General features: G+C 41.5%; 2 protein-coding genes and 1 non-coding gene across 8 annotated transcripts; 2 read left to right on the forward strand and 1 right to left on the reverse strand.

The window, feature by feature from the left end:
- Positions 1-31448: 31448 nt before the first annotated feature.
- Positions 31449-59654, reverse strand: GPR180 (G protein-coupled receptor 180). Of its 4 annotated transcripts, none has more exons than XM_061630106.1 (9): positions 59574-59654; positions 49673-49831; positions 47077-47277; positions 42229-42409; positions 39441-39490; positions 36871-37028; positions 33987-34178; positions 33424-33501; positions 31449-32717 (listed from the first exon to the last, which is right to left on the reverse strand). In XM_061630106.1, the coding sequence occupies exons 1-9, from the start codon at positions 59614-59616 to the stop codon at positions 32559-32561; spliced, it is 1221 nt and encodes a 406-aa protein (XP_061486090.1). In that variant the 5' UTR covers positions 59617-59654; the 3' UTR covers positions 31449-32558. The 4 variants fall into 4 exon arrangements, with proteins under 4 accessions (XP_061486090.1, XP_061486089.1, XP_061486088.1 ...); XM_061630105.1 differs by lacking the exon at positions 59574-59654 and adding an exon at positions 56895-57274 and having other exon boundaries at positions 49673-49806; XM_061630104.1 differs by lacking the exon at positions 59574-59654 and adding an exon at positions 56895-57274.
- A 43-nt stretch (positions 59655-59697) lies between these two features.
- On the forward strand, positions 59698-81111 carry TGDS (TDP-glucose 4,6-dehydratase). 3 transcript variants are annotated; one of them, XM_061630109.1, is made up of 13 exons: positions 59698-59881; positions 61474-61540; positions 65693-65761; positions 66095-66185; positions 67891-68033; positions 69291-69389; positions 70257-70424; positions 70987-71046; positions 72417-72460; positions 75364-75529; positions 76604-76662; positions 79202-79299; positions 80470-81111. In XM_061630109.1, the coding sequence occupies exons 1-13, from the start codon at positions 59793-59795 to the stop codon at positions 80553-80555; spliced, it is 1239 nt and encodes a 412-aa protein (XP_061486093.1). In that variant the 5' UTR covers positions 59698-59792; the 3' UTR covers positions 80556-81111. The 3 variants fall into 3 exon arrangements, with proteins under 3 accessions (XP_061486093.1, XP_061486095.1, XP_061486094.1); XM_061630110.1 differs by lacking the exon at positions 70257-70424 and having other exon boundaries at positions 59700-59881; XM_061630111.1 differs by lacking the exons at positions 70257-70424; positions 70987-71046 and having other exon boundaries at positions 59699-59881; positions 72447-72460.
- Positions 81112-88123: 7012 nt separating this feature from the next.
- TRNAF-GAA (transfer RNA phenylalanine (anticodon GAA)) lies at positions 88124-88196 on the forward strand. Its single transcript has one exon. It is a non-coding gene; the product is annotated as a tRNA-Phe (tRNA).
- Positions 88197-104502: the final 16306 nt, after the last annotated feature.

The raw sequence follows: 104502 nt of genomic DNA on the forward strand, positions 1-104502 counted from the left end.
AGAGGTCCAAGTGGCTAGGAGTGCCTTTTACCAGCACTGCCTGGATCATCAGCTACAGGGATGAACAGGGATAGCATGACCACTGTAGCCCATGCCTTGGTAACCTCAAGGCTGGATTACTGCAATGTGCTCTATCTGAGGCTGCTCTTGGGCCTGGTTTGGAAGCTTCAAATGGTACAAAATGCATTAGCCAGACTGCTGATGGGGGCAATGGCCAACAATCATTAAAATATCTGCAATGGCTGCCCATCTACTACCGAGCATGGTTCAAGGTCCTTGCATTAATTTACAAAGCTCTGAACAGCTTAGGTCCAGGGTATCTTAGGGAATGCCTGAATCCTTATATCCCAGCTTGATCACTGAGATCATCTGCAGGACTGGCACTAAAGTTGGCGAGACTCATTTAATATTGACACGAAATTGAGCCTTCAGTGTTATTGGCCCGGTTTTCTGGAATGCTCTGTCTACAGAGATTCCGCAGATGCCTTCTGTTTTAACCTTTAAACTCCTGCTGAAAACCTCTGTTTTGCCAGGCTTATTTAGGAAATTGAGAAGATGCCTTTTTTTGCAGGAGTTGACCTTTATTTTTACTGTATTTTTAATGGTTTTTACCAGAGCTTGGAAAAGTTACTGTTTTGAACTACAACTCCCATCAGCCCAATCCAGTGGCCATGCTTCTCCAAGCTCTGGTTTTTACTATATGGCTTTTATTTGTTGTAAACTGCTTTGATTTTTTAAAAATGAAATAGCAATATACAAATATGTTTATAAATTTAAAAAGTAAACAAAATTAACAAATCATGTTCACAATTAATCCTGCAATGCATTCACTGGAGAGCTGTCCTTGAAGGCTGTTTGGAAACTTACAGCTAGTTCAAAATACAGTTGTTAGGCTGCTGATTGGGACAGGTCTTTGGAACATATACCACCAGTGCTTAAAGACCTTCTTCACTGGCTGCTGGTTCTCAAAGAGTTTGCGTGGTCTAAGAGAATGTCTTTCTCCACACCACCATTTGAGTTGAAGTGGATGGTGAGAAGGACTGCTTTCTTGGTTGGAATTTATTCCTTGGCAGATGATCCCCAGGAAGGCTTACCTAGCACTCACAGATTTCATTTAGGCACCAAGCAAAGACACTTTTATCTTCTCACACTTTTAAATTCCTGTTGTTTTTATCAGTGATAGATTCTTTCTTATGCCGTCTTTAATTGCCATTTTAATATATGATGTTTTCTTTGTTGTTTTATTCTGATATTTCTTTTGAAATGGTGGCATAGAAATATTTTACATATTTTAAATAAGAAAATGTAACAAGAACATAGACTTGAGTATTCATGGTTTGCAGATACTATGGATCCTCACAATCTCAAGTTCTAAGAGCTTCCACTAAGGCCCTTCTCTGAGTCAAACCAGCAGCATCATCTGTGACACCCTTGTTGTCCAGGTCCCTTCCCAAGGAGGCTTAACTTTTTGGTATCAGGGTACAATATTTTTATTCTTCCAGGCATTTTGATGTTTTGTACTTTAAACAATGGAACTGGAGTTTTTACTTTGCTGTTGTAATTTGTATATTGTGCTATTTGTGGTATTTTAAAAAACTACTTTTAGTTGGGTGATTGTATCATTGTTTTGTTTTAAATTACATAGTAAACTACTCTGAGATAAATACTATGATGGACAGTATATAAATATATGAGATGAGCAACCCTGGGGTGATGAATCCACAGGCCCAAGATTCTTCCTCTGGTCTACTGGCAGTAGTACAACATCCAAACCATCCCCAGCTTGGGTGGTGAGGGATTGAAAAAGAAAGAAAGAAAGAAAGAAAGAAAGAAAGAAAGAAAGAAAGAAAGAAAGAAAGAAAGAAAGAAAGAAACTCCCCTCAGTCTAATTTGGAATTGGGTCAACAATTATAAGTGTCACTGGGGTATATGCACTCTCTCTGTATGCATGCAGATATGCACAATATTTGGTAAGAGTTTTAAATTGGGTCGAAATTCTTTTGCACATGCATCATTGCATTCACTCCAAGAATCTGGGTCCCAGAAAGTAATGATGCATGTACTTCAAAATGATCAAAAAGAAAAAATGTAGTATGGGAATTGTGGAATGAGGCAGTAGTTCCTACAAGCCATAGCAGAGAAACATGTTCAATTCGACAGTCTCCATTCCCAAAACAAAAACATCCAGTAACAGGACAAGGTTTTAGATTTGAAGGGATGGGGACAGTGATCACATAACAGATCTTCAAGAAACAGTTTATGAGAATTGACACGGTTAAGTTCCTCACCAAACAAAAGGATGCTTGGTCAGGTGGTCTAGTTCACAGCGATCAACAAGAATAAAGGTTTAATATTAATTAACTTCTGTACTTGTACTGATAAGGCACCTGGCTTTAAGCACAGTCTGCTGAAACATGACCAAGGATGGCCAGAAACTTCTTTGACTATTCCAAGCCAGATAAAAACTTGATTCGGAATATAGCTGAGCTTTATGAGTGGGTGCCAAAGTTTGTAATTACTTGGTTCCCTGATGCTGTGTATAGGATTGCAACCTATCTTGGAAATGGTTAATGTAATCTAAATGGCAGCATCACAGTATCATGTTGTTGACTCCAGTTCAGTTTGTCAAATCTCTGCTTATTTCTTGAAAGTGTTGCTTGGATATTATCCAATTTATATTGTATGATATACTAATTTTCATTTTGTTACTTTCTGTTTAATTTATTTTTTGGGGGGGTTGCAATTTTCTGAGATAATTTAAACATTTTAAAGTTATGCTCTAAAGGTAACAGCAACTGACCAATGAGCAGCCTGCAGACTATATCAGACACCTGAGTCAGTTCAATCCCATAGCACCTGCCAGCTCACAGATGGTGCCTTACACACTGCTGCTGGCTGCTTTGGTTAGTAGCTGAGTGTGTAAGTACTGTTTCCAAGCTGGTCAGCCAGTTTTTTGCCTATAAACAACAACCCAATTAAGTAGGTTCATTTTTTTTCCGTATTGCAGGTTGAGGATGAAAGTGGCTTTTTTAAGGCTGAAATGAAATTTTAATCTGGGATTTCCTAGTTCAGATTTGAATTTTACTAGCTCATACTTACGAGCTTCTTAGCTACTTCACAACACAGTTACTAAGCAGTTATATTTGGAATAAAGAAAGAAGACAGACAACGCTTTTCAGGAGAGATGGACCCCTTTTATTATTTACTGAAAGAAACAAAGTTAGGCTGAATTATGTAGAAATGAATAATTCTATTTCTCCAAGAATGTATAGTGCTTGTTAACATTTATTGAATATGGTGCCATCTTTGTAGTAACATTAATAGGAATAAAATGAGACGTGAGTGTCTTTAAGAGGCTTTGTGATAAATCAGCTGACAGTACATTTCAAACTCCATTACAATGGCATGTACAGATTATGTTATGAAGTACAATCCCTGCATGTTTGCTCTGTAATGTTATACTGTGTTCAGTCAGATTGACTCACTAGTTACATTTAGTCTGGCAGCCATAGACAAGATAAATTATTTATTGTTTCTCACTATATAAAATAATGTCCAGCCCTAATCTTAATTATAGTAATACAAGCACTGTTGGTGTGAATGGGACTTGAGTAAGAAGAACAGTTTAGTGGTGGTAGCCCTTGAATTAGTATGAATTCACACCTCTTTGTTCCAGTACAAATATTACTAAGAAAACTTATATTCTCTATCAAAATTGTCTTGCTTAGCTCTATAAAGCTATCTTGAAAAACATAGAAGAATCAACTCTCCTGCCACCAAATAATTCAAGTTACACTGAAATAACACAATTACAAGAAGTGGGAGTGCTATTTTTAAAAGATCAATATGATTTGGGTCAACTTGGTGGATCACCCAACAAGTGGTGAAATAAATAACAAGAAAAAGAATTCTGCACACACAAAAAAGACTCAGATAATAGAGGCCCTGTGACAGCAATCTCCTGTAAATATTAATACAAAATGGTGTATAAAATAGGCAATGGAATGAAGTAGATATAATGGCTTAGAATTTTAATAGCCATAAACAACATTTTTGAAGAGCTTCAGAAAATACGGTTCAGCCACATGGCTACCATCATCTAATGATCATTTCCCTTATAGGAGTTCTTCCTCTAAGGATCACCCAAGTAGATAAACATAATGAAGGTAGCTATTTTTAATGGTAAGATCTAGGCAGGAGCCAGTCTTGGCTTTTTTTTTAAGCATTAAACACATGACACCATCTGTGTCTAATATCACATACTTTCTATGTTGTTCGTTATCTCTTCTGAGCCTGACACTTTCATCAGGACAGTGCATCTTTAGCAGAGAATTCAAACTGGCAGTGTAGAGAATTAAGAGATTATCAGCCATCAGGTGATAGACAAGTTGGATTTATGTTTAAACATTATAGTATCAATGGTTTAAGAAAAATATCAAAAGGTACATTTCAATGTGGCTTGAAATGTGATTTGAAAAGATGACCCTAATCTTATGGGAGTCTGTCTGGACACATGTGCATTTCACTAGATTGTTCCTTTTCTCTCCCTCTCTCCCCCACCCTAAGGAATTTAAAGAGATATGCTAAATTCCTACCCAATACAGCTTTGCTGTATAGGAAGTGTTAAACTACAGCTACTGATAAAAGTAATTGATAAAGCCCATGAAACAGATGCCACTGCTTTGCTGTAGAGCTGCATTTTTACAGGTTTAAAGCTGAAGCAAAGAGCAGGTTGCCTGCAACCAAAACTTCCTCTGTTTAAATTATAAGAGGAAGAAAATTTGGGATGTAATGAGTATCCTTATCCTCCCTAATATCTTTTACAACTGCTTTATATGACTTTCTAATGGTAGCTTTAATTGATTTTAATTAGGACGACACTTGCTCATTTTCAAGGATGATGTATTAATATTGCAGATCATTAACATTGCTAAATGGCTGTAATGACACAGAAGTCTTTAATTGTCCCAGTTAGAGACCCACTTTTTAAATTCTTTTTTGTTACAGAGAATTCCAGCATGACTCTCAAGTTTTTAAAGCATGTAGGTACAGCTGCACCCTCCTCATTAAATTAATGATAGAAGAAAACCCCATGAGTAACACTATTTCTTCTTGAGACTGCATGACAGATAATATTGTCTTTCTAATATCCACTTCATCATTATCAGAGTTAGGAAACTTTGGCTCTTAAGCAGAGGTTTTTAAAAAAATAATTACAGCATACTGTATTTAACATGTGCAAAATATTCATGCTCGTAAGGAACGAGGTGTTCCATACTGTTTGCAATGGTTTTAATCTTTTAACTTCAATATATGTCCTCTAGCAGGCTATACTACTTGGATTTCATTTTTAGATCCTTAAGGCTGCATATATCTGTCAAACAGGCATAATGAATTTAAAGTGCTAATGCTTAGGAGGCAAGAAAAAAATAACATTGAAAAATATCCTTGGTTGATTAAATTACCACCTCCAGCTACTTTACCTCCTTATGTTCAAACTGATTTCCTTTTCTACTTTCCAAGTACTGGATCTAGAAGATGTGGAAGATGTAATTTAATGGAAAAAACATGCATGAGTCTTTAGACAAGAACATTTTCTTTAAGCATCTTTTTGACTCTGTTTCTAAAAGATAGGGCCTCTAACTGACTAGAGGGACTTTCAGTTATACTCAGCCTCCAAGCTGACCTTAGGTTGAAATAAGACTTCTGGAGACTGGCACTGAAAGATGATTAGAATTAAAAATATATGGCATCAAACTTCAAAATACAGTCTCTCTTTTTTAGTGTAACTGACCCTCCTAATTTTTGCATGATTTATTCTATTATCTATCACTTGTAGTGTGTGGTGTCCTCACCAAATACTGTGTCTTATAGCAAGTAGTGCTCTGCTTCTGTGTGGTTTTGTCAACAAAAACTGGTACCTCACAAAATAGGCACCCATCTTAATGTGAATTTCTTCACCAGTTTTTTTTAAACATAAAAAGTGATTACTGTCAGGCCCCTGCTTCATTGGCAGAATTTTCTTGGAACTAAAGATGGATTCATGGTAGCTGCCTTGGTTTGTGTCTATAGCCCTGTATGATGATGATGATGATTCAGAGGCTCTTTAAACATCATCTACATAATGCCTTATTCTTGCTGTCATTCCCTAGTGCACATGGAAAATGTCCATGCGAACAAGGGCCAGTGTTGTGGTAATTAAGCTGGTGTGGAAACTCTTCACGATAGTAGGAAGAATTACACGGGAGGTGGTAACTTTATGGCAGTAGACCGGGTAAGATATAAAATAGAGGCTATTACTGTATGATCAAAATAATATGTAGACCGGGCTTTACCCATAAGAGTTCAAATAGAGAGGGTATGGAATCATACGGGTTAAGCAAGGTTATAGAAATATTTTGGTCTGTATAGCATCCCGGTATTTGAAATACTCTTTGTTATGAAAAGTGCAAAAGAACTGGTTTGAAAATATGCACATGAGACCACAACATATATATATATCACATACTCAAATAAATTCATACATATTCATATACATTCAGAAACACAAAGAAACAAATATGCAGAAAACTCATCCTTATATACACATTTAGTCTATGTAAAAACACACATATTCAAGCAAGTAGCTAGCTACACACACACTAACACAAATCCAGGTTAACTCCCACACAAATACACAGCAGCAAGTATGCAAACCTATATATTACATTCACTTCCCATTAATACATACACATACAGTCAGTCAGTTCCCTCATAAACAAGAATATGCTCATGTAAAACCTCATAACAAATACCCTATCCTACATATTCTTCTCAAGATAACTCACATCCACACAATTCCTGAGGCCACTCAATTATAAATATTGATCTTCTTCATAGCCTCAAACTACAAATCAATCCTACATACACATATGTGTGTGCTCATGCTACACTTATATATTTATATATACCATCTAAGTTCTGTTGCTTCCTCCAGTCATGTACATAGACACATTCACTTCTACCACAAATGTGAACGCACTCAGTTCACACCATATTTCCTTATAAAAATGCTCTCAGCTACTCTCAGAACCACATTCACACATCCTTTACACAGACATAAAATGTCATCCCATTCACACCTGGTATCCACCACCCCCACAAATACCTTCAAGGTACATACATTTACAATTTACAGACTTTTCCCACATTCAGACTGGAGCACCATTAGCTCATCTCACACTTTATCACCCCAGTACAAATATTGCCTCACACTTCTCAAGGAGATATACATATAAATACCAACTCACTCTGTACATAAATCTAAATGTATTCATGAAACGCCTAATCTGCATCCACACAAATACTCTCACTTCTGTTTCCTCAAGGGATGCACACTCAGGCCATCTATGCACTCACACGAATACCCTCATGTCCCCCTCTAGTACACGCACAAATATACACTTATCTCTTACTCCCTCCTCCCAAATGCAAACAGGCCTGTGCCATATGTAATACATCAAGCTGCTTAAAATAGATCCCCGTACACACAAAAGACACGCGTATCCCTTCCAAAAGTGCACACACACACATGCGTCGACAGAGAGAAAGAGAGCCAGAGCGCGCGATAGGGAAGGGCGGGTTCTCTTTTCTCGCGCTTAAGTCAACGGGCCCCTCCGTTGAAGAACCACTAGAGCTGATAGGGAAGAGTTCCCGCCACGAAGTTCCCTCGCTTTTTGCCAGGGGAGGCGCCTTCCCTCGCCCACATCCCCTTCAGCACCACAGATCCTAGGTAGCTCAGCTTCCTAAGGCGGGCGGTTATGTTTTCCATCCGACCCTCCACCCCACCCTCAGCGGAGGGAAAGGCCAGGCGCGGGTTCTTCGAGCATCCCTGTTGTTGGGGGCGGGGAAGGGGACGGCTGGGGGGGGGGGCTGCCCTGCTGACTGACGCGCCTGGAGTACTGTACAACACAGCCAAGGAAAGATACATTCTTGGATAAACCGCTTCTCCTGAGGTTGTATTTATTTATTAAAAAAGAAATGCCCCCATAGAGGAATAAAGTCCCCACAACTGCGGAGTGGGGGGAACGGTGAAAGGCAATGAACACGGGGCAGTGTAAAGGGGAGGGAGGGAGGTAAACGTGAAGAGGGGAGGGGAAAGTGGGGGAGAACCAAATGGAAATGGGTGAGACAAAAAAGCAAAAAGAAAAAGAAAAGAGAACAAGAGAGGGAAAAGAAGTAATATTTTCCTTGATAAAAATGCACAAAAGGGAAGATGAACTTTGTTCTTTTTCTCTTTCTACTCTCCTCTCTTTTTCTGCTTTTCGCCTCGCAGCACGCCAGCCTAAGCTGAGAGCTGTAATGTCATTAAATTGCAAATGCTTTTTCATTTCCGACACACACTGTTTACTTATCTGGCAAAAACATATGTTGGAAGGAATCCGTTAAATTCTGCCCATTGCCTTGGGTAAAAGTGCAATGGAAACGGACCCAGTGAGCGTCTTCTTTCTTCTTCTTTTAGCACTTCCCTTATCTACAAGACTGCTTCGCAGCAAACTGGCTAGTTCAATGAAAAATGAAGATACAGCAGGAGATTAGAGAAGAACAGTGAGCAAAAAATTCCTGGAGAGAGGGTCACTTCATTGCAAATGATTTCACTTCTCTAGATCTGCATAAATTACTATTTTTAAGGCATCTCCAAAGTCTGTATATTTTTCTCACTCTGTCAAACATTTAATTTCACGCCCCGTGTTCTGAATATGCTAAAATGCATATCTCTGATGCACCTTTAAGCCAGAAAAACGAATGCAAAATTGAAGATAAAATGATGTGATTTGCACTACAAGCCTATTACTTGAGGTATTTACATATAGTTTACCTCTGCAGTTCTGAGAATGATTTATTAAAAAAAATGGGATTAACCTCATATAAATATGTATAAATCTTTGTTTAGAAAATAGATTTTGCAGCTGTTGTGTCAAAAAGTTCTTTAAGATTCTGTGAAGAATTTTCCTTTTAGTGTGCCTTAAAAAAAGAGAGAGAAAGAAAAAAAATTAATATCCTTTGGCAGGAAAACACATATTTTCCCCTAGTGCCTCCCCCCCCCCCAAGATTCACTTGCAGTTGTGGGTTTTTTTTGTTTTTGTTTTGGTCTCTCCTACCTATTTTCCCAAAGCCACCTGGATCCTTTCTATCATATTTGCCTGGCCCCTGAAAATAACTGCTATGGATTTCCTCAAATTCAAAGGGAATATTTCTGATTTATAAAAGTAGATCAAACGTCTGTTTTTCTCTTGATTATTCCCACTAAACTATTGTTGTTACATTGGTCCCAGTTATGGGAAAGAGCTCTTCAGATTTAAGAGATTCTTGAAACAGAAGTAGCTCACTTAAACAGGACAGGAAGGGTTGCCCACGTGTTCCCTTTTATTTTGAAACTGTTGCTCCTTTAATGGTTTCTGTTTGGAGGACTAGCGTGTTCTAGATCTGGCATTCTTTCACCTGGTCCCTTTTTAAATCAGAAAATGACTTCATGAAGTATTCATCTTCCCCATAATAAATTTCATCCCTGCACTGTTCTCTCCAGCCTTTGCTTATAGATATCAAAGCAATGAGAGATGCAAAAGGAAGGCTGAGCCAATGTACTGTGCTCTACAAACTAAAATAAGAGATACTTCTAGTTTCCTCTGCTCTGATGCTGCTAGCTCTGGGAAACAGGTACTGGAGGAAGAGCAGGTACTTCAAAGGTTACGTTAATGCAATTAAAAAGACGAAAGGGCTTTGGCCAGAGACAGATTGTATTGGGGGTAAGGGGGGGCAGTTTTGCTGTTTGCTTACAAAAGCTGCATTTGAGAGCTCTTAGGATGCGCTTGCTTGGAGTTGGCTAATGACGGCTGGGAAGAAAAAAAGAACCTTAACAGTTACCTCCAGAAATTCAATTTTCTCCCCTACACAAAATGGTTTAACAATCCCCCTAGTGGTATTTCTAGCACTACCGTAAGTACACAAATATATATCCACAAATTTCTAAAAGTGTGTGTGTGTCTGTCTGTCTGTCTGGGAAGAGATGTAAAAATTATATTTCAACAAAGCTTTCTACTGTGCACGTCTCAGGTCAAATATATTGGGATAGGCTTATTTGGAAACACAACTTATTAAAAGGGGAAAAAATAGAAGTAAGCATCCTTTACATAATTAAATTGTTAGTCTTTCATGACAATCCTTCTGTTGTTAACCATCTCTTAGCTCCTGAAATAGGACTGATTATAACCCCTACCCACCCTCCATATTGAACTTATCCTTTGACTAAGATTCAGAATGAAAAAAAATGTTCTTATTCAGTCTCACAATATTATACTGTTGGGGAACTCAGGCTGATGCTTGTGAAAGAAATGCAGTGAATTCATGGCTGAGCTGAAATCTGAATCCAGATATACCCAGTCTGACATCATGTTCACCACTGACACATACAGTGGAATCCTATATGTCTCTACATGGAAGTAACCCATATTGGGTCCAATGAGACTTATTCCCAGATAAATGAGTATAGGATTGCAACCTAAATATCTGTAAAATGAATATAAAAGCTTTATTGACTAAAGTGTGCCTTTGGTTTTCAAAAAAAAGCTTTCTTACATTGTTTGTACTGCATTAAAATACCAGGTTACGTGTCTCTGTGCAAAGAGTATGAAACGTGCTACCATCACTTATGAAAATGCAGCTGAAGAACCATTTTACACGTTATGCGGAATGAGGTGGTAGACTGATGTGGTAGATTACTGGAGTGTACCACTTCAGACAGGTAGAGTTAATATTATTGAATGCTTTCCTATTAAAATTACATTCTGGGGACAGAATTATGCAAAACCTAAACCCTGGTGTGCATAGTGTCTCTATCACACACCTCACATCTGAATTCTGGAATAATTCCAAATTCTGCTACCTCCATCTAATATGCAGAAAGGGCCTAACTTACCAGCTCACAAAAGGAAGTTAGCATATAAACAGTAACTTTTAGTTATTATACAGCCACAAGAGTGGCTGTATGCTATAGCCACCGTGGATTTTTCACATTCCACAATGTTAAATTGAAAATACCCCCATGCCATTCTGACGCTTCCCATAGGCTCATTTCGAAACAAAACCTTACAAAACTTATAGTCTTGAACTCAAAAATGCTTGCTTAACAACTCTCTACATTTTCATGGTGATACACAAAACAGAGAGAATAGACAGTTCAAACTCTAAAGAGAGAGAGAGAAAAAACCATACCCCTTTGGGACTTTTTTCTGTCAGAGTTCTCATAATCTGTTGAAATTCATTAAAAATCAGCCATGTTCACAGAGTACCTGGAATCCTACTACTGACCTCACCCCATACTCTGACCTTCATCGTCTGCAGTTTAAAAGTTAAAAAAATGCCTGGCTGATTTTTAATTAATTTAGGAAATTTTACATTGAACTGAATGATAGTGTTGGGCATGCTCAGTAAGAACCAACAGTCAGTGTTCTAAAAGCCAGACTCACAGCTGCTTGGCTAATCAGGGGGCCACACACACAGAGACTTTGATTTCACTTAAGAGAGTCATGGCTTCCCCCATAGAATCCTGGGTAGTGTAGTTTGTGAACGGTGCTGAGAGGAGACTGCTATTCTTGTGACAGAGCTCCAGTGGCCAGAGTGGTTTAACAGTCAGCCATTCTGATTGAAACTCTGTGAGGGGAACAGGGCATCTCCTAGCAAGTCTCAGCATGCTTCACTAACTATGCTTCCCAGGATTCTTTGAGAGAAGGCATGACTGTCTAAAGTGAAATAAAGGCTTGGTGTGGATGTGGTGAGGGGCAGTGTTGGTTTAAATTTGTGTGGGAGGCTACATGTGCCTGATGTAGATTAAAAAGTTGGGGGAAAACCTGAAAAGCAATGATACTGTTCACAATGTTTTCCTTTTGGAAAGGAAAGAGGCTTCCCCTCTACCAGCCTACCCACCCAATCTCCTCCCCTCCCCCTCCTCCTACCCTCCCTGCCCCTCCCCAAGGTCAGTGTTGGACTATGACCTGGGAGACCAGGGTTCAAATCCCCACACAGCCATGAAGCTCACTGGGTGACCTTAGGCCAGTCACTGCCTCTCTGTTTCAGAGGAAGGCAATTGTAAAACCACCTCTGAATACCGTTTACCATAAAAACCCTATTCATAGGGCTGCCATAAGTCGGGATCGAATTGAAGGCAGTCCATGTCCATTTTCAAACATGATTGCACAGAAATAAATCCCACTGAACACAAAAAGTATGCAAATGATCAAACCCACCTCCTCTCTCCTATCCCCTGCCTCTTGCCCCTTCCCTCCCCCTTCCTTTGCCCCTCCAACCCCATCCCCTTCCCATCCCTTCCTTCTCCTTCCCCCTCCTCCCCCTCCCCTTCCTCCTCCTCCTGGTCAGTTTTATCTGTCTTAAGCATGATTGCATGGGAGTAAATACCATTGAACTCTATAAGCATGCAAATGATCAAACATCCCGTCTGTCATGGCCCCGTCAGAGGACTCCTCAGATGAGGACGACTCAGGAGTAACAGCAGCAGACCCAGGAGCAGCAGGAGACACGGAGGAGCCTCCTGAGAATCCAGCTCCTTCTGCCCCTCAACTGCAGAGCACCCCAGGGACAGCAGAGGCCCTGCAGCCAGACACAGACAGTGAACAGGATACTCCCCCCTCACCTGCATAACGTAGACAGCAGAAGGTCAGGCAGAAGAGAGGCAGGCCTGTCTCCTTAAGGCCCAAACGCTGAGGGCTCACACCTGCTGTCCATCCTGCTCTTTATAAGGCACACTTTGGCTGCAGCTTGTTGCTGACTGCAATGTCAGGCGTGGCTTTGTGTAGACCTAGTTTCCCTGCAGCATCTCTTTGACTGACCTCCTTGGCAATTGATCCCGGACCTCCACTGACCTCGCTTCTGGACTTCTGACTCGGCAAGTACGCTTCGGATAGGCCTGGCAGATTTACAACCCGACTGCTGGCTAAGGACTTTCCTTCCCTGCCAAAGACCCAGGAATTTCCAGCCCCCCCTGACACTGCTGATGCAGTGTAGAGCTGACACCCTCCCCTCCCCCTTCCTTTGCCCCCCTCCAATCCACTTCTTCCCCCTCCCCCTCCTCCCCCCATGGTCAGTTTTACCTATCCAACCATGATTGCATAGGAGTAAATTCTTTTTTTTTTTTTTTTTTCAATAATTTTTATTCAGATTTTCATAAAACATACAAGACAAAATCATAAAACATTCAAAGACAAAAAACAAAATCAAAAATAGTTAAACAAAAAGAAAAAAAGAAAAGAAAAAAAAAACAAAAATAAAAAATAAAGAGTAAAATATTGACTTCCCATTTGTCAAAGATCAAATCAGTTATAAGTCTATAATATATAGCAATCCTGTCTCTTAAGTCATATTATAAAATCACTTTCCTCCAGTAGTTATCTTACTTAATCATCAAATCTCATAAACATTACTTTATTCTTTCCACAAAAAGTCAAAGAGAGGTTTCAATTCTTTAAGAAATATATCTATCAATTTTTTTTTCCAGATAAGCATATCGATTAATCCATCTCATTACTAATTATGATAATCTTATTGTCATAACCATAGTCAAAATAAACATTTCAATTAATCCATCACATCAGAATCTGTTAGGTTCAGTAATTTCAGTAGCCATTGTTCTATTATCTCTATTAGTTCCATTTTCCATCTTCCATCTTCAGTAGTCTTGTTAAGTCCAGTAATTTCAATATCCAATCTTCCATTATCAGTATTCCATAATAATCTTGCTGTCAAAGCCATAGTCATATAATAAGAGTCTGATGGGAATTACCTCTATCCCAAATATTTTCTTGCCATCCATTCTGAATAAGTTGCTGAAATACTGCTGTAAAATCATATCTCTGTTCTTTTTTTCAAAATACACTGGGTCATCTCTTAAAAGTTTTTCCATTGTCACATGGCTGCAGTTAATTCCATAGATTTTCTCTATATTGGGCTCCATCACATCATTCCAGTCCAGAAGATAATCCATGCCATTGATAACTTTATCTCTAGAATCTTCATTAATTTCTTCAGAGATAACATTGAGTTCCAAACAATAGATTTTATTTCTAAAGTCCATAGACTCCAAATCTTGTTCCTGTTCCACGTTTGTTCCAATCTCCGGGATCTCCTCTCTCACAGGGACCCCTATTCCAGTCTCCAGGGTCTCCTCTCTCACAGGGACCCCTGTTCCAATCTCCGGGGTCTCCTCTCTCACAGGGACCCCTTCCAGGGTCACCTCTCTCACAGGGACCCTTATATCTTTAATCTCCTGCTTCATTTTACTCAATTCAATTTTCGTTATCTCAATCTCATCCATTATTCTCTGAAACATAGTTATTTCCAGATTCTCAGCCACTTTCTTAATTGCCATTTTAAAAGAAAAATATAGGAAAACCACTTCTTATTTCAGCAACAATTGGGTTAATACTCCAAACTTGGTGACATCACAGTATAAACAGAGCAGACAGCCTTATCTCTCCAATAGTTAAGTAAACAAAATGCAGTTCCCAGGATCGAAGCAATTAATGGCAATCGTCAAGAAACAGATTCGTCAAAATAAAATAGACCAAAAAGAGAGTAGTCTCAAAACAGTATAATATTTTTCAAAATAAAAATCTGGAATAGAAATCCCTCTTCTGTGTGTATCTTTAGAATGCAAATCCAGGACAGCTTTTTGCAACAAAAACAGAGATAAGCTATTAATTAGTGCGTAGCAGAGAGAAGTTACGGCTCCCCAGTGAGATGTCAAAAACCGATCAATCTGGCAAATCTCTTTTAAACAGCAACAATTTAAGTCAAGTAAAAGAAAAATATAGAAAGAAGGGTGCTTGCCTGTTAGTGCGTTCTCTCTTAGAAGATAAGATGAACGTTCGCTTTAACAGATAGAGCTTGCTGTTGAAAATCCGTCCCACCTTCGTCGGCTGGACCTCGTCCCATAAATTAATGAGATCTGGTCGTCCCAACAAAAATAGGCTTTGAGGTTAATCTCTTCGTTTCTCCCTACCCGGGAGAAGTTTAATCAGTCAAAAAAAAAAGAAAAAACTGACTGATATATCTGAATAAGCTTCTTTTGAGGCAGGAGCCCGTCTCAAAAGCAGGCACAGGCTAAGTCACCCTTCCCGGAAGTCGCATAGGAGTAAATTCCATTGAGCTCAATAAGCATGCAAATGATCTGCCTTTCCCCTCCTTCCCCTCTCCTCTCCCTTCCTCCTCCTCTCCCCTCTTCCTTCTTCCTCCTCCCCTGCCCACTCCAGCCCTCCCTCCCCCCTGCCAGTTTTACTTATCCTAAGCATGATTGCATGGGAGTAAATCCCACTGAACTCAATAAACATACAAATGATCAAACCTATCCTTCTCCTCCCCTCCCCCTCCTGTTTGTTACTAAAACCCCAACAATAAAAACTTTACACAGAAAGCAGGGGTGGGGGGAGAGAACAATCAATGGGTACCTGTCAGAGAAACAATATGCTGTTGCCATAAATCAAAACTTTTCCTTTTTGTTCTTTTGTAGATTTTTGCAGGAGATCCAGGACCCAAAGTGTCATAATCAGTTATCAGTGTTGGTTGGCAGGCATCAAGCATTACAAATGCTGGTATATCTTGCTGAATAAGTCTGGATATTATTAGCATCATTTATTATTATTATTATCAAAAACCTTTGCCAAACCTTTTACAGTTTGTCTTCCTTGATTTGTCCCCAGCTCAAATGTATGTTGTATGTTAACTTTTCCATAATCATTAGAAAACACACCTGCTTATACCAAGCATCTTTGCTGATTCCCTCTAAATGTTTCCAGCTTTTAACAAGCATTTGTGCTGCTGCTGAGACATACATAATCGGTTCTTTATCATGAAACTATTCATTCAGTTCTTCCCATGCCCCTAATAAGGTAAGGGATGACACTGGTATAGTGTTCTGCTTAGTATTTAGCTTAATTTTGACAAACATATTACTACTACTAATGGGCAGGTCCACCATAACTGGAAATATGTGCTGTTGCTAACTTTACAGTGCCAACATAATGTTGAGAAAAGATTTGAATTTATATATGAAAGTTTAATTGAAGTGAGATGCAATCTAAAAACTATTTTAAGTATAGCTTCTTGCCATAAGAAGTAATAATGTGTTCAAAAGCAGTTAGATTTTGAGTTGCCTGCCTGTGCTTTGCATAGTGAGTTTCTGGAAGGGGTGTCCACAGACACCAAGATTCACCTCATTTACATCTGTATTTTTTTTTTAAAAATCCAGTCTGTTTCTGAGTCACTCTTAACTTCAGTTTGTAATTTGGATCCTGAGCTACTCTGTATAAAACAATGCTCTGTTTTCCCCCATTCTCTATAATAGGGAATCTAAAAACAGCTATAAGTCCCCCCCCCGGCCAAAGTGGATGAAATTTACAGACACAGGAGTCCCTCCAGAGTGGATTAAGCCTGCCAAATTTCAGACAAATAGTTCCAGGGACCTTTGCGGGGGAAGTAAAAAAGATTCGTAATCCCTTACAAGAAGTGGCGAATGGGGGGTTGCCTTTTTCTTACTTTAAAATAATTAAGAGGTGGCTGAGTGGTGTTCATTCTTGTTTGTACATTTTTTAAAACTTTGCAGCTTCATACCAGCCTTTCTTTTCAGTGGTTGGCCAGGTTCACATGTGAGCTAAAATCCATATTGAATGTGAAGCTTTTCCCTTCGCAATAGTGTTCCACGGTTCACACACATCCGTCCTCCCTACCTTCCAATTTGCTGTGTTGTTCACACATGTTCGTGTTTATTAGTATTGTTGTTTCCTTGCAGCCCTGCCCCCCAATTTAAATGTTAACTGGCTCCAGAACATCGCTAATCCAGAAGGGGAGGGGTTTCTGTCTATTTCATGCTAAGCCGGGAGACAGTGGGGGGTGCAACTGACACAAATTACTTTTTTTCTGTTGTCAGTTTCATTTCCTCTAGACAAAGCCCTTTTTTGTGAAGAAGGAATGAAATGTTTATAGTGTGCAGTGTGTATATTTTTGTGTTTGTGTGTGTGTGCGTGCACAACCTCTTTGTGAATGAGACAGCTGCGTCCCAGCTGGATTGTGTTAGATGTGGGGGTCGGGTTGACCCCCTCTCCTCCCCTCCAGAAAACCAAGCAGGGCCACCCTGGCACATCCCGCAGCAAGTCCTGCTCTCTAGCCATCAGGACTGCTTCCCGTCGCTGCCACTACTGCCACCACCTTGAAGCGAAGGGGAGGGGAGGAGGGGCTGCTCGCCCACCCGTGCCCCGAGCACCAGCCCTAAATACCCACCTGGTCTCTTCCCCACAAACTGGCATAGTGCAAAGTGGCTCCTCCTCCTCCTCCCCCCCACAAAGAGAGGGGCAGGAGCACCATAGCGCCCCTTCTCTTCCCTTGCTGCCCCCACCCGGCTCGTAAAGTAAAATAGCGAGTAAACGGAGCGCATAACTGATTTAAAGGACTGAGGGAGGGAAATTGCTGGGGGGAAAGTGGGGGAAAGGAAGGCTAGAGCGACCAGAAGTTAGTTTGTCAGCAGCAGGAAACAAAATGATGCCCATAGGCAGTGCAAGGGGTGGAGTAAGGGAGGATCTCAAAAACAGTGAAGAAAAGCTAATACACGGTAGGTGCGTACCAAAGCGGGTGCGGATTTTCAAAGCAAATTTGGGTTTTTAGTGCATTGATTTAATCCAGATTTAAAGGCAATAGCAGCTGAATGCACTCGTGTTGGCAAAAAGTCATGTAAACAGTCCAAATTTAAAGGATCTGCAAAAAGCACCAGATCCACATTACACCGGCATCTGATCAGGCCCGTTGTTTGTAATCTGATAGCCTTTACAGGATTCCTAATAGGCATTTGCAGGTCTCTGATAGGTTGCATTGTGTGAGGCTGTCTAGAATACTGCCTGCAGAATTCTGAAGAGCTGTGCGATTTGTCTGGTTTTTCATTAAAGCAGAGCAATATAGAACTTTTTAAAAAATACAAATGAAGCTTTTAATTTTTTTTAAAAAATCCCCTCTGTGTTATACTTTAAAAAAAAATCCTGAGCTCTTCAGTGCTTCACAAGCAGCATTTTCGACAGCCTCACTTCTTGCAAAGTCCATGGGCAGAGCAATTATACAGGGAAGTATAGAGTTGTGGTTTTGTGGAGGCCCTGACCAACTTGAGGGGATTATTGACATCACACTTTGACTCAGGGCGAGGGAAGACACCCTTCAAATCACCCTGAATCACCTTGTTATACATACAGCCGATGCATACTTCTAGTTTTCAGCTATAAGAGCAGCAAATTCCTCATTCCAGTGAATGAAGTATTCATACATAATTGATCAAAGAACTTTCAAAATTTTTATCGCTTCTATTCATTGTTTTCCCAAGCCTGTAATCTAAATCTCCACTTTTATAACAAATATTTCCTATTTCTACCATGATTCCCATTATAGTGCACTGCAGTACATGAATAATGTCAAGATGAAACCTGCTTGCTACTGCTTCCAAGAAGGAAAACTAGTTCTGTCAAGAATGTACAGTTCATGTCAGTTCTATGATCTATTTTGCTATTCACTTCTGCCCACATTGAATATGGCAGAGGTAATCAGAAGCCAAACTAGAGACTGAGCCAGCAGCTGGGATTAGCAGTAGAGCTGTCCAGCAGAATCTAGAGCTGGGTTAGGTAGGCCATGTGAGAAGCTTCGTAACTGTTTTGCACCATCAACTACTAGGCACCACCACCTCTTCCTGAAGCTAGATAGAATCTATTCCAAAGCATGTGCTAGTGCTTGCTTTCTTCCTCCTAAGTAGGCCTGAGCAAGCAGCTTTGGGCTGCTGAATGGGCATTGTATCTCCAGCATCTACTCTGGTACAGGGCTTACTTACTTCTATCCCTATGGTCACTAGAGTGATGGTATAGAGTCTGGAGCTGTTTGGGGACATTGGATCCCTAGGGGCCACAACCTCGTGGAGCAAATGTAATCTGGATGATATTCTCAGGCTGTCCCTCAGGGCAATAACTCCCCATGGTTCTTGTCTGAGCTGAACTCATAATGAAGTCCTCCTCCTCTTTGGAGGTTCAAGGCCTGGGCATGTCCTGTCATCTAGTCAAAACGTTATGTGTTTGTTGCTTATTCTATGTTTTGGGCAAACATAATAAACATGTATTCAGATTTTAGAATGAATATACACCTCCATTGCATGATTTTATGGATCTCTGTTACCCAATATATCTTTTAAGTTTTAAAGATGTGTTGGTTTGGTTATAAATGCTGTATATAATTCCCTCTAATACCGTACTTGTATGGTCATGCTTATGTGTTTGTAAGTGAAATGGTGCCACTTAAAAAAATCTACAAATACAGGGGACTCTTGAGGTACACAGAAGTATATTTAGTTTATAAAACAAAACAAAATAGCCCAACAATGACCTATAAAATGGTAAGGACAATTGAGCCATGAAATGTTGAGTGTGTTAGCTACAGGTGTGTGTGGATGTGAGGAGGAGTACGGTGGGAAAGATAGTGAATTGATCTGTTCAAGTCCCAAAAAGCTTATGGTAAGTATCCTGGATGTGTTGATTAGGGTTAGTGGGATGTATGCAAGAAAATAAGTTAAGTACAAGCTCACATTATACAAATACTGATATCACTAGGAAAATGACTTGGGAAACATATTTAATTGGACCCAAACTGATAACACCACAAACTGAGGCTAGGCAATAACAGTTGATCATAATTGGCATTATACTGCCCATGGCTGGTTTGCACACAACTACAGACTTCAGGCACAGAGAAATATGAAAAGACCCACATGGCTGCTTCATTTGCGTACAGCTACAAAGAAATGTGACCAGATTACCTAAAAAATAATTCCCATATGGCTGTCACTGTGTCTGAAGGGCACCTGTGTGAAGATACTGAGTATGACAGGAAAATATTGGTGAGGGGCTATACTTTCCTAAGATGCTTTAGGCAAACTGAACAAAAACTATGGCAAGCTTGCTTCATTTTTTCATAAAAAGCATTTGCTGCCAAAGATAAATAGCATGTACTACCGTGAAAACACACAGAAAGAGGGGAGCTCCTCACATCAGAAGCTGCAGCAGTTTTGCTTTTCTGAAGATTTATGGATTCTAAACTTTCACACAATACACAAATGTGTAATAATTTCATAGTGAGAGAAACATATGCCATGGTATTAAACCCCCCTTCACTCTATGAGAAAGTTTCAGGGTGGAGGAAAGGAAAAGGGACATCCTTTCCCCTTTGTACCCTCCAGAAATCCCCCCTTGATATGCAACAGTCTTTAAGGGGGGAGGGGAAGGTTGGGGAACTTGTGCCTCCAATGACAGTCGTGGATCCAGAAGAACCCCAAAGCTGCACACCTACTGCTTCAGGAGAAATGTGACCCCATCCAGAACATGATGCATCCCACACATCGTTTCTAAGAGGCCATGCACTAACAGTGCCTCTGTTTTATCTGGATTAAGCTTCAGTCAATTGGCTCTCATCCAATCCATTACTGCAGCCATACATCAGTTGAGGACATCCCCTTCCACACCTGCTTGAGATCTAAAGGCATCAAGGTTCCAGTGGATGCAAGCAACCTTATTTTCAAAATGTTTTTTTAACAAATCACAGTGGACCACTCTTGGTTCCAGAACCTCCCTTGGACCAGCATTTAAAAGGCTCCCAACAAGATTAATAGAATCAGAGAACAGTAGAGCTGGAAGGGGCCTATAAGGCCATCAAGCCCAACTCCATGCTCAATGCAGGAATCTAAGTTAAAGCATACCTAACAGATATGTAGTACTGCTGAGTCAAATATCCTCCATCTTATAACTATGCATTTGGTTTCTTTTTCCTAGGTATAGAACTTTGCACTTATCTTTGTTAAATTTCATTCTGTTGTTTTCAGCCCAATGCTCCAGCCTATCAAGATCACTTTGAATTTTGTTTCTGTCTTCCAGGGTATTGGCTATCTCTCCCAATTTTGTAGAATTTGCATATTTGATAAGCATTCCTTGCATCTCCTCATCCAAATCATCAATAAAAATGTTGAAGAGCACTGGGCCCAGGACTGAGCCATGATGTACCCTGCTTATAACCTCCACACAGTTTGAGAAGGAACCATTGATAAGCATTCTTTGATGTGGCCAACTGTGGATCCACCTGATAGTTGTTCCATCCAGTCCAAATTTAGCTAGTTTGCTAATCAGAATATGGGGCACTTTTTCAAACGTTTAGCTGAAATCAAGATATATTATGTCCACAGCATTCCCACAGTCTACTAAGAAGGTTACCCAATCAAAAATGAGATAAGATTAGCCTGGCAGGATTTGTTCTTGACAAATTCATGTTGGATTCTAGTAATCACTACTTTGCTTTCAAGGTGCTTACTGATTGACCACTTTATAATCTGCTCCAGATTTTCCCAGGGATTGGTGTCAAACTGACTGGCCAATAGCTCTCAGGTTCCCACTTTTTGTCCTTTTTGAAGATAGGGACAACATTAATAATTCTCCAGTTATCCAGCATTTTGTCCATCCTCCATGATTTAGAAAAGATAATGGACAGTGGTTCTGAGACTTCTTCAGCCAGCTCCTTCATTACTCTAGGATGCAATTCATTGAGCTCTTGAGATTTGAACTCATTCAAAGTGATTAGGTATTCCTTGACCATTTGTCTATCAATCTCAAGCTGCATTCCTGCCCCTTCAACATGTACTTCATGTTTGCCAGGAGGGTCAACTTCCTGAAAAGACTCCTCTGGATGGCATAAAGTGGATGTAATGGAGACAGCAAAGTAGTTCTTCACCATCTTCACTACCACTGAGTAGGGTCAATAATGAATGCTTAGATGAATGTTTGGTTGCATTCATCTGGAGTTTTTCTCTACTTGGGCTGAAGCCATCTCCCACCTTGCTTCATCACCCTTAACTCCAGGGAGTACCACAGAGCTGACCAGGCTCTACCAAGTGGGAGAGGATGCTCAAGCGTGAATGTGTCAATGGTCTACATCATGTGCATGTTCTGTGTTAATTCTATCTGCTAGAAAATCTTCCAGAACTGTCTGGAAATCTATTGGATCCATCAGCCTCCGGGGCAGACCATTCCCTGCAGAGGAAGAAAGCCCCTGAAAGCTTAAATTTCACCAGAAGATTAGAGATTATTTGATGATGACAAGGGACTGATGGTAAAATCCTCCACTCTCAGATCATCCTCTTCCTATCCAGCTGAGAAAACCAGTTTCAGAGTGTGACAGCCACATGAATTGGGTTGATATGTTGGGAGAGCCCCATAGTTGTCATGGTGTTCATGAAGTCTTGATTAATTCCAGTAGGCACAATCTACAGTAAATAAGGCATTATTAATTGCCATTTAGTTCTGTGGAACTTAAATTTTGTTTATTCATGTATGAACTTAAGGATCATCTTTCCAAACAAATATCAAGGGTAGTATACAAGGAATAAAAAAAGATTAAAAACTAGAATAAATATATACTGAATAAATTACTTTAAAATAAGCTGAAATGCCTACTGTTTACATCATGATGATGTGGTGATGATAATAATAATAATAATCTAAAGCATAACATATAAGAGAATGAATAATAAAAGCCTAAAAGACCTCATGAAGATAAACACAAAAATGCAATAGTACAAGCCCCAAAAGTACCAGCCTATAGTCAAAATTAATTTGGCAAAATGCCCATTGATTAAAATAGGATTTGAGGATGTTTAATGTTCTTTAGATTATGTCCTTTTGCTGAAACCCAAAATTTATGCATGCTTGATTGAACATATGAATCTCTTGCATACATAGGCTGCTCCCATTCATTCCAATGGGTGGAGACAGCTCTACGTGCAAAGAAGAATGTTCATGCAGATCAGCCTGCTGCTTTCAACTGAATGGGGAACCCAAAGTAGGCAGGAGATTCACTTGAATCTATCTGTATTCCTTTACTCAGATTATTGAATCAGTGTGTTATATGTTTAAGAACCATCACTGAAGCTCCCCACTTAAATATTTCTTGATGCAAAATTAGTGGGTAGATCAGATAATATTTCCAAAGACATCTTGTGTGCTGGTATCTGTGAAGAAAGACACACATTTGGGATGGAAGTGCAGCTCTTCAGTGTCTTGGTAAATGCCATCAATTCACATTAGTGCACCAGGGCTCCGTGCAAGCCTAAGGAGGCCCATGTGTGTATATGAACACACACCCAAGTCAGATACTCATATCTGGATATACAGTACCTAGAAATCCATGAGACTAGCCCAAAAGTTGCAGCATTTTCTGTTTTCTGGGTAGAAATAACCCACACAAGACTCTACCTAGCTGCTCTCAATTCTCTAGCATTTTAGATTAAATCCAGTCTCTCTCATACCCTTATCTTACTGCCATTTTATCTGAATATGTTTATTTAAAAGTCACCCACTGACCTTCACTATTCTTGTGCAGCTCTTTCCCTAATACTCAAATACAGGTTTCAGCTTTGAGTAGCACCTTTAGTGTATGCTTGGTAGAAAGCCTCCTGTGTCTCTGAAAAGTGCTTGCAGTGTGTGTACAGCAGGCACTTTTCAAAGTAAAATATATCTGTTCAATTTTTTAATGTTTCAAAATACCCAAAGCAGTAAAATCTCATAATTGACTAATCACTTGCCAATTTTTTTCTTTTTTAATCTAATCTATTTTAATTTATCACGGTGCCAAAATGCAAATAAAACTGATATGCTTCCAAGCTGCTTTTTTATTTCTTCTACAACACAATTTAAGGTATTAATAATTTGGGGAAAACATTTTTTTTTTCAAATAAGAACATTCCTATTTGTATGCTTGAATGTTGTTTTGCAAGTTTCAGCCTGAAGCAAAGGTTCATGTTGAGGGAGCTGAATGGAAGTCTTTTGTAAATATTGATCCACCTTTGACTACGATGTATGTTTTCAGCTCATGGATTGAAATTCATAACTCAGTTGTCTTAAACAGAATCACATGCCCAAGAGATGTTTGTTAAATGACTTACTATCCTGATGGCCCTTTCAGCTCTACCTACCACATCAAACAAGCCAATGGATAGCCTCCTGAGATTGCCTGTTTGCATAGTTTTCCCTGGTGAGCTTTCTTATTGTACCATGAAATACTCATTAGCCAGCCTAAACACACTCTTCAGCACTTTATCCTGAAGTGGAAAACATGATTTAAGTAAGCCACTACAATAAATCTTGCCACCATTTTGTTTGTATTATTTAGTGCTCTGTGTACAATTCAGGTTGGCCAGTTTCGTGCTTTAAATTAGTCTAGCTCATGGATTTAAATACAGCTATTCTATCAATGTACGGATCTATCTACTATCTATCTATTAATCCCCCCCACACTCTTTCAGAATCTTATGAATCTGCAGTCTTTTGAAATATTTGGCTTCTCCTCTCTTTCATGACCTCCCTGCCACTCCGGAATTTAGATATATAGAGTTTTTCACAGACAGAAGGCAGCAATGATATTCTTGTATCTCAAGATGGCAGCAATCTAGAGACCCAAAACTAGGATGGGAATAGTTTGGACCTCCTTGATTACTTCCCCAGGTATTTCTTGAATGCTTATTATTTGAAGCTGTAAGATCGAAATTATTTCCAGATTGGGGACGACTCAATTTTTTCACGCTCTTAAGTCTCGGCCTACCAAGGCTTTAGCATTGATGCTGCTGCTAATGAGTGGGCAGCAACAATATCCTTAGCTTTGTGCAGTTTAGGCCTGACATGCCAGCGTTGGTCAATGATGTCATCAGCACACATTAGTTAACTTGGTTTCAGTGCAAGCCTAATGAGGACCACTTTGCAGGAAATTAGGGCAGGCATGAGCTGACTGAACAATTGCAAAATGAGCAGATCCCTGGAAGTCCTTTGTGAGAGGATTCCTGGGCCAAGCAGGCTCTCCCCTTCCTTTTTTGTATCAACCTCCTTAGCCCCCCTGGATGTACCCTCTTAAAAATACACATGCACATGTACATGACATCACACCACATCACAATCACCCAATGGTGTGTCCAAAGTGGGCACACTGTCACAATGAAAGCATTTGGGATTTATTTACAGAAGGTTATCTTGTAAAAATTGCTGCTGTGGGAGTTGACCACTGAATTCACCACTGAAATAAGGGTAATCCTACAATTCATCAGTTCTGTCCAGGAATAGATAAAATATCCACGTGAAATATAGTCTCTGGAACTGAATGCAACATCATGCACAAAAACAGTGAGGGAGAAAGGCTGCAATCAAGTAATGTTGCCTTGATAATAGAACCCTGGTGGTGCCTAAGTGCCCCTGGAGAAGGCTGTCTTCAACTGAAACGTGTTGGGTTTTTCTGTATTTTATAAGGAATATACATCTGATAAAACAAATTTTAAATGATATAGTCTAATACCGAAAAATGCCACTTTGAGGCCTCCCCTTCATTATGTATTCAAGTGGAACAGAAGCATAATTACAGTTATTTGATTTATATCCCGCCCTTCCTCCCAGCAGGAGCCCAGTTGGGCTGATAGGGACAACTGCTGCAGAACTGGTCATGTTATATATTTAAACTTATTTAAATAATATTAACTTTTTCATTTTGGAACAATTAGACACTTTCTAAGGCAGCAGATTTTGCCAGGAGGCTTAGCAAAGGCAGTGGGCCAGATAAAGGAGCAACTTTGCAGCCTTTCATTTTTGTACCTACAGTCCTTAACACCATAAATTGGATAGTGCAGGATGGGGGAAGAAATACTTTTAAACCGATTTCGGACAGGTACTGCACTGTCTGGAAAGGAGCATCCAGCAGTGGTTCTAGCTGGTTTGTTTTTTGCACCACAGCTTTCCTAAGTGGATGTACTTTAAAGCTGTGACCAGCAGGAAAAGTCCATCTGAGCAGTGAGAACATGAAATTTCAGCAACGGTACTCTTAGGTACACAACCATTCTTGAGTTGCTCCAGATTTTATCAGTCACCCCTCTTAAAGTTTAGTCCAGGGATTATTCCAATTTGATATTTTAACTTTTTACCTATTGATATTACAGGTTTGGTATAACAATAGTTTCATCACATGGTACACAAATATATAGGAGCATTCAGGCCTCGAGGCCAGGGAATATCTACACTCTTCAAGGCTGATTATAACCTTGAGGGTGCCAAGGTTTTCTGGCAAAATGAAGATCTGCTGTATATGCCCAAATTTGAAGCTCTTTGTTAGTCAGACAATGCTGGCGTTACACACCTGATTCAAGCTTCCTGTCTTCTTGCAGCACCTTATGAATTGGATTTTGCGTACTAATTTGTCATGTGCACATGGGAACAGCAGTGGTAGGGACACCTGCTGCAGGAATCATGTGGACGGGGATACAAACTGGGCCTTGAGAGGTCATGTAATATATTTGCAGCTGTAACACTGTACCTTAAAGCAATTTGATACTTTCTTCTGTATGTACTTCATGGCCACTTTTTGTAGCTAATGAAGCAAGCCTGTTGGCTATGAAAGCTCATGCCACAATTGTGGTTCTGGCACTTGTCTGGGTTTGATGGTTGCATTATGCTGTGTTAAGTTGTACTATGCTGCACTATTATTGGGTTTGGTAGTTTTGATAATGTTGGATAAATAATGAAGGACTTGATTAACTGAAAAGAATTATGAAGAAGTTTTAAATGATATTTTATTCTTTTGTATTTTGATATAGTTGTAAACTGCCTTGGGAACAATTTTATTTTTGAAAAGCGGTATATAAATTTATTAAATAAATAAACGTCCTTTTTTTGTACAAATGTAATCAAATTAAAGAAACAAGCAAAACTGCATATATTTATTGCTTTATATACTTTATTTTTCTACTCTTTCCCGTCACTGGGAGTGCTAAGGAACTCTGTAGACTCCTTAAGCACGTGCACATACACATGCATGTACATTCTCTCTCTTTCAAACACAATTGACAACCAATCCTACTGAAACTTGCTTTTGATTAGAACATTTTATCCAGCATCATCCACACTCATTCAAATTTGACTTTGCTGCCTTACGTGCTTGAAACTTTTAAAAAATAAAACCAAAGCTGAGATTCTGTGCTTGTACAGAATCATGGAGTATACTTTGTCCTGCCCTTTCTCAACCCTTCTAGGCCTGTGATTCTACAAATACTGAAAGCATGACAACTGAGGCAAAAGGTGGGATGTATGTGTGACTGAGAGTGCATCAGAGTGTGGAGGTCGTTCAGTGCATCACTGATGCAAAATGGGTATTGATAATGGCCAGCATTTTTCAAGATTGTACTTTCGGAGAATTGCAAAGAGAACTAAATTGTGTCATGGTGCCTTAGACACACTGCACCATTAGTTTATTATTCCCCCCCTATATTTATATACCTAGAGTATGTGTATTTAAAGTCCTCACTCTGTCCTCTATTTGTTTCCCCTTCCTTCCTTTGTTGTCCTCATTTTATTTTATTTAGATTGTACAACTTTTTGGTCAGGGACTTGTTTTATTTTATATACAGTGCCTGATGGTTGTATAGCACCTGATATATTAATACATGATAATAAAAATAATAATTGATATGTCAGTTTTGTGTGCTTTTTCTTACCAAATGGAACTTCTATCATGTAAGATGACAACTGGCACAATTCTTGACTTTGTATATAAGTGTTTTGCATGAAAGGAAACCCAGATTTATGATCTCTTGTATTGTTTGTGCCAAAAAGTACCCTTTCTACTCTGAATATGCACACAGAGATAAACACAGTTTTAACCAACAACAGTTACATGGTTCCCAGAGAATTGCAAAAATTAATTTTGCAGTCATTTTGTTGTTGGAATGAAATTACTGTACATGATTTCAGTCTTTCCAGCCTCAACCTGCTATTCTTGTCCTGAATTACAAAGAGGAACCAGTGAATATTGTAATGAACAACTTTGTCATGTTGCCATTTGACTCAGTCAGAGGGAAATATGTGGCATCTCTAAACTGAAATGAAATCCTGGGACTGATTCTCAAAGCACTCTGTACCTGGAAGCCCTATTAGCTTTAGCAAGGCTTGTGCTGAAGCAGAGCTTTTGAAGACTAGACTGTCTAATTTTCAAGGCTGCATTCCTAAAATTATATTCAAGCTTGTACAGTTTCAGGATTGCAGCCTCAGGCTTCCATGGCACATTCTCCCCCACCCCCCAAACAAGTACTTTGAGGATAAGGCTACCATAGTTGTATTCCCTATTACTGCTAGTCCTGTGTGAAGCGGGGAGTGGGATGGAGGATAAGTGGGATGTATTAGTTTTTTTGTATGTTCTCCTTTCTTCTGGCAATTGGATCAACAGCATGAGTATCGCCTTGGAGCAAGTAGGAAGAGCAAATAAACATGAATCAATCAGCTTTCATGGCTGCCTTCTGACACAGTCTGATGTCTGTTAACTCAGAACAAACAATAGCAGAGTGGGAAGGGCCTATAAGGCCATTGAGTCCAAACCTCCTTGAAGAGTGCTATCTATCTTTGCGTGGTCTTTTCTTCTCAAGGCTAAATGTGCCCAGTTCTTATTTTTATTTATTTATTATTTATTTATTTATTTATTTATTTATTAAATTTATATACCGCCCGACTAGCAATAGCTCTCTGGGCGGTGAACATAGAAATACAAAGCATAAAAAATACAATAAATAACACAATATGATACAAAATAACATAATCTAAATCAATGCAGTAACATTTTAAATTTAAATCAATTTAGATTAAAATGCTTCGGAGAATAAAAAGGTTTTAACCTGGCGCCGCAAGGAAAGCAGCATCGGCGCCAGGCGCACTTCCTTGGGGAGACCGTTCCACAGGTTGGGGGCCACCACTGAGAAGGCCCTAGATCTTGTCATCACCCTCCGGGCATCCCTATGGGTTGGAACCCAGAGGAGGGCCTTCACAGCTGAACGTAGTGTACGGGCGGGTTCATATCAGAAGAGGTGTTCTGCAAGGTAACGTGGTCCCGCACCGTATAAGACTTTATTGGTTAATACCAACACTTTGAATCTAGCCCGGAAACATATTGGCAGCCAGTGCAGGCGGGCCAGGACAGGTGTTATATGCTCAGACCGCTTTGTTGTTGTTAGCAGTCTGGCTGCCGCGGTTTGCACTAGCTGTAGCTTCCGAACTGTCTTCAGAGGTAGCCCTACATAGAGCGCATTGCAGTAATCCAAACGCGAGGTTACCAGAGCATGTACCACTGATGTAAGGTCCTCTTTACTCAAATAGGGACGTAGCTGGGCTACCAACCGAAGTTGGTAGAACGCATTCCGTGCCACCGAGGCTACTTGAGCCTCAAGTAAAAGGGAAGAGTCTAGGAGGACTCCCAGACTACAAACCCGTTCCTTTAGGGGGAGTGTAACCCCATCCAGGACAGGGCATATATCCACCATCCGATCAGAGAACCCGTCCACCAACAGCATCTCAGTCTTATCTGGATTGAGCTTCAGTTTGTTAACTCTCATCCAGTCCATTATCGCGGCCAGGCAGCAGTTCAGCACATCGACAGCCTCACCTGAAGAAGATGAAAAGGAGAAGTAGAGCTGCGTGTCATCAGCATACTGATGACAACGCACTCCAAAGCTCCTGATGACCTCACCCAACGGCTTCATGTAGATATTAAAAAGCAAGGGGGACAGAACTGACCCCTGCGGGACCCCATATTGGAGAACCCACGGTGTCGAGCAATGTTCCCCGAGCACTACCTTCTGGAGACGGCCCACCAAGTAGGAGCGGAACCACTGCCAAGCAGTACCTCCAACTCCCAACTCCCCGAGCCTCTCCAGAAGGATAGCATGGTCGATGGTATCAAAAGCCGCTGAGAGATCAAGGAGAATCAACAGAGTCACACTCCGTCTCTCTCCCGACATAGGTCATCATACAGGGCGACCAAGGCTGTCTCTGTGCCAAAACCAGGCCTAAAACCCGATTGAAATGGATCTAGATAATCGGTTTCATCCAATAGCGCCGGGAGCTGGCCAGCAACCACTCGTTCTAAGACCTTGCCCAGGAATGGAACATTCGCGACTGGCCTGTAGCTGTTAAGATTGTCTGGGTCCAAGGAAGGCTTTTTCAGAAGTGGTCTCACTGGTAAACTTATATACCGCCCCATAGCCGAAGCTCTCTGGGCGGTGCACAAGACCAACATCAAAATACAATAAACGCATATTAACAATTTAAAACACATTAAAAGATTTAAAATTTGTAAGAGATAAAACAGTTCCAACACATGCTAAAACATATTAAAATGCCTGGGCGAAGAGGAAAGTTTTAACCTGGCGCCGGAAAGATAAAAGTGTTGGCGTCAGGCGTATCTCCTCAGGGAGATTGTTCCATAAGTCAGGGGCCACCACTGAAAAGGCCCTTTTTCTTGTTGCCACCCTCCGAGCTTCCCTATGAGTAGGCACTCGGAGGAGGGTCTTCGATGCTGAGCGTAGTGTACGGGTAGGTTCATATCGGGGGAGGCGTTCCATCAGGTCCTGTGGTCCTGTGCCGTGTAAGGCTTTGTAGGTTAGAACCAGCACTTTGAACCGGGCCTGGAAACATATAGGCAGCCAATGCAAGCGGACCAGAATCGGTGTGATATGTTCGGACCATCTGGTCCCCGTTAACAGTCTGGCCGCTGCATTCTGTACGAGCTGCAGTTTCCGAACCGTCTTCAAAGGCAGCCCCACATAGAGCGCTTTCAGTCTCTCCTCACAGGGCTTTGTTTCCAGTCTCCTGATCATCCTTGCTACCCTCCTCTGAACTCGTTCCAGTTTGTCTGCATCCTTCTTAAAGTGTGGTGTCCAGAATTGGATGCAGTACTCAAGATGAGGCCTAAGCAATGCCAAATGGAGGGCAATTTTGAAACTATACTTCTGTTAATGCTGCCTAAAATAGCATTTCCCATTTTTCCAGCCACATTGCACTTTTGGCTCATATTCAGCTTGTGACCAACAATTCCAAGATCCTTCTTGCATGTAGTATTGCTGAGCCAAGTACCCCCCATGTGATAATTGTGGATGTGGTTTCTTTTTCCTAGGTGCAGAACTTTGCACTTATCCCTGTTAAATTTCATTCTGTTGTTTTCAGCCCAATGCTCCAGCCCATCAAGATCACTTTGAATTTTGTTTCTGTCTTCCAGGGTATTAGGTATCCTGCCCAATTTTGTATCATCTGCAAATTTGATAAGCATTCCCTTCACCTCCCCATCCAAGTCATTAATAAAAATGTTGAACAGCACTGGGCCCAGGACCGAGCTCTGCAGTACCCCACTACTTATCTTCTCCCAGTTTGAGAAGGAACCATTGATGTGAACAAACTGAAGTACATTATTAAAACTAGCTTCAACACTAGCTTCACAGTTCCTCTAAGACATGAGTTACAAGCATGATTTAATAAAATATTACAGTACAGAAATTACTTAACAGGAATGTTTATTTTATGTAGCAAAAATTGTTCATATGATTTCAATCTTGAGCAATAAATAGGCACTTCAATAAGAGTATGTATTTACAATGGTAGTCTGAATGCTAGGCATCATTTAAAGAGCGCTTTACTACAATGGGTGGGAGATGGCAACTACTTAGAACCCAATGCCAACATGGATTATAACAAATCCAGTGAGTATTTTGTTTTTCAATTATTCATAGGAAATTTAATCCTGATTAAGTATCCTTGGGCAGGAATTCATGGGTAGTTGATGACTGAAACTAACATTTATTTGAAATGCTTCTGTTAATTTAATCTGTGAATATGGCTTAATTATGATTGAATCCTCAATGTGAGAGTAATGAATTATATCAGGATTAAAATTCTAGTACTGCATCACATATTCCATTTCCTCCCCTCAGTTTAGGGGATGCTAGCCTGCTGTTTTTATTACTTTAACGTTGCAATGTTTTTTTAAAAAAAGACCACTCAGGATAATCCATTACCCTTATGCTCTTGTAACATTTGTCACAAATATGGAATGAAAAAAGCAACTGGTAATCAAGCTGAAATTTGAACTACGTCCAAATCTCAAAGGCAAGAGAGCATTTTTTTCTTTTCAAAAACACAAATAATGAGAGCTAGTTTGCTGTAAACATTTTACACTGGTTTCCTGGAACTATTACAATTTTCAAGTCATTTTAAATTTCTGCACAACTTGCACTGTTTCAAAGCAATTTAAACCAATATACTATTTTAATTGCAAAAGCGGTTTGTGTGATCTCTTTAAGCTTGTTGTTACTGAAATTTGGATCCAGCTCTAATATTAGATGAGGCAGTTTCAGAGTGAAAACACTGAGGTTAAGGATATTCTTTGTTTTCATCCAAGATAGCAAGATCAATATATCTGCTTTGCCACTATTTTTGATAAAATTTGCTTCAGGCCAATACTTGTTCAGATCCTGCAACATTGTAATTCTGTATTTTGATTGTTTAATTTTTTCCAGAAAAACCTCTATAGTGGATTTACTGCTGAAAATAGCTGCACAGTTTTCAAGTATTTATTGCACATTTGTCAAGGAATCTCCCAGATGCATATCAGAAGTGATGCCGACTTTTATGTCCAGATGCTACAGTTAGTGGCAGTGTCACCGAGGAGAGGGAGGACACTTCCCAATACAGACTATGGGAAACAAAGAGCCGGTAGAGGAGGACCATGGAGAACAACTGGCAGAGGATGACACCTATGGTAATTATCTAAAATAATAAAGAAATAGAGAACAAATAAGTGAGCTTATATATATATATATATATATATATATATATATATATATATATATATATATATATATATATATATATAAATATATATATATATAAAAAGAATAGGACATTCACTGTATTACTCATGAAATTTACTGGATCAAATTTGATGCAAGTTTGGAAGTTCACTTTGGGATTGTCAGATCTCTTAAAACAATCTCCTGTAGTCTAAAAGATACCTCTAAGGTAGCAATTCTCAAGCTGCCTTCACACATTATGTGAAAGAGCAACATGGATAGAAAGGGCTTGTGCTTCTGACTATGTACAGATCCTCCAGGCCCCGCCATCCATACTTTGTAGGCTTCCCTGGATCCTGGGACCCAGTGCAATTAGACTTCCAGGATCTGGGCAAGTCTATGCAGACTCTCCTCCCTCAAATATCCACATGGATGGTGGGGCAAGGGGAGCTGTTGTGTTGGGGGTACAGAATGAGTCCCACAACTCCCTTTCATCCACGTTGATCCTTCATGCGAATAACAAGTGAAGGGGATACAGTACCCCGCAGAAAAGAAACATAATAGATTCAGAAATGCCCTTTACTCACAAAAGTTCTGTCTTCCAGAGCCCAAATGGATCATGCATACATTTAAGCCTTCATTCTGTAACTGACACTCAGTTTTATTTTGTTGTATATACCTACCTTCTCTCGCTGATAATCTCTAAACATCAGAGATATGGATACAAGACTTGGATGACACAAAAACCACAGAAGACAGCCCTGAAAGAAAATAAAAATAAAAATTATTATTAGCTATTCCCATCTGTCAGACCCAAAGGTTAGTCGACCTTTAGTTCGACTTTAGTTTTATATTTCCATTTTTATTTCACTAATCAAAACTCAACATTCTGTAACTTGCCAACTGCTTTTTTTATATCAGGCCATAGAAAATTATGAGAGTCTTGATGTACAACATCACACCTTGCTTAATCAAACTTTTACAGAAAAATTCTATGTATGTTTACTCAGACGTTACTCTCATTGTGTTCCACAGGTTTTGATTCCACATAAGTATTACTAGAAATGTAGCCCACAGACTGCAATAATGTATACAATTTCTGAGAAACAAGCCCTATTAAACACAGCAAGAACTTATTTGTGAGTCAGAATTGCGCCATTAAAATTTTATTTTCCCTCCAAACTAGTCATTGCTGAGTCAGTAGGACTCCAGAAAAATGTATCAGGTTTCTATGTAATGCACATACTTTTGTGAAAGTGACATAGAATTCTCTTTTCAGTGTACTTCTCTCAATTCGGATGATCTGGTAAAGTCCACAGCCCAGTGACAGAGCTAGGCAAATTCTCAAGCCAATAAGTAGTCCACCTGCTAAATTTTGGTGCAGGTGGTAGCTGTGGTGATTGGTATCTTCAAACTGCTCCCAAATTAGTAAAATACTCTGCAATAGAACAAACAACCCATTTAAAAGTCAGAAAATACCCAAGAGGAATTTTTTCAAATAACTTTGTATAAATAAAAAATATGATGGGCCCATATTATTAGCCATGGGGGAAGACAGGAGGGGTGGAGTAATACTCACTCATTCTTCAGTAAAACAGAGATTCTAGTTAGCAAGAATTGCTTCTTTTTAAAAAAAAAATGAAGTGAGGTGATCGGGGTGAACAAAAGTCACATCCCTCTTCAGGTACTCTATTTTGGATTGATGTGAACAATGCTTGTTTGCCTTAATAATAGGGTCTCAATGCACTGCAGGTTCTATCCATTGGCAGTATCACAAATGCTTATATTAGGTGCATGGGCTTTTAAACCTTTGAGTAAGGAATAAACAAGTATTTGCTTCGAAGTCATGTGACTCCACATGTTGGGGAAGGAACACTTGTGACTATTCAGCTTGTTTGCTAAAAATGATATAATTTTCAATGAACATCAATTACATATTTGAAGAAATGGCAGATGTCTATAACGCCTGGTGCCAACTAAGAGCCACACATCACCACAGATTTCTCAAAGGCATTTGGCTGACAGATGGGCATTCAGAAGAAAAATGAACACATCAATGCATGAAACAGAGATGGCCAACACAGTGACTTGCAAAACTAACCAGACCCCTGACCAATGCTCTCATATTACTGAATTACAAATGGTACATTGTAATTTCGTTCTGTATGATATTTTATTTTGAAACACTGAAACTCAAAATCAGTTATTGTAAGATGACATTGGTTTTATGTTGGGAAATGTTTGTAAGAAACATTAAAAAAATGAAACATGTTGTTTGCATAAGTATACAACCCCCCACATTAATATTTGGTAGAGCCACCTTTTGCTGCAATAACAGCTTTCAGTGTTTTCGGGTAGGTATGTACCAGCTTTGCACACAGTGTCTGAGGGATTTTGGCCCATTCTTCTTGGCAGATTCGCTCCAGGTTGTTCAGGTTGGTTGGATGTCACTTTTGGACAGCATTTTTCAAAGAGCGCCACAGATTCTCAATGGGATTGAGATCAGGACTTTGAGTGGGCCACTGTAGGACATTCACCTTTTTGTTCTTGAGCCACTCCAATGTTGCTTTGGCCTTGTGCTTGGGATCATTGTCCTGCTGAAAAGTGAATTTTCTCCCAAGCTTCAGTTTTTTAGTGGACTGAAGCAGGTTCTCTTGCTGTATTGGCCTGTATTTTGCTCCATCCACTCTTCCTTCAATTTTAACAAGATGCCCAGTCCCTGCTGATGAGAAGCATCCCCACAACATGATGCTTCCACCACCATACTTCATTGTAGGGATGATGTGTCTTGAGGCACGGGCAGTGTTACGTTTGCGCCACACATAGTGCTTTGCGTTTTGACCAAAAAGCTCCATCTTGGTCTCATCTGACCACAAAATCTTTTCCCACATTGCAGCTGGGGCACTCTCATGCTTTCTGGCAAACTCCAGACATGCTTTCAGATGGTACTTTTTGAGTAACAGCTTCTTTCTTGCCACTCTCCCATACAGGCTAGTGTTATGCAGAGCTCTTGATATGATTGACTGATGCACCATTACTCCAGTCCCAGCCACTGAACTCTGTAGCTCTTTCAAAGTGATTGTTGGCCTCTCTGTGGCTTCTCTCACAAGGTTCCTTGTCCGAGCGCTGAGTTTTGAGGGATGGCCTTTTCTTGGCAGTGCCTGGGTGGTGTGATGCAGCTTCTACTTCCTGATTATTGATCCAACTGTGCTCACTGGGATATCCAAACACCTGGATATTATTTTGTACCCTTTTCCTAATCTATGCATTTGTATTACATTATCTCTCACTTCTGTAGAATGCTGTTTGGTCTTCATTTCCCTTCAGATCCACAGCCTGATCAACGAACCTAACAGTGGGCTTTTTATCCTGACAATGTGACAGCAACTTTAATGGTTCACAGGTGGAGGCCAATGGTAAAGTATTTGTGTCCTCAATAGGCCAATTTCTTTCATCTGTGTAAACTGGGAGATTCCATAGCACAGAGGTTGAATACTTATGCAGGCAACATGTTTCAGTTTCTTACAAACATTTGCCATGCTGGCTGGGGCTTTTAGTCCAGCAACATTGGAAGGGGAGACCACTGGCTACCTCTGCCTTAAGACAACAAAGTAAGTTCATGGCGAAGAAGAGATCCCATTTCACGCTTTTAGCTGATACTAGTGTTTTAGTGTAGCTAAAAGGGGGGAATTTTAGCGATGGATTACTACCCTAACATACTTAACCATCAGTAAGTATTTAGAAAATGTGCAGGTACTCAGGGCTAGTATATTTTCAGGAGCTATTACACTAAATCATCTGCCAATATGCAACAGCAATTCTGAAGATTTTTTCAATCATCTATATAACTAAATCAATTTGCTGACTAAAGGGTGGATACCTTTTAACAGCATTCCCAAAAGTATAGACAGCCTTTTCTCTTCAGGCAGGAATTCATTACAAGCATTATTTGCTTATTAAATTTTCTCAATTGTATGTTTTTCTATGTTTTTAACTACATGTAGTTCTATTGGTAAGCCGCCCTGAGATCCAGTTTGGAAAAAGGGCGGGGTAAAAATAAAGTTTCAATTTCAATTCAATTTCAAATAAACACTTTTGCAATAAATAAAACACACAGCACAAAAACAGACCTGTGTGACCACAACAGTGATTGCAATGGCAGTGGATGTGGGAGTGGAATCCCACTGGAGAGGTTTACTCTGAGATTTCTTCATTCTGCCTATTGTCCACCCCATACACAAGCTGAGCAGTAGATATAGCATCTGCATCTGAGAGATTATGTCGCACACTAAGGGAAAGAAGGTTAACACAATTAAATTGTCTTAATCAAGGCACTAAGAAAAAACGCTATATAAAATGGCCTTGTGCAGGGCTTTAATTCTGCAGAACATACGTAAGAGGTCAGATTATTGTTGTAAACCCTTCAATATAACTAGCTGGAAGATCTAGTCTAGGTAAATAGGAAGCTTACTGAATATTAACCATGCATTCTGACCAGCACTCTTGTCATACTTAAATTCATTTCAATTTTGTTCATTAGCGTCCCAGTACAAAGGCTTGTATCCGATGCAGTGCTAAGTAACAATTCCATCAGTGCAAGGATTTATGCTTGCACAATAGGACTCCCCCCCCTTACCCTCCCTGTGCTCCCCCTAAATCTGTTCTGGGGTTTCTCCTAACCCTTCAGAGCAGATTTGGGAAAGGTGCAGGGAGGGGGAGGAGAAGAGAGGGGGCAAGTCCTGTTGTGCAAGTGTTAATCTTTGCTTTGATGGGACTGTTATTTAGTGTTTCTTTGGATACAAGTCTAAACTTCCTGTACATGTGGCTTTTTCCTCCCAAAGTTGCAAGTCAACATTTAGAACCTTGGTTGCACAGAACGTCCTCTTGCAGAGAAATATGGTTTCTTCATCTCTACCAGCTTTGCTCAACCTTGGGCTTACCAGATGTGGATGGACTATAATTCCTATCACCTGACCACTGGCCATGCTGGCTGGGGATGATGGTGGTTATAGTCCAGCACCAAATGGACAGAGACAGGGCTAGCCTTGCTGCTGGGGGACAGCCTTACATGGGGGTAGAGGCTTTTAAAAATCTTTTTGGAGCACTTACACCTGCTCCATACAAAATGAGCACAATAGGAAGAAGGAAAAATATTTTTTAAATGAAGAGAGGCAAAATGGTGCAGGGCAGGGCAATACTTTCATTCCCCTGTTTCCTCTTCTTCCTCTTAAGAGTCTTTACACACCATATGTCCAGGGTTGGTTCTGCCTATTTCCAGAACAACTTTTTTTTCCTGAAAAAAGGCTAGTCTTGTGTGGCACACAAGACCATTCCCCAAATATCACAGATACACCCAATGTTTGCTCAAAACAACACTAACACAACCACCTTTTCCACACTTTATATTTATTGTTATTATATTTTTATCCCACTTTTCCTCCAAGGAGCTCAAGGCAGCATGCATGGTTCTCCCCCCTCTCCATTTTATCCTCACAACAACCCTGTGAGATAGATTAGCCTGAGAGACTGTGACTGGCTCGAGGTCACCCAGCAAGCTTCATGGCTGAATGGGGATTTGAACCTTGGTCTCTCATGTCCTAATTCAACACTAACCACTAAAATTAAGGGCAATAGTTGAAACATTGGATGGCAGAAATGTTTTTATTTTCCAGACATTCTGGCTAGAGACATGCTTGTGATTAAATAAATGTTTCACTACAAGAGTGCTTGCTATGGGAATGTTGTCTGGCTATTCCACTTAACACTGCACAGCTCTCCTGGAAGTATAAGAACTTAATTTTTGTACAATGTATTGCTTTATTGATGTATTGCTTTACTGATGTATTGCCTTGTTGATGTATTTTTATATTTGTGTTTACTTTTTCTGTAAGCCGCATTGAGGGCCGTTTGGCCAAAAGGCGGGGTATAAATAAACATTAACATAACACAGGAGTGCCAAGACACTTTATTCTAAAAAAGCATAAAATGTTTACAATTGTACCCTTATTCTCCCTAAAATATTTTTTGCAGTGTTAATAATAACTAAATAAAATTGAAAACAATACTCGTAAGGGTGGAATCATGCTGGCAAATCTTGAAATAGTGAAGTTGCTGGGTTTACCTTCTGTTAGAAGAAATTCAGTGAAGAAGTGCATAAGTGAAAGCAGACGTATGTCTACAACAACTGGGGAAAACTCACACCTCTTTTGTGAGGAAACAAGTTTTCCCGGAAAGAAAACTGGCAGTGGGGCACTGAGCAGTGGCAGATCAGAGTGAGTCTAACCTGTGCCATGTCCTTGCGTGAACATTTGCACAATAAGCTGTCCCCTAAGGGGGTCATAAATTTTGTTTAAGTGAAGAGTTTACATTTATTGTTAAGTTGCAATCCTCTATTGACTGAAACAGGAAGAAGTCTCACTGAACTCAGTAGCGCTTAGTTTTGAGTAGATATGTATATGAAACTAAGCATAAGAACCCCATGTGGTGGAGGCGTTCCATCAGCCACAGCCAGCAATGGTAATTCCATAAAAGGACAGGGTGCTGGGTGTGGCTTAAATAGTTCATAATTAAAACAGCTCTGATTTTCCAACAGACCTTGCATTGCATTGTACACAAAAATATATGACTGCTCGGCTGATGCTCTTCTCTAAAGCCAATGTCTCCATTTACAATTAGCTCAAAGAACATAAGATGTACTTACACTCTGCAAGACTTCCCATAAAAGGTGCTCCTACTCCATTTTTAGAGTAACTAATAAAAATAAAAACACCCTAGTGAATAACCTTATACTTTAGAAGTGCCCAATTTTTAAAAAAAAGTTAATATGAAAGTTTTTAACTAGATTATAAAAAACAAATGGCATTAGCTGCGGTTATAAAAAGAAGTGGAAATTACTTTGTAAGAATACATCACATCAAAATCAGCTGGATTTGCCCCATACATGTTAATGATGAAGGAAATATACACAAATCTACCTGTATTTAATTATTTTGCATTCTGTATAGAAGCTGCAGAATTCTGCTTTTCTTGTATGAATTTCCTGGAAGCAGAATGTTACCTTTTTAATAGCAAAGTATACATTACGGGTGTGCATTGGCACTGTGTAGGGACAAATAAGGCAAAGTGCAATATCAACCTGTCTCAATTTGGATTAGGGCCCCCACAAAGCGTCATGTCACACTGTCTGTGCTTTTCTGTGCTATATTACCTAGATTTTTCTAGGGCCACACGTTTTGCAAGAAGTGAGGCTGTCCAAAATGTTGCCTGTGGAGTACTGAAGAACTCAGGATTGTTAAAGCACAGCGGCAGACTTTTTAAAAAGTTAAAAGCTTCAGTTAAGTTTTTTTAAAAATGGAGGACACAACCACCAGAAAGAAAGGCCGATGTGGGTATGTAAAGCTTTTATAAAATGTACAAGAATGCACACCACTCAGTAAGATAAGAGACAAAACCCTGCTCCCTGTCTCCTGTGATTATGAAAGCAAGCAAACCCTTTTTATTTTTATTTTCCTCACAAAAAGTCCCTGTAGTCATTTGTCTGCAATTTTACAGACTTAATTCACTCTGGAGTAGGGATGTGCTAGAATTCTGCCCAATTTGGATTTGGTACCAAATTTTCCATTAATTTGCGCATTCTCTGTTGTTGTGGATTGGATTTTTATGTAGTGATTTTCCACAGCTTTTTTTTTAAATCACTTGTTAATATTGATATGAAGAATGAAATTTTTATCTATATTTCCTTTTAAAATATCAATATTTCCTTTCACAATATCAATATTAATATCAATTTTTTTGCAAGAAAAACACCAGATTGGTAAAAGCAATGGCTAGTGGACAAAGAACGAACTCAAATTGATACCGGCCTGTTAGGTCAACAGAATGCTTTTGAACTGGCACCAGCCAATGGATCCCATCCCTACTCTGGAGGGGCTTTTGTCTATCCACTTTAGCCAAAAGAGGAGTTATAGCCATTTTTAGATTCTCCATTATAGCAAATGGGAACACAGAGCTTCATTTTATGTACAGAGCAACTTGTAACCCTAAACATGAATCAAAGTGAAGAGAGCACAGAGTAGTTCAGAAACCGATAAAAATTAACAATGAACAGATATAAGGTGAATCTTGGAGCCTATGGCACCCATGGTATATACAGTTCTGTTCATAGTGGATCATGAGCTTTAACGGGGGAAATGTTGCATGCTGTTGGAAACATTCCATATTTGGTTTTCCTCTCCCTTTCCCCAATAGTTTCCCTTCCTCCCTTGCCATTCTTAGGTTTTAGGGGGTTAAACTATTAAACCAATTAGTTCAAACACTTTTAGAACTATATAAAAAAAGAGATGCATAAAAATAGTAAAATACAAAGATTTTTTTCAAAAAGAAATCTGGAATGCACTTTATAATAATCCTTTTAAGTTTGAATTTATATAACTTTTCTACATAAAGAAAGGAAAAATACTTAAAATGACAAGGGAGGTAACAGTACTATTCTATTCAAGACTGGTGGGCCTTAGTTAAGAAGTGTAAATGCAGAGAATCTAGAGGAAACCAACAAGATTGGAAAAAGATTAATAAAACTGATTTGGAAGGAAGCTGAAGCAGGAATATTTAACTACAAGAAAATCTGATTAAGGTCAGACAACAAAGCATCTTTAGGATTTATAGTGGAAAATAACAACAGCCAAATTATTTCTTTGCCCAACTATTCTTAGCATTAAATATTTCCTACTATAAAACCTAGATTTGCTGAGTTAAATGGCTATTTCTCACCTTAATCTTTGTCACAGAGGACATTGCAGGCACATCTGTTGGGGATGGTGCATGTTTTAGGAGGCAAATATGTTACCTACATGTACAATGGTGTTTCCTGCAGCAAACATATACAACGTTGAACACACACACACGTGGGACCTTGGCCTCTCAAGGTTCCACACAGTTACATATTGCGTATCTTGCACAGTGCTGTGGGAAACACCACTCTGACGTTACAGCACATGTAGCAAATCATTTCCTGGGCAAAGTGTATAGCGGCCCTAAGTCACATGCAGTCTGCTTCTGCACAGTTGTTTAATTGTGGGCCTGCAAGTTCAAAACCTTTTCTTCCCGTGGGCTGGGGTGACCAGCCCCTGTGCTTTGCTCCACTATCCTCACATGGTAAAGCACATGATTTGCAGAGAGAACATTTCAGATTCAATCTCTAGCGTCAAAGGAACTTTAGTACCAGGACTAGGAAAGGCCTTGGTTTGAAACTTGGGGCAGTCATTACCAAAGCAGACCAGGGAAGGGGAAGCTGTAGCCCTCCAGATGTTGTGGGACTCCACCTCTCGTTAGCCCCAGCTAGCATCGCCAATTATCAGAGAAGATGGGAACAGAAGATTAACATTTGGTTCCCCACCCCGACATAGACTTGAAAGAGCAGTGATGTTACTCAGTATGGCAGCTTCATATGTCCATAGGTTAACGCCTCCTAACGGAGAGTTTAAATTTACCTTGAAAAATGCAGGTAGTTAGCAAAAGCTGAAGCACCTTGCAAGAGCAGAACAGTTGACAGGACCTTTAACACAGTGTGCATAGGGCCTCCTTTCTTAATCGTTTGCCACAATGACTGAGCATATATGCAAGCAGCAACAAAGTATGCCAGGACAAGCAGGAAGAAGAACTCATGTAGGCCTGTGAAGAGGAAAAGGACCTCATGTCATCTCTCTTTATTTAGCTATTTACTTCACATTTCTTTATTTAGAGATTTCATAACCTACCCTTAAAAAATGAATAAAAGCCATTTCCATAGCATCTTCCAACATAAATAAAAGCAGTAACAAATTAACAAAAATAACAAAACACCACCAGCAGCAAACCGTAACCTGACCAGATAAAATTAACAATTAAGAACAGAAATCTGAAAGGGAAAATAAAAAGGGTTTCACCTGGTGCTGAAAAAGCAATAAACCTGATGTCAGGCAAACCTCTCTGGGGAGAAAGTTCTGAGCCAGGATGGGTGGAACTACAGAAAAAGGTCCATCGATTACCCACCCTCGGTGGGACCCAGAGACGAGCCTACACAGCAGATCGTTTTGCTTTGAAAAGTTCATGTGAAGGAATTCCCCACTTTGTCCCCTATGTTATGTGGTTCCAAAGCAGGGAATTATTAACATATGCATATATACCAAGTAATTTCAACAGAGACAATTGCTAACTTAGCAAAAAAAACCCCATCAGGCTGCACCACTATCAGGTGAATCCACAGCTTGCTACAGAATTGTACTCAAAGAGTGCTTCTCAATGGTTCCTTCTCAAACTGCGGGGAGGTAAGGAGTGGAGTACCGCAGGGCTTGGTCCTGAGACCAGTGTTCTTCAATGTTTTTATTAATGACTTGGATGAGGAGGTGAAGGGAATGCTTATTAAATTTGCAGATGATACAAAATTGGGAGGGATAGCTAATACCTTGGAAGACAAACAAAATTCAAAAGGATCTTGATAGACTGGAGCACTGGGCTGAAAACAGAATGAAATTTAACAGGGATAAGTGCAAAGTTCTACACCTAGGAAAAGGAAACCAAGTGCACAGTTATAAGATGAGGGATACTTGGCTCAGCAATACTACATGCAAGAAGGATCTTGGGATTGTTGTTGATCACAAGCTGAATATGAGCCAAAAGTGCGATGTGGCTGCAAAAAAGGCAAATGCTATTTTAGGCTGCATTAACAGACAGTTTCCAAATCATGTGAAGTATTGGTTCCCCTCTATTCAGCACTGGTTAGGCCTCATCTTGAGTACTATGTCCAGTTCTCGACACCACACTTTAAGAAGGATGCAGACGAACTGGAACAGGTTCAGTGAGGGGCAACGAAGATGATCAGGAGACTGGAAACAAAGCTTTATGAGGAAAGACTGAAAGAACTGGGCATGTTTAGCCTGGAGAAGAGCAGACTGAGGGGAGATATGATGGCACTCTTCAAGGACTTGAAAGGTTGCCACACAGAGGAGGGCCAGGATTTCTTCTCAATCATCCCAAAGTGCAAGACACAGAATAATGGGCTCAAGTTGCAGGAAGCCAGATTTCAGCTGAACATCAGGAAAAATTTCCTAACTGTTAGAGCCATACGACAATGGAAGCAATTACCTAGGGAGGTGGTGAGCTCTCAACACTGGAGGCATTCAAGAGGCAGCTGGACAGCCAGCTGTCGGGTATGCTTTAATTTGGATTCCTGCATTGAGCAGGGGGCTGGACTCGATGGCCTTATAGGCCCCTTCCAACTCTATGATTCTATGAAATTCTTACTGTTAGAAGACAGAAACAAGACAATCCAACCTCTTCCCCAGGAATTGGAAGCACTGTGCCAGTACATACACTCACAATATCAGCATAACACTGGAAATGCTGGTATATTATTATTTGTTACATGTCATTTATCAAAAAGTCCTAGAGTGGGTTACATCTAAAACAGATAATACAATTATGCTGACATGCACCCACCTATTTTTGTGTACTGCTTTCAAGAGCTTTCGGATCAATTTCTGTGAAAGAACCGATTTAAGATATGAACAGAGTGGGTGGTACTCAATGCTGGCCCTACTCAGGGTAGACCCACTGAAGTTAATCGACATGGCTAACTTAGGCTCATTAATTTCAATGGGTCTACGCTGGGTAGGACTTAGCTGAATATAACCCAGAATATTTAATTCTTTCCACCAAGCTAATTTAATAATTTTTAAAACCAATAATAACAACATCACATTATGTGCCTCTTCAGAAGCATCTGAAACTGTCCAGTGACAAGAATCTGGCCATTGTACAAATGTAGTCCTCCTTTGCAGTCATGGCACAGACACAGCTAACTTTGCAATTCAAACATTATAAATATGCCTTGAGGATATGGTATTTGCAAATACTGTTCTCACCTCAACAAATGTGTTTATTATACACCCATGAGAGTGGCTGTATACTATGGTCTGCATGGATTTTTCACATTCCGCAATGTTAAATTGAAAATACCCCCATGCCATTCTGATGCTTCCCATAAGCTCATTTCAAAACAAAACCTTACAAAACTTATAGTCCTGAACTCAGAAATGCTTGCTCAATAACCCTCTAAATTTTCATGGTGACACACAAAACTGTCAGAGAGAATCTAGAGTTCAAAGTGTAAAAAGAAAGAAAAAAACCCAAACACCTTTGGGACTTTTTTCTGTCAGAGTTCCCATAATCTGTTGAAATTCATTAAAAATCAGCCACATTCACATAGTACCTGGAATCCTATTACTGACCTCACTCCATACTCTGACCTTCATCGTCTGCAGTTTAAAAGTTAAAAAAATGCCTGGCTGATTTTTAATTAATTTAAGAAATTCTGCATTGAACTCAATGATAATGTCAGGCATGCTTACTAAGAACCAACTGACAGTGTTCTAAAAGCCAGACTCACAGCTGCTGGGCTTGTCTAATCAGGGGGCCACACCAGACTTTGATTTCACTTAAGACAGTCATGGCTTCCCCCAAAGAATCCTGGGAAGTATTGTTTGTGAAGGGTGCAGAGAAGACTCCTATTCCCCTGAGAGAGCTCCAGTGGCCAGAGTGGTTTAACAGTCAGCCACTCTGATTTAAGCTCTGTGAGAGGAACAGGGCATCTTCTAGCAATTCTCAGCACCCTTTACTAACTACACTTCCCAGGATTCTTTGACCTCCTCTCTGAGATATTGTACGGCCCTACAAATTTGTCAAAATGCAAACACAATTTGGGTTGGTCTTTCATGGTCTAATCCACTTCCTGTGTAGCTTGGAAGAATTTGGTAACATGTGCCTCTGAGCACAATCCAAATTGTGTTTGCATTTTGACAAATTTGTAGGGCAGTCCAATATCTCAGAGAGGAGGTCAGGTCTCCTGCTCCCCTGGTGCATTCATTATAGCTGCCCAATTTCCCTGCTTTTTAAAGTTGGAAAGAAATATCTCTTGGCTATAGGTACATTCTCAAACCGTAAGGTTTTTTGCCTAGTGAACATGAATACTTCTTTGTTACTACTGTAATGCCTTCTGCTACAGCAATTAACAAATTCTGAGTGACTGAAATGTTTCAAATGCAAACACACACACAAGTATAGTAATGAGGAGGATAATATACAAATGTCAATCAGTCCCATTTATGTGTCACACCCGTTGTGAATGAGCATCAAAGCCAAGATTCACTGGCAAAAAGTTCTTCCTAAGGCTGCAATTCTGTGATCCCTAACTTGGAAGTTCCACAGAAGTCAATGGGACTTACTTCTGCGTCAACATACATAGGATTGCATTGTAAAAGGACTTTCCCATAAATTCATATTCCTATTTTTTTCAAACTACAAAGAGATGATTGCAGTAAGTTTGTGATCACCATGAAGCTTTGCAGCATTTGCAGAGGCAGTTCATAGGTCTGTGTTTGCTAGCAGACACACATTTCTTTTCAAACACAATGCTGTACATGCTGCAAACTCCTCTTTTCGACACTGTGCGAAGGAGCTTCCACTTTACTTTTACACTTGTGGAGAACTGAGCACTTGACTCACAGAGATTTTACTATGCCAAAAATTTGACAGACTGTGCAACAGCTATTTGTGATGCATCTGTCTTACCACTAGATGTCATTGCTGCAATATTTAATAGGCATGGCTAGTTCATATAGCACTTATAAATTCAGGATGCATTTTTCAGTGTTGAAGGAACTGTGCTCATGTTTTCCAATGCTGTGTCAGATGAAGGATCCTGGTCCCTGTATTTCTCAAACCAGATATTTTCTTTCTTTTTTTAATATATTGTTGTCTGGAAATTGCTAATGTGTAAAAAGTAGCCATTTATTTTTGTTACACTGTAAATTCTTAATGCATTCAATGAAGCCCAAGGGGCTTTCTTTACAGTTCTGTTCACAGTTGGAACCAGGGTGCCATATCAACTAAAGTTGAACTAATGTTAATTGTCTAATTATAAAACTGAACTGGTTGGAAATATTAATAACTAGATGTTCTAAAGCACAACTGAAATGAATCCGAATTAGTTGTCAAGTACAGTATAGAGTTTCTCTCTCTCCAAAGCAAGTAGTTGTATAAATTGAACTAAGTAGATATTTCAGGTAACTGCCTAGGATTATAAGGGGGGGGGAAGGAGCAGGACACCTGATCTATATGGGACAAGGAATCAAGCACTTTCAAGTCATAATTATATGAATTATTTTTAAAAACTTTTCCAAGCAAGTAGGGTCCTCTCAACGTGCTACAGATATCAAAATCAATGCATACAAGTTAATGTTGTTGGTTTTTTGCCTCTCCCATTTCCCCAACTTTCCCCAATGTCAAGAAAAACATCTTACCTGATTCGCCTGCACTAAAGTGATCTAATGGATTCCCTTCTGCATCTGGATTTAGTAACACCATTTCAAATTGAACTTCCTTGGATTCAGAGGTCTCATAATTCGCCGCACAGGTAAACTTGTCGACATAAAACACATACCATGTGTCAGGATATGGAATCTGGGACACCGTCAGATTTTGTTCTGTGCAGTTCATGTTTACTTCAAAAAGAAACAGACTAGGATCAGTAAACTCAGAAAGCTTTAAGTTGCAGAAGAAAAAACAACCCTAGAAAGCAAGAAACATTTCAGTTTTTGCTATAGCTAAGCAAAGTGCACATTTTCTTTTTTTTCCAGATGCACGTGCAACAAAGTGCTGAGGACAATCCTAGGTTTTTTAAAAAAAGTATCCGTATAACACATGCAGTTTTCAATGTGTTTGTGATGCACACGTGTTACAATTTTCAGTGTGCATATACACCTTAAAACCTTACGGTACAATCCATCAAAAGCATTTTCAGTTATCTTGAATTACAATGGAAGAAAGTTAAGCATGTGCACAACTAACTCATTGCAATCAGTGGGGCTTAAAGTGCTAAACTGTGGTTGGACTGTGACTGTAATGTGTGGTCCAGTTCGAATGTTAACTCAGTGGCAAGTCTTCAGCCAAAAACCACATGGTCAAGTCTCTACATGGCTATGGTAATGTCTGGACAGGCTGTGTTAAAGTGTCTAATTTTAAAAGTTAGAGAAGAAAAAATCTCCTTATAATGAGAATTGCTTGTATAATGGCAAATTGAGATACTAAAGGAATGCGTTTAGTGTCTATTTAATACTTTGATCAATAAACAAATTAAGAATTATCTTGATTAGCACTTCTTTGAAATTAACTGTAAGAGGATCTTCAACATTTTTGTACATTAAATATTTGTGCTCCATGAAAGTGATATTAGGCTTTAAATTCTGAATTCCTGGCTTCATTTTCATTAATCCTGTAATTGGACTAGGGATGGGGGGAGATAGGAAGAAAAAGGAGCCTCTTGATACAACTGACTTATTTTTCCAGAAACTAAACAACACTGCATGCTTATTCTATGCTAGCACAATTATCAACTCAGATATTAACACTGAAGATATTCAAAGACAAACAGCTAACTGCACAATTAAATGATGAAAAGAAATTTGTTTTAAATCAGTTGCAAGGAAAGCAGTTTAGTCTACAATTTCTTTGAAGAGAGAAAACTTTGAAAGGCAAGAAGCAATTTCATCACTTTGGAAAAAAATGAATATATGCTATGTGCAATGCAATTCTGTATGTGCCTACTCAGAAAGAAATCCCACTGAGTTCAGTGGGACTTGCTCCCAGATAAGCACACATAGGATTGCAGGCTTATTTAACTAAAAAAAACCCCCTGTACTTTATACCAGCCATGAGGAACCTGTGGTCCTCCAGATGTTGCTGGACTACAACTCCCATTATCCCTGACCACTAGCCACACTGGCTAGGGCTGATAGGAGCTGGAGTCCAAATGATCTGGAGGGATACACCTTCCCCATCCCTGCTTTATGCTTTGAAGCTCTTAGTATTAGAGCAGGGGTGCAGAACCTTTGGCCCTCCAGATGTTACTAGACTCCAGCTCCCATCAGCCACAGTCAGAATAGCCATAGGTCAGTGATGATGGGAACTGTAATCCAACACATCTCGTGGGCCATAGATTCCCTGTTCCTACATTAAGAGTATTTGTAATTAGTCTATACCAGTGGGAGGTCAAAGATTCCTAAGAGGAGAATTAATACAGGTATTGGCTTGGATCTTAACTTAAGGGTTAATGGAAGAAGTTTTCTGTCCCCTGCTCCTCCCAGTAGCCCTCCACGTTCCAACCCTCCCTTGTTCAGGAAGGCTCCTGACTTCATGGCTTCTGGTGATTGCAGGTGGGAAGATTAGATGGGAACTTATTTTTTCACATTAACATCTTAGCAGCCAAGCCATTGTATTTTTTCAACCATTAGAAAACCTTTTCCCTGATGAATTCATGCCAATTTTGATACTCCCCAGAAAATACGGCTGTCATAGAGTGAGTAGGCTACAGCAGCACTGCATATTTCTGGAGGGGGAAAGGGAAGCCGATGTGCATTTTATGTTGCTGCATGTGTGTTGCATGCAATGAGCTGCTGCATCTGCTTACACATGATGTGTTGCTGTGCATATTTGTGTTTGCTTGTGACACAGTTCAGCTTGTCGCTGCATGTGTTTGCATGAGGCACTCTGCACACACCACTCTGTGGTGAAGCACGCTACTGCATGTGAGCTCCCCCAATCTGAAGACTGGGACTCAAAAACCATATGAAAATGTTTATATGAAGGATTAGTTGTAAGCAAGCACAATATATGAGAGAATAGAACATGTTTACTGCTTGCATGGCATGAAGGCTAAGCCTAGGTATCTTACCTTGCAATTGTCATGCTTTTTGGTACATGAGCAAATTTATAAGCACCTTAACTCTTCTCTTAGGTTTTTTGATCCTAAACCTATTGATCAATCAATGCATGTAATGAGCTATAAACTGGCTCAATATATTTAGGGCATGCTGCCCCGCCCCCCCCAATCAAACTCACTTGTCAGCTGGGCTTTGGACAATTTCTCTTTACAGCTGTAATCCTGGTAGCTTTCTTGTAGCTTTATCCATTCATAAGCTTGAAACAGGTGAAGCTTGGCTTCTTTTCCAATAGCTGTTGCTACATTGTTGATTCTGACATACAGAAGAGCACAATCACCTTGATATTTAAAAAGAAGTCAAATTCTATTACACAGATTAAAAACAAAAATACAGAATTATTACCTAGAAGTCTGTTAATTGCCTCTTAATGTATATCGCTGTCAAATATTCACTGTCCTACCAATATTCAGTTTAACAAATAGTTTTACAAGAAGGTATTTTGAAACAGTAGTGCCTGAGTGCAAAGAAACAGGGATGAGAGACTGATATTTTAAAATATGAGACACCACTATTGGAGGAGGAATTTTCAAATCAAGGACGTTTCAAATCAAGGACATCTCTTACATTCTTTGATCTGGAATATTGTTGCCCGATTTCCTTTCTCCCAGAAAATAAGAAAAATGTTTTGTCAAAACCACCACCAAAACTGAAATTCTACACAGAAAAACTCTGGTTCTGCCCCTTATTGCTGCACTTTTTCATAGAGAAATTATCCTTTATATCACACTGCTGTGCATCGTCTGAACACTATATAAATCCAACAAACACACTAAAATAATATTTCTTGACATGGTTTCATAATGTGTGGGTGTGAGCGTAAGAGGGATGCATAATGATGGTGTTCTTATGAAGATCTGAAAAATCTTATAAAGATCTGAAAGTGTTCCTTCAAAATCCCTTTTTGCTTCTGAAATGTGCGATATGTTTAGGATAGCCATTTAAAATTAGGGATAACCTAAACCTCAGTTGTAAGACTAGGTGGCCAGATAGCGTATTGTGAAAGACCCTTCACCTAGAAGTTCAGTTGTCAGTTTTCAGCATCATTTGAAAGCATAATGTTCACCTGGGCCTTTGACATCGAGGTATTCAAGGTTGCCAAAACAAAATATATTTTAATGATGTGATTCATTTATTTTTAAAGATACTGGTTTTGAATTTTAATGTTTTATTGAATGTTTATTGTATGTCTCTATGTGATGCGTCCTTCCCTGGCTCTCCCTGTCAGGTTCCTACCTGCTCGTGGTTACTGCCTGTCTCTAGGCACCACCAGGGACTCCACCAGTCCGGACCGCACTCTCTTATGGTTTACCTATCCGCTCTAGCACAGATCTCAACAGATCCCCCTGCTAGGCAACCACCAGTAACGTCCCAATACTAGTATTCCCAGAGACTCTGAATACTGGTATTGTTATTCTCTTCACCGCTGCCACCATTTGTTACAGTTCCCCTTCAGCCTTGGTCATTACCTTACCCTCCCTTCTGGTCTGTGAAACCCCAGCCAAGGATCAGGCCTTTGGTAAACCAAATTAAGTATTTATTACAGATAACAAAGCTAACAAGATTTCTTCTTAAGGCACATAAGCATATGGTTTTACTCAATACTAATCTGAACTCCACCCCCCTCCTTCTTCACTCTCTCCTGGCAAACAACTCTCTCAAACCCCACCAAGCAATCCACTCTTTCTCTTCTCCCCCCCAGATTCCACAATTCACCACCTCACATTCACCCAGATTTACCTGTCATCCTTTCATTTATACTGTCAGCCATTTTAAACATTCAGCCAATCATCAAGCATTCTATTGCCTATTCACTCCCCCTCCTCTTTCACTACTTACCATGTATACTCTAAACAACCAGCACTTACCATATATACACTAATATATAGGAACATCACACTCTACATACCTGCTCAGGTGTTGAGATCAGCAGAGGGGGCCTTTTTGGTAGTTCTGCCACCCTCAGAAACTAAGGTAGTGGTGGCTTGGAAGAGGGCATTGTCCCTAAGTTGTGGAACTCCCTCCCTGGAACTTCCTTCTAGCAAGTTGTGTTGGGCAATTTCGCTGTACAGTTGTAGATGAATGCTGAAGACACAGCTCTCTACCCTAACCCTTCGACACCTGAGACATGTATTTTTAGGACCCACCCTATTTTGGGATTTTAAGTTGTTTTCAAATTGTTTTTAATGTTGTATTTAACATTGTTGTGGGCAATAAATGATGATGATGCTATTATTGTTATTGTCATTAAGCATCTCTCCAAGCTGCCTGGGGATCTATCAACAAAGTAAGTGAACAAATAACTCCAACAAGCTTGAAAGAGACTAGGGGTGCAATCCAATTTGCATTTACGACAGGCTGAAACAAGTTGGACATGGCAGCCCTCCGGCTGAGCCAGCTAGGTCCTGGCTCAGCCAGACTACACCAGCATAAGTCCCTCATCCCGGCTCAGCTGAGGCTGAGCTGTGACCCAGCCAGCTCAGCTGGAGGTCTGCCAAGGAAGCCCAGCCCACCGTAAGGGGAGTTGGAGGAAGCCCTGCAAAAGGGGCATTCCCGAGGAGGGGCCGAGGGGGGGGGGACTTACGTGATATCCAGGTCCCATTTGGTTCCCTCCCATGGCCCTCCATTGCAGCAGTTGGTACACCGAGAAAATGGGTGGCGGGAGAAAGCATGTATTTTGTTTCCTTCTGCTGTGCCCTGCCAGCACAGCCAGCATCCTCCCCTCCAAGGGGCCTCTGAATGGCAGCTGAATGTGGCAGCCCCTTCTGTCAGGTCAGCTTCCACCAGTTTTGCTCTTGCCAGCCTCCAGAAAGTTGGATTGTTCTGCCCAACTCTGTTCATTCACTCATATAACACTTTAGCCAGTGTTCCAAACAGCACAATAAGTTATTAAAGAATAGTCACAGCCTTAGCACAAGACAAAGCAGGAGTGGTTTGGGGTGCCCTTAAGGGTGGCAATGTAGGAGACAGAGTGGGGACTGCCTACCCAATGTCCAAGGGGGCCTTCAATGGCACCCCAGGCAGGGCCCAGACATCAACTGACTTTTTTTTTTTTAAGAAAAATGTCTCTAGCCCTCCAAGAAAGAAAGTCATGAAGAAAAACACACAGATATCCTTCTAAGATTTCTGTGGAAGAAGCCTGCCTAGCTTCTCCCGCCTGTCAGCGTTTTTAGCTGGTGAGCAAAGTCAGAACTGTGATTGATAAGTGAGTAATTTGGACACCAGGCAAGAGGAATTAATCGGGTCCTAAAGAGCTTGTTTTCCCCTCCCTTTTAGTGCACTTTTTCTGCTTCTGTTTTGTTTTCTAGTAGTTCTTGCATGAAATTATCTCGGGGGAGGGAGGAATGAGGAAGCAGTAGCAACGACTGTACTCTCTCTCATTTTGTGTTATGCCATGCCTCCTCCTGGCTGCCATGCTGTATTATGCCACCACCACCCCGCAGCAGCCGCTTCGTAACTGTGTAATGGGCCTGCCCATTGGCTTGAAATATGCAAAAAATGTGCTGAAATTATTTACATTAGCTTATAATGGCTTAGCTTATAGCTGAGTACTGCATAAGTGGCATAGAGGGAAAATGTTCGCTTTTGAAAATGTTTTTTCCAACCCTCCTTTCTGAACAAAGTAATGTTTTCTTATGAAACAGAGTACAGTATCAGGTAAGACGTCTAGGCAGTCAGCCAAAATTCCAGTTTTTTAAGAGGAAGTTCCTTATATGGTATGGTTAACGCCACCATATTCAACTAGTTGTTGACAAAAGGGTTGGTTAGTCACACTTGCCATCTCTAGAAGGCAGAAAGATATCAAGGAGGAAGCAGCTAGTGCTACTTCTAGCAGGCAGCATAACTGATAATGGGCCATGGGAACATGCCCCCTCTTTGATAAGAAACTGTATAAAAGGCCAGTTTTTATAGCACTCATGTCCCCTCAAGCTCTGCTGGAGTGCGGGGAGGGATCGAAGAAAGCAGGAGGAACCATCCATTTATACATACATGACATCTGAAGGATGATATATCATGACATGTTTTTCCATGTACTTTGTAACTTTGGCTCTGCAGTATGACTTAGAGTTTAACTCAGTCCTTCATCTATTGTAACTTGTTTTAACTAAGATGTGCCTTCAAAGTCTTATACTTTGATGTTAAATTGATATCCAGCAACTTCTTTCATGCTGATATGTATTCCTATTTTTCTGTTTCTGCAACGATGGCTAAGGCCACCTTGAATGCATTTTATTAATTGTAGTTTGCAAGATACAAATATAATAGCATATATTATAAAGATTGTTCAACTGTCTGAAGCCTGACTTCCAAATAGAAAATTTCTGGTACCTCCCAAGACTCAAGAATTCTTGAGTGGAGTCTCCTCTATTCTCCACCTACACTAAACTGCTGTTGATAACCTGTGAGCTTAGGTCAACTAACGTTTGACATACAAGGACTTTACGTAGATATGGAGAAGGGGAGAAAGCAAGAACCCTCAACCCTGTGCATTCACTGGCAAGGAGACTGGCCTTGCTGGTATTAGCTGGCTCCCTCAGCACACACTCAAAATTTACAACATGCTCACTAAACCAAAACACCTGGGCAACCCCCGATATAGAGACATCTGGCTCATGAGACATCTGGCACAAGCCACAGCATAGCTACAGTGGCACAATTAAGCAGCTCCTACTCATTTCAACAAGGCTTCAACAAACACTTCTTGGGGGATTGTGTCCCATATTCATTTGGGATGGAAAGGGGCAATCTGGACATTCTGCCTCAGGTACAAAATGTTTTGGGCTGTCTCTGCTGCAAAAAAGTATTTGTACAGCAAAACAGCTTCAGATGGCTCCAATTAAGAGCCTAACCCTAGGCTGTGAGAGAATCAACCACATCCACATACACTCAGGTTCACTAACCAAACAGACAAATTTGTGATGCAGAAATGCTATGATCTCCTCTTTCCATCTATAAAAGGAGAACAGGGCTCTGGTACCTTCCAAAGTTGTATAGATAGCAGGAGCAAGAAAAATCAATCTGCATTATTTTTCTCTTCTGTGCATCTAGTGTACGCATGGGAGACTTGTCTTGCTTTGCATGAAGTCACCTTACCCTGGGTCCTATGCGCTCCCTTAGAAACCTGATCAGGAACTAGTTTCCTGGAGGATCCCTCTTGGCAGCAAATGAGAGTTGGTGGGCCAGTGTCTCAACCCTCACAAACACCACCCTCAAAAGATTTGCTGGCCAGGTCTGTTGCTAAAAATCCCACTTTCTCCACTTATATTGCCTCTAGGCTGGCAACCACAGGGCCAGAACAGCTGGCCAGAGGTGGTTTGGAGGCCTCCAGTTGTGCACTCTAGTGGAAAGTGGTGAGAATTCTCCTTCAGGTGACTAGGGCTAACACTGCAATGTTTAGTTGATCAATCAGTTAAATCAGTGATGGTCAGCCTCTTCTGCCAAGGATGTCAAATTCTCCCTAGTCAAGGTGTCTGGGGCCCAGAGTGCCTCCAATAAGGATCATATGTGGAGGATCCAGAGTCCCCAAACTAAAGAACCTGATGAGACTCTTAATACTAACAAGTGTTCTCCCCTCAGGAAATGGAGTCAAAGAGCTGAATGACTGATAAAGCAGAGCTCTTTGCAAGTAGGCAAGAGGCACTGGGGCAATCTCTTACCTACAAACTGGCTAAGTGTTACATCCCACGTGAAACTGCTGGCGGAGAAGTAATCCTCCATATGGGAACCGTTGCCTGGCCGTGACAATGGACTGGATGAGAACTAACAAACTGAGACTCAATCCTGATAAGACTGATATGCTGTTGGTGGATGGTTTCTTTGATCGGATGGTGGATATATACCCTGTCCTGGATGGGGTTACACTCCCCCTAAAGGAGCAGGTTCGTAGTTTGGGAGTCGACTTAGACTCTTCCCTTTCACTTGAGGCTCATGTAGCCTCGGTGGCAAGGAATGCGTTCTACCAACTTCGGTTGGTAGCCCAGCTACGTCCCTATCTGAGTAAGGAAGACCTCACATCAGTGGTACATGCTCTGGTAACCACGCGTCTGGACTACTGCAACGCGCTTTACATAGGGCTACCTTTGAAGACGGTTCGGAAGCTACAGCTAGTGCAAAATGCGGCAGCCAGACTGCTAACAAGAACTAAGCGGTCTGAGCATATAACACCTGTCTTGGCTCGCTTGCACTGGCTTCTAATATGCTTCCGGGCCAGATTCAAAGTGTTGGTATTAACCTATAAAGCCTTATACGGCGCGGGACCACGATATCTGTCGGAACGCCTCTCCCGATATGAACCCGCCCGTACACTACGGTCTACTACGAAGGCCCTCCTCCGGGTCCCGACTCATAGGAAGGCCCAGAGGGTGCTGACAAGATCTAGGGCCTTCTCAGTGGTGGCCCCCGAATTATGGAATAGTCTACCCGAGGAGGTGCGCTTGGCGCCAACACTACCATCTTTTCGGCGCCAAGTTAAGACCTTTCTCTTCTCTGAGGCATTTTAATGTAATTTAATTTTAAATTGTTGTAATCTGATTTTATATTGTACAGTTTTTATATACTTGTTCTATTAGATTGTGTAATTTTATTGTATTTTTGACGTTCACCGCCCAGAGAGCTATCGCTAGTCGGGCGGTATATAAATTTAATAAATAAATAAATAAATAAAATGAGAGGTCATTTTTCATTTCTCACTCAATCTGACATTTCAGGAGAGCATCGGTACCAAGGAAATAATGCCATTTTCCCTACTGTTTTGTTGATAGACATCTTTATGCAGATTTAATTGCTTAGCTAAGGCTTCTTTAATCAGGTGGCCGTATTGCACCTTTGCAAGGTCCACTAAGGCTCAGACACCTGGAGACTCAGCAGAGATTGGAAGCAAAAGGGAAGCAGACTGCAGAGTGGGGCCTGGTGAGGTAGCGGCGAGTCTTAGAGGCACCTAGTGAGGGCAGGCTGGCGGCCACGGTGTGCATGTGCGTGGAATCAATGTGGAATGAATATCCATCCTTCTCAAGCCAAGCAGAAAATACCTCCACTCGGATCTCTCACCCTGAGGTCTTAATCCTTCCCCTGCAGGCCCTAAAAAAAGGGGTTAAAGCTGCCACTCTATATACACGTTTACGCGGGAGTAAGTCCCAACAGACACACTGGGTCTTACTTCTGAGTAAACATGTACAGTATACGACTGCACGGGCAAGCTCGCCATCCTGCCCATACTTACATGGCTGCAAATCCCGTTGATGCCACAGGACGTTACTCCCGAGTCCAGAGTTAACCCCGGACAGGAAGATCGCGCTGCAAAAACCCGGACCCTGAGATCTCGCAGCCTTCGAGGAGGCCCTTACCGTGGAACTGGAACTGCGCCACCCCCTGACCGGCGCCGATCCTGGCAGCAACGCTGGAGAAGCTCCCGTGGATGGTCTTCGCTTGAGCTCCCCGCAGCCATACACAGGTGCCGCTCCACAGAGCGACCCACAGAAGCCGCTCCAGCCCCATCGTTCCTCCGCGGCCGCCTCCGTCACCTCCTCCCCATACCTACCACGTCTGCAGCTTTACAGGGAAAGGCGGGGGAAACCAATGGAAGGAGGACTGATCGGACGACTAGCCAATAGGCCTCTTCAAAAGGGGTAGGTGGGCGGGGACACTTCTGGTCCATCACCCTCAGGCCAGTTTTCCAACCGGCGTAAGGAGGCCGTTGCTAGGAGAGGAGCCCTGCAGCCGCATGCGTCAGTCAAGTTTGACGAGTAGGTGGGCGGAGAAAGTTGGGAGGTGGGGCTAATTTCCACGTTTTACTTCCTAAGGAGGACTGACGTGTATAAAAACAGCATTAGTGAGCGAAAAGGATATTTCACAGCGTTAGGCTTAGTTGAAACGCGAGAAGGGAAGGAGGCGGCGCCAGATCCGCTCTAATGCAACCTGTATAATCAACCATCACTTCGAGTTCCGATTCGGGGCAAGAGCGCTCGAAATACATATGCTTTTTTAAAAAGAAAAATAGGCTGTTTGTTTCATTGCACCGCATTTAAAGCAGCGACGTGTGACCTTCCAGCTGTTTCGTCGGACAAACTCCCACCAACTTCAGTCAGCCTCGCAGCCGGACGGCCACATGTTACCTATCCCTGACATACCGATCACTAGAGGACCCCTCTCTCCTTGGCAGTTGAAATAGATATATGAAAGACGCAATGCATTCAGTGGGGCTTATTTCAGAGTAGATATGTGCAGGATTGCTCGTTAATTTTGTTGCAAAGAATAAGGGTTATGAGTTGCAATCCTATGTATACTTGTGCGTGTTATGTGCCTTCAAGTCGATTTCGACCTATGGCAACCCTGTGAATCTAGTGATCTCCAACAGCATCTATTATAAACCACCCTGTTCAGATCTTATAAGCTCAGGTCTCTGGCTTCCTTTATGGAATCAATCCATCTTGTTTGGTCTTCCTCTTTTTCTACTCCCTTGTTTTCCCCCAAATTATTGTCTTTTCTAATGAATCATATATTCCCATTATGCCTCCAAAGTATAATAACCTCAGTTTCATCATTTTAGCTTCTAGTGATAGTTTTAGTTTAATTTGTTGTAACACCCAGTTATTTGTTTTCGTGGTCCGTGGTATCTGCAAAGCTCCAACACCACATTTCAAATGATGTTTCTCTTATCCACTTTTTTTCACTGTTCCTTTCACATCCATACATAAAGGGAACTATGGTCTGAATGATACTGACTGTGGTGCTCAGTGATACATCTTTGCATATGAGGACCTTTTCTAGTTCTCTCATAGCTGCCCTCCCCAGTCCTAGCCACCTTCTGATTTCTTGTCTATTGTCTCCATTTTGGTTAATGACTGTGTCAAGGATTATCAATACCTTGGCAAGTTCAATGTCCTCATTGGCAACTTTAAAGTTACATAAATCTTCTGTTGTCATTACTTTAGTCTTCTTGATGTTCAGCTGTAGTCCAGCTTTTGTGCTTTCCTCTTTAACTTTCATCAGCATTCGTTTTAAATCATTACTGGTTTCTGCTAGTGGTATGGTATTGTTTGCATATCTGAAATTATTGCTAGTTCTCCCTCCAATTTTCACACCTCCTTCATCTTGGTCCAAACCCGCTTTCAGTATATGTTCTCCATATAGATTAAACAAATAGGGTAATATCCTTTCCGATGTGGAACCAATCGGTTTCTCTATATTTTATCCTTACAGTAGTATCTTGTTCAGAGTATAGGTTGCGCATCAGAACAATCAGATGCTGTGGCACTCCCTTTTATTTTAAAACATTCCATAGTTTTTCATGATCTACGCAATCAAAGGCTTTGTTGTAATCTATAAAGCACAGGGTGATTTCCTTCTGAAATTCCTTAGTCCGTTCTGTTATCCAACATATGTTTGCAATATGATCTCTGGTACCTCTTCCCTTTCTAAATCCTGCTTGGACATCTGGCATTTCTCACTCCATATATGGTAAGAGCCTTTGTTGTAGGATCTTGAGCACCTGGGAGTAAAACCCACTGGACAAATATGCACATGCTTGCAGTGCTACAGCAGTCCTCTGCATGTCTATTCAGAAAAAAAGCCAATTGAGTTTAGTAGGGTTTACTCACAAGTAAGTATTGGAGTGCAACTTTAGAAACTAAGTGCTCCCACCTTCTCAATCCGAGCAACGTTTATCCAGTAAAATTAAAGCTGCAATCTAATATACACTTACCTGGTAGTAAGTCCCACTGAACCCAATAGAGCTTACTTCTGAGAAGACATTGGCTTATAGCCTAAATTAAACGGTCACTGCAATACTTTTTTTCCTTTTGGATAGGAATACATTATTACATTCATTTAAAAACAGAAGAGCCTCAATATACCTACACACACCATAAACCCTGCTAAAAGGGGGGGGGAAATCCTCAGCTAGTTTCTTCATACGTTTGTAGGGGAGAAAACACGATTATTTCAAACTAGGGCAGGGCTAGGAAATAAATCCTCTAATGCTGTATGCTTGCTCTGAGTGTTGAGCGTGCATACCAGCAGCTCACCAAGCCAGCTCAGTTGAAGCATTTTAAGATGCCACGAAGACATTTCGCAGCTCTGGCTACAGCGCCCAGGCAACTTTTCAACATCGCGAGTAAGGAGGGAAAGCGTATGCTATATATAAGGCAGCTCTCGCCGTCGCAGACGGAAATGAAGTATCAAGGGTAGTAGAGGCGGAAGTGACGCGTCGAGGGAAAAAAAGAAAGAGGTCCAGCTTTGGGAGAATGTCTGGAGGTTTCTTCGGAGCTGAGGCTGCTCCGCTTCCTCCGGGCTTCCTGAAGCGGATTCTGGTGACCGGCGGCGCGGGTTTCATGTAAGTCCTCGGCTGGGAAGGGAAGGTTCGGTTGCTCAACAGGGAGTAAGTCACAGAGAATATGTCGGGGCTTATTTCTGAGTCAAAAAGCAGCATAGAAGTAGGGACTTTGTTTTTTAAACTTACGGTATCTTTTTTCCTCTGCTGGTGTGCGTCTTTCACGGAGCCGTGCACATGTAGACCGCGTAAATTGCAAGATTACTTAAAAAAAAAAAACTAGCCTGGCTATCCTTGCTAATTAAAAGAAAAAGAAGAAAGCAATACATTTCCTATGACTTCTCTACCTAGTTAGCTGGAGGTAATTCGTGTCCTTCATAGATGATCAGGTGCCTGTGTTTCCTTACAAGTTTGCCTTAGCTTGGATTAAAGATAAAGGAATTATAAGCCCAAACCTACCTTCACAGAAAAGGTGGTTTTTGAGGTAGGGTTTGAGAAGAACGAGAGGGCATAGTTCATGTTTCTTTGTTAAACTTTATTCATGGGACCCAGATTAAGTTTCCCTGACTGCAAAAAATAAATACCAATATATGTTGTACCTAGAAAAAGCACTGTTGAAACCCATAATGTACGTACAGGAAGTACAGCTATTTGGAATTGGGCAAAAATAGGCTGCTTATTTGCAAGAACTGCTTTTATGTTGTTGTTCCCTGGGAAAACCCTTGCTTTGTAAAGAAAATGGCTTTCCTTAATCTGTAGAAATACTCATTTGTTTAACTACTCTCAGACTCCCCTTTCCCCAGTTTTTGCAGTTCATAACATTTCCAAACATTTATACTTGAGCTTGCTATACCGCTGATACTTCTCTAAATCTTAAATTAGAAGTTTCATTTATTTATTTTATTTCTTAGATTTATGTCCTGCCCAGCATCCCTGGGTGGCAAACAAAAGCACTAAAACACTCTAAAACATCATAAAAACAGACTATTACAGACTATATTACAACAAAAAATCCTTAAAACATATTAAAACAAAACATCTTTAAAAACATATTTTTTGAAAAAAAAAGCTTTAGAAACATATTAAAAAAGAATTCCAACACACGCTAGGATAAAGACTTGTTGAAAGAGGAAGATCTTCAGTAGGCACCAAAAAGATAACAGATGGCGCCTGCCTAATACCTAAGGGGATGAAATTCCAAAGGGTAGATGCCACTACACTAAAGGTTCGCTTTGTTCCCCACAAAATGAAGGATGTGAAAAGGGGGAGGAGAAACGAGCCCAACACAAGTTAATTGTTGCCACTGGTGGGATTTTGCTTGTTTGCTCTCATGGCAAACTGTGTTATAGCAGTGCTCTGTATAAATTTTTTTCGAAGGGCTTATAAGTGAGTATTTTTTCATTGGGATATACTTATGGCTGATAACTCGGGAGATAATGAAACAGAATGGTTCATGCATTGTTATTGCAAGACTCTTCTGTGGTGTAGCGTGCAGTCCTAGAGACGGAAAAAGCAGTTGGCTCAAAACGGAAAAAACAAGGGAGCAGCAGGGTACTGGTGTATGTGCACACATGTTTTTAGAAATGCATCTGAAATCTTACCTAATTTACATATCAAATATGTTGATTTTGTGTTTTCTTTTTCAAAACCTGCAGCGCATCTCATGTGGTGGTTTCCCTTGTAGAAAAGTATCCAAACTATATGATTATTAATCTGGACAAGGTAAGACCTTTTGTATGAATAAACACAAATGAGTGAAGGATCGCCACATATTTGACAGGCAGCCAGTCAATAATTACAAGACTTCAAGTCTTGATTTAAAGTATGCTATTACCATGTAATTTATAAACTACTTCTGCTACAGTGAATTTTTATTTGGAAGGCAAAATCTATCAAAATACTACATTTACTTGGCTGTAGAGATGTGCAACAGTAAACAAGATCTGACTGATCACTACTATGTCATTCTAATACAAGTCTTCATATTCTAATTTCCTTTCTCTCCTGCATTAGTTTGTACTTTTAATAAACTATGTGAGAAAAGTAGTAAATTCCAATAACAGTTGTGCTTGGATTTATTTGTTAAATGTGTACCCCACTTTTCCATATAAAATACAGCTGAAAATAATAAAATACAGAATGAAAATAACAAATGATTACCACAATGGCGATGCTCTGTTTCCAAATAGGCAGAGGCGATATGCTTCCAAATACTAATTGCTGGAAAACAGCAGGAGAGGAGAGTGCTCTTGTGCTCAGGTCCTGCTTGCGGCCTTCCCATAGGCATCTGGTTGGCCACTATGAGAACAGGATGCTGAAAAAGATGAGCCACTGGCCTGACCCAGCAAGCTCATCTTATGTTCTTAATCAGTGTAACAAAAAATAATACTTCATAAAGCCATAAAAATAACATAACAACTAAGAGTAAGTAAGAGGTCAGATAACAGCCGGTTAAAAATATATTAAGATTAAAATGCAGAGCAGGACTCATCTGTTCAACAGGCCAATCACCTGTTTAAATAGAAAGACTTTTACCTGCGAGCAGAAGGGCATTAATGTGGGGGCTAGTTAGGTGTCCCTTGGTAGGGAGTTGCAAAGTCTGGTTGAATCTACTGAGATGACCCTTCCAAGTTCCGACCAAACTCGCATCAAATATTGGCAGGTCAGAAGATAATATTTGGGCATGCTCATGTAGGAGAAAGTAGCCCTTTGGAAAGCCTCATCTTAAGCCATTTAGGACTTTATATAATAATGAATGCCTTGAATTGTACCTAGAAATGGATCAACAACAGTGTAGCAGTTGTAACCTAGGAGTTGCATGCTCCCCACGCAGTTACGTGAAACATTATGCAACATTATGAACTAGCTGAAATTTCCGAACAGATTTCAAAAGTAGCCCCATGTAGAGTATGTTGCAGTAGTCCAAATAAGACATAACTAAGCCGTGTGTTGATGTGGCAGAATCTAATTAGTACACCAGGCACAGCTGAGCCAAATCCCACTCCTAGCCACTGCTGAAACCAGTGGCATAGGATGAAGGCTGCTTTTTTGGTTTATGAAACTAGTTACACAGATCTTTGGATCCTTGATAAAAAGGTAATGAACTTTGTTCCTATAGTGCAGGAAACCTTTTTTTGCTTGGTGGGGGACAGATCTTCTCTCTTTTCCCCACCCATGGGTCAACTTCTTTTACTTTCACCATAGAAACTATACATTAAAATAAAAAGGTTCCTTAGACTTCAGTTCACAATTAAACTTTTGCACGAACATTTAAAGAAAAAAACCTTAGCATCCTTCAGATCTTGATATTACTGACTTCCTCATTCTTTATAATCCTGCTTTTGGCTTTCTCCATGACCTGTTGTGTGTGTGCTTCAAATTCTGTGTATTCATTTTGGGCATTAGCCCATGTTAAGAAAAAAATTGAACTCTTCCTTGGAGCCCCTTCAAATAATGAAGATATCCTCTCTATATCTCCATTAAATTTCAACTCTGCAGGCCTAGAATTCATCATTAAACACGTACTTGCTTTCATAATGTATCTTTTTAATTCCTGTTCCTGACATGGAGGACATGGAGGTCTGAAACAGGAGGTGAGACGACTTGAGCACCGGTGGCGAAAGTCTTGCACTGAAGACGACCGGACACTGGTTAGAGGAGCAATAGCTGCCTACCAGGTGGCAACAAAGGCAGCAAAGAGAGACTTCTTTGCTGCCTCTATTGCGTCGGCAGAGTGCTGTCCCAGGAGATTGTTCCAAGTGGTCCAAAGCCTGGTCGGTCCAGTTGCTCAGGAACCCATGGAGCATTCTAAAGTCTCCTGTGATACTTTTGCTAAACACTTTGCCGATAAAATCGAGCGTCTAAAGAGCATGATTCCGTTCGCCGTGGATACAGGAAGCAGGCCAGAGTCGGCCAGTTGCATTCCGGTCCGATGGGATTGGTTTCAACCTCTTCTCACTGAGGAAGTGGACAAGGTGCTCGGTACTGTGAAGCCAACCACTTGTCTGGTTGATCCTTGCCCATCATGGCTCATTATGAGCTGTAAAGAGAGGCTGAGCGAAGGGATCAAGGCAGTGGTAAATGCATCCTTGAGAGAGGGTGCAATGCCATTAGCCCTCAAGGAGGCGGTGATAAAGCCCATCTTAAAAAAACCCTCCTTGGATCCCCAAGAGTTGAATAACTTTCGCCCAGTCTCTAATTTACCATTCTTGGGCAAGGTGATTGAGAGAGTGGTGGCTAAACAGTTACAGACACACTTGGAAGAAGCGGATTATTTAGATCCATTCCAATCGGGCTTCAGGACTGGGCATGGAACTGAAACAGCCTTGGTTGCCCTGGTGGATGATATGAGGAGGGCGTTGGATAGGGGAAAATATACCTTCCTCGTCCTCCTGGATTTCTCAGCGGCTTTCGATACCGTCGACCACGGTATTCTTTTAAATCGCCTAGAGGGATTAGGAATAGGAGGCACTGTTTTACAGTGGTTCCGTTCTTATCTCTCAGATAGGCACCAACGGGTGGTATTGGGGGATGAGGTTTCAGACCCTTGGCCTCTTAATTGTGGAGTGCCACAGGGTTCTATCCTCTCCCCCATGCTGTTCAACATCTATGTGAAACCGCTGGGGGCCATCATCAGGAGTTTTGGGCTGCAGTGTCACCAATATGCGGATGACACTCAGCTCTATCTCTCATTTAAATCCTCACCAGAGTTGGCTGTGGATACCATGTCCAAGTGCCTGGAATCCGTAAGTGGATGGATGGGAGAGAATAGGCTGAAACTGAACCCCGATAAGACCGAGGTGTTACTCGTGGGATACAAAAAGAAGTTGGGAATTACAGACCTGGTGCTTAATGGGGTGAGTTTACCCCTGAAGGACCAGGTCCGCAGTCTCGGGGTCATTCTTGAGTCCCAGCTGTCTATGGAGGCTCAGGTTTCAGCAGTGAGCCGGGCAGCTTGGTATCAATTGCATCTGATACAGAGACTGCGACCCTACCTTCCTGTTCATGTGCTCCCACGGGTAATACATGCCCTGGTCTCCTCTCGCTTAGACTACTGTAATGCGCTCTATGTGGGGTTACCCTTGAAGACAGTCCGGAAATTACAGCTGGTACAAAATGCGGCGGCACGCTTGATCAAGCATAGCCGTCGCTGTGATCATATCACCCCAGTGTTAATAGATCTTCACTGGTTACCAGTTGTCTACCGGGCTCAATTCAAGGTGTTGGTGCTGACCTTTAAAACCCTATATGGTTTCGGTCCAGTTTATCTGAAGGAGCGCCTCCAGAATCACCAATTATGCCGCCTGACAAGATCTGCCTCACAGGACCTTCTCTCGGTCCCACCGGCCAAAACAGCTAGGCTGGTGCAGACCAGAGAGAGGGCATGTTTGATTGTGGCCCCCACCCTCTGGAACTCTCTTCCCCTTGATCTTCGACATGCTCCCTCCTTGATAAGCTTTCGCCGAGCCTTAAAGACCTGGCTCTTCAGGCAGGCCTATAAGATTGAGGTGGATTAGTTTTTTTGTTGTATTAACTGAAGTTGATTTTAAATTGATTGTGATTGTTGTTGTATATTATGTTTTTATGATATTGTAAGTCGCCTAGAGTGTCTGCTAACTCTGACAGATAGGCGACTCAAAAAATAAAATTTATTATATTATTATTATTATAGATTTATAAATTAACTGTTGATGTGGTGATTATCACTTTGTGCTGATTTTTAAGGGAAAATACTGTTCACCAGTCCCTCTTATAGGGAAGATGGGCTGAAAGGGGGTGGAGCAGTATAAACCGGTGCTGTGAGAGAAAATGAAGCAGAGTCTTGAATCTGGAAATGAAACTTACTATTCTTCTCTTTCTTTTTTTGCTGCTAAGCTGGGCTATTGTGCAAGTTTAAAAAATCTTGAAAAGGTTTCTGAGAAACAGAACTACAAGTTTGTCCAGGTGAGCTAGACTTCTTGGTAATTCACTGGGGTACTAAAAACCGTCTGCAAGATAAAGGCTCCAATCCTATACACACTTACCTGAGAGTAAGCTCCACTGAACTCATGGAACTCAGTGCTTTTTCTTTTTACTTCTTAGAATAGGATTGTACTGTAAACATGGATACTAGAGTTAACTCTCTTCAGAACTCTGTGAACCAAATATATTGAACTTTCTTCCATTTTTTTTTTTTTAAAGTGAACGATATAAAATTTGTTGCAACTGACAAGTTTGGGGTATATACAAGAAAGCTGATGTTGGCTATTCATTTTATTTTGCCTCTTTCTTTTGTAGGGGGATATCTGTGAACCCAATTTCGTAAAAGAATTGTTTGAGACTGAGAAAATTGATATAGTGCTACATTTTGCAGCACAAACACATGTGGGTGAGCACTGCGTGTCACTACAGTAATCTTCAGCATCTTGTACTAGTAATAAAATACTCTTGAAGTTCTTCCAGTTAATTGTGGGAAGGCCAGAGGTGGTGATTATGTCACTGCTCCTGCTGGACACATGTGAGGATGTGAATATGTGCACACAAATTGCTGTGTTTATTTGCCATTTTGCCCCTTGATGCACGTTCATCATTGGTGAAACCTGTGTCATCAGGTGTTAACACTGCTCCTGTATAGGTTGGGTCATTGGTGCAGAACATCCAGGCTGTGGGTCTGATTAGGTCCAGGAGGGATAATAATTTGACCTGTGAGGCCATTTCCCCCAAACCACACCTGCCTGCCCCACATGTCAGGTGTGGGGCAGATAAAGACATGGTTTCAAAAGAACACTTGGGAACATAAAGTGCATTCCTGGTTGTTCCATAGCAAGCAAACTGATTGGCACTCTCATTGAATCCCTTTGAATTTGTCTGTTTGTGGGTGCAGTTTGGATCCAGACAGGTCCTGCAAACAGACAAAGCAGAGCTCACTTTGGCGTCCCTTTATTATATTTATTTATTATTTATTATTATTATTTGTTGAATTTCTATACCGCCTGACTAGCATAGCTCTCTGGGCGGTGTACAACAGAGGAATATAAATATACACAATAAAATCCAATAATTCAGTGCAAGGAACATGTATGTAGGCATCCACAAATCTAAAATCAGTTAAACATATTTAAAAGACTAAAATAGACTAAAATGCCTGAGAAAAGAGGAAGGTTTTAACTTGGTGCCGAAAAGATAGCAACGTCGGCGCCAAGCGCACCTCATCGGGAAGACTATTCCACAGTTCGGGGAACTTTGAAGTTGTTGCCTGATGTCCTAATGACTTAAGGTGAATACCCCCCCGCCCACCTGTCAAAGTGGCCTGCTAGGGGTGGGGGATATTGGGATCCAACCCACCGGCAAGATCCGGTTCCTCACACTTGCTTAGATCGTGGCTCAGCCATTTGCAGGCTGACTCCCATCCCCCAGACTCTTTGCAATTGCAAGCCAGTTATTGTCAATGGGCCCTAAGTGCAACGAATTTGCTCTGGATCAAGGCCATAATAAGCAGTTTGGCCACACCAAACACAGAGTTCTGTGCTTACACCCATTGAAACCAACAAATTAGGACATTTAAATTAATACTGCATTGTGGCCTTCAAATGGCAATTTCCCACTTCTGTCTAGTGTTGAGTCATCTTATGATATCTAGCTGCTTAACCTAATTTTTTATTTAAAGCATTTATATCCTGCTTTTCATTTTTTAAAAAAATACGGTCACTTCCTTTTTAAAAAAGAAAAATAAAAACAATTAAAATACAATGAAATTACTAAATACAAACTAAATTTAGATATTATATAAATTTGATGCTTTCTTAACATTTATTGTATTATTGAGAACAATGCAGATGGACCAATTATGATTTATCCACTCTGAACTGTGATTGTGTTACTGTTAAAACAGGAGATTTCTGCCCACCGCCTCCACTATTTTGCATGGCAAGCTACTTTTTAATCTTTGAGTAATTTTGTGTGACATTTGGAAGCAACTTTTTTAAAAAATTAAGTCTATGTGTAAGTCTGAAGGTCCCTCAAAGGTCGTCTGTAATTTCTTTCAGTATCAAGCTGAATCTATGTTTCTCTTTATTCTTTGTCTTAAAATGTAGATCTTTCTTTTTGGCATAAGCTTGAATTCAACTATGTCAATGTTTATGGAACTTACGTTCTGGTTGGTGCTGCTTATGAGGCTAATGTGGAGAAGTTCATGTATGTTAGTACTGATGAAGTTTATGGGGGAAGCTGTGACAAGGTGAGCTTGAATCAAATGGGTCTATGTCTATTACCTATCTTTTTGCTTGTCCCTCAGATGAATTAACAGAACAGTTGAAAAAAAAAATTACACAGAAGGAATGTCTTAGTACAAATATGAATGAAAGTGTTTTGATCCTGTTGTGTTTAAAGGACACAAGAATTCTTGTTAGTTCTTTTGATGTCTTCCCACCAAATAGTCATTAGAATAAACGTCTGTCTAATCTTTGAATGAGGGCCAAATTAATTGAACCAAGATGGTACAAAGAAATTGTACTTTTTAGAATTGAAAGACTCCTTTCAACTGTACTAGAGAAATGTAATTCAGTAACATCTCCACTTAATTCTTGAATGTGCTAGTGTAGTTAACATAACATTTGTTTGAAATAAGGGAATATTTACAGTACTAAAATATATTCATCTTTCAGACGTGTTGTAACCAGATTATCTCCTGTCTTTGTGTGTGTGTGTGTGTGTATTATTTACTGCTTAAAAGGCAGCTAGGAAACTTTTCCTTCCATTAACTATGCTAATCACAAGCTGTTGTAGTTAATGAACCCAATCTTGGGATTTCTTTTTGTAACAAAGTGATTTGGGATCCCCCCAATCCATGGCCGCCTCTGTCCCACCTTTATCCCAAAACACCCAACTACTGCTGATGAAAATACTGTCAGCAGTAGATCTATTCCTGTGAAGTTTTCCATAGGGTTAGGATGGCTCTGTAAGTATGTCAGTGGGTATGTAATAAACAAAAAGATACACCTACATGTGTATGCATATTTTACAACAACAAAAAATCCAGGTATCTTCTCTCAAGTAAGCACTGAGGGTAATGCAGAATGTAAACACGATGATTTCTTGCGCTAAAGAGATGAACCAAGAAGTCAGAACTGAAGCCATAATTTGTTTGACTTAGGAACTGTGGTTTATTTTACCTATGGGTTGCTGTTAACTTGTGAACCTAGCACCCTTTGTTAACCATGGTTTGTTTGGCCACCCCAGCCTACACACTCACCAAGCTACAAAAAAACAAAAGAAGAACCACTGAAAAAGAAAACTTAACTTTGGAGGAATAAAGCCATGCTTTGCTTCTCTATGGGACAGCTCGTGGTTAACTTCTGGTTTGTTAAACAAACCATGGATTGGCATCATAATTATGTGTGCACCAATTAACTAGAGCCATTTTAATCTGCCATGTAAATCATTGTGAATTATTTTTTAAAACATTGAATATCTGGAATATAAAATGTTGTTCTAGGAATTTGATGAATCTTCACCTAAGCAACCGACAAATCCTTATGCAACATCTAAGGCAGCGGCTGAATGCTTTGTCCAGTCGTATTGGGAAAGATACCAGGTAAGCAGAAACGAAACTTGACATTTTAGGAGGTATTACTCATTATTTGGGTTTCTGAACATGGTCCATATGTCCAAAGATGTTTTGATGCACATACACAGAACAAAATGCTCAAGAACACGCCCTATGAAGTTAAAACGGCTAGCATTGCAAATGCTACATGTTTAGGCAGAAGTCAGCTTCATTAAGTTCAGTGGATAGGATCGTAACAGTACTTCCTTCCATCCATATGTTCAATGGGCAGAAGGGGGAGCTCTATACCCATGAAATGATGCTGGTGTTGCTCTGCAGGAGGTCTACATAGCTGTGCAGAGGAACACTCAATTTACCCAATCCATCCTTATCTCCTCTCTCCAGTGCAAGGGGTTTTTGGATTGCTCTGCTCTGTCAGTGTAATAATTCATCTTGCAAATGCCATCTTACTCCTCTTCCATTTCCTTTTGTTTTGAAGTTTTTAGGTGCAGTGTAGTGAAGATTGAATTTCTTGATCTACTGCAGGGCTAGCCAAGCGGTACCCTCCAAATGTGATGGGACTAGAACTCCTATTATTCCTCACCACTGGTCATGCTGGCTGGGACTGATGGGAATTGTAGTTCAGCAATATCTGGAGGGTGTGCTATATTGCCTATACTTGCTGTACTGTAATATACTGGTACTACTAAGTTTTAAAATACGTAGTCTACTTCCAGTATAAAATATGGTAGTTCAGCTGTGGTCTTGCATATAACAAATAGACCTTAAACTTGATATGCAACATAAGTGAAATGCAATATTACTAAGTGTGCTGTGTAATATTTTAAGCTGTTACACCACAAGTAGCAACTTTCTAGGAAGAAGAGGTTAACATCTGGCTTTGTCCTCCTCCAGGAATATCTGTTTAGCTCCTGGCTCCAATGCCCAGCCTTTAAGATAAGTGAAAGGTGTCGGAGTGTCCTTTTGTTGCTGCTTCATATTTCAAGCATGGAATTCTTTCCAATAGAACCTAATAGAGCAGCACTGGTGCTGGGCCTGGTGGCCTCTTATTACACTCTTGAGGTGTGCTCTTAAGATGTACTACAAATGCACCTAAAAATATCAAGTAAAAACTTATGTATTATACAAGTACGCTTGTCAGGAAGCAAGAATTACATAGTTTGTATACTTGGTGATAAGCCCAGGATAGCCATTGTATAATATGTGATATGGCTCATAAAATCTAGAACCTTCTGTTAAGTGTATTCTTTGGATTTGTTTGATATTCTTGAGAAATGTAATAAATGCACTTTTTCTTCTGTTGGTGCAAAATGGTATTTGTATCTTCACTAGCCCTCTGAGAACAAAGGGGCTCTTTCCATTTGCAGAGGCAACTGGGATCCAGTAGAGGCTCCTGCTGTAGTATAAAGGCAGGACAGCATTTTTTTGGCCAGTCTCTTCTCCTTGCACTGTCTTATGCTGTTTAGGAGGGTCCTTAACATGCCAGAGCAGATTTTTTGAGTGTCAAAGGAGCTTAAGGGGAAGGGGAGATGCCCCCACCAGTGGAATCTTGGTTAGGATCCAAGCTATTGTAATTTTTTATGGCTGTTCTCCAATTTGTGCACTCATTATGTATCCTTTAAAGTTTCCAGTGGTTATCACACGGAGCAGCAACGTTTATGGACCCCATCAGTTTCCAGAAAAAGTAAGTTAGATGAAGGCACTTCATTTATAAAACAAAGCCTTTGTGGAAATGTCGGTTCCGTGATAAAGCGTCTATGGAAGTGATAAAATGAACATTTTTCCCCTGAGGAAGTCACAGTATGGTACAAGAATAATTGGGTAGAGCAGAAATGGGGAAGCCTCTCTATGCTTGGGGCGACTTAATTCTTCTGAGGCTGAAACACCCTCACGGGTAACCAGACTCCAAAATAGAGATACTACCACCTAGCATAAGGGCTTGACGGTCATGGAGTACACAAGCCCAGGTATAGTGTTGTAATTCACTTATTTGTATACATGTTACCTTCAGATGTAAACGAGATACAAAATTAACAGCATAATTCTTTGCATATTTACTTGAAAGTAGAAGCCACAATTTTCAATAGGGCTTACTCGCTAGTGCATGTGTTTTGAATTGCAGCCTAAATTGTAGAGTCTTTCATTTTTTTATGGGCGAACTATGGATATACATTTTACCATACTTTGATTAAAAAGTTTAAAGCACCACCATGGGCCAGAAGTAAATATTACTTTGGGGGAGGATGCGCCCCAGAAGTTACAGGTTGTTCATCCCTGGGCTGGAAAGTAACTGATAATTATCTGTCTTGTGTCTAGTCTTTTGTCACTCGTAATTCCCCTGGAGAACGCCAGTGTGGTGTAGTGGTTAAGTGTTGGACTACAACTGGGAGACCAGGGTCTGAATCCCCACCTAGCCATGAAGCTCACTGGGTGACCTTGGGCCAGTCACTGCCTCTCGGCCTCAGAGGAAGGCAATGGTAAACTCCCTCTGAATACTGCTTACCATGAAAACCCTGTTCGAAGGAGAAGTGTTAACATGGACATCTCCAATGTTTGTGAGCTTACAGTGAACAAATAACTAAGTAGTTTACCAGGCATTTCTTAAATGGTCTTTGTTCTATAGAATTAATGCTTATTGATGTGCATGCCTTCAAATATAAAGAGTGGGACATTCATGTTAGTCAATCTAGCTAGGGATTCTAGCTTGTGAAAACAGGCTTCTTTATATGTAGCAATCCTAGCTGGCTGAGGTAAGTGCTGCTAATGGAGTTCTTCTCCCCCATATTTGCAAGCATTTTGGCTTTTAATGAGCTCTTTAGGAGGTGGAGCCAAGGCATGGTTTCAGCCTTCCTTTAAAAAAAGAAGCAACTCTGTGTGCTTAATTTGATTGGAGGTTGAAAAGTTTTCCTCTGATTATTTTTATAACTGTTACTGTTCATTGTTAGAATTCAGTGTGTTCTCACAAATATTCTGAAAAGTAAAAAGTCTTAACATTCTTACTGAGGTAGCCTGAATTAACAGTTCTTATCTATTCTTATTTTTCATGTTTCTTAGGTTATTCCAAAGTTTATTTCTCTCTTGCAGCAAAACAGAAAATGGTATGCATCACAGTTACGTTCATTTTTAAGAATATGGCAAGATAAGTCAGTGAGCAGTGGAATGCCCTTGAAACTGAACACCCATGCCAAAAATCAGCCTGGCCAATGAAATTAGTACCATTTTGGGACCCCACTAATTCCTGGCACTAAGCCAGCATACACAACTGCTTTCAATCAAATGACAATAGCTGCATGGGGTTGGGTTCTTAATTCTCTGTCCCACCACAAGGAGAAAGACAGAGGGAGTGTAACTCTGTTGGTTCTCCTTGATCTCTCAGCGGCTTTTGATACCATCGACCATGGTATCCTTCTGGGGCGACTCGCGGAGTTAGGAGTTGGAGGCACTGCTTGGTGGTGGCTGTGCTCCTATCTTGAGAATCGTCTCCAGAAGGTGATGCTTGGGGAACACTACTCGAGTCCCTGGGTGCTCCAGTATGGGGTCCCGCAGGGCTCAGTTCTGTCCCCCATGCTTTTTAATATCTATATGAAGCCGCTGGGTGAGGTCATCAGGAGTTATGGAGTGCGTTTCCAGCAATATGCTGATGATACGCAGCTCTATTTCTCCTTTTCATCTTCTTCAGGTGAGGCTGTTGCTGTACTGAACCGCTGCCTGGCCGCGATAATGGACTGGATGAGAGCAAACAAACTGAAGCTCAATCCTGACAAGACTGAGATGCTGCTAGTTGCGGGGCCCTCTGCTCAGATGGTTGGTGTCAGACCTGTCCTAGATGGGGTTACACTCCCCCTAAAGGAACAGGTCCGTAGTTTGGGGATCTTATTAGATCCGCTTCTGTCACTTGAGGCCCAGGTAGCCTCGGTGGCACGAAATGCGTTCTACCAGCTTCGACTGGTAGCCCAACTACGATCCTATCTGGACAGGGAGAACCTAGCCTCAGTTATTCACGCTCTGGTAACCTCTAGATTGGATTACTGTAATGCTCTCTACGTAGGGTTATCTTTGAAAACGATTCGGAAACTTCAGCTAGTGCAGAATGCTGCGGCCAGAGTTCTTACTGGGACGAAGAAATTTGACCACATAACACCTATTCTGGCCCAACTGCACTGGCTTCCAATATGTTTCCGGGCCAGATTCAAAGTGTTGGTCCTTACCTATAAAGCCCTTAACGGCACTGGACCGCAATATCTGATGGAACGCCTCTCCCGCTATGTTCCTATCCGTTCACTCCGCTCGACATCTAAGGCCCTTCTCCGGGTCCCAACCCATACAGAGGCCCGGAGAACAGTAACAAGATCTAGGGCCTTTTCGGTGGTGGCCCCCGAATTATGGAATGCCCTCCCAGATGAGATACGCCTGGCGCCTTCTCTGTCATCTTTTCGGCGCCAGGTAAAAACCCACCTCTTCACCCAGGCATTTTAAAGTATTTAAGCTTTTAATCTTATTTTTTTAGTTTTCTTTCACTTTGTTTATATAATGTTTATATTGTCTGCGCAATACACACTTGCTGTATTTTAAATATTGTGGTTTTATCATGTTGTACACCGCCCTGGGAGCTGCTAGCTATAGGGCGGTTTAGAAATGCAACTAAATAAATAAATAAATAAAAATAATAGTAGTTGTTTGCTTTTCACTAATCTACAAGCTTGGTCGAAGAGTATGTGTAATGGTGGGGTAAAGATGGCTAGTTTCCTTGATTTTGTATTTAACCCCTTTCACTGACATGGATTTGGGCCTGTTTTATATTTAATATTGATAGGCCACTGACTGTAGCTGTAAAGTCTGACATCTGGTGAACTGTAGAGACCACTTTCCCATGCCTTTTTTTGACTTGCTGAATGTATTTTATTTTGTTTGTTAAATGTATTAGTCGCTTTTCTTAAAAATGAACTCAAAGCGACATCAGAGCTTGGAAAAGTTACCTTTTTTGAACTACAACTCGCATCAGCCCAATCCAGTGGCCATGCTGGCTGGGGCTGATGGGAGTTGTAGTTCGAAAAAGTAACTTTTCCAAGCTCTGAGTGACATACAATAAAAAATATTAAAATCCATATAAAACTAGCACAGATAAAAAGTAAAAAAAAATCAGTTCATGAATAAAATGGTGGAACAACTCACTCCCTAAAAGAGGCTACACCATCAAAAGCCCTCCAAACAATTAAGAGCCGAATGCCTGGAAGCAGCGCATTGTCTTTGACTGCTGCCTAAAGATAGCAATAATGTCTCCAGGCGTACCTCTCTTGGAAGAGCATACCATAAGAATGCCACCAGTAAGAATGCCTGTTTTCATGTCGCCATCCTCTGCACCTCTCTTGGTAATAAATGGTGGAAGAAGCTCAAGATGCTTGAAAGAAGATTTCAGGCGCAACATGCTTTGGGACAGTTCTTCCTTGAAAGCATATTTTAGCAGCAGTTTACCACCATAGCAGAGGTAGCTACCATTTTCAGTTCTGAGGGCTGCATTGCCACCTTCCACCTGACCTAGCCACCCCACAGTTGGCATGTGGGCACACGCTGGTGAACAGGGAAGTGGGTGATCTGTTTACTGATCCTTTTGTGGATCAGGAAAAAACGAGTTCTCTGCCACTGCCACAAAACTGCAACAGAACTTCAGGAGCCACCCAAAAAGGGGGGTATATATGGACTGTGGATTAGCCACCCTGCACTATAGGAACTTTTGTTGCATACTGGGTTATGCACTTAATAAGAATCACTGTTCAAAATGTGTCCCCAAGAAAGGATTGTTCTAAAATGTGTTGGGCCTAAAATCAATCTTTCTTCAGGCACCTGGAATTGCTCATTCTTTCCCCCACCCTCCCAGTAGTGCTTTCCTGGTTTTATAGTCAGTTCACAATTTTGCAAACATGTCCAGAATGTTAGGCAAATAGCAGTTGCCATTTGTTGTTGTTTTTTTAATTAATGCTAAAAGTGACTTCTTACCTTGTAGTTGTATTCACGGCTCAGGACTTCAGAGAAGAAATTTTCTTTATGCCAGTGATGTAGCAGAAGCATTTCTTACTGTTATGAAGAAGGGACAGCCTGGGGAAATCTACAACATTGGGACCGATTTTGAGATGTCTATTACACAGCTTGCAAAAGAATTAATCCATCTAGTGAGTAATGAATAGCATTAAAAATTGGTGGCTAGGCAACAGTAACCATGAAATTGGACAAATGAATTGAACTGATGCATTTCAATGAATGACTCTTAAGATGTGTATACAGATGTATCTGGATACAGGAACCATGTGCAAGGTTGTATTTTGCTGCTTGGGGTGGGTTCTGCTTGCTTTGCCTTTGCTCCTGTGTCAGCAAACACACAGCCTCTTTTTCTTCAGAGATGCTCTCTGCTTCTGGTTTTTGTTGTTTTATTTCCTGGCATTTACATGGTTATCTCACACTTTTTTCTTTTCTTCTGTTTTTAACACTTAAAAAATGTCTCCAATGACAGGAAATACTAGGGCCAGTCAGGGCCTGCTTAGAGCCAGTGTGGTGTAGTGGATAAGGTGTTGGACTACGACCTGGGAGACCAGGGTTTGAATCCCCACACAGCCATGAAGCTCACTGGGTGACCTTGGGCCAGTCACTGCCTCTCAGCCTCATGAAAACCCTATTCATAGGGTCACCATAAGTCGGAATCTACTTGAAGGCAGTACATTTAGAGGAAGGTAGCTTAATGGCTTATGATCCTCCGTTGCGCAGAGTGGTAAGCGGCGGTAATGCAGCCGAAGCTCTGCTCATGGCCAGAGTTCGATTCCAATGGAAGGAGGAAGTCGAATCTCCGGTAAAAGGGGTCGAGGTCTAATGTCAATGGATCTAGAAATCTATGTTAAATTATGCTAGCGATCTGTATTTTCAAAGTTCAAAAAAATTGTTACGGTACACTTACTGTTTGTTCTGCTTTGCATGCCTTAATCTAGCTATAACAATTTTAACACTATGTATTTATGGCTATTTGAGTGTCTCTCTTAACTCATGTCTCCTGTTTTGCTTATAAACAATACCTTTTTCAGTCTAGAGTGGGTAGTTTTATTGATGCAACTAGAAGTGCTTTGACATTTTAAACAAATGGAGGGTGATCTTTGTGGAAATATGTTCATTAAGTTGTATATAGTATATGATAGAAATTGAAACATTTTGTTAAGGGTTTCACCAGCAACATGGATCTTTTCTTTTCTGGTTCACAGATTAAAAATACCAGATCAGAAGCTGAGACAGAATGTTGGATGGATTATGTTAAAGACAGGTAGTGTTTTGATTAATCACTATTTTGTTTTTTTTAATAGCCTTGTAAAATATTCCATGGGATTTGTGATGTTATATGAGCCAAATTAAGATTACATGTCCACTTATTCTGTGGCCTTAGCTTTTTGCTTTGCTTTAGTAGCCAAGCCAAACCAAACATTGAGCTCTCCTGCGGCCAGCCCACGCCCTTTTTAGGTTGGCTGCTGCATGGAAAAGGAGGCCTGGCACTCACCTGTATCATCTTTTCCTGCTACAAAAAAGGATGAGTGGGGCAAGGAGCAAGGCCTTAAGAGGTTTGGTCCTGTGCAGCCAAGACACACACCCAAGTTTTTCTGACCAACCTTGTTGCTTGAGAGGGGGGAAGAGATTAGTTGGGCATTATGTCTGGATCAAGGATTGCAGTTTGTCTCGCTCTGGACAAATCATAAGCAGTAAACCAAGAACAAGCATTTGGCTTAGTTTTGCATATGAACCTAGCCATTATATTGGTATACAGCCTGTTTTTGTGGCTTGACCTACAGTCAAGCGACTTGCTTGAGACTTTAACTATTTGAAAGTAGCTCAAGGCATTGCTACAGTTAAAAAATATTTTTCATTTAAAAAAAACCTTACTGTTTGGATATGGATATAAAAGTGATGAGTCAACCACCCAATATTTTACTGGGATATTTTAGTTTTTATAGTTCCTTGGAGCATTTCAGTGAAATACTGCAACATCATAAGACTCCATTTTGAAAAACTTGGGCAATATCCAACTAAATCAGAATGGACCCATTGGAATTATAGAGGTAAACTTGGAAGGGGCCTATGAGGCCATCGAGCCCAACCACCTGCTCAATGCGGGAATCCAACTTAAAGGGTACTCAGCAGGTGGCTGTCCAGTTGCCTCTTGAATGCCTCCAGTGTTAGAGAGACCACCACCTCCTTAGGTAATTGGTTCTATTGTTGTACTTCTAACAAGAAGCTTTTCCTGATGTTAAGTTGAAATCTGACTTCCTGTAACTTGAGCCCATTATTCCATGTCCCACAATTTGGGGTGATCAAGAAGAGTTCCTGGCCTTCCTCTGTGTGACAACCTTTCAAGTACTTGGAACAGTGCTATCATATCTCCCCTCAGTCTTCTCAAGGCTAAGCGTGCCCAGTTCTTTCAGTCTCTCCTCACAGGGTTTTGTTTCCAGTCCCCGATCATCCTTGTTGCCCACCTCTGAACCTGTTCCAGTGTGTCTGCATCCTTCTTAAAGTGTGCTGTGCAGAACTGGACGCAGTACTCAAGATGAGGCCTAACCAGTGCCGAATAGAGGGGAGCTAGTTCTTCACGCGATTGGGATACTGTTAATGCAGCCTAAAGTAGCATTTGGCTTTTTGTTTTTGCAGCCATATTGCATTGTTGGCTCATAATCAGTCAATGGACTTAAGTTAGTGGATTACAATGGGTCAACTCTGAGTATAACTACTGTTGTATATCGCCCCATGTAGCTGCTGAAATGGTCCTGAATGTGACTTGTTCTTGAGTATCTCCTTTTCTTTTAATTTATCAGTGAAATGTTTCATCTGTCTCTGTAATTCATGGTCTCAAAGCATTTAGGGTTGTAGTAAGAGTTGTTTCCCTTTATGATTGATTAGAAGTCATCCATATGGTGTAATGGATAAAATATTAGTTTTAGACCAGGTACACTTGAGGTTAAATCATTAATCAACTATAACGTAGGACTCTGTCAGCCTAACTGACCTCACAGGGTTGTTAGGATATGGTGACAATCCTCTGAGCTCCTTAGAGGAAGAGAGGGTAGAAATTAATAAACTTTCATACAGAGTTTTGAATATGTGAAAGCCTTCAAAGCTCAGTTTCAAGTTTTGATTACATTTCCTGGAAAAAAAAGGTTAGTGCTAAGTAATATTGTGTTCTAATTTTTTTTTGATGCCCTAAATTGATTTGGATCTGGTTTGGCATGTTTGGATTATGTGTACTGTATGGTTTTAATTTATACACACTCTGTTTAGCAAATTGGAGTGTGATGGGGTATATAAATTAAAACTAAAAATGCACAATCTGAGCGTATATGTATGCATCTGCTATTATTTATTTTATTTATTAGATTTATATCCTGCCCTTTCTCCCAGTAGGAGCCCATGGACAGTCATGTGAAAAAAGGCAATTATAACTGCTCAAATTCCCTGGTATTCATTATGTTACTAATTAATTTCCCATATCTAAAAAGTTCTGCAGCAAAGTAGTATAGTAGTAAAATTTCCCACCCACATAATCTCTGTTATGATTACTCCCATGTAGGTGTGTGATTGCAGCTATCCTGTCAGAAATTAGAAATTATTTGAGTGCCTTGCATGTGTGTCACATTTGTAAATTCTGTGCAAGTCATGTTTGTTTGGTGGCAGAAGGAAGAGCAGTCTCACCCTAAAGATTAATCCAAAGGAAGAAAGCACTGACCTTCTAATTGCCTTTTGAAGATAATTGATACACACGCTATATGAAAATGGGATGTTTCCACTGAAATGTTTTCACTTTCTTATTTATTTAAAAGGCCAACAAATGACTTGGGATACCCAATGAACTCTGGAAAAATGCACAGCTTGGGCTGGAGACCTAAAGTACCTTGGAAAGAAGGAATAAAGAAAACCAGTATGTTTATATTGATGATAAATCTGAAATTAGAGTGGAAGAGAACAGAACAGCATTGTTTTCAAAGGAGTTGGTTTTTATAGATGACTTTGGAGAGTCAGCTTGACAGTGTTCAAGCATTAACTATCTCCGTAATTAGACAGCTAAAGCTAGAATTTTTAAAGAAAAGCCCTTAAATCTACCATTGTATTTTTATTTGCCTACAATAGTAAGGAACCCAATTTTACTTTTATGAGCTTGTGCGCAGACAGTATATTGGGGTGAGGGTGGAGAAGCAGTAAGAAACAAGAATAAATTCAGGCAACAGCCTGACTTGACAACATAAGCACTTTTACATGTGACATGTTTGAACATAGTACATACTATGTTGCAGCTGGTGTAGTTCCATTAGCATGGTTTCCATTGTTAGTTAAAATGCTTCATTATGTTCAGAGATTGTTCTGTACATTCAATATAAGACTACAGATCTCAACTTAGATTTAAGTTCCATAAGACAAATATTTGTTCATAAGTATATGCACTGTCAGCAAGGTCTCTTCTGCTCATGCAAGAGCCCCCTGATTTTCATCAATTTGTGGTACAACCCCATCTACTATATATCATGGCATTCTTGCAGGCCCCGCCACTTGGGAAGAGAGGAGAGGTTTGTTCTGAGAGCAGCATTCTGCTTGTGCTTCTCTGGATCCAGCCCATAATTGATGAACAAGTTTGTATATCATAGAATAGTAGAGTTGGAAGGGGCCTACAAGGCCATTGAGTTCAACCCCCTGCTCAATGCAGGAATCCAAATCAAAGCATTCCCGACAGATGGCTGTCCAGCTGCAATGCACTTGCTATGACTTCCTTCTGGAGTGATCCATGACCCTGCTTAATAGCCTGCTGATAAGAACATTTAAACCATCATAATCCGAACCTTCTTAATAATGCCTTTTTGCTTTCTGAATACTTAGGATATGCTGTCAACATAACCACGTTATGCAACATATGCAAGTTCAGACTGAAAAACTGACAGTCATGATTGTACTTACACTGTGAGCCCCAGTAGCCTGTAATCCTATGTGCTTTTAATAGTAAATTCCATTGAATTTTTGTGTAAAGTTGAATGGAATTGCATTCTAAGATTGCATATTTACATATCCATGCTTTAAAATCTTCCCTTTTTTGTGCTAGTTGAATGGTATCAAGAGAACTTCCACAATTGGAAGAATGCAGACAAAGCTTTGGAGCCTTTTCCTGTCGCTGAAGAGTCTGTATGATCTGGTCTGCAGCAAATTTGCAAAGAACGAAATGAAGAACACATTCTACCTCAAGATCAGCACATTAGTTAAGAACTGTGCTCAAGCAGCAAAAAAGGAGTTGTCGATACTTGACATTTTATGAATACAGAATAGAAAAGAATTTTTAGAACCTTTTGGGGCCTAATTTCATTTAAATCAATATTCCAGTGCAATACTGAAACTTTAATTTTAAAAATAAATGAAATTGAAGCCATTTTTAAATTAAATATGCACTTTTAATACAGCAATTTTGTATTTAATGTTTAATATATTGTTTTAACAGTGTTAAACGTTTAACAGCATAGGCAACAGTTTTTAGTTAAGGTGCATTTTCTGCTTTTGTTGTCGCATCCTGCCTTCCCAGAAGTCTCTGCTTGATTATCTGTTTGTTTGTTTTTAAATATTGTCTTATCATGTAATCTTAATTTTAATGATCTGAAGAGGGAATCTGTCTCCCACTGCTCCACAGAAATCATGCCATGATTTGTGGACAACCAAAGACTTCTGAACTGAAGAATACAGAATGGAAAAGTGAGAGTGTACTCATGCCACGTATTTGTCATTTCTAATACCTAGAAAAACAGCACTTCTTTCAAATATAATTAATTTGTGTTCCTTGTTACATAAGAGTATTTTAACTCTACGAATGTGTGAAATTATATAAACAATATTAAAATGTAAAGCTATGTTCAGTATAGGGCACAAATCCAGTGGTCATTTTATCCAAGATGCATGTGAAGCTGAGCTTCTTGCTTCTGAGTGAGTATATTCAAAAGGCAGAATAGCACAACAGTTGACAACTGCTTTGTCACTGAGTAGTAGTGTTGTGGGTTACTCACATGCTGTACCACTCTGCTCCTACAGTTCTCATGTGATTGATTGGGGGTGTCTGTATTATGGCATTGTGAGGTCCAGCTTAAGTGTTACGTTTATTTATTTATTGTGAAGCAGTCACCGGTTTAACATAGGGTGTTGCCTGATACCAAGTCAGGCCATTGGTCTATCTTGCTAGCAGTGGCTCTCTGAGGTTTGGGGCTGGAATCTTTCCCAGCACTACCTGAGGGATACCAGGGATTGAACTTGGGCCTTTTTGCATACCACTGAGCTACAGCCATCATTTCATTTAAACACTCTTATTGCTTGTTCTGGCCCATATGCCTGCAGTGTTGGCATGCTAGCACTATCTTTGCAAGGCCCAGAAGTCACTAGCATGCAAATCATGTGATAAGAGAATTTAAACAAGATGCTGGCTGTGTGGAATGCTTACATGAGTAAATGGTTAGCCCAAGGTCGGCATGGCCTTGAAAACCTAGTCAAATCGCCATGTTTAGCGGGGGGGAGGGGGTGTACTCCCAGCTGCTCTGTATTGCAAAACAATTAATTTGCAATAAAGACAACAGGCTATAATTGAAGTGATATAGGCTAGTGCTGCCCACAGGTATTACACGAGAAATGAGCCAAGGGCTTCTAAGCCTTACTTGACCTAATTCCTGAAATAAAAGATGTGAGAATGGACTTTTTTCTTTCATCCCATTTTTTTTTAGGTTAAACAGTTGTGAAGATTGCTATAATCAGCTGAATCCCGCAAAGGCATGCTTGTTTACTATTTTCACTAGCTGCATGTAGTCACTCTTTAATTTATTAGAGTCATGTATTTTAAAAGTGCCCAGAACTTTGATGACAGCTGCTTGGCATGATCTCCACTGCATAAAATTATCTCCCCCACTAAATGTGCTTTTCTCCTTTCTCTGCAAGATGATCAAACACCAAATATAGCTTTAACAACTGTTCTTAAATTGTCATATCACAGAGCATTACATTGTTCACATGAGGGTGTAACTTGTTGCTGGTTAGTTTTGAGGTGAAATTCAAGGTACAGATTGCGTTCCTTGAAACTCTTAAATTTACACAGGTTGGGAATGGATATTGAATGTAACAGCTTCTACCCCATGTAGCCCCCCTCACCCTCTTTGAGGTGAGAGTTGGTGTCCAGAATCTATTAAACTAACATTGATATTTGATTGGGTGGCAACAACAATTAATCTTTGCAGTTACTTGAACAGTCGTATAGTACTTTACAATGGTATGCTTTATGATTATTATTTTCAAACAGCATTTTTTCAAGAAAATGCTGCTGGTGCTGGGGAAATGATTACACTGGTCAACACTAATTTTATTGCCAATGATGTTTGTTCGATTTTAGGGTAACTTTGTGTCGCTGATTCCGAATATGGCATCGGTTTTGCTAGATTGGCTCTAATTTTTGAGATAATGGATGCCCCCATTGAAAAACATAACAAATTCAAAAAATTTAATGGTCAGGCATAGCCTACCCACAAATGACATGGAAACTGTCTCAAATCATACAAAAGTAAACACATGAAATACCTAATGGCGTTGTATTCAGTACAATAACATTAAAACAAAGTGAGCTGATTCAGATAATCACAATTAATGCATAGAAAAATGCTGTGTGTACGATTTTCTTTTATGTGGGTCATCAGGACAATCACGTTGGAGGCTGCAGCAGTAGTCTGCCATCATGTGTCCGTCCCATCTGCCTTGATACCTTTCCTCAGTCACCTTTATATCCTGATGGAACCTCTCCCCTTGTTCCTCACTAAAATCACCAAGATTATCCGGAAATCTGTCTAAGTAGCTATGGAGATAGTGTACCTTTATGCTCATATTAGTACCCAAATGTTTAAAGTTAGCGAGCATGTTTTGCACCAGTTCTTCATAATTGTCTGCTTTGTGGTTACCCAAGAAGTTCTTGACAACTGAGACGTAACTGCACCGGGCAGAAGCTTCCAACATCATTCATAAATTTAGTGAAATTCAAATCATTGATGAGTTTATGAATTTTAGGACTATCAAAGATTCCTGCTTTTAGTTTTTCCATAGTCAGTCCAAGGAACGATCTACAAATGTATTTGAAGCAATCACCATCTTTGTCCAAGGCCTTAACAAATTGCTTCATCAGTCCAAACTTGATATGGAGTGGTGGGAGAATGATTTTTTCTCTTACAACCAATGGCTTGTTAATGATGTTCACTGCACCTACAGTCATGTGTTCCCTTGAAGGCCATGTCACTTTTTTCCAATGATCTCGCTTTGCCCTACTATCCCACAAGCAGATGAAACAAAGGGTACTTCGTGTATCCACTTTGCTGCCCAAGCAAGAAGTTCACCATCTTTAGATCAACACAAATACACCACTGGTGCTCATGATAGAGCTGCTGCAAGACCATTTTGATATTTTCATATTCTTTAAGTTTTGTTGAGTGAGCAATTGGAAGAGATGCATAGCTGTTACCATTGTGCAATAAAACACATTTCAAGCTTCTGGTGGAGCTGTCTATAAAAAGCCGCCAATCTTCTGGTTGATATTCCGGTAGTCCCATTTGGAGAAGAAGTCCAGGAATGTTATTGCAGTATACAAGTTCTTCATCTTGGCTGAAGTATGGAAGAAGTCCCTCCTCTTGTCTGATAAGCTGTTATGCTAGCTTCCGGCTGTAGACAGTTCTTTTCCATTAGCCTGGATGCTAAAAGTTCAGATGCTTGCTTTGACAGACTGAGGTCTCGTATCAGATCATTGAGTTCTTTTTGGGAGAACTGCTCAGGTGTTGAAAAGCTTTCTTCATATCCTCTTCCAGGGCTACCACCTGTGCTACACTCCACGTCCAGCATTTCTTCAACATCTGACAATGGAAGGTCAGGCAGTGAGGTAAACACTGGTATGGGAATGTCTTCGCTGTGTGGCACAGGTCACCTTGCTGAGTCCAAATCAGGATACTTCCACTTGTAGTGATTGAAGCCTTTCACATTCACAACACAAAAATAACAAACATTGTGATGGTTTTGAGGCTCTCTCCACACCATAGGCACACCAAAGTTTAAACGTTTCCTTTCTCCATTTTTCCACTGTCGTAGGCACTCTACACAGGTTTTGCAAACCTTATGGGGAGCCCAAGACTTATCTTGATCTCCAGGCTTCACTCCAAAATAAGCAAGATATGCTTGTTTTACAAAGTCAGTGGTGTTTTTTCTTTGTTTTTGCAGAGTGTATTCGCCACCAGGGCCAGCTCCAGGAATGCGGGGGGCCCTTGGGCATTAGCCTGCCCTGGGCCCCTCTGCTTCCCTTCTGCGATCCCGCAGATTGCAAGACGAGCTTCCGAACCGCCTGCCATCCCCAGCGCTTCACCTACCTTTCTCTGCTGTTCACGCAGGGTTGCCATCAATAAAGATGGCTGCTGAGGTTTCTGTAAGGGACTGAAGCCTTTGCCGCAATCTTGGTTGAGGGCATGCAGTGCGGGGCCCTCGGGCCAGTGCCCAACCTGGCCGCCGTTTGGAACTGGCCCTGTTCGCCACAAATGTAGCAGAATGCATTAGGATTGTTTAAGCAGCCTCTTCGTGACAAACTCATATTCCTCTTCAAAAAAAAAAAAATCAATATGATATTATATGTAATGGATAAACTTGCAAAACAATGTTCAAGAGTAAAAAGACAGACCAAACCCTGCTGCATATTTCAGCAGCTACAGGTCGTATTGGGGTACAATCGTCATTTGCGCGGTATCCATTATCTCAAAAACTAGAGCCAATTCGGCAAAACTAATGTCATATTTGGATTTAGCACCCCCAAAATACCCTAAAGTCATTCAAACATCCTTGGCAACTAAAAAAAAAATTTTTTTTGAGCTGTGTTATTTCAGTTACTGTGCCACCCAGCAATAGGATGTGCAACTACAATAAATGCACATTTCCCCCCTATTTTCCTCTGTTAGCTCCCTTCTGTCGAATTTTAGATTGGAAGCCACTAAAGGCAGGGTCTTCTTAGAAATATCCAAACCATACTTTTAAAGCACACACAGCCTCCCTCCAAGAATCCTGGGAGCTAGTTTGTTAAAGGTGCTGGGAGCTCTGAGGGCAAAACTGCAGCTCCCTGCATTCTTTGAGGGGAGGCAAGGCCCAGAAAGCTACTAGAAATTGGAAAGCCTAGCCTTAGGCTCCTTCTAGACTGGTGTTTTATTGTGGGTGTTTTCTGCAACATGTTCTTGACACAATAATAGTACGTTAGTGGTAGATTTGTTCTGCAGTGCCTCCCTGATGCTACCACATTGTGTCTGGAGGCCAGGTTTTTGGCAAAGAGGGTGCCTCCCCTCGAGTTCTAAATGTAATGGTGGGAATGGGTTGCCAATGCCCTGTAGTAACAGTTCATAGGCCTTGCCCCCCAAAAAAACACTTCTGTGGACACTCTTTTCTGGAGGAGGTACAGTGCAACAAAAGTGGGACAAAAATAAGCCAGAACATTTGTGGTATAAAAATACGGGGGGGAAGAGAGTTCAACAGGAAGTTACAGGATATGCACTGACTAGAAATGAAGTATGACCGTTGTGACGCCCTTCCCTGGTTCTCCCTGTCAGGTTCCCACCTGCTTGTGGCTACTGCCTTTCACTAGGCACCACCAGGGACACCACCAGTCCGGACCGTCCTTTATATGGTTTCTCACTCCGCTCTAGCACAGATCTCACTAGATCCCCCTGCTAGGCAGCACCACCAGTCACGTCCTATAACCAATACTTCCAGAGACTTTGCCTGAGTCTCTCTCTAGCTGGTTACTTTTGTGACTGCGTGCTTATGCTGTTCCCAACCCCCTTGTATCTTTATAGATAACGCATACAACTCTGGGTTGCTCTGGATACTTGAATTGTTATTAATCCTCCCTTCACCGCTGCCACCATTAGATACTGTTTCTGTTCAGCCTTGGTAATTACCTTGCCCTCCCTTCTGGTATGTATATCCCCCAGCCAAGGATCAGGCCTTTGGTAAACCAAATAAGTATTTATTAAATATCAGAAATAACAAGATTAGTTTTAGAATGTTTCACAAGCGTATGGTTTCATCTATTCCTGTTTTGTACTTGACTTATTATTAATCAGAACTCCAACTTCCTCTTTCTCCACACTCCTGACCTCCACCCTCAAACACCTCTTTCTCCACACTCCCAACATCTACCCTCAAACACCTCTTTCTCCACACTCCCAACATCCACCACCAAACACCTTCTTCTCCACCCTACTAACATCCATCCACCAAACACCTTCTTCTCCACCCTACTAACATCCACCCAGATTCAACTGTCATTCTTCCATTTATACTCCCAGCCACTCAAACGCTCAGCCAATCATCCAGCATTCTACTGCTCATGTACTCCCCCCTCCTCTTTCACTCCACTTACCATATGTCTTCTATATAAACAGCACTTACCATATTTACACTATAAGCAGGAACATCACAAGCGTTCCAAAACGTTTGTTGGCATATGGTCTGAAGGCACATAAGGCCAGCTCCCTGCTGAAGCTAAGCAGAATCAGGTCTGGACAGTGCCTGGATGGGAGACTGCCTGGGAACCATATGTAAGCCGCCTTGGGTGTTTCTGCCATGAAAAGAAAGGCTGGGTATAAATGAAATAAAAAAATAAAATAAACAGTATTGAAAGAATCACCAGCATTCACCCCGATAGCATCAGGAACACGCGTAATCAGGAATGCACAATAAAATGAATGGGGGGGGGGGCTTAGTTTAGGAGATACTCCACAAAGGAGGTATTGTGGTGTCTTCAATCAAATAAAAAGCAGCCCTAAAATATTGCAAGTGAAGTCAATGGGTCTTCAAAGTAAACATGGGTAGGGGGCATTGGGAGGGGCCAGATATAAAAGCAGGAGGCTTATTTCCTAGACATGTAGGTTGTCTCACTTCCACCCTCTTTCCCAAGAGACAATTTGTGGAACGGGGCAGGGAATATTTTTATGCTCCTCCCACACTTGTCTCATTGGCTGCAAACCATTTCTAACTTAATAGCTATGTAAGTATATCTCCGAGCAAACCTCAGTGTCAAAACCCTGCATGTTATAGTGCTATTATTCTATTAACTAGAGAGAGATGAAAGATCATCCCGTTCAATGTTGCAGTATCAAATTATTTTATCTTGATACGTGCCAGCTAGTGGGTTTCCCCCCATCCTTTTTCGACTCCCAGAAAACTTTGTCTTGTGTTTTATTCTCTGCTGTCTGTAAAGTCATGCCACTGTTAAAATTAATAGTGATACTTTACTATTACAATATTGTTAAATGATTATGTTTAATGTGCACAAAGCTCTTCTTTGCGCTTGGGGGTGCCAACATTGTCAGAGGTGCCTGTAGCAATTATTATTCTATATTAAGGAATCTGTAATTTTAAGGACATGTGCAATAACGTCTGAAGAAATAATCAACCCTGTTAAAATAAACTATTCATTTTTTTAAAAAAGCATTTTTCTTAAGCAGAGATTGCCCTGTTCATTTGAGGTGCTTCTCATGCCCACTGCCATTTAATGAAATATTTGTAGAATCTGCAGATAATTAGTTCACAGGCTGCTCTAGATAAAACGAATGTCAAGCTGTACAACGTATTTTTTCAAATGGAAATCTATGGAGCAGGCACTATAGGGGAAGTCATCCAGACGTCTTTTTTTCTATTCTGTTTTCAAACATGACAAATCAGATGCCAAAATAGCTCAGTTGGGAGAGCATTAGACTGAAGATCTAAAGGTCCTTGGTTCAGTCCCGAGTTTCGGCAGGTGACATTTTCCATACGTGGAACTTTTCCCCCTTGTACTACTGCCTTTAAATTAAAATATCTGTTTCAGTAGAGGGTTATTGAAGCATGATAGTTACTGTTTCCCGTAGGAGTATATGATCACACAAACACAGATGGACAATGCTGAAAATTTTCCTATAGCTGCCTCGAAAAAGCAAGACTTGTAGAGCTCCCTTTGACCTTTGAAAAAGAATAAGAGGGTTTAACTAGCTGCTTTGAGACAGGGACTTCAGATATCGCAATAGGGTTTTTTAAAAAAAATTATTGGATTTTCCTCAGAAAATGTGAATCCAGATTAAATGTGGGGGGAGGGGGAATGTGGACTGGCGTTTCATGTCGACAGTGAAAAATGTGCATGCATGAGAAGCACCAAACCCACAAAACACACTTGTCTGGAAGGACCCTTTAAGAGGCAGGTGGGGTGAAGGCAACAGAAAAACTAAAGAGAAAGAAAGGAAGTGTGGGGAGTCTACACAAATCCTCACGGTTTCAACTGCTTGGTTTCAAGTTCTTTTGTTGCAGTTTCTAGTATCTAATGTAAATGTACTGCCTTCAAGTCAATTCCGACTTATGGCGACCCTATGAATAGGGTTTTCACGAGGCTGAGAGGCAGTGACTGGCCCACGGTCACCCAGTGAGCTTCATGGCTATGTGGGGATTCAAACCCTGGTCAGGTGGATGACTCGAATCAACTAACCACATTCATGTGGCAATGTGAGCTGTAATTAGAACTGAACCACATGAATCTTTAAGGATCCTCATGATTTTTACATGCAGATACCTAATGTCTGCTTTCCAGTCATAGCTGATACCAGCAACAAGCCTTCCAGGCTACACAGCAAGGCTACGTCTCCCGTTTGTAGTTCAGGTAAGCCTATGGTGCTTATAATTGTTGAAAGCATCAGCAACAACCCCCCCAAAAAAACTCTTGTATAAAATGCATTTGAGGAACAATTTTTTAAAAAAATTCTCTCTTCCCCCCCCCCCCAAGCTTTTACAATACTGAGTTCTGAGCCCGAGTCTGAGTGCAGTGGTAGTCATTGGAAGTCCTGAGTCCCGTACCCACAGTGAGATGACCACAATTAGAGAGGAGATAGCCAAAGAGCTGGAATCTTTGGGAAAGGTCCATACTTAGAACTAGAAGGCAATTTTCCACTAGATCAAATTTGCTGTTGATTATGATTCTGTAAAAAAGAAGGGCAGAAACCAAGATGCTAGAAAAGTAGGAATTTATTGTTTGTAAAAACCCAACGCGTTTCAGCCTGTTGATTTTCAGGCCTTCGTCAGGGGCTATAAATAAATGAAACAGCAAGGACAAATTACATGAACATGTAAAATCATACATATGAAATCTATAAATCAATCTGAAACTTACATTATAGGCTGGCGAGAAATTCAAATGAGCAGACCACTTACAACAATATAACAGTATAAACGCCTCAAAGAACAGGACATGGGCATGCGTATATATACAAGCAACCAGAAATGAGATGTAGGTGAAATCACTTAAACGTTCTTCTTATTGTTAAATAACAAACACCTGAGAGTGGAAAGCAAGTAAGGGACCATGGATATTATCTGGATTTCATAATAGATGAAGGGGCTCAGATTCCTCATTTAAACCATTAGGGGTCATTGTTTTCAAATTCAATATCCATGATATCTCTCTCCTAAGTAAAATGTCAATGTTTTCCCCGCATACTTTCTCTAAAACCCAAAACTTAAGCTTGGCAATAGAATAATGGCAACTGTTGAAATGATCCACTAAGGGGGCTCCAGCCCTCTGGTTCCTTATATTGCTGAGGTGTTCTCTTATGCGTTTTTAAACAATTCTAGAGGCCTGTCCAACATACAATTTCAAACATCCACACTGAATTACATAAATGACTCTGGCAGTATTACATGTTGAGAAATGGTTCAAAGTGTACTTTTTTTGATTGACAGGGTTGATAAACTCCGTCATTTTACAAGTGAGCCTACAAAAGGCACAATGTCCACAGGGGTGGTGACCCCTAGGTGCACTACTGCCTGGCAGGATCAAATTTGCTGTTGATTATGATTCTGTATCACCTTTCTTGCATATTGTGTGGCTGTTTTGATATTACCTTCTAATCGCTTCCCACAGATTCTTGGTGGCATACATACAGTGTTGGTTTTGACCTATAAAGCTCTATACAGCTCAGGACCCCAATATCTTCCAGGGTGCTCCTCCTGATATGATCCTACTTTGACCTTTTGGTCTTCAGCTGAGGCCATCCTCTGCAAGCCCCCTCTGATGAACTTTTGGAGAGTGTCAACCAGGGCCTTTTCAGTTGTGCCCCCCCTACTTTTGGAATGCTCTTCCCAATGAGGTCTGTCTGAAACCATCATTAATATCTTTTTGGCACCAAGTAAATACTTGGGTTTGCAATGATTTTGCTGTTTATTGATTATATGTTTTTGACATGCTATTGATGATATGCCTGTTTTATGCATTATTGTGTGGCTTTTATTTTTCTGATTTAATGTTATGCTTTTTGTAAATCACTTGGAGACTCCTTATGTGGCAACTAATAAAATGAAATAATAATAATAGTAATAATAAATACATGCAACCACAGAAATGCACCCTTGTATTGCCACTGATTTCTCGCCCTTCCTACAGGTCATTTAGGTAGATTTGCCCAAATGAACATCACGTAGCTTTCAGGTCAAGTCTTCTATGATACAATAAACTTATGGTTATATCATTCAGGGAAGCCTCGAAGCTTACAGAAAGAAGCTTGTTTTGTTCAGCAACTATTCTTAATATTTATTTTAGGCAGTCAATGCTGCCATTGTTCCATGAGCGGAAATATGTTAGTGAATGCGAATACTTGTGGAGAGCAGTGTTCTTGTGCTTCCTGACAACACAAGATGTAGTTTTCCATACTGATACCACAAACACTCCTAGGAAGCATGTGATTTATTTCATTTAAGGCTTGGTCACGTATAAATATGTACCTGGGAATCTAACATGTGATTTGGCAGTATGAATTCCCACGCTGGTAACTTCTGTCAAAAGCTGCCAGTCATTAAAATACCATTGCATTAAAAAACAAAAACCCAGAAGCAAAATGTTCTACACATGGAAGCTATTTTCCTCCAATATAGGTGCCTGCTGAATTGCCTAATTCATTGAACGGTTATTGTGCTTGTGGGCTTGCCTTGTTTGTGGAACTCTCTTTGAAAAGGGCTTTTTGAAGACGAAAAACATCTACCAAGAAGGAAAACCAGCACCAGACTTCACTGGCCCCTCGACATGGACTGACAAAGGGATGCTACCCAGCACCAATCTGGACCCCCTGTCCTGCTGCATGTTGCCACGGCTGTGCACCGCCATCAGTCATGCACCCAGTCTCAGACTGCCCATGTCTATGCTAGCACTGCCAGCAGTTTCTGATCCACAGAGACTGCTTGCCATAATAGGACCCATCTGCACTAAGCAGTTTTATACAATCATGGCTTCTTCCAAAGAATACTGGGAAATGTAGTTTGTTAAGGGTTGTGAGCCCTCACAGAGGTACAGTTCTCAGAGTGGTTTAACAATTAGTCCCTCTTCCCAGGGAAGTGGGAAACTTTGATGTGCACCTAAATGAATGCAAGGATGAGCACATTATCTTGTCTGCAAAGTGGTGGTGAAGACAGTGATACTTTACTGCCATTGTGTCAATGGGGTGCTTTTCTTAGTGGTTTGCGGCCTTCCATCCAAACCACTAGGAAGTGTGATAGGAAGGAATCCTTGGAGGCACACTGTGACATGTTTGCTTAACACCTTCTTTGAGGATAAAAATGGTTTTGACTTGGGCCTCAGTCTCTGCAGATTAGTCAAGGGATGTGTTCACTCCAGAGCACTGTCTAGTCATGTTCTATGGGATGCATTTCAGCTGCAGCCTCAGGACATGTGCAAAACGCTTGAAGGAGTACCAGCTGCCACATATCTGTTTGGCCCTTGCCCTTCTTGGTTTATAATACCTAGCAGAAAAGGTTGACTGGCTGCATCCAGGAGGTGATAAATGCCTCACTACTAGAGAAGAGAAGAGCCAGTGTGGTATAGTGGTTAAGGGGGTGCACTACAACCTGGGAGACCAGGGTTCGAATCCCCACACAGTCATGGAGCTCACTGGGTGACCTTGGGCCAGTCACTGCCTCTCAGAGGAAGGTAAATATAAAGGTGTCCCTGCACTTATAGTGTGAGTTGTTTCCGACTCTTAGGGTGATGTCTTGCGACGTTTACTAGGCAGACCGTATATATGGGGTGGGATTGCCAGTTCCTTCCCCGGCCTTTCTTTACCCCCCAGCATATGCCGGGTACTCATTTTACCGACCACAGATGGATGGAAGGCTGAGTGGACCTCAACCCCTTTTACCGGAGATTTGACTTCCTCCTTCCATTGGAATCGAACTCCGGCCGTGAGCAGAGCTTTGGCTGCGTTACCGCCGCTTACCACTCTGCGCCACCTCTGAATACTGCTTACCATGAAAACCCTATTCATACGGTCACCACGAGTCAGAATCGACTTGAAGGCAGTCCATTTCATTTTCACCAGAGAAGACATCTCGGAGGAGACTGCTTAAGAAGAAGCCTTCTTTTTAGTGCCTTGGAAATTCATATATTTCTTGGAACAGTGGTCCTCAGTGTTTGAAACTCAGGTTGGAGACAGTGCGAGGTTAGAAAGTGGCTGTTTGTGACTGTATGTCCAAGTACCTAAACATGCAGTCATTCGACTATGAATACCTGGTAAAATCGGAATGCTTATTAGTCAAATAATTGCCACATATTAGTTACTGGGGTACAACAGATACACTTTTAAATTTGACAATGTTAGGGATCAGTTAGAGCAATGACCTCTGGAGGTGGGTGGACTGAATGGAGGCTTGAGCAAGTGATTATCTGCCAGCATATTCTCAGGTATTTCACCCATGAAAATGGGAATTTACTTGCTAACACTTCAGTCTTCGTTCCAACTATTTTTGCCAGAGCCCTAACCACCTTATCTGTATCTGGTGTTCCCCTTTTGTGCTCTGTATCCCTTTACTGTGTAATGCTCAGTAATGCTCAGTCTTCTGATGATTTAAAAGCCAAGAAAATTTGGGTAAAGATGTGCTAAGTGCAGTAATCCTATAAGATTGTTTAGACTGTGACAACATGGCAGCCCAAACAACCTCAAGGGATTATTGCAAGCATACAGGAAAATATAAGGCTTTGAGCCCTCAGGGGAAGAGTAGGGGGGAAACTTAAATGAACAATAAGTATGTACATGTTTGATATCTTAAAATTCTGGCCCAGATAGGTTGGCAGATTACTTGCCTACCTTTTTTTTTTTTAAAGATGGGATCGCTCAAGGCAAATTTCTGGTGGATTTATTGCATTCATAATGTTGTTTTCATTACTTTAGGAAATGAATCCTTAATTTAGGCAGATTGGCAGATGCAAGATTGTACAAGAAAACAAAACTGGCCTTGTGAGTGGGACATGTAATCTTACAGTGATGTGGGGGAGAGCTCAAAATTTGAGGAAATACCACTCCAGAAGTAGGGGGATAGTCAACAGTGGGAGGAAGGCAAAGTCTGACTTTGCTATCGTTATGCTCCTCTTGGATCCCTGTGGTAACTACACCTTAGACTTGCAGTCTAAGACATTAAATGCTTGGTATGGCCTGCTCCAGTGGCTACTGCATGAAGAAAAATGGGAAGTTACGCTGGTACTGCAGACACATTACGATGGCTGTGCAAGCAAATATGCTGGGATAATATTTAGAATGGGCATACCAGTGAAGAATGAGTGTGTGCAAGAGTTGGGGTTGCCAACTTATTTTACTGGTCCTTGCTCTTATGTCTTTAATAGCACCTAATAGAGATTAGCAAGTGACGCTGCTGTCCCTAATGCCCCCAAAGCTTTGCCAGCTGTTGTCTGCAGATCAGACTTCTGGAGAAGGCACAGGAGCAAGCCAGGCCATTTGTCTGGTCAGTTAGCAACCTTACTGATTGCCTGGGAACTGCATTCTCTCAGAGGATTCCCAACACCCTCACTAAATTAGAAGAACTAACTTCCATCTACATGCTAGTAAATTAAGTCACTTGCATGAAGAGGATGCCCAAAAGCACAGAGAAGGGTCATAGCTCAATGGCAGAGCATCTGCTTTGAACGCAGAAGGTCCCTCATTCAGTCCCTGGCATCTCCAAGTCGGGCTGGGAATGTTCCCTGCCTGAAACTCTTGTGAGCCTCTGCCAGTCAGTGTAGACAGTACTAAGCTAGATGGACCAGTGGCCTGACTTGGCATAAGGCAGCTTCTGATGTTCCTAAACAGCATATTCGCCTCCAATGGTTGCCTTTGGAGCAAAGGAAGGATTTCGCTTCACCTTCAAACATGCCACCGCCAAGAGGAGGAAGAGGAGCAACAACATGAATTTATTTTTCTTACCCTCTTCTATGTTAATCTCATACTGGGAAACTCAAAAGAACTTACATGAGGCTTCTGGACATTCCAAGCTGGATTAGGCACATGAATTTTAAATTGGTTTAACCTGTGTAGTGTCAAAGGTTCCCCTTATTTAGCTATGCACCTAAAATGTTCTTAAACTGGTTTGCTTGCCACAGACTGGACGGAACTGAACCAAACCAGACTGTGGCTTCACATGATGGGAGCCAAGTACTGGCCTGGATGATTTTGATGGCAGCAGCTAAACCAGGCCTGTCCTTGGGGTTTTATCAAATTTGGTTGGTTTCAGAAAGGAGAGTCATGTTGAGACCTGAGATGCAAGGTTTGTAAGCTGTAAAGGTGTACAACAGTAGAGAGCGTACTGTAAGTAGGCTGTTAAAATAGGGATGTTGGACTAGATGAGCTTTTAGTCTGATCTAGCAGGACCTTATGTTCTCATGATATTGTTTATTCAGGCTGTCACTGGCTCTCTGAAGTCTCATACAGAGGCTTTTCCTCATCTAGTTACCTAGCAGAGATGCTGGGAACTAAACAGGGCCAGCAGGCAGCTGAATAAAGAGGCAAATTGAGGCGATTGTTTCAGACAACAAGGGTAGGGAAGAACGGGTGTCCCTAAGACCCCCCGCCGCCCCACTTGTTTCCCTCACGGGTGGCCCGGTGGTGTCAGGCCCAGGATGTGACTCAGGAACCAGACCAACGGCTGTAGTTAATTCGTGTTTTATTAGGGTAATGTCCAAACAAAGACTGCGTTTTCTCATGAAGCAATACAGGGATACAGGTCCTGCGGCATTGGGAGAAAGTTGACAGAGCAAGGGACTTCTTCCCGCCTGTTCTTTAAGAAGGGGCCAAACGGGCGCGCAATCTTTCGCTCCTCCTTAACTGCCCCTCAGGTACTGCCCGCCTTCCCCCCCTTCTCTCCTGTCTTTTCAGCTGTCTGCGTGTGCATGGTGAGGGGGGAAGCATCACCCCCTCCTCTTCTGAAGTTTCCGATTCCAGGATGGGGGATAGGGGAGGGGCTGATGGTAAACTGCCTCCCCGCTTTTCGGCTGTGAGCAGCCCTCCCTCTTCCCCCTCTTGCTCTGAGCCTGAAAGAGGGGGAGGCGTGAGAATGTCCAGGGAGGGCTCAGGCTCCCCATTGCTAAGCGACCTTATCACTGGCAGTTCCTCTGTTTCGTCTTCGCTCCAAAGGGGGGAAGTTCCTCCCCCTTCCCTCTGCCATCCATCCGAATACTCTTCTCCCAACTCTCCGGGATCCAGCTCCCCGGGATTGGGACCCCAGCTCTGCCTTCCGACACCATCCCCCCTCCCAGGCTGTGCCCCCCTCCCCTTGTCTGGCTTGGGACGGTGGGGAAAACGTTGATGGAAAAGTTTTACCAATTCTGGAGCATGCACATCAGCTGCATCTTCCCATGATCTGTCAGCCACCCCATAGCCTTTCCAGTGAATCAAGTACTGCAGCTTGTGGCGTCTGATCCTGGAATCTAAGATCTCCTCAACTTCAAACTCAAGCTGCTCATTTACCAGCAGTGGAGCTCCGGGAGGTTCCTCCGGCCGTAACTCACTGGGAGGGGCAGCTTTCGTTAAGAGGGATCGATGGAACACAGGATGTATTTTAAACGTGTCAGGCAGCTTCAGTCGGTACGCAACGGGATTGATTTGAGTTTCTATTTCGAAAGGACCCACCCTCTTGTCTTGTAATTTTCTACATTTGCCCGGCATCTGGAGGAAGCGGGTGGACAATCATACCTGGTCTCCCGGTTGAAGGGGGGGGCACTCCTTCCTGTGCAGGTCAGCAACTCGCTTGTACTCCGTTTCGGCTTCGTTTAACTGCTGTTTCAGTGTCTGTTGCGCCGCTTGCAATTCCTTAAGGAAGTTCTCAGCTGCCGGTACCAGCATTCCTTCTGAGCTGCTTGGAAAGACTTTAGGATGGAATCCATAATTAGCGAAGAACGGGGTTTGTTGAGTGCTGGTGTGCAGAGAATTGTTGTAGGCGAACTCTGCAAAATGCAAATATGATACCCAGTCAGTCTGTTGATAGGACACATAACTTCGTAAATATCTTTCCAAAACGGCGTTCAAGTGTTCCGTCTGCCCATCTGTCTGGGGGTGATGGGCGGAGGAGAGTTTTAATTCCGTCTGCAGCTGTTTCCACATTGCTCTCCAAAATTTGGCTGTGAACTGAGTTCCTCGGTCTGAGACTACGCTGTTTGGCAATCCATGCAGCCGGTAGACTTCTTTTATGAATAACTTGGCCGTTTCTTTAGCCTCTAAGGCCCCTGCACAAGGAAGAAAGTGTGCCATTTTGGTAAGTAGATCCACCACTACTAAGATGGCTGTCATTCCTTGGGACTTGGGTAGATCAGTTATAAAATCCATGGAGAGGTCCTTCCAGGGTTCGTGTGGGACAGGCAACGGTTGTAACAGTCCTGCTGGTGTCCCTGTTTGTGTTTTTGTCCGCAGACAGACAGAGCAGGACTTTACATAACTCTCAATATCCCGACGCATTTTAGGCCACCAGAAGTCCTTGGCCACGTTCTGAATGGTCTTGTAAATCCCAAAGTGTCCTGCTGTGATGGAATCATGACACTGGTGTAGGATTCTGAGCCTTAATTCCCCTTCTGGCACATATCTGGCGGTTTTGAACCATAACAGTCCATTTCTCCAGTGAAAGGTTACTTCTGAGTCTTGACCTTGTCCCGTCTCCTGCTGATATTTTAGCATGTCTGCATCTTCTTGTTGTGCCTTTTTGAGTTCCTGTTCCCATGAAGGCTGGCATACTCCCAACGTTAATTTCTCTGGCGGGATTACGTACTGAGGCTGGTCCTCGGATTCACTTTCTTTGTATTGTGGCTGTCTGGATAAGGCATCCGCTCTCTGGTTTTTGGCTTGGGCATGGTAAGTAATCTGGAAGTTAAACCTAGTGAAGAACTGGGACCATCTTATCTGTCTCTGGTTCAGCTTTCTGGCTGTTTGGAGGCTTTCAAGATTCTTGTGGTCGGAGCGCACTTCAATTCGATGAGAGGTCCCCTCTAGGTATTGTCTCCAGTTTTCAAAAGAGTCCTTGATGGCCAGCAGCTCCTTCTCCCAAACTGTGTAGTTCTTCTCTGCAGGCTTTAACTTCCGAGAGAAGTACGCACAGGGGTGCAGCTCCTTCCCTTCTTGGTCTAATTGTAGCAGGACCCCCCCGATGGCAAAATCTGAAGCATCTGCTTCCACTACGAAAGGGCGGTTCGGATCAGCAAAGCGCAGAATGGGCTCAGTAGCAAACCTTCTCTTCAGCTCCTCAAAGGCCTCGGTGGCGTTCTCCGTCCATTGAAACTTCTTCTTCCCCCTTAAACAGTCAGTCAGAGGAGCTGTTAATTTGGAAAACCCTGGAATGAACTTTCTGTAATAATTGGCAAACCCCAAAAACCGTTGTACATCCTTTTTGGTGACAGGTTGGCCCCAGTCCAATATGCAGCTTACTTTCCCTGGGTCCATCTCCACGCCTTCCGCTGAGATTTGATATCCAAGGAAGTCTAGAGACTTGAGGTCAAATCCACATTTCTCTAATTTAGCATACAGGTGATTTTCTCTCAGTCTCTTCAACACCGTCTTCACATGCTGGTCGTGGTCTTCCTGGTTCTTTGAGAACACCAGGATATCATCTAAGTAACAGATTGCATACGTGTCCAACAAGTCTCTAAACACATCGTTCATGAATTTTTGAAAAATTCCTGGACTTCCACAAAGCCCGAACGGCATGACCAGGTATTCATACTGTCCGTAAGCGGTCAAGAATCCTGTTTTCCATTCATCTCCCTCCTTCATTCTGATCAGATTGTACGCTCCTCTCAAATCCAACTTCGTGAAGATTTTTGCAGAGCGCAGTCGGTCCAGCAACTCTGAGATCAGGGGCAGCGGGTAGCTGTTGGGGATGGTGATCTGGTTCAATGCGCAATAGTCGTTACAGGGTCTGAGTTCCCCCCCTTCTTTTTCACAAACAATAGTGGTGCTCCAGCAGGGGATTGTGAGGGGCGTATGAATCCTCGCCTCAGGTTTTTATCCAGGAATTCCTTCAGGGCCTCCCTCTCATTCTCTGTGAGAGAGTAGATTCTCCCTGATGGGATGCTGGCTCCTGGCACTAGGTCAATCGCACAGTCGTAAGGGTGGTGGGGGGGTAAAGTCTCTGCCTCTTTTTCATCAAACACATCCTTGAATTCTTCATACTTTGGCGGCAGGGTCACTTGCTCGATCTCTTGCACTGCCCCCGCTAAGGTGTTCTTGATTCCTTGAGGTTGACAGTTCTCCTGGCAATACTGTGAGGTGAACCACACCACCGCCTCCTTCCAACTTATTTTGGGTTCATGCTTTGCTAGCCAGGGCATTCCCAGAATCACCTCAAAGTTTGAGAGATCTGACACGTATAGCGAAATGAACTCTTCGTGCCCAGGGATTTGAAGTTTCACTTCCTCCGTGGCTTGTGTCACCCCTCCTGACTTCAGGGGTCTCCCATCGATAGTCTCCACAGCTAGGGGAGCGTCCAGTTTCCACCGGGAAATTCCATGACGCTTGACTAACTTTGCATCAATACAATTTGTGGAGGCTCCACTGTCAATTAAGGCAGTGGAATTAAACACCACTCCTCTGGAAGTTGTAATCTGAATAGGCAAGACCAACACCCTCTTTGAGGGAGGTTGGATCGTTGGGGGGCCTTTATACAACGCTGCCCCCAGTCCACCGGCCTGCACGTGGACTGGGTGTTCTAGTTTCCCGACGGCTCGGCTTTCCCCCCTTTCAGTCCACAGTCTCTGGCCACATGGCCCGGCTTTGAACAATAAAAGCATAAACGTTCCCGGCGTCGTCTTTCCTTTTCTTCTTCCGACAGTCTTGGCCTAGCCCCTCCCTGTCCCTCAGTTGCATTACCTGCCATCCCTGCAGTGGGAAGGGTCTTGTTGCGGGATGCCGAGGCTGAGTATCTCGGGACCTCCTGCTTCCTTTCCAGGCGCCTTCCTTCCATCCGGTGATCTATCTGTAGGCATAGCCGGATGAGCCCTGGTAGGTCAGCGGGGGGGGAGGTCCTGGCCAACTCATCCAGGATTTCAGCATTTAATCCACTCCGGTACATAAACATCAGGGCAGCGTCATTGTAACCAGTTTCCTGGGACAGAATTTTAAAAGCGTTAGTGTACTCGGAAACAATCCCTTTAGCTTGCTTCAGAGTGCCTAGTTGCCGCGCTACTGTTTCAGCCCTTTGCGGGTCTTGAAACATCTCAGTCATCTCCTGTATAAATCCTCTGTACCTTCCTAAGACAGTATCCTTTCTCACGAGATACGGAGTCACCCATTTTGCAGCTTCTCCCTCCAGGAGGCTAATCACGAAAGCTACTTTAGCCCCATCGTCTGGAAATTCCGTATGCCTGACATCCAGATATAACTCACATTGAGCCACGAAGGTTGCCAACTGATCACTTTGTCCCGCGTATTTTGGGGGCAATCCAATGGGAACCTTTACTACGGCAGCTGGAGGGGCTCTTCGCATCTGGTCTATCGTGGCCTTCAAGGTTTGATTATCTGTCTTCAGCGCCTTGACTGCTGCTAGCAGGGCTTGAACATCCGTCTGCAAATCAGCTACCTTAGTCCTCAAGAGTTCCACTTCTTCTGTCTCAGAAGTGGGGTTCGTCCCCCCCGCTGCTCCCTTTGACATCTTGTCCCAGTCAAGTGAAGAGAGCGTTGAGGGTGATTTAGGTGGCTCTGTCAAGCTGTCAGGCCCAGGATGTGACTCAGGAACCAGACCAACGGCTGTAGTTAATTCGTGTTTTATTAGGGTAATGTCCAAACAAAGACTGCATTTTCTCATGAAGCAATACAGGGATACAGGTCCTGCGGCATTGGGAGAAAGTTGACAGAGCAAGGGACTTCTTCCCGCCTGTTCTTTAAGAAGGGGCCAAACGGGCGCGCAATCTTTCGCTCCTCCTTAACTGCCCCTCAGGTACTGCCCGCCTTCCCCCCTTCTCTCCTGTCTTTTCAGCTGTCTGCGTGTGCGCGGTGAGGGGGGAAGCATCACCCCCTCCTCTTCTGAAGTTTCTGATTCCAGGATGGGGGATAGGGGAGGGGCTGATGGTAAACTGCCTCCCCGCTTTTCGGCTGTGAGCAGCCCTCCCTCTTTCCCCTCTTGCTCTGAGCCTGAAAGAGGGGGAGGCGTGAGAATGTCCAGGGAGGGCTCAGGCTCCCCGTTGCTAAGCGACCTTATCACTGGCAGTTCCTCTGTTTTGTCTTCGCTCCAAAGGGGGGAAGTTCCTCCCCCTTCCCTCTGCCATCCATCCGAATACTCTTCTCCCAACTCTCCGGGATCCAGCTCCCCGGGATTGGGACCCCAGCTCTGCCTTCCGACAGGTGGATGGGCAGCATCACATGAGGCTTCTGCAGGCTCTCCAAGGGGTCCTTCCTCAGAGCAAGGCATTCTGGGTGAGGTGGCTGAGAGAGGACCGGTGTTGCCACTCCTTTGCCACAGTGGCTAGAAGTTGCTGGTTAAACTTGGCGGCTCAGACAACCTTGCCAAGAAGAGGTTGCTTGGCCCTTTCTCAGAAGGAGTTAGGGAGGAGGAGAGCCAGCTGCTTCTGCTGCCACTGATGTAGACACAGCAGCAGCAGCAGCAGCAAAAACAATCCCACAACAACATGGGTGATAGTAAGCGGGGTGTGGGGAGGAGGAAAAGAGAAGGAGAAAGCGTGGGGAGTGGTGGTGGCTCCCCCCACAGGTGACAAAGGCACTTGTGTTGCCGCACCTGGAACTGAACCTGAGGTCTTCCGCATGCAAACCATGTCATATGGATATCACTGAGTTATGGGCCAGGCTCCCCAGAAGCAATTGCACATATAAAGCTCTTTTATACCAAGTCATACAGTCAGTGTGGGGTTTTTTTTGGCAAAAAATGAGATGCTGGTACTTATACCTTGATAAAAGTGCTGTGAGTGCCAGTACAAAATGGCTGCCATGGGCAGCAAAAACAAAGTTGCCGGTACTCCATACCAGTGAGTTCCATCCCCCCCAAAGCACTACATACAGGGCTCGTCCATACGACTGTATAATCTGCAATGTAATTGCTTTGTGTCCTCAATTCATATGATGTTACAAGCTAGTACGGATTTTTGAGATAACAAATCCACATTAGAAATAATCCCAAAAAACAGATAAGTGTTCCTAAACTTATCAAATTAATGTCTATGGGCTCGGACGCAATGCCACGGACTTTCCAGCAATAGGTGGTCCATGGGCGTTCCTCCGTCATATGCCAAGCCCCGTCTCCTTCCCCTCCACCCTCTGCCCACGCCTCTTCCTTCTTTACAGTTCATTCCTGCTTCTGGTAGTGAACTGGGCTACTTCCTCTTTCTGGCTTCTGTAACTGTATTGCATTGTTTTTTTTAAAAAAAACCTACTATTTTGCGATCAAATGTAAAATCAAATGTTTAATTAATATTTCCACATAAAAGCTATTTTGCGATGTTACACAAACAATCCATTGAAAACACAGAGTTCAAAAGAGGAGGTTTTTAACTGAGCTTCCTTGGGCTGATGGGGAAAAGGGGGAGGGGAGGGGAACAAGCTCTAGTACTTTAATGTGGCATTGATCTCTTTTCTTGCCCAACAGCTGATGGGGATAGGAGCCAAACAGACCAAAGAGTCAAAAATTGGGGAACAAGAGGAAGGGAGATCAGCTTCTCTCCCTCCAAGCAGCCAGATCTCTCTCTCTCTCTCTCTCTCTCTCTCTCTCTCTCTCTCTCTCTCTCTCTCTCTCTCTCTCTCTCTCTCTCTCTCTCTCTCTGTGTGTGTGTGTGTGTGTGTGTGTGTGTGTGTGTGAGGGCACACACCGTAAGTTTATTTTTTATTTATTTTATTTTATTCGATTTCTATATCGCCCACAGCCAAAAGGCTCTCAGGGTGGTGCACAACAGGGAATAAAATACAATAGAATCACAAGAAACAGTAAAAGCATACATATTAAACAATTAAACAACCTGGTATACAGTAAGAGCTAAAAATAGATTAAAATAATATATTAAAATGCCTGGGAGAATAAAAAGGTTTTAACCTGGCGCCGAAAGGATAGAAGTGTAGGCGCCAGGCGCACCTCATCATAGAGACTGTTCCATAATTCGGGGGCAGCCACTGAAAAGGCCCTAGATCTTGTAACGACCCTCCGAGCTTCTCTGTGGGTCGGAACTTGGAGGAGGGCCTTTGATATTGAACGTAGTGACCGGGTAGGTTCATATCGGGAGAGGCGTTCCGCTAGGTATTGTGGTCCCGCGCCATGTAAGGCTTTATAAGTCAAAACTAGCACTTTGAATTTGGCCCGGAAACAAATAGGTAGCCAGTGCAAACGAGCCAGAACAGGTGTTATATGTGCGGACCGCCTGGTCCTTGTCAACAGTCTAGCTGTTGTGTTCTTTTCCTCCAAGCCTGAAACTGACTAAACTGGGTCCTCCTTTTGCTAACTTGAAACTGAATGAGAGAGGATCTCTTGCTTTCTCCCATGGTGGCAGTGGAGGATCTAATACAATTTGGGAGGAGGAGGCATGAAGATGAGATTTGGTGGGTGCACTGGGCAGAAGGCAAGCACTTTCAAAACTGTAACAGCAGGAGACAGTGGGAAACAATCAAACACGGAAAGAGATTTGCCTCCCAGTTCGACAAATTCAGTGGAATCAGGAGTAACCAGCGGCTCCCATTCTTAGTATGCACTGCGTTATATTTAACAACCCAGACCTTTATTTTGCTTCGGGGGGGGGTCATTGACATTGCCCTTTTGCACATCCACAAACCTGCGCATGCATAGGAATTAAAAAAAATGTTTCTGTAGTCTTCCGAAAAAGTGCAAGAAAAGCTAATGACCATTATGGACCAATCACTGAAAAGGGGTGGACTTGGGGAACAGCCACTGCTAAAGCAAACAAACAGCCCACACATGTGGACACTTGATAATCGGGTTTTCACAATAATCCAACCACAAACAGGACATGTATGGATCTCAAGGCCACCAACCCGAATATGGAGATTGCAGATTTTGCGGTTAGGTATCCATGGGCCCACAGTATATCACCAAGCCCAGCATCACCTACTCTTACTGACTGTGGCTTGTCACCATATCTGCCCTGCTTCCTTGGATTGGTTTATCTGAATCTTAACAAAACTTTATGCATACAAAGCATATGATCTACTTCTCAGCAATCTGACATCCTCTTCTAGTTCTGAGTTAGGACCACAGGTTGATTCCTGTTTCCTTTTCTTCCCCCCTTTTCTTTTCTTGATGATGCTTGATGCTCTTTAGGCCAGAAACATACCTTTTTTTGCTTTAATTTTTTCTAGTTTTTAATTATTTTTATCTGTATGTAGTTTATCGTTAGGTTTCTTTGAGACTTTGTTGTTCAAAGTGACTAAAATGTTGTGAATAATAATAATAATAATTTTAAGGGAATTGAAAGCAGTTTGGAAGAAAAATCTCACTGTTAGTGGCTTGTACAGTCATTCTGCTTTTGCTTCCAGTAAGTAGGTTTTGAAACTGTTTAAAAGACCTGAAAATCCTGTTTTCCCGGAGGTGACAATGGGACAAAAGAAATGCCTATGGGAATACAAACCTCTCTCCAACTGCTTTTGACTTTCTCATAAACTATTATTTGTTTCCAATTTATTTAAAGTTTTTTATTTATAGAAAAGTTTTAGATCCCGCCCTTCTGGTGCCTATGCATCACTTAGGGGAGCTAACAACAATGAAAAAAAGGTAAATGTGTCCCTGCACTTGTAGCGCGAGTCGTTTCCAACTCTTAGGGTGACGTCTTGCGACGTTT

This window comes from Rhineura floridana, chromosome 5, assembly GCF_030035675.1.
Source record: "Rhineura floridana isolate rRhiFlo1 chromosome 5, rRhiFlo1.hap2, whole genome shotgun sequence".
Taxonomy (NCBI): domain Eukaryota; kingdom Metazoa; phylum Chordata; class Lepidosauria; order Squamata; family Rhineuridae; genus Rhineura; species Rhineura floridana.

Coding starts and splice junctions, on each gene's coding strand:
- GPR180 (XM_061630104.1), bottom strand. CDS start 57,045: ATGGGGCTGGAGCGGCTTCTGTGGGTCGCTCTGTGGAGCGGCACCTGT. Junction 42,410..47,076: donor CTTTAGTGCAGGCGAATCAG/GTAAGATGTTTT, acceptor TCCTCTTCACAG/GCCTACATGAGTTCTTCTTC. Junction 33,502..33,986: donor TCTATGTCACTTTCACAAAA/GTATGTGCATTA, acceptor ATTTTCTTTCAG/GGCTGTCTTCTGTGGTTTTT.
- TGDS (XM_061630109.1), top strand. CDS start 59,793: ATGTCTGGAGGTTTCTTCGGAGCTGAGGCTGCTCCGCTTCCTCCGGGC. Junction 70,425..70,986: donor CCTCTTATTACACTCTTGAG/GTGTGCTCTTAA, acceptor TATCCTTTAAAG/TTTCCAGTGGTTATCACACG. Junction 76,663..79,201: donor ATGGATTATGTTAAAGACAG/GTAGTGTTTTGA, acceptor TTTATTTAAAAG/GCCAACAAATGACTTGGGAT.